General features: G+C 41.5%; 2 protein-coding genes across 2 annotated transcripts; one reads left to right on the top strand and one right to left on the bottom strand.

The window, feature by feature from the left end:
- Window positions 1-27,305: 27,305 nt before the first annotated feature.
- Window positions 27,306-106,222, top strand: FAR2 (fatty acyl-CoA reductase 2). The gene is made up of 11 exons (XM_086758276.1): window positions 27,306-27,511; window positions 72,209-72,384; window positions 75,040-75,219; window positions 80,407-80,584; window positions 81,928-81,972; window positions 86,286-86,404; window positions 89,124-89,191; window positions 94,956-95,127; window positions 99,288-99,417; window positions 101,664-101,791; window positions 102,760-106,222. The coding sequence occupies exons 1-11, from the start codon at window positions 27,323-27,325 to the stop codon at window positions 102,920-102,922; spliced, it is 1,548 nt and encodes a 515-aa protein (XP_086614402.1). The 5' UTR covers window positions 27,306-27,322; the 3' UTR covers window positions 102,923-106,222.
- A 31,868-nt stretch (window positions 106,223-138,090) lies between these two features.
- Window positions 138,091-141,890, bottom strand: LOC104482104 (uncharacterized). Its single transcript, XM_010123492.2, has 4 exons — window positions 141,818-141,890; window positions 139,348-139,998; window positions 138,482-138,583; window positions 138,091-138,401 (listed from the first exon to the last, which is right to left on the bottom strand). The coding sequence occupies exons 1-4, from the start codon at window positions 141,888-141,890 to the stop codon at window positions 138,091-138,093; spliced, it is 1,137 nt and encodes a 378-aa protein (XP_010121794.2).
- Between the last annotated feature and the right edge of the window lie 2,289 nt (window positions 141,891-144,179).

Below are 144,179 nucleotides of genomic sequence, written 5' to 3' on the forward strand. Positions count from 1 at the left end.
ATGGGTATGTGACTGGAGTAGCTGGAGTAGTAAGAGTACATTTTGGGTTACCATTCTGATAAAACAGCACTTCAGAAAGGTGTAAAAGTCTGCTCCCAGGGTGAAAGGAACGGAACGAGCCAGCTCACAGTCTGTGGCTTCCAGAGAGTGAAGGCAAAGCCTTTTTCCTTCTGAATCAATCTCCCTGCTCGGACACTCCCTGATTTTAGTCACTCCGTAGCTATTTGGAGGCTTTCCCAATGCTGGAAAGATAAAAATATTTCATTTGGGTTTTCATAAGCCTGTTATTAAGCAGGCTTGATGGAAAGGAATTGTTTTCTGGGGAGCAGGTTGAGGCAGGAGACTGAGACATCTAAGGAAAGCCTCTCTGGCCAAAGTAATTATTAGGCTCCATGGTAATCTATTGTCCAAACCCAGATTTGTTGTACTAAGAAGCTAGGTGTTTGATTAGTGCACTAAGAAAAAATGTGTAGAGAAGTTGTGTAACTCCATGAAACGCAATGTATTTTAAGGTATTTTTATTTCTTTCTGGAAAGAGTTCTTTATGTAGATTGGAAAAATTAGCTGCATTTATGTCTTGAGCTGTTTTTGCCTAAGCTACAAGACAGTTTGTATTAAGTGTTGATGGTTTTTTTTTTTTCATCATCTTCACACGTGTTAATGAAGACTGTTTCTAAGGCCTGCACTCAGGGATATTTACCAGAGGTGAGCACAGCATTTACAGCGAGCAAAACTGAATGCCAGCACAGCAAAGAATCTAATTTTCAGCTCCCCTTCCTCCTTTCATGTTTGTTTTCTTCCTTGTTGTTTTCAAAGGAAAAATGATATGAAATGTGGTTATGATCTGTCCTGGTTTTGGCAGGGATGGAGTTAATTTTTTCTCTCAGTAGCTGGTGTGTATTGGATTTGGTGTGTGAAGAATGTTGATAAACACCCTGATGATACCAGTTGTTGTTAATGAGACCAAGGACCCTGTCCTGCTTTCCAAGTCTCGCTAATTTACGAGGAAGGAAGCTGGGAGAAAGACAGAATAATTGATCCAAACTGGCCAAAGAGAGTATTCCATGCCATAGACGTCATGCTCAGTATATAAGTGGGGGCAGGCCAGGGTGGGTATCTGCTTTCCTGGCATCCATCTTTGCTCCTCGTTTTGCTGGCATCGTTCCCTCTCCCATGTTGGCTCCCTTTTGCTCCTTTGCTTGCTGCTCGGTTTTGTTTCCATGATCGCTGCTTGGGACGGGCTGTATCGGTCATTGGGACATCCAGTGGTGAGAAAATACATATTGTTCACTTTGTATATTTTAATATCCTTATATTGTTATTATTGTAGTGTTCCCTTGTTATTTTAGTAAATCTTCTTCATCTCAACCCATGAGCTCTCCTTCCTTCCCAATTCTCTCCCCCATCCCACTGGGGAGGGGGAGGGTGAGTGAGAAACTGTGTGGTAATTCGGGCTAAACCATCACATGATCATAGTAATTAATAATTTTAGAAACATAGAATAGCTTATCTTCCACCTTGGAACGTTTCTTTCTTCTTGCCCATCCTGAAGATGGGTAAGATTTGTCATTTATTGTCCCTGGGTCTGTTCTCAGTCTTCGTGACCTTCCCAAGATACTGGACTCTCTTCTGATGACATCGTAGAGCTCATTCAGCCCCGCTGAATGAGTCCCATCCAGTCCCACAGAGCTGTGTAGATCTGTGGTGCCCGAGTCCCTAGCTCCATCTTCTGCTACCAGGGATAGTACTTTGCTCCCCCCGAGTCTGCTGTGAGATGCAGGCACCTGGGAGGTCTGAGGACAGAGCTTGCAAGTAAAGACTGAATTTATATTTTCTGAGGAGACTTAGCAGAAAATTAGAATATTTCCTCTACTGAAGTTATGGTTTGCTATCCAAATATCTGTCTGTAGTCATCAGGACTTCTGTAATTAAGCAAGAAACAAAAGAATGAAGTGATGGAACTCCAGTTTCTCATATCCCATGCATTAGAGTTTGGCATTTTTTGCAAATAATCTCAGTTATTCTCCTGAAACGGGACAAGATTAGCTGTTACTTCATCAGATTTTTTGAAAGGTTGCCATTATACTGGAATGTAATGTGTGAGTTGCCACAATACATGAACAAAAGGGAATAAGAAGATAGAAGGGGAAATGGGGAAAAAAGAAAGTTAGTTACAAAAAGCTCTTCTGTTAAGTGTACTTTCATATATTGTGTAAAAATATGCAATATAAAATATTGTATATGAAATGTAGACACTTCTGTGTTAAGTTGGTCTAAAGAAGCTTGCAAAAGGGATAATTTTATTTGACCTTTAAGTTGCAGGAAACCTGATATGGTTTCCAAAGGCTTGTGAAGTTGTTTGGTTTTTTTTTTTTTTTTTAACTTTCAAGGTGAAGACTTTTAGCTTAATCTGCCTTTGCAGTTCTGGCTAATTTTTCTTCCGTGATTGTGCTATGCCAGGAGAATGCAGTGCTTGGAGCATCTTCTGCCCTAGGATTCTCCAGTCCCTGTAACTTGTATGCTATCTGCCATGAAAGAGGAGATGCCACTCTGAGAGAATAACCAGTGGGTTTTATGAGCAACCTAAAACAATTTTACTTCCTATGCAGGCACTCCAAAGAAGTTAAGGGCTGACAGTGGGTAATAAAATGAAGTTCTGCTTTATGGCATGGTGGTGAGAGAGAGGGAGGAGGGATGAGAAGGCGGCAGATGCAGCTTGGTGGTAGTTGGGCAGGAGAAGTGCTAAGGATTCAGAGAACAAAAAGTGAAATGAAGATGAACGCAGCATTCATCTGTTCAGGCAAAGATGTTGTGATGCTTTCCCACGAGGGAGAGCCGTGATGCTCTGTCTCATCTATCTCAAAAGCAGTCGGTAAACCAGAGAGAGTTTTTAAAGAACAGCTTAAGTAAAAGATTTGGCTGGGAAAGATACATGAGGAAAAATTTAATAGTAGAATACATAGCAAGTACTGGTTGAGATGAAATGAGGAGGAGGAGTAGCTGGAACTGATTTAAAACTCAGTATTTCCTTCCCTTGGGGAATTCTGTAACTTCAGCATTTATCTTTGTACTGGATAGGAATTTAAAAAACCTCATTCTTGTGCTAGAGTGCAGGGTTATGAAAAATGTTGTTTTTCAAAAGGATGCTATGGGGTTTTGTTTGTTTTTTTTTTTTTAAAAAAGACCATTTTGACGTTATGTCTTCCTCCACTGCTTTTTGAGTCCTGGCAATGACAATTCAGAGATGTCCTCGTTGATGACTGTGAGCTGGGGTCACTGGCCAAGCACTTCTGTCCTGGTGAGTCACATTTATGTGCCCCCTGCTCTGCATCCAAAGAGCTCGAGCAGAGTGGAGGTCACAGCACATGTTAGGATTTGTATGAGTGTGTGTCTTTTGGGAGATACAGTGCATCAAGAGGCCCAGCTGATAGTGATAATGAGAAGAAGAGCTACCTAGGCTAGAACTGTCATTTGGCATGGTGACATTGAGACAAGATTTGACAAAATGATAGATCTCGGTTGATTCTGAGTGACCTTGGCTGCAGGAGAAACATTTTGCTTCATTTATTTTTTGTGGAAATAATTAAATATTTCAGTAAAATGACTGACAATACGCTTGTAAAATTTAAAAAAACAAGAGAGAAAACTAACCATCAATTCCCAAACCGGCTTTTCCATGCAAATATAACGTCAGCAAAGTTATTGTATATTGTGACATGGTGCAGTATTTGCATGTTGTGTGTAACAAGCTGAGGAAGCTATGTGTGCTCTCAGAACAAAATTGCGGCATCTGTGGTGGTCTAGGTAGAAAAAGGAAGGTAAAATTGATAGTTTATTGAAGGTGTCAAGATGAAAAGTGGATTTTATAGAGAAAGAAGCAGAATGTTTATGCAACACTATAAAGTTCAGGTTTAATTCAGCTGCATCATGAAGATCTCCAGATCAGTATTCCATCTCACCATTGGCTGTTACCCTGCCATGAATACTTCCGTAAAATGAATATTTGTTCGTATGCGACAGTATTTAATCAGGATGGTCTTTATGTAATTTTGAGGGAGAAAAGGCCTCCATTGTAGCTCATGCAAATTTCTCTCTTTCTTGGCAGTCTATAAAATACCTACTCTGGGAGTCACAATAACAGGAAAGAAAACAAATAGCTCATTTCAGATGTCATGCTGCAAAGATATCAAACTGCTATTTGATTATTTTTTAGCCTCTGGGCTACAGCGACTCCTGCACAAGAAATGGAAGTTACGATGGATACGGAATAATAAAGTGCAGGCTGGTCAGAGCTGGTCCCTTGATACCCAGCTCTGCTCAAGTGGACCAGCGTCCAGCCAGCTGCCAGGAGCCCCACAGGAAACAAGGGCCTTCCCTAAGTCTCTGAGCAGGGGGGTTCTCCATGACCATGGGTAGTCTTAGGGTGGAGATCACTCAGGACGTTCCTTTTCGAGGTGGTTCTCCTCTCGTCTTCCTCCTTACAATCCGCTGTGAGTCAAGGAAGGCTTGTTTCAATAGGCGGCTACTAGGTACTCGGTCTGTTTGCTTAGGATTGTAGTTTAAGATGCTTATATAAAAAAGAGCTTGTCACTTCTACTGAGTCTTGACTGTGCCAACATTGTCCTTTGTAAGCAGGAGGACAGCTTGTGTGAGTAAAACATGCATATTTTCACTTGTAGTTTACCAAGCTTTTCATCAAAAAATGATGAATACAGCTGAGATGCATATCCTCTGTGGGGAGAGAAATTAACTTCTGTTCTGAGGTTCTTGTGCTCTTGGTTTTCTTGCTGGACTGATTGGTTTTGCTCTAGGATAGGGCATGAGGAAGAACTATAGTCTGAAATCTGTTTGCTGTGATACGTGGAGAAGAACATGAAAGCATTATTATTAGGCTGTTTCAGTGGAAATGAAGATAGAATGAACTCTGGAAAGAGGCTTTTTTTTCCTAGGCATTAGAAGGGGAGTACTAAATTGTGTTAATATATGTTCTGTGCACAGCAGTTCTGCTCTCACAGGCTGAAACCTGAGTTACGATGAAGTTGTTTTGGGATAAAGTGACTCATCAGTCCATTCAACTGCAAATTAACAGAAATGCTAAGCCCACTGCCCAAAGAACAGGCTATATCTTCTAGAAAAAGCTGTCAAAAAAAAAAACAAACAAAAACTGGTGATGTTGCCTCATCCCAGCTATTATGTCAACTTGTCTGTAGCTGTTGCAATTCTTCTGTGTATTATAGTATGACATGACTGTGTGTGTCCAATGTCTCTCAGAGCCATTTTATTTCCTAATAACTAATAGCTTCTCTATTCCCTGCAAACTTTACAGTACCTCCCCTACAGCAAATAGAAAGGAGGGACTAGCTGGTCCCTGTCCTATGCTATAAAGTTTCTTGTATTGCTAGAGAGTTTGTTTGACTTTCCTGACTACACTAACTGCATGCAGATAAACTTCTTGAAGAGCTGAGTTTTTCAGGTAAGCCATATTCCTTAAATCCTTGCTCTGTAAGTGATAATAAACATTCTCTTCCATGCTGAGCTGGGATTCTCCCTCTTAAGTGATCTCCCCGCTCCATACTTCTCCACTCCCATCTCCTCAGCTGGGACTTTCCTGTAGAAGCAATGGATTAAGGCTGATGGTGGCTACCAGGGTTTTAGTTTACTTCTCCTTGCTTGATGGCTGTGGAGGATCTGTTTCTATTATAAGCTTCCCACTTCAGAAGACGACAGTGCCGGTTTTACTGAAGCATAAGTAAGGGGAAAGAAAAGGCTTTGAAGGAGAATAGCAGAGTATTGGCAAAACAACCACAAGGAGTTGGAGAGATGGCCTGTGATTATTCAGGTGAGACTGCAAGCAAATGCTGGGGAAAGTTGCTTGTAACTTACAATTGCTAAATTTTAAAATTGGAGTACTTTCTAAAAAGGGTAGATTAACTGTTCCTGCCGAGAGGCCGGAGTTTCACAGTGTGAAGGCCTTGGCAACAATATAGGACAAAAAAATTCTTTCCTTTTCCTGCCCCTGCCTATCCTCCCACCACTGTCTCACAACACCCTTATCGGTGCTGACACAACTCTTTCTCAAGCCACATGGTAAACCAGTCCAGTGAATTTGTTTAACTCACAACTTGACCCCACAAGAATTCTTTCTGTGGAAATGAAGGGGCAAGAAAAATACGGACTGAGTTGCTAAGGTAAGAATTTCTGAAAAACCCTAAAGATGCTGCCAAAGCCTTTGTGTTTAGCCACAGTGCAACTCCAGAGATTGATGAAAGAGAGCAGCTGAGGATTAGCGATGGTTTTCCTCTGAAATGCAGTGCGTTGATTGTTTCGGTCTTACTGTCAGAACTGAAGAATGTTGCAATTGAGGCTTATGATTGCTCAGATTTAGCGAATTAATTGGCTCAGACTCTGCCTCAGAGTTAAACTTCAGGTGTTGTAAATTTGGAGGAATCAACTTGCTGTTAAAAAAATGTTCCTGTAGTGCAAAGATGATCTAAGAGCTTCGATGTCACTTATGGGCATCTCTGTTCTAGACAGTGATTAGTGGCACTAATAGCTTCTGTGGAGCATTTGTCACCTGGCTAACCTGACATCTCACAGCCAGCTGGGAAGCCTGGCAGTGCAAAGGTGCCTTTCTTCTACTTCTTGCAGTTCATTATATGTTTTCAGATCATAGGTAGTAGTTTTCATGTTCTGTCACTGTTTCTAAGGATGATCTACATGTTCTATGAAATACTCTTAGGTTCTCTCTGCTGCTAAACACTACGGCTTTCTAACCTGAATTTGAATGCTGAAGCTTTCTAAAGCTCTCGAAAATCTAAAAAATGCCTGACTTTTGTTTTTAAGAAATGGATCATCCAGTCTCTTTAGGAGTGGTCTCTTTATGCTGTTTGATATCACTATATTGCATTCATTCTGCGGTCCATCAGGTTGCTTGTGAAATGTGTGTCTTGACAGCAGCCTTTTTATCCTCTGTGTTATTAGAAGATTTCAGCTAAGTGAAATAATTTGCAAGTAAATATCATCTAAATTATTTGTTCCAAGCATGAATCACCTACCATGTCCCTGCTGTATCTATGGTTAAGCTTCCTTCTGTGGAAAGACCCACACTATATTCACAGGCATCACTTTTTCCCCCTCTGGTTGTTTAGGACTGCATCTCTTGCAGGACATCTTTGCTGTTTGGGTGTTAAGATCTAGATTTCTTGGCATGTGTTCAATATTACATCAAAGAGGATGGATGCGGTGGCAAAACCATTACATGCCCCTAAACCTACTTTATCTTCCTGTGGAAATTAAGGATGCCTCAGTGCATTGTTTTCTGTGGCTTCAAGCACTCTTCAGGTAAACTGAGGATCCTTGGGTCATGCTGTTTCTCTGATGACCGCCTTTCTTCTCTGGTTGTCCTATTGGGAAGGGGTCAAGAGAGGGAATTGGCAAAAATTATAACAGAAAGCCTCTGTAGACTGTGAGTATTCAGCCGGGAAAAATTCTCAGGAAGCCAAATATGCTGAGTTTCAGACTGTTTTGCACTGCCAGGGGAAATACAGTTTCTCCTAAAATAGGATTTTGTGCTACAGAGATTTCAAAGAATAAAATTTTGAGCAGAGTGAAACACCTCTCCTGTGTTGTTTTGCTTTGCTTTCCAAGAACAGAGTTGTATGACTTTCATGCTATTAAACTGGAGAGAAAAAATAGTTGCTACTACCTATAAGCGTGTTTGTCCCCTACTACTCTTGTTCCTTAGAGGTGTAATTGAGCGGAAGCCTTACTCATTTTGGTAAATATCTCTGTATTGCAGGAAGTGTCCTATCTCAAAGACTACTTTTTGGCAAGGTCGATGTGTCTTTTGGCTGTTAATAATACAACTTTTTTCTTTCTTGTGGTGAGTCTGGTGTGGATACGTGCTACATGTTATGTCCCCGCCCAACTAAGCTGTCTATTTTGGCAAAGCACTTCCAGCCTGGCAATCTGCATCTAACTCCCTTCAGCCCCTCTTAGTAGGACTCTTATCTGAACCGAAGATTAGCAGTGAAAAAAGCCAAGATGAGGGATATCCAGCAAATGTTGCAAGACTTGGAGGCGAATAATTAGTGTCAGAAGAATTGGGACAATAATGCAATTGGTGATACCTTGAATTGCACCTTTTGCTACAGTTTGGAGGGGCAGGGAGTGAACAGTTTATTTATTGAGAGGTAGCCTGCCATGCACATATATTGTGACAGCAAGTCACTTAACATTTATTTTCACAGCATCTCTGTGGTTTGGGCTGAGGACACACTCCTCAGAGGCAGCTGGGCTCTGAACCCACCCGGGACGGCAGGTTCAATGCATTGCAAAAAACTGGGGCCGGAGAGACCTGGCTTAAGACGTGAATCCTTTGTGTTCTCTTTGGCACAGATTAATTGGCAGGGTGGTTGAACTTATTCTGAATCTCAAAATTGAACATACAAAAAATAGAGAGATGTAAGGGAGAGTGAGCCTGCTTTGGGTGTCGTTGTTTGCTAAAAGCACCGAGGCACCTTGGTAGTGTTTCAGTTTCAGAAATGGTAGTGTTTGCTTGATATTTATAACCTCAGACTGTGAGCTTTATTTCCAAGATCATGAGGTCGTACAAAAGCCAAAAAGAGCATAACTTCTTGGAAAATGTGATAAAAAATTATGAACTGGAACAAGTTATTTTTTTCTTAAATGATATGGATAAATCCTTCCTTTTAGAAGGGTCCTCAATAACCCTTTATTTCTTCTGTTATGCTTGATCAAACAATGCTTATGTAGTCACAACACTGCTAAATACCTTTACCTTGGAAAATAACAATTTCCTGTATCTATAAGAGAGGAAAAGCCTTAAAAAAAAGCAAAAACAACAAACCCAGGAGTCTCCAACACTTTGCACTTGTACCTAAGCGTGCAATCACTGGCTCACAGCAGCACAGCATTTATTGCAGGGTTTTATACTAGCATTAAGTGACTTGCACCTATTTTGAGATACTGCTTCTCATATATATTTTGTTGCTAACTTCCTGAGACATCAGTAGTCCCATCTATGTTAACAGAAGCCTGCTATGAGAGAGAAAACTGCTGCATTTTGACGGACAGCTATCTGTAAGGCTCAGCACATCTGTAGATTGGAAATCTGGGAGCATGCTTGACTTCATGAGAAACATGTCGTATGTCTTTGCGTATTTATTTCTGTACTTCTCTGTACTACATGAAGTGCTAATACACCGACTTTGTGTGGTTTTGTGCATTTTGAGGGGAGGTGTGGATCAGTCAGTCCAGAGGCAGTACCACGAGGTAGGCTGTACAGCTTGACATCTTCCTGCTTGAGGGGTGAAGATCATTGTGGCAGGAGGCTTTCTGGGTGCTTGTCCATGGGGCTGTACCTCATGAGCTGTGCAGAATCAGCACACATTATCTCGTTTTCAGGATGTGCTCCTGGGTCTGTGACTAACCTAATCAAAAATTATTCCAGAATTTAAACTGTGGGTTGGCTTTAAGAGGACTATATGGGATTCCCTGGAAATAGGAAGAATTTCTTTATTTTATAGATCACAGTAGGATGAGATCTGAGGTGGGAGTAGGGGGAGGAAGCTAGCATTATAAAATTTGTGGATTTTTCTTTACCAGATAATTAAAACTTTACCTGTTAGTTACTGGGGAAAAAAAAAGATAATAATGAAAAAACTTGATTCAATATAGGACCATGTAAATTTTGAATGCAGAGGTTCCTAAGGAATAGAAGGTAACATGTGATTCAGGAAAATAGGTGTGCTAATTTGAACCTGGCACTGATTACAACAGGATTATTCAAGTGCTTTATACTTAACTCAAACTTTTATTGAATGTTTAGAACCAAGTCATCATTGAATTACTTATTTCCATTCCCTCCTTGCATTTCAGTGCACAGAGGGTGTATTAGATGACGTTAGTACAGCCTGACCATCCTTTTCTGATGCTGCACTTACGTTTTATCCAATGCTGGATTTTTTTTAAACTTCTGAAAATGTGCCATGTCATCTCCCATCAGCTTGTCTTCTAAATATTGGAGAAGCGGAGAAGAAAAAAAAATGTTCCCTGTATGTGGAAAAGGAGGAAAAAATTTCTCTGCACCAGTATGTACCAGCCAAGAGGCATTTTCTATTTACATTTTATTATCTCTTCTTTCTGGAGAAGTGTGTTTCAAAGGCTCCCAGTGCTGCAAAGCTCTCTGCTGCCTCATTATTCAGAGCCGCTGATGTGTTGAGCAAAGTTCCTTAATGCAGCTTTCAGTAACCCCAGGGAATTCTCTGTAGTTTCCTCTTCCTGCTCTTTTCCTTTATCTGAAGAATAAATGTTTGTGTTTCTTGCAGAACTTTGGGGAGAGAAATCTGCAGACTGTGCTGCCTGTCTTCTGCAGAAACCTGGTGAGGAGATCTAGAGAGTGTATTTTCCTTGCAGTTTGTGAGAAAATCTAATTTGGAAGGGCATTATTTTGATCTTCTTGTTTAGCTTCTTCCACATAAAATTACCATTTCCCTCCTGAATCCACAATTTGGTCTGTGTGCTCTTGAGTGAGGGGAATAACTGCATGACAAAAAACATCAAACAACAAAACAAAATTCACCAAAAACAAGAAAAAAAAAAAAACAACAGAAAGATTCTTTACATACTTTTTTTATTTACATGTGCACATGATGCCGGTGAAATTGCAATAGTGCAACAACTAATTTGATAAAATCAATGTATCTTACAGCATATATGGCTTTTCTTGCTGTTGTGCTCTTTGAATCACAGAATGGTTTGGCTTAGAAAGGACTTTAAAGATCACCTAGTTCCAACCTCCCTGCCATGGGCAGGGACACCTTCCACTAGACCAGGTTGCTCAAAGCCCCATCCATCCTGGCCTCAAACACTTTCAGGGATGGGGCATCCACTTCGTTGGGCAACCTGTCCTGGTGCCTCACCACCCTCATAGTGAAGAAGCTTGCTTGTGAAATGGGACTTAGTTCTGATCCCTTACTTCTGATAGTATGACGTAAACAATTTTGAAGAACTAAACACAACTCACAAAAAGAGCCAAGAAGTGGCTGCTTGGCACTGCATCATTAATTCACTAACAGCCCCTGTGAATTGTCTTCCTTCTCATCATGTGAATAATAAAACGCACATCTGCTTTGTTTCTCTGGGGTATTTCAGAGATCATTGGTTAATGTGTATAGAGCAGGGTGTGAGCAAATATGTTAATACAATAAAATATTTTTTAACAGCATAAGGGAGGTATAAACATTGCTGTGCTCTCTTTGCTGTGACAGTGTTTGCTAGATTACTGATTTACGTATACAAATCCAGAAAAAATATTTCCCCTCTGATAACTTCTAGGTGACTCAGCTGTGATCAGAGACCTGTTCTGACTGGTACTATTGTGCTTGCATAGTTCCCATCCCAAAGTGCTTGGGATGCAGCAAATCTGTAGTCTCTACTTGGCAGCATCTATGTTTCAGAATATTGCGTCTATCTCTGTTTCTTGAAACAATGTACTCAGACTCACTTCACATTTGCTTTTTTTTTTGTTTGTTTGTTTTATTTCTGTTTTCTTGGTCTGTTTATCATAATAGAAGAGGGAGAGAGAAGTACTAATTAGAAGAGTTGAAAGTCCTTAAAGCCATCTGATGAGGTTCAGGAGATAGCAAAACTACTTCCCAAGAGTAACTAAACTTTCAGAAATTAAGTAAAGATAATATTTAGTATCAAGAGTGCAATCAGTTGAATTTTGAAAGTTTTAGTGAAAATGTTCTCACTGTTAGTAGAATGAGTTCTGCTTGCTCATAGCTGGTTTCAAGTAAGGGAAGAGCTGATAGAGGGTAGAAAAAGAAGTTTTAATATATTTCTAAGAGCAAATAAGACCGTGGTTTCTGTTGATGAAACAGAACTCCTTATGAACTGCACCTTTAAACCGTATCTCAAAATATTATGGCAGGTGTCAAGAAATGAGAGGCTCTCAGTCCGTTTCCTGCTGAACTAGCTCCTGCTTGACAAAAGCCTACCTGCTCTGCAAGCTTTGATCAGCACCTGTGTTAGCAGACTTCATTGCCAACTAGCCACAGCATGCCAGTTGGCAAAGTCTATGAGAAGTACAGATTTTCCAAGGCACATGAGGAGACCCTTGTAAGTTGTTTTTCATTTCTTTCAGCTATTGGTCTCAGTCTTAAGGAAACTCTTCCTTTGAAGAGTTCAGTTTCCACATCATCAGCATTGAAGATTGCTGGGATATCACCCAGGAGTAATTTGGCTCAGCGGGTTTAGAGATCACAGAACTACTGTAAGTTTTAAGCTACTGTGGGTAATCTGGGCATAGCACGATGAGGAGGTCTCTTGGATTTGCACACTCAGTTCATTGTGAGATGTAGGCCTACTGGTAGAAGCTGAATAGTAAGTCTCCCATAAGCAGACTGACCCGGACACTAGTTAAAGAGAGTCCTACGAACTCTTCTCTGCTGTTCTCTTCCTTTTTCTTATTTCTTTAAAGAGAAGCTGCATCTTGCAGTCTCATCTTTCTCTTCCTGTTGGTAGCAGTTAGCATCCAAGGTACGTTCACCCTCAGCCTGCTCATGTTCAGTAGACTTCCTTCAGTTTTCCACTTTGATCAAATGCTGGCTTACTCTGTTGAAAATCCTAGCAGCTACATTGGAGCTACCCATTAATACACACCGCTTGTTTTCACATGGCTAGTGAAGCTTCTGGCTTAGCTGGGCTGCTTCTGTCTTCCCTGTTCCAAGTTTCCGGAGAAAGGAGGCCTTCTTGCTCATGCAGCCCATGTGCTGTGTTTGTTGATCCCAAGGAAAAAAACTTCCAGACTCTTAGGATTATATTTGCCGTCAGAAGGAGCAGAGGCAGAACTAGTAGTCTCGCTGTGCCTATGTAGACCCTGAAGCTTTCATTCCCTGTTCCCAAGCTATCCTACAGCCTTGGGAGGAGCAGCAGGAATCAGCTCTGCATTGTAACTCTATGCTTCTCTTGTCTTGCTAGAAGCAATAGATCAAGGATTAAAGAGTCTGGGAGTGCATCCCCACAGAGACAGTCAGAAAAAGCAGGGGAAAAGTCTACCCAGAACAGCAGGTATAATGGGAGGCAGAAACACCTCTGAATCTCTCTAAAATGCCTTCTGTCTCACTGACCACTGTCTTAAGAACTAGTATGCTTTGTATTTTTTCTAGACTATATATGTAAAGTCTATTTTTTTTTTTTTTTTTGCTGTTGCATTTCCTCACCCTCTCTTCAGAAGCAGGTAAGCCCCAAACCGATGTCTCCATTGCCTCCCTCCCAGTGCTTCATGCTTGGGTCCTTGTAGGAGGAAGTGGCTTACTAGATTCTCCTGGCTGTAGTTTCTGAGCATTTCCAAAGAGAGAATGAAATTTTTGTCAGTTGATCACATTTGCACAGTGAGAGTCACAGTGCACCAGCTACCTACCAAACTGCGGAACAGCTTCAACTCTACAGCTGTAGCTGCCTTAGTATACCTACCTCCTCCTATTGCATCCAGCTCTGCAGCCACCAACATGAGAAGGACATGGACCTGTTGGAGTGTGGGCAGAGGAGGGTCATGAAGATGATCAGAGGGCTGGAGCACCTCTCCTATGAGAGAGTTGGGGCTGTTCAGCCTGGAGAAGAGAAGGCTCTGGAGACACCTTATAGCAGTCATCCAGTATCTAAACGGGGCTTGTAAGGCGTGTAAAAACTCTTTATCAGGACCTATTTTGATAGGACAAGGGGTAATGGTTTTAAACCAGATTGGATCGGGCTCTGAGCAGCCTGATCTAGTGAAGGGAGGTTGGACTAGATGACCTTTAAAGGTCCCTTCCGACCCAAACTCTTCTATGATTCCATAAACAAGAAGGAGGTTGATTTAGACTAGATAGAAAGAAGAATTTTTTTATGCTGAGGGTGGTGGAACACTGAAACAGGTTGCCTAGAGATGTGGTTGATGCCCTATCCCTGGAAACATTCAAGGGCAGGCTGGACGGGGCTCTGAGCAACCTGATCTAGTTGAAGATGTCCCTGCTCCTTGCGGGGCGGGGGAGCGAAGGGGGAATTGGACTAGATGACCTTTAAAGGTTCCTTCCAACCTAAACCATTTTGTGATTCTATGATTTTCAGCCTTGCTGCAGAATAAGCCAGTTAGCAGCGTGCACTAAGCAGTGTAAAATTCCCTGTGCACTACCTGGAACAAAATATGCTTTGGTTGCATTTCTTCCCTGTTCCTGAAGGGCTTGAGCCTGCTCTGTGTGCTAAGAACTTCTCTTGACAGGAGAATTTTACATAGTAGAAGCCTGGATAGCTTCTAGCCTATTTCAGTAGCTGGACAGAACAAATGAGACTGCTGCTGCTATCTGATGGATTGTCAGGCACCATCAAATACTCTAAGTGTGAACAATAGAGAAATGTGGGAGAAATGAAAAAAATCTTTGTTTCTATTTAGCCTGTCTGAATTTTTTTTGCAATGGTGAGGTAAAAGGCAGAACTGTGATATTTCCATTGATAATGCTCTCTTTTAGGTTTCAATATAAAAAGAAGACTTGATGGTATCTTAAATTTTTGATTTTGAAAACATAGATCTGTATTTATATATGCTTTGCTATGAAATTGGTAGTATAGATTCTCAAATCCATCTGGTCAGTTTTTTAAGAAGACTCCTCTTGGTGGGAAATATTTCAAGCATTTTTGTCTTTCAACCTCAGCTAAGGCAAGAGTAGGGTTCGGGGCTGCACTTCTTAATAAGTTCTTAATAGGATGTGGAGTTGCTGAAGTTCCAGAGAAGGGCAACGAAGCTGGTGAGAGGTCTGGAGAACAAGTCTTACGAGGAGCGGCTGAGGGAACTGGGGTTGTTTAGTCTGGAGAAGAGGAGGCTGAGGGGAGACCTCATTGCTCTCTACAACTACCTGAAAGGAGATTGTAGGGAGGCAGGTGTTGTTCTCTTCTCCCAAGTAACTAGTGATAGGACAAGAGGAAATGGCCTCAAGTTGTGACAGGGGAGGTTTAGGTTGGATATTAGGAAACACTTCTTTACTGAAAGAGTGATCAGGCATTGGAACAGGCTGCCCAAGGAAGAGGTGGAGTCGCCATCCTTGGAGGTGTTCAAAGAACGTATAGACGTGGCGCTTGAGGACATGGTTTAGTAGGTATGGTGGTGTTAGGTTGATTGTTGGATTTAATGATCTTGGAGATCTCATCCAACCTTAAAGATTCTATAATAAAACCTGAATATAAAAATGATCAGACTGCTGAGCTTAGCTTTCTATTGGAAAGAAAAATAGTTACAGTTATGTAATTAACCTTAAATCTGAGTCTGAATACAGCAGGTAATTTTTTCCACTCTATTAGATCTGAGATCTAAAGTGTGAAATTTCATTTCAGCTTGCTGTCAGAGGACTGCTAGACTTCTTAGTATACTCATCATGTTTTTCTGTTAAGCAGCATACACTGTGCTACTGTGTTATCTGAGCTCATCAAGAGGTTTCACTGACAACATGTCAGGAGCTTCTCAGCTGGTAGGTAGTTTCCTCCATCTTGTAGGGAAGATATTGGCAAATCTAGACATGGAGGGAGGGAGGAAAAGGAATATTTGCTCTGTTACAGCTTGTTAAAAGTTTACAATAAGAGGTATTCTATAGCCACTAGCATGTGAAAGATAGTTATGGTCTTGATGACCCAAAAATGATTGCAACTCAAGGAAAAAAGCAGTTAACAGGTTGTTGAGTCTAGAACCTGAAAATGGTTTTCTGTGCGTATGTGTGCCTGTACATACACAAGCACATGTATACACTTTAGTAAAGAAAAGACTTAAAGACTTCTTCAGTAAAAGCCTGTATGCTTTGGGAAATCCAGACTGAATGGGGGACTCAGAGGTCATCAGAAACTGGAGAGGGTAAATGTTTGAGTCCCTACAACTTTTTGTTTTTTCTTTCTTTCATGCAGCTAGTGTTATTAAGTCTATTATTAACCATTTTACATTTGTTTTGAAGCTTAATATAAACAAAAGATCTGGATGTATTCTGATGAATCTGCACAGGAGTACAAACCTACTAATCTTTTCTATTGACAGTTTCCACTGGACATAGCTGTAAAAAAAGTTGTAATGGTAGGAAGGTAGCACGGCTTAGATAAGTGTTAATTTTTTAAAAACTTGGTTATTAAGGAGTCATCACTTTGACGATGTTTCTGGTACGTTGTACTCAGTTTATTCTCTTGTTGTTTTCTACATTTCTCAGGTTTTGTAATGAAAACATAAATACAGTTCCATTTTATTTCGTTAAGACTTTTAAGCATTGTGCTTATGTATTTACCTAGCAAGAGAGCTGGATGGCCTGACAGTAGGAGAGGGAGAGTTAGGGCTAAAGGAGGAATCCCGCAGGAAGGTAGTCTGTCCATCATTACATGACATAAATGTACTTATTAGATAATGCCCTACTTGGATCAATATTGCTGCTGACTCAAAATCTTGAGTGAAGACCATTCTTCTTTATATTGTGACAGTGCCTTTGTGAAGAACATGGTTGCTATAATCACGTGAATATTTGCATTCATACTATCAATCACTACTATCACTACTTTTTTTTTTTCATTTGTTACAGAAATGGACACAATTTTTAAATACTTTTGGTTTTAGTTACCCTGTCTATTCTAGGGCCACTAAGGGATGGTTTTCGATGAATGCTGGAATGTGAAAATCAGCTGGGAGGTCGCAGTCCTGCTGTTGCTGTCCTTCACAGCAGCTATACTAGTTGGACTTTCCAAAAGTGAAGCTTAAAAAAACAAGCAAAACACTTCAGCCTCCTGTGACTCTCAAATTGTCTGCAGATATTCTTAAACTGGATCAGTCATAGAATCATTTAGGTTGGAAAAGACCCTTAAGATCATTAAGTCAAACCATTAACCTAACACTGCCAAGTCCACCACTAAACCATGACCCTAAGCACCACATCTACACGCCTTTTAAATACCTCTGGGGATGGTGACTCAACCAACTGCCTGGGCAGCGTGTTCCAGTGCTTAATAACCCTTTAGGTGAAGAAATTTTTCCTGATGTCCAGTCTAAACCCATGTGCAACTTCAGGCCATTTCCTCTTGTCCTGTTGCTTGCTACTTGGGTGAAGACACTGACACCCACCTTGCTACAACCTCCTGTCAGGCAGTTGTAGAGAGTGATAAGGTCTCCCCTCAGCCTCCTTTTCTTCAGACTAAACGACTTTAGTTTCCTCAGCTGCTTCTCATAAGACTTGTGCTCTAGACCCTTCACCAGCTTCATTGCTCTTCTTTGGACATACTCCAACACCTCAATGTCTTTCTTGTAGTGAGGGGTCCAAAACTGAACACAGTATTCTAGGTGTGGCCTTGCCAGTGCCAAGTACAGAGGGACAATCACTTCCCTACTCCTGCTGGCCACCATATTTCTGATACAAGCTGGGATTCTGTTGGCCATTTTGGCCCCCTGGGCTTACTACCGGTTCATATTCAGCTGGCTGTCAGTCAACACCCCAAGGTCCTTTTCCACCAGGCAGCTTTCCAGCCACTCTTCCCCAAGGCTATAGCATGGCGTGGGGTCGTTTTGACCCAAGTGCAGGACTCAGGACTTGGCCTTGTTGAACCTCATACAATTGACCTTGGCCCATCGATCCAGCCTGTCCAGATCCCTCTGTAGAGCCTTTCTACCCTCAAGCAGATCAACTTGGAGTTTCCAAATCCAACTTTTCCCACCAATATTGTCAATGATAGTGCCACTATTTTTGAAGAGGAGCAAGAACAACTGATGGAATGGGACAGAAAGTCTTCGAATACTGTGCTAAGACACGCTGGATGCTGATAAAAAGTTATCAGCTGAGATCTCTAAAAGGAAAATAAATGTGCCAGACCACCCTGATATCACAGAGAGATTCATAGACCTTTGACTTAATCACCAAGAGACCTTCCTTTTGCAATGCTAAGATGCAGTGTGATTGATGCGCAGTGGGTATGGCAGGGGTTTCGATTTAGGAGTTTGCAAGAGCACTGCTGGTTGTAGAGATCCCAGTCACAGCTAAAGGAGAAAGAGCAAGGTGATGATGGCTATGAAGAATGAAGTGATGAAAAGAGAAAGGGAAGGATCGCCTGCCGAAATGCTCTGATGTGGGATGTCTGTATTTAATTGTGCTGAGGCAAAGCAAAAACTCTCTTCTAGTCCTAATCTATGCACAGCACCTAGGCTGTGATCCTGTAACCTGCTCAATGGCTCTGCAACAACCAGCTCTATGTGAGTGTTGCTGAAAGAGAAGAGAGTGGGTGCAGTTGCTGACCTGTGTGATACAGAAAGTGGCCTGCAGAAGCTGCTCCTTTGATATCTCTGGGAGCTGCTGTTCTTACCAGCAGGCTAATTAAATAGAGATGAAGTAAAATATGTCCATATTTGAGCTACTGAGAAATATTTGATCTTTAAAATCCCATATCACACACATAGGTGTGTCCTTAGCACAGTTGTCCTATCTTAGTTCTGAAACACTTACAGGCTTGTTTTCATCAATTTTAGAGAGAACACGTGAGACTGAAGAGAGACTAACAGGTTTCACAGAAAAATCAAGAGATTCCTCTTGGGTTGTGTTACATCAGTGGCCCTTCTGCTTTCTTTGACCTTCTCTGATTCTTAACAGTGGTCGAACAATTTGGACTACTTAGGAGAGTCAGATGATCTGTGAAGCTGCACAGGTAATGCTTAAGCAATGACCAAGTCCTGAAATTCAAGTGTTTGCCCTACATCTGGGGGCATATCTGTAGGTCAGAAGCTATAACCCCCAGTGGTTTCCAAAGGACTGAGAGCTTCTGTCCATGTGTAGTGTAACATTCATCAGTTCGTAGGATCCAGCTGTGCACACTGCTCATTGTCTCTAGCTTTTAATTATGCTGTCACATTGCGCTGTCTCTTTAGATTTAGCTGTTATAAATTGAAATGGATTGCAAAACTGGTGTCATTTTTCATGTCATGAAGAGTTTCCGGGAGCAATGAGAGTTTTTCCTTGCTTGTTGCTAGTTTGGTATGCTGTTATGGAATTGAGTCCATACTGTGGGCAAACAAAGAATGATTTGAAATACATTAGCTGGAGAAAAGTGATTTAACCTTCAGGCTTCTAGCAACAATGTTTATGTTTGGTGTAAATTGCTTGGAGCAAAATCTCTTTTGTGAAGAGGATTATCATCAGGAGTTCAGTCTGGCTGTAAGTGTGCCCATCTTTGAATCACAGGATTTTATTTCATTGCGCTGTATTAGCATCTGTAGTGCCTATACAAAGAATGGATTATGACCTTTCTTTTAATTCTGCAGCTAAGGGAGAGAAGGTTAATCTTTGCCAGTTTGCTATTATTGTTGGGTTGTTAGTGCTATTAAGTAACTATGGAAGTTTAGCAAACCCTAAGGATCTTTTAATTTGTCCTAAATCAGCCATTTTAACATCCACTTTGGTTCATTTTCTGCCATCAGTAAAATCTCCCCTGCCTCTTCCCAAACATCATGTACAACACAAATCTTTATGTACCTGAAGTCTTTTGAAAATACATTACGCAACTTCAATGCATTGTTGTTGCTACTTCCTGCTGGTTTGTATTCGCAGCGCTGTTGTCAAAAATGTTGTGCAGTGTTGAGCTACAGCCCTTTTCCATTCTGAGTCACTGTCACAAAATATTTTAAATATAAAGGCTCAAATCTAAGCTAATTCACATTAATCCCAGCTGAAACATTGCTTGTTGCAATGGAACAACCCTGATCATGAGTTTGGCCCAGTGAATCAGATCAGTGGAGCTGAGTGACAGAAGCTGCCTCCTGGTATGACCGAGAAGCCAGGAGTTAAGTCACTGTGATGAAAAGCTAATCACTACTTCAGCTATTGCTAGCGTGCATGGTGTGGGACTCTGTTCTGTGACACTAGGGCCATAGCGTGCTCTATTACTTCCAGATGTCTTGGGGCTAAAAATAATCTGTGAAATCTCTGAAGCAGAGCCTGCTGCTCAACAAAACCTTGACATCCATATAAAGTATCTCAAATGACAGAGTATGCACAACTAATGCACCTGTATACGCCTGAGATTCCACTGTGAATAGACAGATGCTGTTATATCCCATGTTTTTAGTGCCAGAATGTAAGTGAAACATGTAGGTGCTTACTGCATTTTCCTTTGTCTTTTTAAATTTTTATTCTTTAATGTGGAATGGAGCATTTTGTTACTCCAGGAATCAGAAGGTTGGAAGGTTGCTTTGTTTCAGATTGGACAGAGGTGATGTGCAGGTGTTTAACTTTTAAGAATATTTCTCGCTTTTCTTCCATGTATACACTCTCCTTGGATTATACCTATTTGCTTCAAACCATACAATTGCTGCACATGCATTAGCGTTGGAGGAAAACTGCTCATTGGTCAAGTATCCACCTCTACTGACCATCAAAGTGAAAAGATCAAGTTGTTCCTGCTGGAGTCGTAGTCATGGGATTATTTACTTGCTGATGATTAACTAACAAGAAATCATACATAAATGCTTTCAGGCAAAGAACACATATTAAAAAATAATTGCTTTTATGTGTTGTAATTACATGCATAGTTTATGGAATCTCTGTCACACATCCTGGGTCAAAAAAAAAAAAAGGGGAAATAATTATATAAAGATGCATTGTTCAGACATCCCCAGTGTTCAGTCCATAAAATAATTTCTGGATTGAGGAAGCAAATTTATGAGATTGGAATAGTCTGTGACCTCTTTATATTGCTTCTTCTGACCTCAGCTGTACAGCTTCTCTGAAGAGACAGAGGAATTTTTCTTGGTCTGCATGTTCCAGCTTAATTTTGACTCCTCCTGAATCCTGATTAAAGAAGACTGTCTTATATATGATTGGATATTTGTACCCAACATGAAAAAAATATATTCAGAAAGTGGCCGAAAATTATTTTGTCTTAAAGGACTCTTTCTGTCTGTAGCTTTGTTTCAAAAAATGTTATTTGTCATTAATTGTAAGTTTAATTGAAGCTGGTTCATTACATTTAATATGATCTCTAAAAGACTAATCTGAACACTCTGATTCTCTTGTTTATTGAAATTACATCCTTGCATAAAAGTTGTGAAAATGCACCAGATATGAGAAAACTCATCAAAACCAGACTTAAGTAGAAGGAGATGCCAGAGAGGCCATTTGTGAATGTAGATTTATATTTACAGGCATACAGTCCTTTGTTCTGGCACTAAACTGAATCTCTTTTTGGTTTAGTTTTGTTTGGTTTTTTTTTTTCAATTTTGTGCTGTTAAGTTGGAAAGGCAAATATCTCAACAGATAAGCATTTGCCATGGCCGCTGTCCTAGTTGAGTAAAGCATGGAAATCTTATTAGTGGTCCAAACCATAGTGAAATATTAACCTGCTCCAGGGTACCCATCTGTCGTAGTTCAGCCCCGATCGGGACCAGACTACGCAGTCTCTCTCTCACTCCCCCCACCCTCCGAGAGAATAGGGAGAGATAATATAAGGAAAAACGGCTTGAGGTTTGAGATAAGGACAGGGAGAAAATCCTTAAAGTTACCGTCATGGGTAAAACAGACTCGACTTGGGGAAAACTATTAATTTATTACTACAAACAGCAGGATAATGAGACAGAGAACAAGATAACCTCCATCCACACCTCCCTCTTCCCAAGCTTAACATTATCTCTACTACCTTCCCCCGCCGAGCAGCACAGGGGGGAAGAGGGAATGGGGGTTGCGGTCAGTTCATCATGCGTTGTTTCACGCCACTGCTTCATGGTTGGGGGAAGAACTCCTCACATTCCTCCCCTGCTCCGTTGTGGGGTCCCTCCCATACGCCACAGTCCTTCGTGGAACTGCTCCGGCATGGGTCATATCTTCCACGGAGTGCAGTCTCTCCAGAACGGCTGTCCCAGCGGGCCCTCCACAGGCCACAGCCTCCTTCAGGCATCCACCTCCCCCAATGTGGGGTCCTTCACGGGCTCCAAGTGGATCTCTGCTCCTCCATGGACCTCCATGGGCTGCAGGTGGACAACCTGCTCCACCATGGTCGTCACCACAGGCTGCAGGGGAATCTTGGCCAGGAGCCACATTTCTCCTCCCCTTCCTTATTCACTGACCTTGGCGTCTGCAGCCGTTCCTCACAACAGGCTGGCAAATGTCTCTCAGGATCCTTTTTACATCTTATTCACTTCTCATCTCCTCTCCACTTCTTGCAGCCAGGCCGAGTTGGGCCCAGTCGGCCGCCTGGCGAGAGGCCAGAGGGTGAGGCCTGCAAGGCCCATGAGGCCTGCGCCTCCCCCTCTGTGCCTCTGCCCCCGCTCAGCTTCTTCACATCTCTTCTTTCTTCTTTTTTTTTTTTCTATTTTCCCCTTCTTAAATACATTATTGCAGAGGTGTTATCACGGAACATTCTGCTACCAATTGTCTCGGCCTTGGCCAGCAGCGGGTCCGCCCTAGGCCTGGCCGAGTCCACTGAACAAAGGGGAGCGACTTCTAGCAGTTTCCTACAGAAGCTACCACCTTAGGCCCCCCCTCACTAAACAAAACCACGACACCATCCTTCATTGCTTGTGATCCATTTTGCTATCGTGTTACCACCGTGCAGCCATGGACCTGCTTTGAGCAGCTGCAGCAGTCAGTGAGGCTCAGGTATACGTTTCCCTTCCCATTGCTGGGGCCTTGATTGCAGTCTGACTCTCGGCATCGCACCGTTGTAGTCTGAATGCAGATTTGGCATCACTGAAGTATGTGGAAAATGAGGGCGGTATATTAGTGTTTTGTTAAATACCAGCTCAATTGTATCTGCTTTTGGTGGGGGAAAGCTCTCTTTTACTCTTCTGTTGGGGATATGTTCTGTTTTCTTTTGCAGGACCAAAGCATTAGGTTGGTAGGATTCCTGCCTTTCCCTTTGCTTGTCCTTTGGCATATGCCTCTGGCACAAGACTGTGGCTTCATTTGTAATACAGCACTGCACGTCGTCCGAGGAGGCTGTTACAGGCATCAGTAACAGAGCTTTACCCTTAAAGCAGCTTGTGTACTTGTGTCTGCAGAGATGCTCAGTGTGATTCCTGGCTGGCTGTCCAAATGGTGTTTTTTTCACACTACGGTTGGAGATGAGTCAGCATCACTGAGATGTACACTGCTGCAAAGATGCTGCATTCAGTACTTCAGATGGCATCAGTGATCACTTTCCTACTCTGATTAGTGCCTCAACCATCAGAGTTGCTTGTAACGAATCACTTGAGCTGGGCTTCAGGAAGCCCATGTGTGGGCTTTTCTCTGCCATTTAGGGGCTTTCTCACCTCCAGTCAGTTTTGGAAGAGACAGGAACCTCAGCCTCTGAAGTAGTTTTTTATCCTTTTTCACCTCAATAAGGGTCAGCTAACTGCAACTGCTGGCCATGGTTCCGATTTTGAATCGTTTTATTAGACGCTTAATCCCTTGCAGCTTAATTGACTGGGAAATAGTTCATGCCCAGTATTGACTGTTTATTTCTTAAAATGAAAAGCAAAGTACAAGCTTCTGTAGGAAACAATTTTTTCTTCATTTGACTGAGTGTAAAAGTCAAAAAGGAATGCATCTAGTTCTTTGTATTTTGAAGTAGGCATCCAAAGGGTGTCCTCTAGTTCCTTAAAATCTCCATAGCTTCTTCAGTACTTTCTTTACAAAGGCCAGGCAAAATAAATTAGAACACAGAAAAATAAATTATGTTATAAAATCACACTCTTAAAATATAAAAACCAAATTGTGAAAAATAAAAAAGTCAATATTTCCTGACTGAGTTGAAAGGAAAGTATCTTATCGATCCTGAATATAAACTGGAATCTGCTTTTGAATTTGGAATCTAGTAAAAGCCTCTTTAAATTCGCTTGAACAGAGGAGCTTCAGGGATCTGTCTAAATCTAGCAGATTGCAGCGTGGTGGCTTTTGTGTCATGATCTCGAAACATCAATTTCTACACATTAAACAAATGCACAGATTTTTCTTTCCTGGTAATTAGTGTGGTATCAGATGGGTGCAGGATTATTGTATTTTCTTCTAAAGCTGATTTAGGAAAGAGGAAGAAAAAGTACTACAAGGAGACACAAATGTGATCCTGTAATAAGCAAAACCCGTCTCATTTCTCATGGCTTTTTATTGTGGATGAGGCCCTGAGCAACTGGATCCAACTCTGAAACAGGCCTTGAGAACTCTATGGTGCCTGATTTGGACTGCTTTATTACAGAAAATAGAAAGGATGTGCTTTCTCTTACCTTTTCTTTTAACTCTGTACGCTTAAGCCTATAATCAAGAGAAATAGCAGATTGCTTTAGAAGTTTGTTTTTTCTGTGGCTATGTTTGGTGCTTCCATTGTCATCATAACAGATTGATTTGGGAGATGCAGTTGTTTGCCTGTCTTTTTGGAGACAAATGTTTAAAATGGTCTCAGACTACATGCGGAAAAACTGTCAGTTTTGTGTGTGTAGTCCTCGCCAGAAATACTTAATGAAATGTGGCTGCACGGCTAATTTTAGGGACACTTTTAAAGTAGTGTGATTTTCTTCTTTGTTTTTTTTTTTTTTTTTCAATTTTTGTTTGTTTGGTTGGTTTGTTTCTTTTTACTATTCTAGTAGGCATCGAATATCTGGCTAAAACAAAGGAAGGTCCGTTTGGATAACTCAAACAGAGAACCCAGGTGAAACAACATAATAAATTGACATCCTCATTCAGAAATCTTAAGTTATTTTTCCAGTAGTCTACAACTATAATGCAGAGCGCTGGTGTTTAGTGATGTAGGTTGGAAATGTTCTGTACTACTGAAGCGTGGAATGGAAAGTAATTCATGTTAAACACTGTGGCAATCTCCAAGCCTGTTGAGCAAAATACTTTATAAATGTACCATTTTTCTATCAGAATAGTAAGTGAGGTTAGGTAGATACAATCTTCTGAATACAAGTTCAAAGCAAGTATCCAGTGACTGGAAGTGGTCTTGCGTTTTATCTTTTTGTTTCCTTTTGGCCGGCAGAATTCGTATGGCCTCTAGTGACTAAGGACTTCTCTCATTGATTTTTCTTCTTTGCAGGACAGGAGTCATACCAAATTTCTGCAGTTTTTTGTCACTTCCATCTTCATCTGGCTAAGCTAATATCTACTTCTGGATGTACACACCCTTTCCCACACTTCCAGGTTCGGCAAGTTCCTGTCTTCCAGTATCACTCAGTTTTTCCGAACCTGAATGAGATATGACATTTTATTATAAATAAGTTAATTATCTAATAGTTTAACCTGTTTGCTTAGCTTCCCACGCGGCCAGCTCTTTGATAAGAACAGGTTTTTAATAGACCTAGTCGAGCCTGTTACATTAATTTAAACTGTGATCTGGGCCATATCTGAAAGTAGGCTAATACCCGAATTCACGGAGCCAGAATACCCACAGCTATTAATTCGTAAAATAGTGTCCTTCAGAAGTTTTTTTGCTTGACCCACTTTGTAAATTGGATGGTACACCTGATGGTTCATTATGGATAAAGAAGTTTGGGGATTTTAACTTGTTTGAGGCAGTACTTGGAAAGAAAACCAATATTTTGTTGGGCTTGAGTCTTTCTTATGTGTCTGGGCCATAACCCATTAGAAGTATACATTCAGTGTTTCCTGAGTGTTTCAGTGAACAATGTACAGCCTGTAAGGGCTGGTCTGTGGTGTCTTTCTTAATTCACATAGCTGGTGGTCAATTTTCTGGGATCAGGTACTTCACGCCATCCTGAGGAAGGCATGGGCTGTAGGACGAAGTGTATTTCTCTCATGTCCCTGTGCAGTGAAGGGAATTTAATCTACCATCACACGTAGCCAGGGTTCTTACAGTACTTTAAACTCTTTGCTGTTGTTCATTTGTGTTGTCCAAGCCAAGGACTCATGATAGAAGATGTTTCTGTACGAAGACTTGCTGTTTTTGCTCTAAGTTATGCTACTTCACTGTTCCCGAGTGGTTTGTTAGGTTTCAGAAAGGCAAAAGGATTAGTGAGAACAGGGAATCTTCGCAGACTGCGAAAATGCAGCAAATGCTGTATTTCTGTTCTGGTATATTTGCATTTTATTAGCATGCAGTTGACTCATGTCGTGCTGATAAACTTGAAATGGCCAACAGAGACTCTGAACCTTCTGCAGGAGGAAAAGAAGTTTTTTCTGGGGTACCTGAAGATCATTGTCTGGATTCTTGAGTACGCGATTGACAGCGTTCTACTGTTCTTGTTTCTTTTTATTTCAAATTTAGTATGCTTTTTTGAAAACATTTATTTACACTTTTCATGAGCCTTTCCCTTGCAGTGGAAGTGGTTTGTGCATGCTGTGATCTGCAGCGCTTCAAAGATAGGAGGGAGCTTTTTCCTTCAGTTAGTCTAATAGGGAGGGGGCCTGTTCTAGGAAGATTTGGTCCAGCCTTGTTTGTCATTTAATCAACTTAGAGTTTGAATTGAGATGGTTGGGGACATGTAGGCCTGAAACCATTGTATCTAATTAAAATGCTTAACTGGGACACTCCATGCGGGAGCCTAGTCGTGTCAGCCCCCTTACGTAGCCAACGAATCTCCAAAGGGCAGTTCAAACAACCTAAACTCTGCAGAGAAAGCGTGTGACATCTATGCTCCTTAGAGTTACGTGAGATGAATTTTGGCCTTAACAGCCAATAATGGGTGATGGCCTACACACAGGAGCACTGCAGAGCAGTGTCATTGCACTCTATGTTCCACGATGAAAAGCTTTCTTCATGGATTTATGCCAATAGGAAAAGGCTGAGCACATTGCAAAATGGTGGCTGGCAAGTAATGAAACTACTTGGCACGGTGGAGTTAAAGTGGAAACTGCAGCATTTGTACCTGCAGTGTTTGTGAGGAGATCTGTTTCTGCTTTGTCTTGTAGGGGTAACTGCGTATCTTCATGGCTGCCACTTCACAGTGTATGAGATAAATGCCATTCAACACTGCAGCGGGCATCTACTGCTAGGAGTCTTAGACAGCACAAGCTGTGTTCTAAGCTATGACTGCTGGGTGCAGCTATGGTGTAATATGGAGGATAAGACTGAGCTTGATTTTTTTAAGCGGCTTGGATGAACCTTTTTAATTTTTGTCCTTTATTTTCATAATAAATGCTTTTAAAAAAATAATGTTTAAAATTGCCGTTGACTGAACTAATGTGAGCTGCCATACCTGACTAGGAAAGGTTACCACAGACTGCAGCTCCCAAATAAGTGATCTATGTCTTGACTCAGAAGCCCTTAAAGCTTTATTTCTGCATCTTCTCAGGTACCTGCTGCAGGAAGTTGAAGGACAGAACAAGAAAGCACCATGTCTTCAGTCTCAGCTTATTATAATGGAAAGACTGTACTTATCACAGGAGCTACAGGTTTCATGGGCAAAGTACTGGTGGAAAAGCTTCTGCGCTCCAGCCCTGAAGTGAAAGCAGTTTATATACTTGTCAGGCCAAAGGCTGGACAATCAATGCAAGAGAGAGTGGCCAACATGTTGAAATGCAAGGTAAGTTTCTATACTTCATTCTAGAGTCTAATCTGAAATCCATTTAGCTGGGTGAAGCAGAGGACTTCTGTTGTACTCAATTCAGGAAGAACAAAATACCGTCTTCTGCTGTAACTGTTGTATAACCGTTGTATGTTTTTTGTCATGTCTAAAACAAATGAAAAAATATTACATGTGAATGAACCTGGATCTGTCTGATTTTGATAGGTGGTGCAGCATTGTACACTGTAGTGATAGAATTGTTTTTCTTCTGTTTTGCATTCGTATTTATTGAGAAATATTTTTTTCCAAAGTGTGCTACCTTTCCAAATTACCTTTTTGTGAGAAGAGCAGCGTTTTGCTTTTGCTTTCATGAACTTTTTTCCTTACCCCACTTTCAATACTTAATATTCAATCTTTAGCATTCAAAATTATAACTTGAGTGTGAGCCCATCACACCCTAGTCCTTGCCCTTATTGGAGCATTAAATTAATTTCATAAGACAAAGCCTAGTGGTAATGTATTGCTGCATTGGTCTGCGAGAAGGCTTTGTTTTTTCTCCTAATGTTTTGAGGCATCAAGCTGTAAAATCTTACGTACATCCAACAACAGAGTTTGATTTTTTTGTTTGTTTTCAGCAGAGGGTAGGTTATTTTCTTGTTTGGGAAAACTTGTATGTGATATAAAAGGAAACCATCACATTGGTTGCTTTTTGCAAGTCTGTCAAGTGCACAATTTTTCATTACTTTTCCCTTCAATTAACCTTTTTTAGCTGTTTCTGCAGCTTTCATCACTGAAGACTGTGGGTAATGTTTTTCATCATCAGACAATAAAATCCCAAATGTGGTATGTTTGCATGGTTTTTGCCTTTTTTTTTTTTTTTTTAACCCACTAAGAAAATGACAAACCAAGCTATTTTTCAGGACTTCTATAAGCTTTGTTTGCATTTTCTGTATGAATATTACTGGCTTATCTCTTCAGTTGGCCAGCACAGCTTAGTGTTGTCATTAGCTCTAGGTGAGGTTCCCTAGTAGCTGTTTTATTGTTGCAACTGTATGAGATGCACCCTTTTTTTTCCGAGCATGTATCAATAGTTTTAGACATGCCAACAGCAATCAGGACTTGATAACCTCTCCTTGAACCTTTGACAGCCTGCTTCAACATATCTCAAATAAGCGGAAGAAGGAGGCAAGTCTAAGTTAGGTTGCCGCAGCCTTGAAAATAAAAAAATCTCTAGGAGTGTGCTCACAACTCATCCGGATCCCCGCAAGGAGGTGTCTTTTTGATGCTGATCTTTTTAAAATAAAGCAAAAATACTTCCTTAAGGCAGAAACCTGACTCTTCCAAGTTTGTTTCCATCTGAAAATGTTGACAGCCTTTGTTTTTGTCTGGAAGTGAAACTGTTAATTCCAATAACTGTTAGTTTCCTGGCAGATGGAGAGGACAAGAAACATTATTCTTAACATCTTTGCTAATTGTTTCCAGTTGTTTGCTGTATGTCTTTAAGCCACATAATCAATCATTTGTAATGTAGAGACTACACTTTAATTTACAGTTGTGGTTTGTATTCTCCAGTTAGGGAAACTCCTGAGCTATATAAAAAATAAAAAATGCAGCAAAAGCTTATTCCAGGTCTTCAGGCAACATTTGCACCTGACATTCCTGATCATAATCACTAATCAAGAGTGCACATATTTGAGTAAGCACAGGAAAATTAAAAATAAAATCCCTGCTCTTCCTTACATGAACATATATAATTTCTAATCTGTACTGCATAATTATTATTTGCCACCACAAAGTGTTAGATTTAATGCAATACAGTATTTGCATCTGTTTATAGGAGAAAATACTTTATTTCTACTTTTATATTCTACCCTATCTAAACTTCTCTACTGACTGATCACACATTCACTTTGAAAGGAACTCTTTCTTCTTTCACATTATGCCTTGACCCAGTGTTATCCTCTGGAATTTATTATTTTCACATCCGTAAGGGAAGTTTCGCAGGAAGCAGAAGAATAGAGAAAAACAGGTTTCCGGCTTCTAAATATTCTAAACAAACAGATAAAAATAGTATTTGGCATGAAATAAGATGAAAGCAGAGAAGTAGATTGCAGGAATTAGTTGCTTTGCGTGACGCTTATGTTCTTCAGGTAAGGTCCTCTGGGGATTCCTGATTTTTTGTAGTACTCAACAATATTTTGAAAGAAATTACCCATCATTTTTTATCTCTCTTCATATATCTCTATGAAATATTTGTGTTTTCTATCATTATATCTACAGAGGTTTAAACTTTGAAGTGTCACATTTGTGAACTGTCTTATTCAGAGTGTGTACATGTGAATATACTGGAAGACGACTCCTCTTAAAAAAGCAACTGTAGGTTACAAAATGGTGATGCAGTGTGAAGAGGCAAAATCCTTTAGTATGTGCTTTTTCAAATGTTTGTTACATTGAATTTTTCAAACTCTGAATCCAACATAAAGAGTAAAGTATAAAAAATAATTTGGACATAAATCAGAATTCTTCCACTGTGTTCCAGAGTAGCTGAACAGATGGTATTGAGATGTAATATAATGCTGGTTTTCCTCAGGTCTTGTAAAATTAGTTTTACATGAAGATACATTATTGCGTTAGTATGAAATGTATAATGAACAGATACTCAATTATCTCAGCATCAACTCCGAAACGAATGCGTGCATTGAGGAGTGTGTGGCGCATGGTGACCTTGCCTGTTTATGAAAGGAAATGTTCTATTTTCCAGCAGCGAGTCCCTAAGGGAATCAAGCTATTACCCTGTGCTTAATGAAATGCCACGTCTCCATGGCACAGAGCATAGCTGTTACACCAAAAGCCACCTTTCAGTGTCGACTTCACCCTGGACAAAGCTTGACAGCGCTGTTCTACTCGTTAGTTAGATGGGAGGTGTATATTTATCAGAGGTAGAAAATTGTTTCAAGGAGTACTTTTTGTTGTCTTATCCCTCCATGTGCAGAAATACCACAGGAATGCTTTGGAGGGGTTGTCTCAGATTCCCTGGAGAGCAGTTGCTGGGCTAATGCTGAGTCACTGGTTGTAGCTTTCACGGTGTCCCTGGGAGAGCAGTGCTTTTTCCGTGCCCTGCCTGCAGTGAACCAAGGCTGCTCGCTGCTGCCAGGCTGTTTCTCAGATCTGTTTGTTCAGTGCTTCTAATTAGAAAGGTCAGTCAAAATGAGGGCTCTTGTTAATGTCTCTGATAATTCAGAGAGAAAATGGGGAGGCTGTGAGGCTGCTGCAGATGGGGAGCAGATATTTCTGGGTGTGACCAGAAATACTGTAAAATGCTACTACTTTTTCATATCGTCCAACCACAGTTAACCCTTATACTGCCAACAGTTACAGCAGATAGTACAGATAGACCTTCTCTCTTTTGCCTCTTCCCTGCAAAGCTTTGTCTGGAACCACACAGTGTGGTGGGACTGACCACTGAAAACTGAGCACAAGCCCAGCATTACCAGGGACCTTTACCTCTTCAATATTTCCTTGTCAAGTGTGCTGCATTTATCAGCGAATATACAGCAAGACTCTGTTAGTCCTATGAACTCTGTCAAATCATGCCAGATTTCTCTTTCTTCACCTCCCTTGACTACCTCTTTCTCCACTCCCTCTCTCGTGCGTCTTGCTCATCACCATGTGCAGTAAAGGTTCTCCACGCCAAACCAGTGCCGTGTCACTCCCTCTGGAGCAGTGTCCCCTAAAATCTGCTGCGGTCACTGTCATGGTGCATGGATCAGTAGCTGGATCAGGGTAATGAGGTTTTTAGGTTGATGGAACGGGATCCTAGTTGCTCAGCAGGAAGTGTGGAGATTGCTAATTGAGTGAAACAGAACTGAAGATGGGATTTTTTTTTTATTGTTTATTTGGCTTTGTTTTGCTTTGGTCAGTAGATTGTCAGACATAATGCTGGAATTTGTGTACCAAAGGAACAAATCTGTCATTTTAGAAACTTGTTTCTTACTTCACCCCATGATTTGTAAACCACGTGGTAGAGAGGAGCTAAGTGTCTCCCATCTCAAGGATGGTAACATAACTGACATGAATGCAAGCAAGGGTCTCGAACCATTCTCTTCCTCTTTCCTAAGTTGACACCATCTGTTGCCTTCTTCCATTTCATGTCTTTCTCTTCTCCAATTTGTGTTTCTCTTTGAAGAAGGCTGGTAAGGTTTTTGCTCTGTATGTTAGCAGCTACTAGTCTGCTTCCTCCAGCACAAGGAAGGGCCAGCAAGACTGCTGGTGCTTACCCAGAAAGATAAGCTTTCACACTGTATAAAAAAGAAGCCACTGCTAGTCCTGAGCTCAGGACTCACTCACACGGCCCTGGTGTCACTTTCTGCTGTTGGATATTTGCAGCCCTGCTGCTGCTGCTGCTCCTTGGCTCCAGGCTCTGCTGGAGCACGGGCATCTGGAACAAGCTATGTGCAATGGCATTGCCTTTTCTGGGTGCTGGGCCAAATCTGCAGCCTTGTATGGTGACAGCTTCTCCTCATTTGATGGGCATCCAACCCGTGTCATGACTCAGGGTGTGGAATCTCACCCATCAGCTTTCAGCTAGGTTGAGAGATCTGACAGCCCTATCTGCTCTTTCACCTATTTGTCATGCAAAGCCATGCCTGCAGGAGGCTTATGGAGAAGCTGAGAAGCACAAAGGCCCGTCTTTTTGTCCATCAGCATCAGCAGAACTTGGTTTCCTCCACCTTCTCTCTCCTTTGCACTTGCACAGCTGTCAGCACAGACAGAAGTACTGAAGTGCAGCTAGGTGGAAATGGCAGAGATTTTTAAATTTATTTTTTAATGCATACCCAAGTGTCAGAGAAGAATTTATGATACCAGGAAGGAGGAAAGAAAGGTGGTGGTTGAAATTGTGTCCTTATTGCATCAGTTAGATAAATTCAGGCCGTAATCTGCTGAGGAAGGAAGAAGGAATGCCATTGTGTGACTGAGGCAATTCCCAGAGAAATTAGGCTTGTCGTGCAGTTTTGTGGTCACAATGGAGTTTCCATCACTACTTGGTGTACATGGATGCTGCACAGTAATTCAGAATTTTTCCACGCGCTAAGTTGGTCAGAGATGCATTCAGAGTTACAGATTTAGAACAACCCTAAATCTTCTTTGCTCTGTGTGTTTTGTTACAGTTACGTGTCACTACTGACATAATTATAAATAATAATAACTACACTTTTCTGTATGTAATGTATTTCTTTGCTAAAAATTTCCAGTGTGTCTGGTGAGTCTGATTAATCTTGGTGCCCTTTTGCAGATTGGTTCCCTTTGGGATACTTTAATTTAGAAATGTTAAAAATAGAGCACCTCAGATCAACAGTCGATTAGAAAACACTTATCCTGTATCTTTGAAAATGCATTGCTGTGTCCGTACTCCTTTTAGGACCACAACCTTATTCTGTAAGGTTCTACGCACATACAAAAGCGGACATGAAAAAATGTGGGGCAGTATCTGTACACCATTCTCAAAAGATGAGCCCTCATTTTTTAATGAAGCTGGGGAGAAAACATGGGTGACAGGATTGTGATGTAAATTAGACATTCGGGGACAGACGGAGCAAGCATTTAAATAATGAGTTGGTGATATTGCTAAAGAAAGTACTTACATTTTGGTTATGAGAAGTTGCAGTGAACATCAAGACATCTCTTTTTGAGAGATGTCAGTTAAGTTCAAAGATGGCAGAGAGAGAGAGAAGTGGGTCAGGAACAGAAGAGTAAGGGGATAAGTTTTTGACATAATGGTGACACCAGTGGAAATCTTTGTAATGGAGGAGAAACAGTACAGATGCGGAAGACGAAAGGATTAATAAAAGGTTGCAGTAGCATGAAAACATAGGAAGAGAACCTGAATAAACAATTAGAGGAAAAAAGAGAAGAGAGCATGTCTGCAGAGGCTATCAGAGATAACATTTGGGAAAAAAAAGAGTTTGTAAAAAGCATAAGAAGGAAAGTGTGAGGAGTGGAACGTTATTGTTGGTGAAAGTCAGGGCAAGGATCTGGAAGAGAATGGTGTTGAGGAGCTAGAGGGAGGAAAAAATAATAGAGGACTACAGAAGGGTGTTGGTGGGTATGAGGGAGAAGAGGAAACCTTATTTTCTGGTATTGATATATGAGACATTTTATTTGCCTTATGTTGGCATTCAGGAGGCATAGCTATGCAAGTACAGGTCTTTGCCTTAGTCTTTCAGTATGAATGAAAAGCCTGGTAAGGTCATGAGCAGGAAGGAGAGAAGTAATTTAGGGTGATCAGAGTCCCCATGGGAGTGAATCAACACCATGACTTTTGAATTATAAAAAGGATTATGCATAATTTCAAGCCAAAACCCTTCTGCCGGTCTTGTAGTCCTGCTGAATTCATCATCTTTCCTGTATCAAGGTGATAAGACAATGTTTGCCTGGTTATCCCAAATTTTGTTAAATCTGTTAATCTTCATTGAACTTTTAGGAGCATGGGAGAGAGGAGTTTTTAGACCTCTTTTAAGACAGTTTATAAAATAAGTCTTTTGTCTTTCACTTAGATGGTGCTTTTTTGTTGTTGTCATTTATTGAAAAGGCAAAGTAATCTGTTGATGAGTATCTGTTGAACTACACAGAGGTTATTCTCTACCCCTCAGTCTTAATTGCATTGCAGAACAGAAGAGGTTAAGTATGAGAACTGCCCATTCTGTTCTCTCTTCTCTGCAGTTCCTGAACTAATATTTCATTTTGCAGAACAAATTCCAAACTCTTTCTTTTTCTTTTGACCAGTTAAATTGTCCATTTCTCCCTTGCTCTCCACCAGTGTCATAATATCATGTAGACATCCCTGTGGCCTAGGTAATTCTACGTTCTTCGCAGCCACTAATATCAAGGGTCTGAAAAGAGGTACTTTTTTCCAATTTCAGGGGAAAATAAAGTTTCCTTCTTATCTTCTAATTAAGATCAATCTTTGGTACTGTCACAGTACAGTAGCTATTCCCAGAAAATTTAGTCTCCTTTTTTAATCAGTAGGGAATATGATGAAACCTCTGTAGTGTCCTTTATTATTAAAAAATAATAATAATTCTATTCACTGCAGTTTCAGCTGGTTTTTTATAAGCTTGAATAGGCAAACCTCTTTCATAGAATCATAGAATGGTTAGAGTTGGAAGGGACCTTCAGAGGTCATCTAGTCCAACCCCCTGCAAGGAGCAGGGACATCCCCGACTAGATCAGGTTGCTCAGAGCCTCATCCAGTCTGGCCTTGAACGTTTCCAGGGATGGGGCTTCCACCACCTCTCTGGGTAACCTGTTCCAGTGTTCTACAACCCTCATTGTAAAATTTTTTTTCCTAATATCCAATCTAAATCTACCTCCCTCTATTTTAAAACCATTACCCCTCGTCCTAACAGGCCCTTCTGAACAGCCTCTCCTTTCTAACTTGTTTTTACACACCTCTCTCTGCGCATTTTCACAGGATCACAGCACTGCTGAGGTTGGCAGAATCCTCTGGAGAATGTTGAGTCCGACCTCCTGCTCAGAGCAGGTCAGATAGAGACGGTTGCCCAAGACCAACTGGGTTTTGAGTCCCCAAGGAGGGAGACTCCACAACCTATCTGGGCACCTGTGGCAGCACTCCATCACTCTCACAGTAAAACAAGTGTTTTCTTATATTCAGGCAGAATTTAATGTGTTTCTTTTTTTGCCCATTGTCTCTTGTTCTGTCACTGGATGCCCCTGAGAAGAGCCAGGCTCCACGTTCTTTGCCCCCTATTATCAGATATTTTTAAACATTGTTAAGATCCCCCTGGGCTTTTTCTTCTGTAACCTGAACTGTCACAGATCTCTCAGCCTTTCCTTATAGGAGAAGTGCTCCAGTCCCTTCATCATCTTCATGACCAAGCACAGTATTTGCAGCAGTATGTGCATCTCTCTCATGTGCTGGGGATCCTACAAATGTACACAGCTCTCCAGATGCGACCTCACCGTGCTGAGTTGAGGGGAAGGTTAATCGTTTGGGCAGTGCTACTGGCAGCTAAGTGTTGCGGTAATCAGTTCTGAAGTACCTCCTTCTCAGGAGGAAAACTCCATCCATTAAGTCTGACTTCCCGAGCACTCTATGGATTCTGTTAGCAGTAGCAACAGAGGCATACAATGTCACCAGGAGTTTCAGAGCATGTTATATGCAATAGGGTACGACAGAGATAATATTTTTTCTGTTTATATGTGTTCAAAGCACGAGTAAGTTATGCAGGTCACAAAGGCACTTCCCACTGGGAGAGGCTGGGCTCCTTATTACATGACTTCTCCTTGCACTCTTGCTTGAATCTCTCCCTGAAAGATCAGGCTCTGGTTGCTTAGAGATGCAGTTCTTGTCTGTTACCAAAGTAGTTCATGCTGATGTTGTCTCTTAAAAGCAGAACTCACAGCACCTTGAAGGTCTAGGAAATATTATGACCTAATTGTGTGATGCGTTGTCGTTTATCACAACAAGCGATGCGGCTGAAGTACGGACAAGCCTCGGAGCCTGCCGTTTGTCTGCTGGTCACGAGTTCTGCTAGGTGGTACAGAACGCAAACCTCAGTTTTGTCACTGCCAAGGAGAGCTCACAGCATAGTGCTCCTGCTTTGCAAACTGTCTTCAGTGCTTCAGCTCCTGGGGGTTCACAGTAGTAAAGTCTACTTGTGTTTCTTCTTTTAAAATAGACTGCAGTTTTAAATTTACTCCAGTTATACATTATTTGCCGTAGTTACACAATGAATCACAATGAAATTAACATTGTTTAATTAACATAAATTGCTAAATGAAAAAATAAACAGGGACACAGCGCTAAATGAACTGTAGAATCAAGGCAGATTGTTCTCAAATGAGTAATTTTTTGAAAGCAGAAATAATTCACAATTAATTTCAAGAGTGTCTTTCATTTTGTGAATGAAAACATTTTTATGTCAAAATCTAACACAACAGTTTCCTTGTCATCCACTCGAAACAGCTGTTACAGGTGTTGATGCAGCATGTCCGCCGAGACCAGCAAAACTGCAGCAACACTCATACTTGCCCAGGTGCTCAAGCACTTGCAAGACAAACCCAGCATGAGATGTGGTGGCCCACCATCACTGTCTGAACAAAGGCCACCTGCCTGGTGGTAGCTGCCATCTCAGCAGAGCGCTGCTTTGCAGCCCTGCTGTGCAGGAGCTCAGTCTCTCTTACCAGCTTCTTATCACAGGACGCATGGTGATCTTTGCTTCGTGCACGCGCAGAAAATATGACTTGTGCAAAGAGTCTAGCAAGGTTTCTCTCTGGAGCTCAGCTTTCTATGTGCCTGCTTGCTCGGCTGCAACAGCAAGGGAGTTAATGGTTTCGGTCTTGCATGTTGTTATTCTACACAAGTACCCAGCACTACAGAATGATACATAAAAGCTGGCCTTCATTTTTATCTTTACTTATTTTTCGTGTGACTTTTCCTTGGCTTGGACTGGAATCACAATGAATCATCAGATTTGTTGCAGAAGGATGAGGGGTAATGGTTTTGAAACAGAAGGAGGTAGATTCAGATTAGACATCAGGAAAAATTTTTTTTACAATGAGGGTGGTAGAACACTGGAACAGGTTGCCCAGAGAGGTGGTGGATGCCCCATCCCTGGAAGCATTCAAGGCCAGGCTGGATGAGGCTCTGAGCAACCTGATCTAGTTGAAGATGTCCCTGCTTCTTGCAGGGGGGTTGGACTGGATGACTTTAAAGGTCCCTTCTGACCCAAAGTGTTCTATAATTCTATGATGATTTCAAAAGGGGTTTTTGATTGATTTGTTTTTTACTTAAAATCATTTAATGGTGTTAAGTAGATCATAGTCTAAACAGCAACACTTCCAGGGGAGAATACAGAGCCTCAAATATAAACATTCCAGAAAAATCCCTCTAGCCAATTGTATGCAAATAGATGTATTGGTAATGCAATGAAGTTTAAAAAAAAAAAAGCTGAAAAGATAAGTCTCTCATAAGAGACTTAAGCACAAGTTTAAATATAAATGTTCAAGTATCCTGCTAAATTTCTAAAGATGGCGTGACTAATTCCATGCTGTTCTTTGAGAACTCTGATGGTTAGGGGCCTCATTTTATCCAAGGAACATTAAGAACAAGCTTCTTATGCAGTAAACATAAAACTGTGCTTTGCAGTCCAATTGATGTATACACAAATGCACACACATGCATAAAGGTACTCTCTTTCAAACTAGCCTTTTTTATTTTATTTAATGGTGGATGTGCCAGAAGATTCCTCTGTTCATGATGATGTCCACAGTGAAGAATCCTGCCAGCTGATAAGTGACAAAATAAAAAAAGGTTCAGCCCTTGAAACAAATGAGCAGGCAGTACATTTGGAATGACACAATTTAAAAAGCCATCAAAAGTAAGATTTTTCTTTTGTCAGTAACAGCCAAGAGGTTGCAGTCAGGCTGCATTTGCTACTGTAAGTAAAATGAAACGTGGTTTTAGTTCTCCATAAAAAGTGATATTTTGGGATGCTTGTAGCCTATATCTACTTCACAGTATTTTTTCTTTAATGTGCAAGGGTGTCTTACAGAAGAAAGAGGGAATCTCATCAGGGAGTTAGCAAACTAAGACTGCAGTTGAGTCTCAGCTTTAAAGGATCTTCATAACATTGCTTGAATTTGCATGTATGCCTATGTGCTTTCTGGTTTGCAGCCAAGGCCCAGTTCCTGAAATCAGTGGAATTTCTCTTGGTGTCTTCGTTTAAGTTTGGTTGAGTATCTTGTGAATGGTGGATTTTAAAGAGAAAATGGGCTCAATTGGGAAACTTACAGCTCTCCTTTCAATGATATGTCATTTTGATGGATTTTATTTTTATTCTGGATATTTTGTTTCTTATAGCAAAAATACATGTATGAATTTTATTTCACTGCTAGTATTTCAACTTCAGATGAGAGCAATTTCACCGTAGTAAGAAGTGCTTGATATAGGAAAGCAAATGCAGTTAATCACTCTTCTACATCTGGGAAACCAATACTATCTGACTCTAGCCTAAAATTTGCCTTGAAGGATAAGCAAGTTAGTTTCTGGGTTTGAAAGCTACCAAAATCAAGAAGCAACAGTTTTGTTGTTACTGCTGACTCTCATCCACTACTTCTGCCTGTGTGATTGTGTCTGAACGTGTGACGTTGGAAATGGAATATGAATCATGGAATAGTTTGAGTTGGAAGGGACCTTTTAAAGGTCGTTTAGTCCGACCCCCCTGCAAGGAGCAGGGACGTCTTCAACTAGATCAGGTTGCTCAGAGCCCTGACCAACCTGGCCTTGAATGTTTCCAGGGCATCTACAAGTAAAGGGAAGATTTAGATTTTCTAATGCACAAAATTCACTTTTATGCTAGTCAGAGATGTCTCCATTGAGAAATTCATGCCTTTTTGGATGTTGGTCCCCTTCTCAGCAGAAAGCTTTCAGCATTGCTACCACTGCTGTCTGCATATCCTAAGTCATAAAAGTCATGGAAGTGAGAAAGCGTGCATTAGAGGTTTCAAAAAAATGTGGCACAGGGGAGAGATGGTAAAGAGTTCAGCGTGGCATTTTCAAAGAGGTCAGGAAAAGTACAAGGAGCATTGAAGAGAAAAGCTCCACTCCACGGGCTTTAGAGTTTACGTCAGTAACAGAAGTCAAAGCTATTTCCCAGCAGCTTTTGCTGGCATCAAAGCCATGGAGCAACATCATTAGAAAAGTCCTGTCAGGCATCCTTTGTAATCCTCCATTTTCTTCTGTATCCCAATTTTGCTCAGGCGCACAGGAGAGCTGAGCTTTTAGGCAGCTGCACAGCATGTTTTCTGTTCACAGTTTTGCCAAGTGACCCGTTCACCAACAAGGCCTTCAGCAAACATGTTTTTAAACAATGTTTGTCATTTTGCTGGAGCCCATGACTTGGCTCTTGACGTGTGTGAGTTGGCACAATTCCTTTTTGGGCTGTTGCACTTCAGATCCTCTCTGGACGCTGACGGAGTTGCTCGTATGTGGGCTTGGGTTCTTTGCTTTGAATTGGGGCTGAATAAGGACACCCAACCTCAGGCAACCTCTGTTGAGAACATCTTGGCCTGCAAATCATAGTTAAGAATGAAGGCTTATCTTTTTCTTAAATAGATTGGTAATGGCGCTATCAGTCAGTACCCAAAGAGCAGAATTTGCTGTTTGGTCATTCAACAAAACATAAAGTCAAGTCACGTTTCATCCTTCATGTCTGATTTTATTACATTCTGTCCCCACTACTTCTTCCATTTTTTCTTCAAGAAAGCTTTTCTGTTTTCCTAAATTTAACCTTGCACTTTTTCTTCTCTGGCAGCTGACTGTGACCAAAAGATGAAACCTAAAACCAATTTTATGTCAGAAGACCTTGCAAAGAAATAGAATCATAGAATCATAGCCTATCTTGATTTGGAAGGGACCCATAAGGATCATCGAGTCCAACTCCCAAGTTGCAAGTACGGGTACAAGCAGTGACAGCCAGGCAGGAACAGAGGTGCACAAAATCCTGTCAAACTGACCCAAAGTCCCACCTGGCATGGTGTGATGCTGGATGCTGTGATGTAGGAAAACATCAAATCCCAAAAGTTTTTTTGTGAACAAAACATTGCTGTTTAAGAAAAAATCCTAGATATAATGGGGCAGAATCTTTCGTCTTCTATTTTGATTTCCCAGGCAAAACCCTCAGACCTGATCACTGGATAATACATTCTGCAAACAAGGTTGTTAAAATACTGGGGAGATGGAGGGAAATACCCTGAGCCTTAGGACCCCTAAGAGAGAGCTCCCACTTGTGACACAGTGGTACGTCTTGATATGCACAGTCCAGAGCATTTGATCTTCTAGGTGTCCTGCCAGCAAAGAAGAGTCACTAGCTCATGCCTCATCCTTCTCTCAGTCCCTGGCACTGAGCTAAGACTGGAAGAGTGAAAACAAATTCAAGGTATCCCCGCATACCAGAATGCCATGACTGCCAGAAGGCGCTCATAAGGCTGTTTGAACAGGTACTGACTGCTGCAGTATGTACCAAACAATTGACCCTCAAATTGATTCTCCAGAAGATCAGACAGCTTAAAAGTTCGCTGAAGGTCACCTTCTACTGTGGTTTACCCTAGCAAATCCAGCCTGTTGTTTTTATTTCATTTATCAAACCTATTAGGACTGCCAAGTATATTAGGGAGAATGTTTTTAAAAAATGTGAAGTTCTGAATTGCATCATTGCGTACACAAATCAAAATGTCTGACTCGTGCCAGGGAACCCAAGTGTGAAAATTGTTTTTTTGGTAATTTTTTAGGGGCTTGTATTAGGCCTTTTGTTTTCTTTTAAGGGAGCCAGGGGTACAGGTATTATCAGTGTTAGCCTGTTGTAAATTAATTTCGCTTCTTGAAAGAAAAACTGCTGTGGCAAAGCAACTCTTCCGTTCGTAGTTAAATATGAATGATGGTGTGATCTTCTGCAGCAACTGCCTGACTGCAGCCAGTCATTCATGGTAAGCTGGTCTGATTTTGCAGAGGGGGAACCCTGTTAGTTCTGTGAACACAAACGATTTACCGCCACACTCTGGACCGTGGAGGTGGCTGCCACAGCCTTTTGTTTCTGACCAGACACGTGTTTCATCTGCAGTTGGTGTAGGGAAAGGGCTACTGGTCTAGCTAAATATTTTTAAAATCAAGGCATGCCTTGTACATTCTGTCAAAAATCATCATTAGACTGATTTTTAATCTTATATTTGCTTAGTTACTATAAGCTTCCACTTTAAAAATCCTAGCTGTAAGATGGCTGCTTCCAAGGTGTACTTTGGGGATTTAATGATTTCCTACATCATAGCACCTAGCACCCCACCATGCCAGGTGGGACTTTGTATCAGTTTGACAGGATTTCGTACATCTCTGTTCCTGCCTGGTTGTTACAACTTGTGCCTGTACTTCTCCTGAGATGGAACTATGTGATTTCCCATGTTTTCATTGTGTCCTCTGTGTTTTATGTCACCTAACCTACCAAATCTACTGTGCACCTGCAGCAAGCAAAGTGACAGTGGCCTACGAGCAAGTCTGATATGACCTACAGCTACTGTGGTTCCTGAAGTGGATTGTGCTGGTGGAGATGGTGTTGGAGATGGTACCTGAAGAAGAGTCTGGGTATTGTGATGACAAATATTTTATAAGCCTTGCAGTATTTGTTTCCTTTGAAGAAAGTTGCTGCATCTTTCACTGATGTATCAGTCTCATGCTGTAGGCTGGGTCTGTTTTATCCTAAACTCAAGGAGGTTTTGTTGAAGCAGGTGCCACTGAAGAGTTAACAGAATCTTGCCTTGTGTTGATACAGACCAAATGGGGTGAGTTTTGCCGAGTGTATGGTTCATTACTTATGGGTGTGATTTATATGAGAGAGAAAATTTAGAGTTATCTCCTTCTCATACACTGAGCTTTGGATAATCACCGGATTAAGTAACAAGTTTGCCTGTCAATTCCTAAAATATCCCGGCAGTCATGTGATGGGTAGTGGTGGTGGAAGAATTCAGATGTGCCAAAAAAGAAACTGGTAGGGTCAAAAGCTTGAGCTTGGAGAACTGGTACGTTGTTTAGTGTTAGGTACAGTAAGGAAAAATCAGAGCCGGGAAACCAGGTGATGCCAGTGCTAATCTCCTCCCATGGTGGCAGCACACTGAAATGCTTAAAAGCACACAGAATTATAAAAACATAGAACTAGAGAATAGCAGAGGGACAGAGGATGCACCAAGAGGAATTAACAAAGGATAAAGGCTCTGGACTGCGACCAAGGCAGGTGTGTGCCTGCAGTGACAGCACCTCGTACCTGTGATAACAAGAAACAAGGTTGTTCGAATTTACCAAAAATCTATGGTCATAGTTTTTCTCCCGATCTGCTGAAGGCGAAATTACTGATTCCAGTAGCTTGTGTTTATCCGTATCTGATTGCACCAAGGTTTAAAGGCAGAGGCTGAGCTTGGTGTGTCCAGATGGGATTCTGGGCACTACTGCAATATAAATAGCAAATAATAATAACAAAATCAAACACTGACATGGTGCTTGTTTAAAAACCAAGCAGACCTTTGATACTAGCTAACTGTGTGTGTACATTTGATCTGCATTATCATCTGTTTTCTTCTCATCTCTCTTGTCTGCTCTGCTAGTTGTTTCCTTATGTTGCTATCTTGCCTTGAAGGTGGGGTTCCAGAGCTTAGTTTAGGGGCATGGTCCTTTTTTTTTTTTTTATTTTTGTATCTGCAAAACCTTAAGCTTTGTTTTCAAGCCTTTGTACTACTGCTCAGCTCAGCGAAAATGAGCCTGAATCTGGCTCCAAGCTAGGCATTTCTAGGCATAAAATTTTTACAATACATGATTATCTCATGTATAGTCAAATGTTTATGGTGAACAGTCAGTATCTTTGCAGCAGGGAAGGAAAAAATCCGCTCCCTACAAGTGTTTTTTGTCAAAGAAAACATGGATAAGGACAAGCAAAATGCACTTTTGTATTGAATTAACTGGGTTCCTTTGGTGGACCTCCAACACCAGGGTCCTAGAGAGAAGGAAAAAAAACCAAACTAAAACCACACCCAAAATATTTTGAGGTTACCTCTTTTAAATTAACAATTCACATTTTTAATTCAGAAGGAGAGATCTATTTTGAAAATGTTTCAGATTTTTATTTTTAAAATTGCAGAGCTAGAGCTCAAAATTACAGCAAAGATTTTTAATCCCCTGACAAGTGTTTTTCCATTTCATTGAAAATTTCCCCTTCAGATCAGCAAGAATTATATTGTATAGGTTCTCTTTTTGATAGTGAAAGCATCCTGAAAAATTAGATGTCCAGAGGCTTCTGTACTGATCTCAAGTTTAAACTAACATTTTGTTTATGAAAGGTTTATCAAAAACTGATAACACACACTGTAAGTTAGATTCCTTACTCGAAAATGTCGTGATCCTGTCTGTAACATATCTCAGTCTGGTCTTTTTAAACCTTTTTAGAAGTACCTCACTTACTACAGTAAGTGCAAACTAGGCTGTAAGAACACACAGTAGGGGTGCAGTAAGGTAACAGAAGGTTTTATCACAGTGCTTTCTGCAGTGACTAGCCCTGAAACAAGTGATAAGGTCATGTTTCAGAAGACCAGGTGAATGCAGCTTCTGGCACTGCATGTGCATCACCTGAATTATCCATCCACAAATAATTGGAGCACTGGCTGCAAAGGGCATTTTAAGACAAAGCATGGGAACATTTTCAACAGCAGAGCAGGAAAAAACACTTTTACATGTAGATTTGTGTTTGGGGAGGTTGCTTGCGTGAAGGAAATAACCTTTTAAAAAATCTGTTCTGTTGGTTATTGTGTTGTATCCGTGCTTAAAGGCACACCGTCTCTCTGATGTTTGACTCCCCGTTGCATGTAGGCAATTTCCAAGCTGCTGTCCTTGCTATGATCTCCAGGAAGCTGACTTTATTAAAAGCGTGTATGTTTTGCAGCAGTTTTTTTTGCCACAGGGGCAAAGAGAGCAGGAAAAACTAAGTATTTCATTTATATGAGAAGCCTCTGGGCTTTCTAGATTCTAAAGGACACTTATGGCTGGAGAAAGGCAAATGTTGCACCCACCATCAGAAAGGTCAAGAGGGACAATTCAGGCAGCTGCAGACCAGGCAGTTTCACTTGTGTCGCTGGAAAAATCATGGAGTTAGTTTTCTTGGAGCACATTTCTGGGTACGTGAAGGAGAAGAAGGTGACTGAGAATGGTCAGCATGGATTTACCCTTGGTATTCTTGGCTTGACTGACCTGATTGTGGTCTGTGATGATATGACTGAATTTGTGGATGAGGGGAAAGCCATGGATATCGTTTACATTGACATTAGCAAAGCTTTCAGTGTAGTCTCCTACATCATGCCAATATCCGGATGAGGATGTGACAGTCTAGATGGGGAAAAAAAACCTGGCTGGACAGTCAGACTGCAAGGGTTTAATGGTTCATGCTCTGTCTGGAGGCCAGTTCTGAGTAGAATTCTGTGGGGGTTTATCTGGGGACCGGCTCTGTTTAATACCTTTAAAAAATCTCTAGGCTATACTTCATTCTTTGTGCGAGGCTACTAATAACTGGCAGTGCTTTTGTAAATAATATCTGACTTAGGAATCTGGAGAGCCAAAACAGAGGAATAACGCCGTTCTGCGTCTCTGTGCTCCTGAGAGCTGGTAGCTTTCCCTGGTCATGTTCTACATCTCTTGGTGCTGATGTGCAGTGCTCAGTATAAGGAGGTTTCTGTGTGCGAGAGGTCACTCACTGAACAAACCTGAGTCAGGTAAGTGCTTCCAAGTGCATCAGGCACATCCTAGCAGGGTGTTTTAACTCACAGGAGTTACCGCAATTGGTGGTAGTGAAGCAAGTGAGCGTCTGGCAGCAAAGGGATTAAAATAGATGCAGTGTCATTAAGAAGACTAATATGTAGCTTCTAACCAAAGGTGTCAATGGCATACTGGAGAGCTGGTGTGATTAGAGGGCTGGTATAATTAAAGGTCTGATTCAGTTGAGGGAGTATGCACCTGATTTAATTTAGAGGTGTGAAAAATACATATCAGAACTTAATATTCTCCCTTCAGGACAACTACTTAAATATCTAGATGAATCATCATTTTATTTATTCTGTCAAATAAATTAATACTGTTTTCCCTGTTTTAATGGGGAACAAATCAGATGTACAGCTTTGAGACCCAATATGGCAAAAGCTGACCTAATACAAAACTTGCAGTGAGTTTCCATTACCATGAACATGTTTTAAATAAATACCTGCTTAGGCATTTTCCTGAAGCAAGATTTAATTGACCTGTGTCAACCTCCACAGCCTGTCAGCAGAAAGCGAGCAAGGGAGCTTCTGTCTCATGAGTTCTGATTTGTGGCTTTAACCCAAAGATCTTTAAGAGCAGGGTTAATCTTCCCTAGCTTTAGCTTCTAAAAGAGGCATTTACTTAAAGATGCAGTTTCATCATTGACCTGAGTCAATCAAAGTCCCTGCTGACTCCAGCAAAAAAGATGGTTTCTCCACGTGCCGTGTGATCTGATTACTTCCCATATGCTGCTGCTAGCCCTTACACACAGCTACAGCAAATCAGGTAAGCAATTGGACTGACTGAAAACCCACGGGCAGCCCTCTCCGTCGCCTGCACAAAAGCTAACCCTCAAACCTGGCAGCGAAAACAAAAAATAACCCCACACCCTCTGGCTGAAAGTGTACCTCCTGTCTGTACCAGTTCAGCCTCTGATACGGCCATCAAACACTGGTAGCAGCAGACAGGTGGGCAGGAGGGAGGGTTGGACTGTCAGTGGCAAGACAGAGTTTGACTTAGGCTCTTACAAGGGAAGAGGGTAAGTACACGTGCATTTGGTCTTAAGTCTTTAGCCTAACCTGGGCAGCATTTTAGACTGAATGCAGAGCTTTTGGATGCTTAAAGCTGGAAACGATGTTCCAGGTGCGTGAGACATGGAGAAGAATATGCCAATGAAAGAATACTAAGCCGTGACATTTTTTCATATGCTGTGGGTAGAAGCTCTTACCCAGCCACAGGATTCTACACTGCACAGTCGAAGAAAACCAGGTTGTGTTTTGGAGCTCATTCATGTGGTAGCTTATTCAAATATGCTCTTGCCAGCTGGTTTGTCTATCAAACTTCGTACCCAAGGTGCTGCTCAGCTTTCTAGATATACTGTTCAAAGAATGTTACCCAAGATTCTAAGAACATGGAGGTAGACGTAGTAACTTCTTCTTGTAAAATATTACCATCGTTATCACTTGACTACTTACCATGTTAAGCGTTCTCCACATAGGTGATCTTAGGAGAACAGTGCATTGTTTTGAGAGCTAAATCCTAAACCCACAACATGCCTTCTCTGAGTTACTCAAGTATTCCTCTGTGAAAATAGGGCTTGCTATTTTATTATTTTTGAGATAGCAGAAAAGCTGAGGTGGGTTTGGTTTTTGGTTTGGTTTTTTTTTTTTGGTTTGGTTTTTTTTTTTTGGTTTGTTTTTTTTTTTTTGCAAAAGGGATAGAGAACCGTAAATACATCTACATAGAACTATTAAGGTTGCTTGTCTAAAGAGTGTGGGGAAATATAGAATTAGCCTGTGGAGATAATCTGTATTGTAGATAAGAATTTTGAGAGGGCTGTGTAGCATGACTAGGCATATCCAGAAGGAGAAGCAGAGGAAATACAGACTTGCTCAAACGACTGAGAGACAAGTTTCTCTTCTTTATCCACCTGCTACATGTTGTTATCATACAAGTCCTTCAAGGAAGGGATGTTCTCTGCATAGGGCTCGTGCTGACTTCATTAAAGAAAGGACAGTTTGGTTTTGATTCTTACTTTTCCACCAATTCAAAGTACTAGTCCTTAACCATTTCATATCAATTATCAAAATAGATGAGCATCTTTTGTTTTTAATCTGTGTGGAATAAATAGAATGCGGTAATCACTTTATAAATATTTGCCAAAATACTGCTTTAGCATCTCTTCCAAGCATCAAATAATTACTTTTTAAAATATAATCCATTTGAAGGATTTACACTACGAATGGATGTGCGAGAGATCAAGGCATATAAGTTCAGAGGCGGGGGGGGGAATCTTGTATGTGCTAAAAATACATTGTAGCACATTCTGGGTAGATACTACTCTCATTCTAATATTTTAGCCGAGTATATCTGATCCTTTAAAAGCTTGATGTCTGCTGCAGATCCTGAGTGCTGATTTTGCTTGTCTGTGTTTCAGCATGAGCAGAAATACAAACTGATCACAGTCAGTGTGCTGGTTTTGGTAGTGACATCCAAAGGGCATCAGGACTTGAACACTCCAGCCTAAGTACCAAAGAAATAAAGAATAAATCAAGTTTACTGCAATTCAGAATCATTAATGTAGTAGCTATATGATTTTGAAGGGTTTTTATAAATGGAAATTCTCTGAGCCTTTAGGGGACAGAAATTAGATTCTTCTCTGTCACATTGTTCCATGTGCACAGTACATTGAGTGAGAGGACAGTAACCGTTCTTAGCAGCACAGAGACCTTGAGCTTCAGTAGAGCATGGAAGCACTAAATCATTTTGTCATTCTTCCAGAATTCTTCCTTTTGGCCCTTCCTTTTGAAGCTTGGAAGATTATAAATCTTTCTACCCTTCCTCTGTTTCTTCTTTAATTTTTTTCCCACAGGCAGGGTTTACTGCTTTAGAGCCTAGCAGCCCATTTCCCTACTTTCCACTAGCTCCAGAAATCTCCAGGGAAGGTTTTGATCACAATATCACTCTTAACATCAGTGATCCTAGCTGCATCATTACATTTGCAAGTCAGCCCTGACCCAAATCTTGAGTCCAGCTCTACTTCTGTTTTCTATTTAATGATCTGAAGAGCATTACAGCCATCATCTGCTCAGTTCCTTCTTCAAATATCACCTTCAGCACCCTCCATTGTCAGGTCACCTATCCCTCCCATATACCCCAGCAACTACAGTCAACAGTAGGTAAATTCTTTTCCATTTTAGCACACCATTGCAGATGCAGAAAGGGGAAAAATTAGAGATGAATTTGCAGCGGTTCAGGGCCTGCCAACTGTGCATTCCAGTTGAGAGTGAGCCATCATCACATTTGGGTGATGACCAGCAATGTTTCATGATTCCCTTTCCTCACCAACCTACGCTTCCACAGCTCACTTTTCTCACTTTCAGAGGTCACCCTTTGAACTGAGCGGTAGAGCTGCACTCTTTCCTGTCAGCAGCCTGGAGTTTTAAGTGCGGTCTTTGTGAAAGTCGGAAGAATTGGGCGTACATCTTGTATCTTGGATTTGGGCTGGAGGGTGATGCTCATCATACACAGCTGAGGATTTGCTCACATGCAGAGTCTGGAAAACTTGAAGTAAAGCAGCTTGCCTGAAGCACATGGGGTTAGACAGCTTTCACAGCCACTGCTGATTAGTTTAGGGCCAGCCAGTCGGAGTGTGCCTGCCCCAGAGGGTTCTCCGAAGAGCTTTCCTGACTCTTTGCTGTGCTGAAATGGCTACTGGCTGAGGATATTCAGAAGAATAGTGTTTGGTTGTGTCTTAACTTGGCAGTTGTCTCAACTGGTGTGCGCTGCACATAGGCCAGACATATGTCACACTTGAAATGAGGTGACTGAGCGATGGTACTGAACGTTGTGCCGAGCAGTGTGCTGTCCCTCGGTCCGTACACTGTCCACCTTGCTGAGAGGCTGCTGTACTGTTCTTTTTGGCTAGGTGCCCATGCCCTGACAAGTGTTAAATAATGTTTTTAGTAGCCTAGGTTGCAAAGCAAGAGGCAGACATTATCTTCACTGATATCTTCTGAGGTTTGACGAAAGCAATACGTTTAGTCGAGCAGGGGAATCACCTCAGTTGTTCACCAGCGGTCCCTTGTCAGAGGACAGTCTTAAAAGTGTTTTTACAGCTGTATCAGGCATGTTCTACAGGACAGTGCTAACTCATCACGTTTACTCTCATGGTTACTGATCAAATATGGACCCAATAAGAATACGTCCAGGAGGACCTGGCCAGCGGATCTTAAAACCACCTTCCTTTAAGAAGCCAAGTCCTTTATTCCGTATCTTTTATTCCGTATACCTTTTCTCCCTCTCAGCATAACACACATCCCTTACTCCTGAATGCCTGCCTTTTTTTTCAAAATGGGATTAACTGTTTTCTCTCATTTCCTCCCTCTCTCAGGTAAAGAGTTTTCTGTGTGCTTCTCTTCCTGGTACCTAGACACTTACATCTTGCCTTCCTTTTCATCCTCCTCTTTTAGTTTCCTAATTTAATTGCTGTGGTTTGGGGCTGCCTGACGTGTATGAACTGTTATCTCCTGTGTTTATGTATTCCACTACAGAGGACAAGCATCCAAATTGATGTTTCAGACTAGACTAAGATTTCAGCTGGCATTGTAATCTCAACAAATCAACCACCTTAAGTACATTTGTATTTTCCAACTGCAGCTGCAACGTGAACCCCATAATATTAGCCTGAGAATCCTTAGCAGTTCTGGGGGGGGGAAAAGATAACTAGAACTTGTAAAATGTACTGCACAATAGAAAGGGAAGTAACAAAACAGCAAGTCAAATATGCAGCTGAAGTCTACAGGTGTAGTAGCCATGCAGCCCACGGATACTAAGCAGAGTAATGCTGTGTGGTTTTGTTTTTTTCTAGTGAGGAAGACTTTCCAGCAGAAATACATCAGTATCTTGATCTGCTGAGCTAACCCCACTTGGGGGCCTAGCACAACTTTTTCACTTTTGCTTGTGTGTTTGTGGAAGTGGTTTAGGTGATATGTATCTCTATAATGAGAAGTTGTAGTCATAAAGATATAGATCAGTTGTTAAATTGCGTGATGGAGACAGTTCTCAGTTTTTACATCAGGCACCTGCCATGTTTCAAAGGTTATCGTTTTACTGGGAGCCTTGGAAGGGAAGGTGTTGCCCTCAGATTATTATCTTATCAGAGAGGAGTGTATTTACTGTTGATTTGCTGTAAAATATTAACTGCAAATAAACTACAATGGAATTTGTTAGTGGACGTGTTCCCATCTCCTGAGGTACGCTGTAAATATGTGCACCTCTCTGGATAGAAGGCATGTCAGGCTGAGAACTGAAATGCATAAAATGAATGAACCTGTGTAATGTTCACTTTACTGTCAACCAAGTGAGTTTTGCTGCAGGCTTTGAGCAAAATGACAGCTTCCTATTTCTCTAGCAATTTCAGTGTTGATTAGTATCAAATGATTGTACTGCTCTTTTCTTAGCCACAGTTTTTCCGTAACACTCTGCCAAGTAATATCTGCACACAATGTCTCTACGAAGTGTAGTTCGAGAAGAGGAAGGTGAACCTTTATGATGTTCTGACATTCCTGTTTGGATGACAGGATTGGAAAAGTTTCAGCTTTATCCTAGGTGATCTAAATTGGATCACTCTAAGTGGATTCACACTAGAATAAAATTAGAGCAATGTTAGACTTTATCGATACCTCTCTTTTTAATTATGCTGCCATAATGTTGTATCAAAACTTGATAGATCAGCACCCAGACCTACACAGATTACTTAAAACTCCTTGTGTGAACAGGGGTAAATCAAGCTTTAGGCACTGCCAGTGATAACACTAGGAAGCCAGTTAAAAGACAGCAGGATTCTGAGCAACATCTCAGCAAACCGTAGAGTATCCTGTCCATCGGACATTTTCCCTTGCTTTTGTCTCCCTCAAGACCGTATGCCTTTAAGTCCTGGGAGTAATGTCTAACCCCACATCATTGCTGTGGTCCAGCCCTCCTGCATCTGTGTCTCTTGTGCCTTCCCAGAACCACCACACACCTGCTGCAAAGGAAATGGGTAATAAAACAGTGTTTATTACCCCTGAAACAAAGCAGTAACAAGGACACTAAGGAAGGAGTATCCTGGAACAGCAACAAAGAAAGCAATAACCACTCACAACTGAGGGTGCTGGGAGCCTCAGCACACTGTGCTGCAGGAGCTGCTGCTGGCAGGGACCTGGCTGGGTGGCACTGGGGAAGTGCCGAGGGTGGGACTGGTCAACTCCCAGTCTCCCAGGTCCATGCAGGTCAGGAGGGTAAAAGGTGGGAACAGTGGTGCCATGAAGTGCTCCCTATCTGGGTCACAAGCAGGCTTCCTTCAGCGCTGCTTCCAGCTGCAGGCTCTGTGCTGTCAGAGTTCCAGTGATGCACTAATTCTGTCATCATACCGTGAAACAAAGTGCCGACACCGGGTACCCCCGTGGCACCTCCAGCCTGCTCTCATTGTCAGCCATTTCTGATGGCATTTCCTTCAATCTATAGCACCATGTCTTCAGGGGTAGACTTCTTTACCAGCTTCTTGCAGAAATTAAACAAATATTGTCCTTTCTCCCCTTCCATTCTTTTCCTAATTTCAGCATAGACCACAGAGGAAGGAATTAAATCTGTGTATATATAATAGGAGGGAAGGGATGGAAAATTACATCACAACGCTGAGGGAAATTGCTGTAGCAGACTTTTCTTTAAAATTATGAATGTCTAAAAGGAAAATTTGCAGAGTACGTTTTGCCTTTAGGAATCAAGGCAGCCATTTCACAAGGTCAGGTTCAGCTCATAGCAGCTTCAGTAGTTGTGCTTTTACACAAGCAGGGCATGTCTCGCTCTGATTTTGAGGCTATTAGACCAGGTTCATCACCTGATTAGTAACATAAAGCCTAGTCCTTAATCTCTGCTCCTGGTTGCCATGATCATTCCAGGGTGCATGAGCTGAAGGTACCCTGGAAAGTAGGATGGAAGGACACTGGAGTCATTGCACATGGCCCAAGAAGAGAAATTTTAAGTTTTTTCTGTATGCAGAAGTACGCAGCAGAGGACAGTGTTTACTGCAGTTTACATAGGAGGAGAGGAGAAGAGTAGAGAAAGCATGAGCTGGGGCAATTGTGGTGCAAGGCACTTAAGCAAGAGCATACTGCGGTCAGGGAAAGATGAACTCTAGCTGTTGAAAAAATCAACACACTCCTTATGTTCTTATTTTATGATTGGCATGGCTTAGGAGGGAAACTGAGTATTACAGAGAGGGAATAGCTCCTAGAAATCTTCTGTAGTGTCTGAAGGGTGTTACTAATAGTGTCCCTAAAAAGACCCATACCCAGCCTTCTGGCATGACAGAGGTTTTGGAAAAGGTAAAAAGAGGAGCAAAAATACTGTAGTATGGGCTCATGTGAATGTCCAGGGAAGAGGAGGGGGTCCTGGGATGGAGAGGGAAACCACCATGTTTCCCCATATTTTTCCTTGCCAAGACACAAAGAGTGAGCAGAAACTTGAGTAAGGAGAAAAGTAGACACAGCAGCAGTGATTTATCTATGAGTCTGCGTAATGTTATTAAGCATTACAAGCATGACTTCATTTCTGCATGCATGAAAATATCCAGCTGCCTTCTCTTCCTCTGTACCAACCACTTTTTTGGTGGGAAGCAAAGCCAGGAAGGGACCAGACGAAGGCAGCGTGCCTCCCTCCTAGGTCAGTGTCTGCCTCTGGGCCTGGGTCCTTTTTACTCTCCAATGTGTATTATCTCTTGTCTTCAAAAAGCAGTGATGATTGATTTTCTGTGGTCCTCACCATCTCCTACTGCTATAATTGTAGAAAATACAGGTATCTTAACAGGTTATAAAATCTCACCTGAGTAATGGCAAATTTGGTTAAAAACCTGCATATGTTTTCTTAAACTCTTCCTTGTTTCGTTTTTGTTTTCAGAATGTGTTTGTACTCCTGAAAATGTCAATGTGGGAACCCATCTGCTTGTTAGGGATAAATAGTAAAATTGTAGATTATCTCCAGTAGATATTTATCAACATTGCACAGACTTGTACATATACAAATCTGGGTATCGCGTTTGAAATTAATTCAGATAGGTTCATTTAATTTAGTCTCCTTTAACCACTGGTACTGCTTTTTGAGTGTCTCTCCTTTGGGGAAGCTGTTTGGGAAATAGTGATTACTTTGCATGTATTAAGAAACCCTTCCCCCTGTATTAGCATGTATTTCAGTAGGGAAGACCAGATGATGAAAGAAATCAAACTGATGGACCAGGAACAAAGGAAATCCTGGGCTTGACAGTCAACCTCTAACCTCCACCAACAGTAGCTGGAAATGTTTCCTTGGAAACCAGGCTGCAAACCAAATTCTCTGATATTAAATTTTTAATTTAACTAAAAAGCCAGTTGTACATGATATTAACTCTCTATGTGTGCCATTGTGTATTTTAAATAGTGAATAACCTGAAGTAGCTGCACATGAATGGGGGCATGTTTCTGTGAATCTGTACGTTGTCTTTGATTGAAAGGTGAACATTTCCCAGGGGACAGTAGGAAAAAGCAAATAATTTAAGTTGAAGTCATAATTTTTACATGGAAATACAATGCTGTTAAATTATATTTTCTGCTGGACTGAATCGGTTGCAGAAGAAATGCATTTGTTTGTATTTTGTCAAAATAAAATGTGTGGTTAGTTTTCTTGGGAGGTTCCAAAAAGATATTTCAGAGAATGTGCTTGATTCGTTATTCCACATAAGAGTGAGGGGGGCTGAGCAACTATGACAAGAGTGAGCAAACATTTTTGATGCTGGAGGCCCAAAGGTGTGACTAAACTGAAGTCTTGCACGTGTCTGTAATAAAGTGCCAAGATTAACCTCCTGCTGAAGGGGACATGAAAACACAAGCCCTAGCAATCCTGAGACATTGGTTCCCTGCTGCTGCCTATAGCGGTGACATGCATTTAGCCTAATCCCACTGAATGTTATCCATCCATTTACACAAAATGGGCAATATGAAAAGCTCTTGAAGAGGTAGGTGCTTTTGAAACCTGAGATTGTTTCTGTAAATGTTTTTCCTGTAGCATTATGCTCCTGCTTCAGCGCTGATTTGGGATCTGTACTGTATCAAATGAGAGTTGACACAGCTGCCTGTGTGTTGATCTGTGAGTTGCAGAGAAGATTCTTTTGATTTTCTACCTTATTTGCTATACATGTATTTATTTCATTTGCCAGTGTCTGCCTCAATTGCACATCAGTCACTCCTCGTTCCCTCTCAGGTGTGTCCTTTGAGGACAGTTTTCAATGCTTCCCTTTTGTTTAGATGAAAACCCTGGATCACCAAGTGGCAATTTCCACATTTCCCAACTGCGTTAACTTTACAGGACACATTAGGATTGCTACCTTTAGTCAGTTTTCTTCCAGATAAATGTTAGCTCCTGATTAGAATGAGTCAAAAACTGTTCAGGGGTGGGGGGGGGGGGGTGGGAAGAGCATGAAGAGCAAATCAGTTATTTGAACCCTCTTTCTTTTTAAGCTTGGAGCTGGAAAGAGTGGTCTTCCCAGCCTGCTTCCCAAGGGCTGGTGCTCTCTGGGGCTGGCATTGCTCTGCCTCATCCATGTGCTTCCCCCTTCCTGGGGGCCTGTGGTTTCCTGGCAGTCAGGCAGAAAAACAGTGAACAGTGACAGAGAAGAGCACACAGTCCGTACAAAAAGAATAGATTCTTTCACAGACCTGTCACCCAAGTTTGTTACTGTTCACCCCAGTGTATCCTGTGTAACCTGCCTTTATTAAACACAATTTCTTATGCTCCAGTTGCAAAGAGATAATAGTCCTAATCCTAAAACACGTGTGCTGTATTTTTTTTTTTAAACATAGTTTGACTTTGGGTCAGTGCCAAAATGTTAATGTTAATTTGGCACTCAAATGGCAGCTCTCAGGAAAGAAGCACTTAGTTGAGGAAGGAGTATCGTTTCTTAAAGGGCTTTAAAATATCCAGGTTCCCCTCCCAGTTCTTCAGCTGCTCAGTTATGTGACCTTGGGTAAGTCACTTCAAATCTGTGTGTCTGTTTCTCCCCTGAAAAATTATATGGCTCTTCTTTATAACGAACTTAGTGAAGAAAAAGGCTATGTAATAGTTCAATATTAATGGAATATTTAGTTGGAAAAACTATTTGCAATCCAAAATATATGTCTGGAGACCTTTAGCTATCCTTCTGTCCCTTCTGCCTCAGATTTAATGTGGAAGGTTCAGTGTCATTCCTCGGCCACTCGTAACTTTGAGACCATCCTCCTTAAATTTGCTTTCCATGGGCAGTGTGCCTCTGGAAACAGTGAGTTCCTTGGAATGCAGATGCTCTCTAGGAAAGCAATCAGCTTTGTATGCTTGACAAGAGATCGCTCATGCACTAATAGATGTTCAAATCCCTGGCATCAGGAGAATCAGCAGAACATGAAACCAGAGTGGCCGAAGACATCTATGCTAACAACAGATAAAACCAAAATAAGGTAAACTCAGTGCCCGGTGAAGGGGACATTCGGTGAAAGTAAAAGCAGGTTCAACACTGAAAAAGGAAAGATGGCATTACTAAAGAATAATTGGATTTTCAGATTAATTTTATACGTTGTTACTGAGGCAATGAAATGATGTTTCAAGCTGTACTGAACATTTTTGTGGATAAAAATATATTACAAGTGAAATATATATATAAAGATAGTGTTGTAACTTAAACACTTAAACCAATCCCTTCCTCCTGTATACCAGGATGAGACCTAACTGGGAAGATGTGACTTTGCAACTACCTGATGCAGGCTACTTGCATCTTTATTTGAAACATCCCTTGTAGCTGTTGTCAGACGGGATAAGAACAAACACACTTTAGATCTTCTGCACGGTAGTTCTTGTGCTCCTGGATAATTTCTCTACCTAGACCTTGGTTTTTTTGCTCCTATCCTGTAACAGGAGCTGCATTTAATTCAATAAGTGCTCTTTTTCTCTTCTTTTCATTCATTTTCATTCTAAGTGCAAGGCTAGATCGATTTCAGCTCCAAAGACGTAGCTGAGCCCGTGCACTGGTGAGATGCCAGGGCTCCTGAGCTGCAATATTGAAAAGAGGAAGAGACAAGATATATAATTTCTATTCTGAAAACTTCAGCATTTTGTTATAAGATACTAGATTTTCTCTAAGGACATGTCGCAGCACACCTCCGGGGGGATTGATTCAGCCAGTCACTTTAGGGACTGAGTGGAAATAGTGTATAGGTCAAGTGCCAGAGAAATGCCTTTTCTTTGATAGCATCCCCTTTAATCTGAAAAGCAGAGCTGGTTTTCTCTCTCCTTCCCAGTTTGTTTTCTGTTCAAGGCATGACATGTATTTACTCACTCACTTCTCCACTGCAATTTGTCTTCTTGCTTTGAGTGATGTAAGTGAAGGTGACAGCTACCCAGGGTGCACTTGATCCTGGTATTTGGTGAAGCATGAACGCGCAGCACACACTGCAGTCTAGCTTCTCAGATGTTGTCTCCATCCTGCACTTTGGATGAGGCCCCCAAGATAAGGCCCACACTTTATTGTTATTATTTGGCAGAGGTAACGGATTTGATGCGAGATGATACCTTCATTATAGATCTATTAGCTCTTTCAGTTTAATCTGATTAAACTCTCCCAGACACTTACTTAGATAAGGTAGATGGGATGAGTCTGAGTCAGAAAGATTAGATGACTCCTGCATGATCATGAAAAGGTCAGAGGCAGAGGAAGGAATTTGAGGGGCATCACCCCTAACTCAATAAAATCAGGGCTCAGGCTGGGGAAGGGGAAGGAGGGCTGGTACAACCTCATTCACTGTCTCCCCATCCCCACTTCTTGCACAGGTCTTGAGCTTTTGGTACTGTAACAAGAGAGTGGGAATGGGCAATCAATACGGAACGGGGAGCTGAGGTTGGTACATCCATATCTAAATCCCAGATCAGTGTGTTAACCTCTGGGCCAGCTGCCCTCTCTAACTAAAGTGTGGGTATTTTACTGCAGGACAACCTTCAGTATGAACTTTCACATAAAAGAAAAAAAAATAGAGCTATGTCCTCAGCTGAAGTACTTGGTGTCAGTGGAGCTATTCCCATTTGCACTGACCGAACATTGACAGAGGCTGTGTGATCAGACTGTCTTCATTATGCACGAAGGGGAAGACAATAAAAAAACAGTGTTTTCTCTCCTAAATTTTTCTCAGGCAACTGACAAACAGAAGTTGGACAGATTTCCTCATTTGTTGCTTGTGATGATGCCACCATGGCTTAGAGCATCGTTTCTAGGATTAAATTCTGACTTTGGGAGGGAAGGGTAGACAAGTTCACTTACCCTCCTTGAGTCAGTCCTTGAGTTAATGGGTATTGCACGTAAATGCTTTATAATAATTATGAACACAGACATGACAACTTGTGTTGTCTCCCTAGGGACTCATGTCACCCAGCTTGCTATAGTCATTTCTTTCCTAATAGAAGAAACTCAATGTAGGCATAATTCTGCATTGGTGTGTGGGAGGGAAATCTTGGGGAACAGATGGTTCTTGGTGAACAGACTATAGTGACTAAAACCAACTCTCAAAAAAGAATGAATCTATCAAGCTAATCTTCTGAAGAATAGAAATATGAACGATAACCATAATATAAACACAAAAATGAACGATGAAGCAAGGCTGCCTGTTGTATATTTGACAGTGGTATTTCTCCCTGGTAAAGAAATTGCTTTTTAATAGCCCTGCTGTGGAAAGGATTCTCTAAGCTGTTTCTTTTTAAAATGCTGATGTATTCATCACTGAGCACAGGAGTGCAGAAAACCAGGCACTGGAAACTTGGAATGAAAATTAAGAATTGTGCACTAGCAGAAATTTTGGCTCTCCAGAGGGTGGTCAGTATACTTCTAGTTTTTACATGGTGTCTCCAAAGGTCTTGAGAGAAAAAACAAAGTGATAAACCCTACCTGGGATGACCAGTAAGTACCATTGAGCCATTGGTATTGATTCAGATGTGGTTGCCTTGGAGATCCACTGGCCTGTTATGTGGATCCTCAGACAGGGGAGGAATTGAAGCAGCAGGAGACTGTGCTGCATGTCTGTCCCAGATGTGTCCTGCTGCAGAGTGGTGGGAACCACAAAGGTGCAACAGTAATTGCCTGCTTGTGAGGCGAGAAGTGCCCCTCTCTGTAGCTCCCCGGGGAAGGTGGTAGTTTGCATAAAGAAAGATTTGAGAAAACGTCATCCTGTAGACTCACCAACAGGTACAGTTAAAATGGACACATTCTTCAGTTAAGTTCATTTAAGTCCACTAGTGTTGATAAAACGTACTTATTCCTTAAAGGTCATGGTTTAATTATCGGCACTGATAATGACTTTCATGACCAATACAGAGCAATTTCTGACACCAGGTTGCTGAGTGGATGAATTAAAACCTTTCCCCATGAAAGAGATTTTCCCCTACAAAAGAAGTACCCAGTACTGTGGACTATTCACTCAGTCATGAGTAATCTCTTAAGAGCTCCTTGACAGCCATTTGATTTTCAGGGTGTTTAACCATCCCACCAGCTAGGAATTAGATAAACAGCATCTCTGTTTTACCAGTGCAAGAACTGAAGGCGGTTAAATAAGTGACGTCTTCTTACTTGGCAGTATTTTTTCAGGACTCATTTGATTGCTATATTGACTGAAACGCAATTTTAAGTCTGTTAGCCCTCCAGACCCAGCACAGCTCAGGGAGAGAAGCCCATATCTACAGCAAACATTTAAATTTAGATCTGGCCAGAGTGTAGTGGGAAATTCCCAACCAGACGTATCAACCAGTTGTCCAAGATACTCTGCTGCTGCTACTGAGTACGAAGCAGACAAGGCAGGGTTTAATAGAAGCAGTGCTAAGCAGCCTGAGACTCAATTCTGCTTCCCTTTGGCATTACAGTAGAAGTGTCCATCTTTTTAATAAATATGTGCTCTGAGCCAATTCTTAGGTACAGTAACTGATACTGAACTGCAGAGCTAAAGGCTACCCATACAAAACATCCTGCCGTAATGTTTCAGAATTGGCATCTGGCCTTGTAAAATCAGATTCTAAACTGGCAAGGTCTTTTGAGCATCACGCAGGGAAATGCATGTCTTCATGGCTGTAGTCCCAAACGTCGATTAGCATCCCTTCAGAAGCTGGCTTTCATCTTGGAGGTGATCTCCTGATTTTTTTTTTTTTCTATAACGGCACAGCGCTGATCTGCGTACCTCATAGGACATAGATGGCTCCAGCATTGCCAGTGTCATTGTTCATTAGCTGTTATTTCTCTTGGTTCAGAGGCTGATGATCAGATACTATTATATAATTTGAGCCTGTTCAGGAGATGTTTTTAGGCATGTGGGAGGAAAGGAAACACAGTGTTTTGGAAAGTCATCTTTTCCAGTGTAGAAGGGAAGATATTCTTGGTTTAATACATTTTTACTCTCTCTGAATTAGATAAAATTGCAGTGCTCTGAGTGATGAATTGAGTAAATGATGGGGAGATAATAGCTGTGCTATTATCCCTGGAGAGAAGATGCCAAAACTGAACGCTTTTCATTTGAAAGGGATGAGGCACCATAAAATGTTCAATGTAAGGAAAATTGCATGGACTAAGATTTTCCTCCCAATAATTCTTTCCTCAGAGCCCCACTGGCCTGGTGAGTTAAAAACACTTTGACTGGAAAAATTAGACTGAAAACAGTATACATCTGAAGTTAGAGGAATCTATACATGAGGTACTTGGCCATTAGCCTGCATACTACTGGAGAATCTAAGACAAAATTTAGCATTAGGACCTGTACTATCGCAGAGACAATTTTCCACAGCTGTAGCACGGCAGTACTTCCACTTTCCTGCTTTGGCACCCCATGTAGCTGCTCAGGGGGTCACAAATCTGCCAGCCAGTTGCCATGTGGTACTCGGAGTTCTACCTGGGGTCCCAAAAAGAGGTGGAAAGTGATATTGCAGTACCAGAAAAAAAAGTGCTGCAAAAGGAAGGCAGAGGGGAAGGCAGGGGACCAAGAGAATCAGAGAGTCCCTCCATCACAGTTACGAGTTCACTGAGGAAGATCTGTTCATGCTGCCATGATTCCCTGAGGTTCACAGGGATGACACTGTGAAGCTATTCCAGAAACTCTTTAAGATCATAATATACCAGTAGGCTTGCTATTTTTTTAAATAAAAATATAAGAAGGAGAAGTCTCGTGAGCTGAGCACAGAAAGTCAGAGAACACAAAGACGAATGTTTTCTTATTCTGTTAAAAGTGCTTTGGAGCCTGTGAGTTACAGATGTCATTTGGTGGGAAGATGGAGACTGAGACTAGTTGGGTGGGGAGTCTGAGCATCCATCTGGAGATGGGGTGAAGGCTATCCCTGTTGATTAAGGGATAGAGCTGGTCTTTCAGGCTGGTAAGCCAAAGGTGGTAGCCATGTTTCTTTATGAGTCTGACTGTCTCCTTCAGGTTGCAGGCTTGAGACATAACTGAAATAAAAGGCTATGATGTTTTTAAATTAAGCAATACACTACTAAGAGATTAATAAAGCAAGTAAGTGATAATTCATCTAAAAGCACACACCACTATAAAGCTACTAATTATCATTCTTAAGTCTTATGAATCATACCTGGGTACTATTGGATTACAATTCTATTGCCTTTCTCACTATAAGTCTCCTTGTTCTCTCATTTTTCCACTCTCGCACACCAAGTCTTTCAGACAAAGACATGATGGAGGCTCCAGCAGGTTGTCCTGTAGGGGTTCCTCCAGCATCACTGTGGACTTGGATTTGAAGGTCAATTTCGTCACCATCTGATGATGATGATGAATGTGATGATGATCACACTCCTAGTGAGAAAAAAATCCTGTCCTCCTTTATTTTCTACCTGATTTTATATCTTATCTCCCAGTTTTCTGTTTCTGGATGTGTCTTTTCAGCAGCCTTGCACCTCTCTATCTCCATCCAAACTCCTCTCAAGTCAACAAGTCTTGTCCCCAGTTAGTTTTTTCCTAGTTGATCTCATTTCTGCTGCATCAGTACCCAAGTTTTGTGGGTTTTTCCAGTGCTGTTATGTTATTTAGGCAGTCTTGACTTTGTATTGTATTACTTATATGGCTGCCTGGGTACAAGTAACTTTGAAAAAAGTTGCACCCCAAAGCTCCCCTACCAGTATCTAAGTAATGCTGGTGTCATATTGTTTATCATATACACTTACTAAGACATACAATTTTATTTTAGCCTTCACTCTTCTACCTAGTTCCAGTTAAGCACAAGCAGTTTCTTATATTGTCCACAGTCTGCATACCACAGCACCAGAGGACCACATTTTTCACACTTTGGTGTTGTGCTTGTGCAGCCTTGTTGTCTTTGAACTGTTTTAATTACTTTCCTTATTCCCCGTAGAGGCTTTACCTAGTTATGAGGCTTAGTGCTTCATCAGGACCTCGTGCTTGCACCTTATCACCCCATGTAGTGTCTACAGAAAGCTGTATGCCCTAAAGATGCTGACTTTATGGGCCACGTAGTTTGGGGCGGATCTTTAAGCACTGGGGTTTTTTCCTCCAGGAAGTCTGGGAAATTGATGGGCTGCCTCTACAGAATATGTCAGAACAGGTGGAGACTTAATGTGAAGATACGTTGTACTTCCCTCAGTTAAATATATAGTTAGGATGTATAGTCTCATGCTAGTCCTTTTCAGAACACCGTGTATTTCTTATTTGTGAAACCACTGTGTGAGATGAGAGCTGTATTTTACTACGCATAGTTGGTTGTATTATGTTCTGCTTGTTTCTTCTCTACTTCTTCAGCCAGGGTTTTTCACTGGTAGATTAAAGCATTAAAGTAATTTATAACCTTTTAGAACCTAGGGCCAAGGACACAGGCTCATTAACAGTAATCCCTACTCAGACAGATGGGGAGACTTTTGTGTACAAACAACTTTTGTTCAACCTAGTTGAGAATGTTGCTTGTTCTGGTGACATATGGGCAACTGATTTGTTACACCTGAAGCATAATTAGCCCAAGTGCTCATTTTTTTACCTTACACAAACTGAGTAGCATAAAACTGATTGGTGAAATCTAGGTCTAGAAGCCAAGGGCAGGGCATTCCGAAAATATGAATGCCGTTTCAGCTTACATGAATTCTCCTCTTTGGTCTCCGTTGGAAGGAGTGTGAGCTGAAAATATACTTGCAGAGAAAAGTAACTTTTCTATTAATAGATGTACAGTATTTGGGGTATTTAGTGAGTGAGATGAAGACTGCATGTCAGTATGAAAGATGTCTTGAGTCACTGATCCTGTGATCAGAAAGTTTTAACATTTTGCCTTTAGCTGAAACAATTAATAGGAGTGCCAGAGATGGTGAGTCAGGCTTGTAATGGTTAATTACCCTTCAGCACTCTCTGAGAAATGCCAGAGCGAGCTAAAACCTGAGCCTGGCTTAAGGACACTTGATACGGCTTTCCTGACCCTCATTAAAATGTATGTATGTTTCCTTCCATACCAAAATATCTGTATTTCTCTAACATTAAAAAAAAAAGAAAAATAAAATAAAAATTAAAAAAAAAGGAGAAACCCCTCAAACAAAACTCATCTTTTACTGCCTTAAAGAGGAAAGGTCTTGCAAGGTGTGTGGAACATCATCTGGCTTGTCTCTTCCCATCAGCGCTGTCAGAGCATTCTCGTCAGGTACAACTGCAACAGAGAGTAGAGAGAAAATTTTCACATGGTGCAACTGAGCCATCTGTGGCAACGCTCTGATCTTTGTACTGGGAAGTAAGCGACATCTGTTCCTGGTAGAAGTGTTACTATCACAAGCTGATGTTATGTGGCCCTCCTAACAACAGGTATCTTCATTCTGAAACAAGACTACACCTCCTGCTTGATGAGACCCAAGCTAGTGGAAAAGGGAGTACACATGCCAAAAGGCTTGTATGGACTTCAAGGGCCAAATTTGCCTTTTTCTTGCATTAGGATAATTTAACACAGTTCAGTGGGACTGCTTGTATTTTTTTATACTCATGCCAGGAAGAGGTGAATTTTAGGAATGTTTATTATGGACAGAACCAATTGATTGAAGGACTGTCAAAAGAGGTCTCACATAAAGAAAGTGGTCCATATTTTGTATAACATGCACAGAGGCTGGATTCGGAGAGAAGGTCTGAGCTGTGAATCCAGCTGTTACACTTGCATGTGGGCTTCTGCAAGCATTTCTGAAGGGTTTCCAGGGAGTCTTCAAAGAACTGGCTGTAAACAGAGACATTAACTACAGATGGTCTCCAGTAAGAGCAGTACTTGGAGACCCACACTGTGAGGTAAGTAGCCGGGCACTATTTGCACAGATGGTTCTATCTTCTTAAAGAAGTTTTAAATTCCCTAAGCTGAAGGCTCCTTGGATGAAAATCAAGGATTACTTGTAACTCTCTTACTTCCTTGCTTGCTTGGAATAGTGACACTACAGAAAATCGATTTATAATGGTTAAGTCATCCTTTCTTAGATATTTTCTTAGAATCTCACCTGTTTTCTTCTTCACTGGACTCACTCTCTTTTTCAGAAGTGCCTTCACTTCTTGTAGTGTCCCTGCTTTTCCTATTAGTCTTATAAGTTGCATTACCTTCTGATCATCTCCCAGTAATTTTCCAATTTATTTACTTACTGTGAGTGCTGAATGTAGCCTTAATATGTGAATATAATTATAGTTAAGTGACAGCAAGGACAGGAAGCAGAGAATCGACAGGTTGAGGTACCCAGGCTTAGTGCTTTTCTTTTAAGTACTAATATAAAAATCACGTTGTAATGATGAACATAAAAAAAAAGTATGTCAAATGGCATAAGAGGGCAGAAATATTTGTATTGGACATGAACACAAAAGAAAAATTATTAAATGATAAATAGTCCTAGGTGAATGGAAAACTTCTATATTTAAATGATTGTACTGTTTGACAGGGTCCATAAATTGAATATTCCTGGGATTAATTTCAGGCACTGAGATCAGCTGGCATGAAACAGCTTGCACTCATGCCATTTAACGTTCTTACCTTCCAAAACATCATGCCCACATGTAGGATACCTGTTGGGGAAAGCCCCTGGCCCAGGCTAACTCCTCATTTGTGACCAGGAACGTGTTCAGCTTTCTGGTAGTTTGTTCAGGCCAAAATTGTGCTAAGACCTCTCTAACAACGGACTAATATAGATGATTGAGTTCAGGTGCCCAGGGCATAACCTGGCCCAGTTTAATTTACCAGTATAGATATTTCCACAGAATTCGCTGGCTCTCATGGATGGTGGAGGTTCAGCACAAGGCTCTTATCATTTGCTGACTGCCTATTCTGCTCGTCCCAGGAGTGGTTCCTACTAGAACCTGGAGGTTCCTGCTCATTTCCCAGATGTTCAGGTCTCTATGCTTAAGTGCCATCTCACTACAATGTTTAAAAATTACTTCTAAAAAAAATTTGAGTAGTTTTAAATAGTTGATGTATTTGTCTTGATTTGTTCAACTTCTGTTGTGTGTGACATCAAAGGATTTTTTCCTCCCTTCCACTTTTAGTCAAGGTGAACTTTGGTGCCCACGTTACCTGAGCTCCTCTTCATGATGGCATTCTCTCCTTTATGCCTCAGGAAGAGGTCAGGGATCTTGAAGAAATTAGTATGGAAGTGCAGAACATCCACCCTAGGTTGCCACAACTGCTGCAATCAGTCCTTTGGAAGAGCTCTTTGGAGGGGCTCAAGTTGAAAGCAGAGTACCTCAAGACTCTACCAGATGTACTTACAGGAGTCATAGGGCCCAATTGCACCCACGGAGTTGTCCTTGAAACAAAATTTTGAGTTGCATACGAGCACTGTGTACTATACAGGTTATGTGCTAGCTGCATCAGCTGTGTCTGTGTGACAGCCAGCGTACCTGGTTATCCTCTTTGGAAACAGCATTGTAGCAGAAGGAGAAGTACCCTCAGGGTCTGGCTGTGATAAGACTGCTTGACTGTAGTTGTGGGGATTCCTCAGTGACTTTTTGGCAGAGCTGTGTTTTCACTGAAAAGTGAGAGTGTGAGTTGCTGCGTAGGCTAACATACAGACACACTACCAGGCAGATCCCAAGACTTCTGTGAAGTTCAACCAGTTCCAGCCATCAGAGGATATGATTGCTTGTATAAACAAGGACTGCTCTGCGGAGCTAATGCTCATTGTGTTGTGCTGGGTCAGCTGTTTTGCAGCTGGCTGAGGATGCCATCATGCTGTATGTAGTCTGTGATGGCCACCTCTTCTTCACATCATCCAGTCCTGTGAAGCTTTGCAGCTGAGAGGGACTCTTCTGCAGCCAGGACTGCATCTCACTTACTTGCAGGGCTGCACTGTGTCGTCTTTCCTTCTGCGTGACCTTATGAGCCAGGCATACCTGGTCAGCCAGATGTGTACTTGTGGGGAACTCTCTCTGGCCTCTCTCTCCCTACTAAGGCTCCATGTGAACAGGAGTCTGATCTGAAGCACACTTTGCAGCTGCTGCCTGGATGTGGGCCCCCACTTCCCCAAAACCCCACGCCGTACCATCTGCATGACTGTGCTCATGAAACTTGTGTTTTCAGAGGGGCGGAACCTCAAGAGCTCTCCACCTGTGATATATAACATGTTTTAATGTAATTGTAAGTGAGAGTGCGTTAGAGATCACACTGTCTAGCTGCTGTACCAATCTCTACAGACTCCTAAAAATCAACCTGATTTTTGTTAGGTACTGTCAAATAGGAAATTCATTTTTTTGTCATGTCATTAAATGTCTTTAAAGTCTTTCTGAGTCATTTCTTTAAACGTCTCCAAGAAGTAAGCATCTGTGTATGGCACAGCCTTTACTCCTGGCTGGTGAGCCTTTGGGGAACTCAGCAAACACTCCTCAAGTTCCCTGGTGCCCAAGCAAATCTGGCAGTGAAACTTCAAAGATCTGTAGTTGAGGCAATCAACATGGAAAAGTAGATTCAGATCCTGTGTCTGGATAACTGTACTTATTAACATTTCCAAGTATATACAGGGATTCTCTAAGTAGCTGGCAGTGCATTCTGCATGCGGGAATTGACGGAGGGGAGATGGACAGGACTCTGGTCGTAGCCAAGTGCTCCTGCCATCCTTTGGCAACTGACTCCCCTTGCCCCTGTGCCCACACTGAGGCATAGCTATGGAGGAGGGGTGAAAAGGAAAACAGTTCTGGAAAACATGTTAAATGGTTCCTTGTAGGAAAAGCTCCAAGTGTTTCCTCTTTCCCTGCACTTAAATTCTTCCTCTGTTTTAAATGTCAAGCATACCATCAAATACTGGTAGTGATATCTGTCTAAGTACCACACAGGGACACAAGAAACGTCTGTGATGAATGTAAAAAAGCTCCACCTTCTGTCTGTGACTTGTCCACCCACCTAGAGACCACAGAAAGCTTTTCCATGTCTGTCAAGTCCCTAATGCTCCTGCCTACAATGCCTGTCTCTGAAAGAGCTCCTTTTACTGTTCCGGATTAACTGATGCGTAACCCAAGTATTCTTGCTAGAAAACAGCAGGCTTTGTCGGCAGCCAATTTTCAGGGAAATTGGTTGTTTAAAGCCACATCCTAAGTAGCTGGCTCTACATACTAGCCTTAGCTGACCTACACTGAAATTTAATGTCTGTCATCTCTTTGTTTCTGTAGTATTTAAATAATCAGCTGTTTTGTTTACTAGATGTTGGTCATGGGTACTGTATTTCCACTACATTAGCTCTACTCAGGGGAAAGTAATAGCTCGAGATTGAAGCATAAGCCATTTGTTTTCCTATAATGAGGAACACTCTGCTGCATACTTTCTAACTGATTAGATGAATTATGCTTTATTTGCCTTGAGAAGAACCATACTTAAAAGCAACTTTCTGAAGAGGAAATGAGGCAGAGAGTGCACAAGGGAGAAGAAGGGTCTGTGCCCATTAATACTGCCTGAGCTGCATTTTCACACATTTCTTGACTGAGCAATCCTGATGCCTATTGCTGGAAATGTACCAGGCTAAAAATTAATTGCTGGCTAATTACTTTATGTCAAGAAGCTGCCCAATTATTTCTCAGATTTGCTACAATAGGAATTCTAAAAGTAGCTATGTACCTTCCTTCAGGACTATATCGGAGGACTTTGTTAGTGGCAAACACAACTGGGATAAGCCCTTTCATCGGAATAAAACTGCAGAGGTCAGATGGTTTATAAAGAGTTGAGTTATTTTCATTACTTCGGTACCTGCAGTAGTTTAGATTTGTGGTGGTCACTCGTGTCCATTTATGATACCGCTGTTGAAAACGCAGGGGGTTCGATGCGCCAGGGTGTTACTCTGTGTATCCCTGTATAGGCTGTTCCCTAACATTTGTGCACCAACACTGTTCAGAAGAGGGGCTTTTAAAAATTATTCCACACACTTCATGGGACACCTTGTTCTTGAATTGAATTCTTGCCACAATGTTTTACCCCTTGGCCTGTGTCTTGCTTAGAATAAATTATATTTCCTTTTCAGAAGGAAATTATGCTAAACAGTCCCTCCCATTTCTGTATCTGAAAGGACAAAAGCTTTTTCCCTTTTTTTTTTAATTGAACTTTCTCAGCCTTTGTCTTCTCAGTATTTACTTGTATATGAGATGCGTTTTGTGGGAATTCTCTGATTTTTCTCCATTTTAATGTTCTCATACAGTAATGCCTTTAAATGTGCATTCTAGAATGTAAGTTTCCATCTTTTGCTAATCCTCCTAGAGAAGCCTAATATTCCAGTGCCTGTTAAACACACATGGCCCCACTTTGCAGCAGAGAGCATTTTTTATTGGTCTTACCAAAAAAAAAAAAAAAAAAAAAAAGGCTGGCAGCATCTGGTTAAAATAGTGTAATTTGGATACCTTGATTGATCATTGGGTTTGTATCACAGGAGGAAAAAAAAGATTACCTTTCTAGGCCACACGTGAAAACTTGATGCTTTCTGGGTCAGTCACCAAAGTGTTTGGCCCTGATGTGGCAGAGGGAGGGTCGTGAGTGCTATGGCTGAAGAGGCAGATGCAGAAAAGAGCCACAGTGGGTTACAGACTCCAGTGATAACATTGATGAAGAACAGCAGCCCACCTTCACCGTGGCTTGCATTGCTGGGATATGTTTATTCAGCACTTTGGAAGATGAACCCTTCACATCAGGGGAGAGCCCAAGAATTAGTGTTAGGTAGCATCACCAAGCAAACAGGAGAACTATTTTCTCTCCTACTTACATTATTCAGTGAAGGGCCATCCTGCATGGTGCTGTTACAGTAAGTTGGTTTTTTAGGGGTGAGGACTGATACATCCAAAAAAAGAAGGACTACCCAAGCCTCTCTGAAAGGCAGTTACAAGATACATGCAAATCTCATGCAAATTCCTGTTTAGACTATGGCTTAGCACTCTAGCACTCTACTTTTCATATTTTGCATTTGTTTCACTGAAAATGTCTTCTGAGGAAGAACTGAAGCCTTTGGCATTTTACATTGTTCAGTGGTTCCTTTATTTTTCAGCTGCACTGTTCCATAGAAGAGCAATTTGCCATTCCTTTGAGCTTTTTGTGTCTTTGTAGTATGGGAAAATTTCTGATTGAAAGATTGATGGGGAGAAATCTCTCTGAACTATTACGTGCTTTAAGGCAAGAGCAGAGAACACAGAGAGTTACGGATGTCCTTTGGGAAGGAAGATCAAAGCTTAAGTGGGAAAGAATAGAGAAAGAGATGTCCATCAAACACACTCCAGTATAATTTAGGGAGAAATTCTAGAAGTCGTGTTTTCATAATAAGTACTTGACAATGGTAAATTGAAATCACAGAGATAGATTATTGTTGTAAGTGGGACTTGCCTGATTATAACGTAAGAAAAAAATCAGCAAATTTCAGAGTGAAATTCTCACCTCTGTTGAGGGGCTGAACAGCCTGTGCAGAACTTGAATCCTATTTTGAGGATTAAAATGAGAATAGCAGCTATTAGGTTAATTTATTCTGGTTTGGTCAAGGCAGCAGTGTTGCCCCTGGGATGTATTAGGATGCTCAAAAAGATACTGAAAGCAGGATACGTTACTACTGATTTTCCTCAGTTTTAATCAATATTGGACACAGTTGACCAACTTGAAATCAAACATCTTTCCTTTCTCTCCACTGTAGTTCTGTGGTAATTATTATAGCACTTATGGAGTATTGCTGTCTTGGTCAGTGTTTTCATGTGGTTCCAACAGCACAGCACACCAGCCCACGTCTGTCCGTTGAATATATTTTGTATCAGCAGATGGTTTCTAAAAAGAAAAGAGAACAATCGTTAGCCTCCATGGAGTTATTGGGGATTTATTATGTATGTTCTGTGTGACTCAGTCAGAATTTAGAGATGCAATTATTGTTTACCTGCAGACTAAGCATCATCCTTATGTTAAGCACTCCTTGAGCTATAGGAAACAGTATAGAATAGGCTGCATTTGTTTTATCTTTAAATCTTCTTGCACTTTTCTGTAAAGCACTGACAAGTCTGAGATCTTCAGATGCCATAAAAGAGGCAGCAGACTTTGATTAAACAGCTGCTCCTGTTATGTGATTTAATGATGGCGCTGAACTGAATGTTCTTGTGATCCAGAAGGTTTCCAAAGTGGTATGCTGAGTTGTGAGCTTGCATTTAGAAATTGCCTTCATCCTTCAGAGAAATGCAGTGAATTATTGGAGGGAGGGGGGAAAACTACAGCTATGGAGTGGCATGTGGGAGTAGGCAATACCTAGCAGTAGGCACAGAAACTGAAGGGGATATTACCTGCATTGGGAACGTCAGGAGGAGACAGAATGTACGCAGAATGAAACTGTCCAAAATCGAGCAAGGCTGGCACTGCAGAAATACTACTCTTCTTTTTATATGCCATGAGTGAAATGGAGAAAGGGCTGATTCATTCTTTCTCTGCCTTTGCATTATTTATGCCAAAGTAAAACAAGTATAAAATAACTCTAGTTGGGTGGAGTTTTACATTCTGTTTGCAACAGAAAAAAACAAATGCAGAATTGTTCTTAAAACTCTCACAAAATAGCTTTGGTCTTAAGTGGGTTCTCTGAGAAACGTCTCCATTTTGTGTCTCATCGGGGTTTGCTCGCGTGCAGTCTCTCATAAGATTATGCATATTTGGACAGCCAATCTAGCATCCTCTTTTAGAAGACGAGCTTTTTACAGACATTAATGCTGCTAGTACCCAGTTTTGAATGTAAGTCATTGGGAATTGAGTTCCTAAAGTCCAGCTGACTGTCACCAACATCTTTGTCCATGATTAGCTTTCTCTGTCTAGAAATCTATTCTCTGGCCTAGGCTACACTGCTGAAATATGCATGTAGTTAGGTGCAACTGAGAGAAGTGAAATGACATTATCATGTCCTAACTTCTGTTAACTTGCTCAAGTTTCAGGTTTATGAAAGATGTACAGCTATATGTTAAAGAAAAATACGTGAAGTCTAGTATAGAGCATGCTGCATAGTGGAGAAGGCTAATGAATTTCTTACCACTTCTTTATCCCTAAGAACATTGAGGTTTCTCTAGGTTTAGTTGTCAGAGAGAAAGGTGGTAATCCTTTACAAGAGACAAGAAAATATTAGAAAATATTAAACAAGAAAATACTGCCATTTGTACTGATCTTTCATATGTCTTTTCCTTTCAGTATGTTTCATTTATGTCACACAATTTCTGCTCTTACATAAACACAAAGACAGAACAATCTCTAGGAAGACAAGAGGCCATGATAGTAGTAAGATTTACAACTTACTGTTACTGGTGAGTAAGCTACAGAGCAGAGCAAAGACCCAAAAACCACAAAGCTACTGAGAAGCCAGCTGGCCCATCCTCCTGCCCCAAGGCAGGTTCAGCTATTCCCTGCCTTTCCTGGCTATGCTTATCTAGACGGTTCTTAAATGCATCCAAAGGCGATGTCCCACAGCATCCACCAGCAATCTGTCCCAGTACTTAGTTGTTCCTGTCAGTAGACTAGTTACCTTTGAAGTGTGGTTATCCTTTGAAATCTAAATTATACCTCTTCAGATCTCACAGTCTCTCTATTCTATTTATTCTTTCTACCCTTCTTATTTTCACTCTGCCCCCAAAAGCATGGAGCTTTTTGGACTTAATTGTTAGTATTATTTCACTTGAAGTTGCTCAAATACAATAATGCTGGCCAAAACCCTTAGAACAGATGCCTCTAAAACTTAAGATGATTTTTTTAAATCCTACTCCAGCAAATTTACGTAGTGTTTTGAAATTCAGGCTTCCTCTTCTCTTCCTGTGACATTTACCAAATAAAAGGTCTCCAGGTGTAACCTGCAGTAGCCTTCTGCTTTCATGACGCAACCAGAACTGCATTCAAAACTGTTACACTGTTGTCAGTGACTCTGAGCTGCTCACAGAGTGAAAATGGGAACTGAGGAAACTGCTGTTTCCACATAGGCATCTTTCAAGTGATGACAGTACTGATTTTCTTTTCCTTTCAGAAAGTTTGTGCACAGTTGTCTTGGTGTTCAGAGTACCTACTATCTCTGATCTTGGGCAAACCAAGGTACCAAACGCTGGTTTTGGACAAGTCATCAGACATGTATATGGAAATGTAGGGATCTTTTTAGTGGACAGAGGCACAATCTTTTCTGCAGAAGGCTGGGCAGAAAATGTGTATTGGAAAGAGCCATGGATCATACTCATAGAAAAAAGGGCTGGAAGATAGCTTGAGAGGCCAAACTGCGTGTTTGTCCAGTCATGCAAAATTGCCAGTGGCAGTCAGCAGCTTTAGCAGTATGGGTTATTGAGATTCCCCATCGTTCCACCCCAAAGGCAGTTCCCCACAGGACTCATCTGACATGAACAAAGAGTGACACTAGGCAAGAAGCAGCAAAGGAAGAGGAGGAGCCAGAATGTGCCCTGTTCCCCTCCTTAAGTCCTTTGTAGAACCTTCAAAAACATTGCTCGAGTCTAATGTTTCGCAGGCTTTTCCAATCCATACTCTGCCCTCCTCCTCTTTAGCTCCTGTTACAGTCCTACAGGCAGCCTTTGAGGTCAAATAGCAATGTAGAGATACAGGAATATCAGTGGCTGTCCCAGGAAATGAGTAGTGTGGAGAAGATTCATTCATCTTTTCAAGGCATTACCTCCTGTACTTCTGTTCTGTTTCCCCTGCAAGGTTTTCCTGTGGGTGGGAACATGTGAATTAACTATTTTATCATCCCACCTGTGTCTGCCCTCTGAAAAAACCAGGCATGCTCTTTTGTGCCAATTTCATTGATTGATGTGATCATACTGGCTACAAATCAGAGTGATCTCAGTAGCCTAATTCTGTACCTGATCTCTCTCTTTTTCTGCTTCAAGGTCTTTGACAGGGTCCGAGAAGATTGCCCTAATTTCCACGAGAAGATTAAGCCTATTAATGCTGAACTCACTCAGCCCAAGCTGGCTATCAGTGCTGAAGATGAGAAGGAGCTTCTGACCCGGGTCAATATTGTCTTCCACTGTGCAGCAACAGTTCGCTTTGATGAACCCCTGAAGTATGTCCTGCTTTCTGTATTTGCTAAGCATGGTTCAGAACGCACCGTATCCTGTAACACACATTCAGTGCATCCTTGCATAGCTGCGGTAATAATTCTCCGTTTACGTTTTCATGCCACATGTGGTTCTGCGCTGAATGTGCAATGTAAATGCTCTGAAAATGTCATGTGCATATGCACGTCAAAATTAAAGTGTATTGGCAGATTTCCATGGGAACAGAAGGAAATACTGCAAGCTTGGGTTGTAATATAGTAAGGGAGTTAAGTATGACCTAAAATTGGGATAGGGAAACGTGTGGTTTAGGTCAGGAGGGAGATGTTTTGGCAGAACTAGCTGGAGACAGCTTGAAGTGAAACAATGTTGTGTCTGTCTGTAAAGCTAGTGTTAATGGCTTTTCTTTGTCACTGAGTAACTGAAGAGGGAAATGAGATGCTGTTTAAGAAAATAGCCTCTCACAAGCCTTAAAATACCCAGCACTCAGCGTAATTAACTGTTTACAATAAATGCTCAGTTTCTGGAGGAGCTCCCTTGGGAGTGGCTGTCCAGGCAGGCTTTCCATTAAGAAAGAACAGCAGAAATAAGCCATTAAACCAAGATTAGATGTTTAAGTGCTTCTATGCAAGTCATAAAGGTTAACAAACCAAGGTGGATGATCTGGATTGCCAGATCTTCACAGTTTTTTTGAAAAACGCTAAAACTATGAGAGTAGAAAATACAATTATTAATATTAGTCTTTATTTGCTCATACATAGGCTGAGTAGATAACCACTGTGTCCACCATAAAGAATTGCTTTTTGCAATAACTAATTAGAGAACCCACCAGAGAGGAAGCAGCTCTTGATTTAATCTTGAGCCGTATGTAGAACCTGGCTCAGGATACAAGCAGCAAAGCACTGCACTGCATTAATAGCCATAAATGTTCTTAAATCAATACACGAATGAAGATGCTATAAAAATGTGTCACAGTGGCATGTTACATCAAAGGCAAACTGTTTTTAATAAGGAGGATAGCTAGAAAGATGTTTTAAAAAAAGTTTAAATGGTCATCTGCTTTCAGGCAGTGTAGAAACCATTTAAAGGCTGATTGCATGTGATCTGTCAAAATCTCTCTAACAGAACAAGGAAAATCCAGTATAATTAAACAGCAAAATAAGAGAAGTTGTTAAAATCAAGTTATTCCTGTCTGAATAATAAAATATATCATATGGGTAAAGTTCTAGCTAGTTAATGTGAAAGCACAGTACTGCAGCTCAAGTAAAAATTTTGAGCAGCAATTTGCTAGTGACACAGAAAATAAAAATATTTTTAAACACGGCAGAAGCCTAAAGCCTACCACAGAATATGTAGATCCAATAGATAAAGGAGGTGCAAAAGCAGTGCTATCAAAATACTACAAAAGTGGCAGCAGAGAAACTAAATAAACTACTGGCATCAACATGCATTACGTTTAGGGAATTCTCCAGATGGAACTCTTGAGGGCAGAAATCTGAGAAACTGTGTTATATTGAAATTGTAGTAGATGCAGTTTTAATATAAATAGAAAAAATAAAGAGTCACAAATCACTAGGGTTAGGTTATATTCCCCTAGAAGGCTAAAGAAACTCTGAATGTCTCAGCAGAAATCCCTGCTGGGCCCATATTCTGAGCACAATTCTGTTCGCCCCTTCTCAGAAGGAATAGAATCAAATAGAAATGTACATGGAAGAGTAACTTTCATATGAAGGGCAGGAGGAAATAGAAATGTATAGAAAAAGCTATTTTTTAATTGCAGCATGCTAAAAAAAATTAGTATCTCTGTCTTTAGATATTGTGATCCAGACATTAATCATACTCAGCTTATGTTTTCATTCATCTGGACTATTTACAACTTCTCTTCAATGTTGGTGTAATTTATTTCTTTAGTGTACACTGTACTTGATAGAATTATTCATATTCTTGTATGTGTTGTTGAAGGCCTCTACTCCTGGGCTGAACAGATTGCATATTCCTTAACTTTCTCCCTCTGTGCAGGAAAGTGTCTTTCTCCCAGTACAAAGCATACAACAAAGTTGAACGTCTGTTCACTATGAGATCCATTTCAGTCTCTAGAACAACTTTTAGCTATGCTGGGTGCTTCAAGGTCAGCCTTGCTAACCAGGATTCATTTTCTCTTATGCTTACCAGTTCTCTTCTCCATTCCTTTGGAATTTAAGCTATTGTCTCTAATTGTGTCTTCTTTCAGTATGAATCTCTTTTTCTGGGCCCAAGGACCCTTTGCTGTGTACTGAAACCATTTGTTTGTCTGGTTCCTTAAGGAGAAAGTAGAACGGGTACTGTAGGAACCATAATGCCTCTGTGGTCATGTGTGTTGGAAATATTTATTCCAGGAAGGGGTGGCAAATATGTCACATTTAGAGATGTTAGTGAATGTTACCTCTGATCCTTCAAATTCAGTAAAAATGTTTGAGAGACATTCTGTGGCCAGAACAGTGAATCCAATAGGATTGCTCTGAAAGCTGGTTCAGCCTTTGCATTTCATTGAAGCTTTCTGCTCTTCTGTGACCTCCTTCTGTTCCCTTACTTCACTTTTCATTATTTGGGGTTTGGATAATGCTCAGCTTTCATGTATTCTTTCCAGTGAAGTGCATTTTGTTTCTTTCCCCTGCCCTCTTCAGACATGCCGTGCAACTGAACGCAATAGGCACGCAGCGGCTTCTGGAGCTGGCCCGGCAGATGCAGAACCTCGAGGCCTTCATCCACATCTCCACCGCCTATGCAAACTGTGTCCGGAAATGCATAGATGAAGTCATCTACCCACCCCCAGTTGAACCCAAGAAGCTCTTTGATTTAGTAGAGTAAGTAGGAACTTCATTGCCTCTTCTGGCATCTGTTTTTCTTCATTCTGCGGAAGACCTCTGAGTTGTTCTCTTCATAGTTGCTGTTATTGTTGTGTGGCCTTGTCTGTGCACTCCCATGCCAACAAGAAATGCTGGCCGTGAGAGTGAGACCAAGGGAAGTGAGAGCTTTAGTTCTAGATGGTTTTGAGGGGTGCTGTCTACAGAACGCCATCCAATAAGTCTATCCTTTCTGGATTTTGTCTTGAAAATAGCTGTACTGAGGTTTTTTGAAAATAGAAGAAATAGAGACTGTTTTGGAGCCTTTGTATCTGGAGAGCTGCTGAAGTCACACTTCATAAACATTTGCTTGACCTTAAAAATACTTTCCCAAATACAAAAGTATTAGAAAGTAGAATAAACTGCACTTAATAACCCTGTGATTTCAGCTACCTCTAAATTTTTTCACACACAGTTTTTAAAAAGACTGTGTGATTTCATGAGAGTCCAGCATTGAGTAAGTTACGCACAAGTGCATTTGCTACCAGGAATGGAGTTGTATTGCTGCTTTCTGTAAGACTCAGCTCTCAGCTCTGTTGCTGCCTTAGTAAGAACTGATCTGTGCTGGTTTTGTTTAGCGGGGGCAGGGGGTGGGCGGGGGGAGGGTGAGGGGGAGACTACAGTGGCAGCTTCTGTGAGAAGCTGCTAGAAGTTTCCCCTTTGTCCAGTGCATTCCGCTGGGTCTAGGGTCGACCCGCCGCTGGCCAGGGCCAAGCCAGTTGGTGACAGCGATAAGATCTCTGTGATAATGTATTTAAGAAGGGGAAAATAAATAAAGAGGGAAGAAGCAGAAGCGGGGGCCGAGAGGGGGACGTGCGAGCCTTGTGGGCCTTGTGGCCCCCGCCCTCTGGCCTCTCGCTGGGCAGCTGTCTGGGCCTGACTCGGCCCGGCCCGGCTGCAAGAAGTGGAGAGGAGATGAGATGTGAAGAGAACCTGAGAGGCATCTGCCTGCCTATTGTGGAGAATTTCTTGTGAAAGGAATGGCTGCAGACGCCAAGGTCAGTGAAGAAAGAGAGGGAGGAGTGCTCCCAGCAGAGATTCCCCTGCAGCCCATGGTGAGGCCGGCTGTCCCCCTGCAGCCCATGGAGGCCCACGGGGGAGCAAAGATCCACCTGCAGCCCGGGGAGGACCCCATGTCAGGGCAGGCGGATGCCTGAAGGAGGCTGTGGCCCGTGGAGGTCTCATGCTGGGGCAGCTGGTTCCTGGGGGACTGCACCCCATGGAAAAAGAGACCTCTCACTGGAGCAGGGGAGGAATGTGAAGAGTTCTTCCTCCAAGGAGGAAGGAGTGGCAGAAACAGCATGTGATGAACTGACCACAACTCCCATTCCCTATTCCCCTTTGTGCTGCTTGCATCTGGGAGAGAGGTGGAGATAGTTAGAAATGAAGTTAGACTCAAAAAGAGGGAGGGGTGGGGGGAAGCTGTTTCTGTTCTCTCTCATAATCGTGCTTTTGTTTTTATTAATAATAACGGCTCACATAAAAGAGACTCCAGCAAAGGAATGAATGCTAATCAGAAATGTGCAGAAATGCCTGGCTACCTCAGAGGTTGCTACTTCAGCTGCTTTGTATAAGACACTAGAAATTAATTTATCATAGTTTGCATGTGCAGCAGAGAGGATAATGTTTGAAAGAAAGGTTGGGTGACAGAGGATGGGCTTTCAGATGTGTTCTTTGATACTTTTATCTTAGTAGTATGCAATACTCAAGTATGTTTATCTTAGCCACGTAATTAGAGATGGGTTTTCTTGCTTTTTTACTAGATTTTTCCTTTGTTACACACTCCAGAAGTTCACCACCTTCCAATACTTGTAGTGAGATAGAAATCACAGCATGCCTTCAGCTAGGATGGCATCTATTTCTTCACCGTGTTTGCAGGTAGCATTACAATTGTTCACAGCAAAGACAACCACTACTTTCAAAGGCATTGAAATCAGGTGGGCCTTGTTGAAAATCACTGTCTTTGGGGTCATTGGTCAGGAGAGTGTTCTGCAGATTGAAGGCAATATATGAAAGAGGTAGATGGGCCTGCAGAGCATGTGGAGGAGTAGAATGGGGAAAGTCTCTGGGATTACAGGCAGAATGGTATAGAAAAAACTGAGAGACTGTGAAGGCCAAGGGATAACATGGAGGGGGAGAGAGAGAAGAAAAAGCAGTGTTGGAAGGAGATGGGAGAGATGCACCTTTTATTATTCACCATGTAAGTGGAAGAAGTAATATGTGGATATCTGGGTACAGAAGGTTTCAGAGAAAGGAGATTAACAGATATCAGAATGTTAGCTTTAAAAAGCAGGGGAGGGAAAAAAGCAGACAAAGAAATATAAACCCCTTTCAAAAAGGGGGAGGAAATACAGGTCATGTTTTGCATCATCCAGCTGTGAAAGCTTCTCTTCACAAACAGCCCTTGTCTTAAACTGCTCTTCTGCAAGTGCATTAAGAGGTATGATCACACAACTGGATGCCATAACAGATCCATTTAATGATGCTTTTGGCTGTGCACTTGATATATGCTTATGATTCTTTATTCAGTTGAAATCCCAAGTAGGACTTCCAGCTGTTTCATTTTCTATTCCTATCTTCCTATTATATCCTTGCTTTCCAGTATTTTGATATTTAACCTGCAAGTTAAGCCTTAGGCTTAATCTGTGTAAATCAAAAGTCACACTTCTAAGTGCTGCCAGGCCAACAGAGGAAACCTATAATCTGCCACATCAAGCAAGGTTTGCCTTAATCTAAATCTGAGGGAAATCAGCTTTGAAGGGTGTGCTGAGGTAAGGAACAGGGCATGGTGAAGTGTGAGCTGAAGTAGAACTAGTTTTGTTAATGCAGAAAATGTAGATCTGACATCATTTACAAGAAGGCTGATGTCTTATTAATAGAAAGGTGTTAACACAGAAAGTTATGTTTTCCTATGGCAGAGTAATTTGGTGGATATATGTGGTGAAAGAAGAGGTTACTAATTGCCTTGTTTCTATGGGGCAATTGCAGCAGTGAGCAAAAACAGTAGCTTTGTGATTTAGCATTTCAAAATCTTCAAAGTAGGTCACAGAGGAGTAGGAACAGTTCACCTCGCTGAACTGTCAGGTCAGTGCTCCTGTGATAGTAATGCTGGTAGATCACATCACTTGGTAGGATGGTACCCTTGAGACAGGCTGGAGTGTGGTCCTCTTGATGGCTGCTTAAAGTAATGCAGAGAAGCCTGTCTGAAAGGATGAGGGCAAGGAGAAATTGCTGTAGGAGAAAAAACTGTAGCTTTGTGAGAAAGACAGGTTGCCCAGAAAGGTGGTGGAGGCCCCATCTCTGGAAACGTTCAAGGCCAGGCTGGATGAGGCTCTGAGCAACCTGACCTAGTCAGGGATGTCCCTGCTCCTTGCAGGGGGGTTGGACTAGATGACCTTTGAAGGTCCCTTCCAACCCTAACCATTCTATGATTCTATGATTCTATGAAGACTAACCTGTATTATTAAAAAAAAAAAAAAAGAGAGAGAAAGAAGGAGGGAAAAGAGACTTGTATGCAGCTTAATCCGAGTTCCCAAATGAACCTAGTCTTCCTCCAGGCTCTGCAGAAGTAGACATCTCCTTTTGGTAGGCTGATAATTAGTTACTCAAGAGATTCAAACAATGACAATTTATCTGAGACCCTAAGGAGGCTGGGTTCAATGGCTGCCTAAACAGGCTTTGTAAATTAAGTCAATATTGTGTGCTGCTTATAGCCTCTGTGTAGTTCACCTTCATATTTTCTGTCTTGTTTCTGAAGCATAGGACTAGGGTTGAAAAGAAAAGTATTAGACCCTCCATAAGGCTTTATTAAAAAAAAAAAATGATTTCTACATACTAAAAACTGTCAGATTCTTTTTAACTCATTCCAAAGTTGAGAGGTTCACTGAATTCAACCCTCCTCTGCAAACTGTTTTGCAGTTTCAGTAAATCAATGTTTACTCATATAACGATTTTCCTGTAATGTTTCCATGTGTGTCTGATGAGAGCCATCTGAAAAACAGTGTGCCACTGGAGCCATCAGGTATTTGTAGGTTTAAAGTGGTATGGTCAAGTAATTCTCCAGGTGTGACAGCCGCCTCCAACTTTATTACTCTCTCCTTGACCTCCGCCTGTTTCTGAAATTCAAGATAAGGAGGGGTGAAGTGAGGATCTGCCGGAAGCAGTATCCTTGCAATGCCCCTGGGAAGAGCACACCCATTCAGTCTGAACTATAAGTCCATTGACTTAATTACAAATTGGATTATAGGAGTTAATCTTTGATTCTGTGGTGTAACATCAGACTGCTGAAAGCCTGTCAGGGATTGGCAGCGGTGTGCAAGGGCACTGGAAGCACAGCCAGTTCCTGTTCTTTAGACCCAAATGCTGGCATGATCAGTGATGTCTTAATGGTGTGCCAGGGAGGAGCCTTTGAGCCTTAGGCCCTCACTGCAGCACCACCCTGATAAGGGCCACTTTTTTAAGGGTATACATGTAACTGTCTGATAGATTCGATACTTGAATACCATTTAAAAAAAAGAAAAACACAACCTTGGTGAGGTTTTTTTTTAAAGCAGGTACTACTGACATTTTCTTAATTTCCTGTGTGAACAAGCCAGTGGAAAACTGGTAGGAGGGAGCATCTAACATTGTAAATTCTGCTACTGGAGTAACATCTCTGTAGTACATTGTTCTGGCTTTTGAGACCTTTGTAATGCTAGTCAACTCAGTAACTCAAGGTTACCAAGAGTCTGGTTACCTGAAGTGTACTTGCGAGTGCATAGGGACTGTGTTGGCTAAGGGTGAGCGCTGCCTAGTGAGAGTGCTAGGTTGCAAAGCTCCATCAATCTCTACACCGTGGCTATATCTACATTACAGGTGGCAGTGAAGCATAAAGCACACAAGTGATTGCTTTAGAATGAGATTGTTTAGATACTTGAAGTTGAGCTGGACATTATAGCATGAAGCTTACCAGGGTTATTTTTTACTTGGAAGACAAAAGTAACCTTTCTCCCACAGAAATCCAAACCAGTTGCTCCTTGCTTTGTCTTAAATGGCTTTGACTTGCTTGTCCTTTGTTTCAGATAATAATTCCTGTCTCACTGGTCTTTTTTGCCTCAGTCTTTTCTCTATCTGCGTGGTGGATAATGACATTCTCCTTGTTTCCTGTAGGTGGTTGGATGAATCTATCATTCAAGACATCACACCCAAGCTCCTCGGGGACTGGCCCAACACTTACACCTACACCAAAGCCTTGTCAGAATACCTGATTCAGCAAGAGAAAGGAAACTTGAACATTGCTATCATCAGGCCATCCATCGTGGGAGCTAGCTGGCATGAGCCCTTCCCAGTAAGCATGAATATATAGCAGTTCCCTACCAGGAGTCCTTTGATGTAGCTGCAGTACTGTCAGGAATCTGTCCCTGCTTGTAGCAGTGTCTGCTTGAAAAACAGGTGCCCCAGTTGGACAGGAAAGTGCATGGAAGAGGTGGAGGACCTGTGCTAGAGTACAACAGCAAGCCTTCTTCAGCATGTTCAGGAAAGACCCTTGCCTACACATGAAAAGAACACATATAAGCAATAATGAGAATAGCTGGGATAATGATATTACAAAATGCTGGACTTGCAACCGACAGTCTTACACACAGAGGATTGTGCCCGGACAGACGCACAAGAGCGTTTCTCTGCTAGCTGGGGAAACATGAGATGTGGGGGTCAGTCACAGTCCCGATGCATTCTGGTTCAAGTCTTTCCACTGTCTAGTAAGCCTGCTAATGAGGTTCTGATGAGCACCCTAGACCTCATGTGGTCCTTAAAGGATTTGACAATGTCATGTGCAGTTACCTAGGATCTTTGTCTTACATTGGTAGTTTTTGAATTCACTGGATTCACGGTTGTTGCAGATACAAGTGTCAGCTGTGCAGTAATTAAATGCAGCTGTACTTCAGGACTGAAATAATTCACCAAGCTAAATACACTAGTAGGAATAATGTGCCCTAACATTGCAGCCAAATTGGAAAGACAACACAAAGTCACCTTTTGCTTTCATGCAGCTTGAAGCATGCCAAAGAGCCAAAGCTCTGGGCCAAGCTCCCCCCATCTTGGAAAGACAGGGTGAACTCTGTTAGGTGTCATAACCCATTTTGGGTCATACAGCTCATCGCTGCTCTTAACTCCAGCTCCCACAAGTGGCAGTTTCCCTCATCTGAAATAGGATGAGATTCAGAAGTACAGTGGTATTTCTTTTTTTCTTCCTTGCCTTAGAAATTAGCTGGAGTAATTGAATCAGTTTCAGTGACATCCACATGTGTATTGGAAGGTGTATAACATGCTGACTGTTTCAGCAAGTGTGACAGCACCAAGACACTGTGGTGTTTAAAGCCACAGTTTATTCCTATAGCTAAGTTATTGTAGGAAAGAAGTAGTTTCTACGAACAAAATTAGATTCTGTTGTTGATTTGTAAATTGCAGACAGCATGAGGTATCTTACAGTGCATCCCCTATTTAAAATCAATTAGGTAGTTTGTACTGGTTAGCTTCCTGGCAGCTGTCCCAGATAGGTTGGCATCCGTCTTAACTGGTGTCTCATTGCTTCTTTGTCTATGCCACAGCATTGTAGCCCTTTCATCATTGTGAAGCCTACATAAGCAACATGTCATTGAAAGAAATAGTAATCATTCTTCTTTTTTGCAGGGTTGGATTGACAGCTTCAATGGGACAAGTGGAATATTTGTTGCGGTATGTCTGGTTACTATTTAAGCTCCCCTTAAGGATTGTTAGTTACTACAGTAGCAATTCTGAAGTTACTCTAAAGTGACTATGCCAGTCACACATATTCACTATATGCTTGCTCATCACTGGTGTAAATAACTCCTGTGCAAAGTGGCAAGGAGAAAGATAAGATAAATCATAGAATCATAGAATGGTTTGGGTTGGAAGGGACCTTCAAAGGCCATCTGGTCCAACCCCCCTGCAAGGAGCAGGGACATCTTCCACTAGATCAGGTTGCTCAGAGCCCCATCCAGCCTAGCCTTGTATGTTTCCAGGGATGGGGCATCCACCACCTCTCTGGGCAACCTGTTCCAGTGTTCTACAACCCTCAGTGTAAAAATGTTTTTCCTAAGATCTAATCTAAATCTACCTCCCTTTATTTTGAAACCATTACCCCTAGTCCTGTCACAACAGGCCCTACTGAACAGTCTCTCCCCGTAATGAATAACAATATTCCCAATAATATGAAAACAATCATTAAAATTTAACACATAAAATCAGTAATGTTGCATACCTTTTCGCTTGTCTTATTTTTTTTACCTGAACTAAAATCGCTGCCTTAGGTCTATTTGTAAGTGCCTAATGCTGTGTAGGTAGGGGCAGATATTTTTGTTCATGTATGATTTGTCCAACTTGATTACTTTGTAAAAACTGTATTGTAATCAGCCTGCTGCAGTGAATAAAAGGATTAGTAGTCTACAATCATAGGAGAGCAGAATAAAATCCAAATATCATCTTGTTAAAAAAGCTCATTTATACCTGAAGTACAGCATAAACAGAAACAGTTACTTCTGGATTCCACAGAACTAGTGAAATCAGTGGGTATATCCCCGCTAGTGCTTTTATCTGAAACCCCAGTTACACATTTCAGAGACATTTAAAAGCCCTGAAATGCATCATTTGTGCACACAGAGTGTTATTAGTTCCTATTAATCTCACAGTTTCTTTAAAATAATTATCTATCTGCCTTTTACTCGTTGCTGACTGCTTATAAAGCTTATACTGCCTCTGTCTGCTCTGCTCACAGCGTCTTGTGCCATTTTCTGTGTTCTTTCATGACATCGTGTCATCATGATGATGAAAGGTTTTGCAGTTCCTTAATTTTGCAGATCCAGTTCTTACATTTTCATGGGACTGTTTCTAACTTTTGCAATGATACCTTTAAGTTTTGGGGTTTTTTTTTTATTACTTTTGATCATTAAAGATGTATGTCACAAAAATTTGTCCAGAGTTAGTTTGCAAGAAAGATGTTATACAAAAAACTTCCACTGCATTGCTCTTTATTCCCCACAAGTGAACTACTTAAGTAACAAATGACGGCAGCCAGTTTTCATACATGTATTGTATACCAGTACCTCAGGAAGCACAGGCTTTCAGCCATTTAAAAACATGCTGATCAAATCTTTTGTCAGAAAAACATTTTTTTCATCCTTGTTTTCTTTTCTTTTAACCTATCAACAAGCAAAAAACACCTGCTTAACCTAATGGCTAAGTATTTGGAAACTTTGCCCATATATCAGTCTTTTTTAATAGTGTCCGCTTTAGGAATTTACACTGGAGCATATTTTATATGCTTATTCTTTGCCACTCATACCAGTAACTAATATTTTTCTTTCTCCAAAAACTTCTAGCCTTATTGAATGCAAGAGTAAACCTCATGGTGGTTATGCTCAAGCCAGGTTTTACACACAGATGCTAGCCTGTATCTTTAGCTGCAGATTAACTCTATGGAAAGTAAAGATTTATGAGATTCTGAGGTCACTATAGTAAATAAGTTCCTTTCCCTTTTATATAAAAGCTTTGCCTGGTACTGAAATAGTTTTGAAAGAGAGATGGTATTTTTTGTTCAGATTGAAGCTCTGAGGTTTTTCAGTACAGGAAATAGAGGCAATGAAACTCCTGTCATCTGCACCGAGCTCTTCTGTGATGAAATAATACTATTTTAAATGTAACTATGTCAAGTCTTAATCAAGCAGACAGAGATCAAAGACAGTAGGTGCAGGGCGTAGATATCAGGTTGGTGTCCGTATCCGTTAGCTCTCTGGCCCCACAGGCAGTTGGCTAGCATCAGTGGGGAGCAGAGAGTCCATGATGTGGAGAAGCAAGGTGGGATTGCCAGTGCTGACAGACAGTATTTGTCTTGTGCCATCTCCAGTTGCTGCTGCACTCAGTCAGACTGGTATTAGTTTTCTGGAAGTGAAAGGTGTTTATTATTAGGGAGCCCGAGAGACTTTTGGTCTTTGAGGGGGAGCCGGGAAGTTTGGATTAGTGTGCTGGATATGGTGAATTGGTAAATCCTGTTCGGTAGTTTGAAAATTAACCCTTGAACATGAGAGTTATGTGTTAGTTTGATTTCCTGGAAGTTGTATGATTACAACCAGCTGTCTCGGACAACTGTATTTTAAGATGTATTTAATAGTCAAGTAGCTTTATCAGCCTTATTAAGAATGGAAAAATCAAAAGGGAAGTGTGGTGTTTGTGTATTTTTTAAAGTGCCCTCCATACTAAAATATTCACTTACCATTTCTGACTCAAGCTCATCCTCTCTGGAGAACCCAGATTCAGATTTGTTTCAGATGATCTTCGAAATCATCTGGACAGAATCTAAACACCAAAGCTTGCAAAGATGGTTTGGGTTCCCCCCCCCTGCCCCCAGTCACCTCTATAATACTTGATTCATTTTGTTCCACAATTAGATTTTTTTTTAAATATTCATGAAATATGGGAGTTCAAGTTGTTATTGTCTCATGTTTCTTTTGCCTACAGTTGCTCCAGCTGCTATGTTGATTGAAAAACAAAATGGAATTAATTACATTTCCGCTGGACTGTAATTGAGGCATTCTGTCTCACTGTTCCATATTACATGTAAAGACCTTCTTCCCTGCAAAGCAGTGAAGCTGTAGGGCAGAACCATGGTTTAATTCATGTTCTGGACAGTGACTGGCCCTGAAGCGCTTCAGCTGGGAGGCTGTCCAGAAACATCAGACTCAGATCAGGAAATTATTTTGTAGGCTTCAGCTACAGTAGCTTCTACTTCACTAAAGAGAAAAAAAGGTCAGCAACTATAAATAGAAATCAAGCCATACCTGATAAAGCAGTACCAAACCATTTCCAATGTAAAAGGTAACTTAAAACATTTAAATCTGAAGTCTTGATTAAATATACAATATATAAAATGTCTAATTCATCCATGTGTATATCACCATTACATGTTGCTCTGAATACAGGCGTGTTTGTAGCCCATCCATCAAATTTCCTAGTTTTGAAGACCTCTGAAAGGTTTTAGTGTACCTGTGAAAATGTGATAGTTGGTCACGCAGTGGTCTCTAGTAGGCATGTGTTCACAGCAGTGGAAAATTCATAGCTGAGCTTGATTTGCTGCTTGGGTTCTTTTTGCTTTTTTCCCCTTGAAAAATCAGTAGTAGGAACAACCGAAAAAATCATAGTGGTGTTGCAAGTTAAGGTTTTAGTGTCTAAGCGTAACTGTGGTTTAACTGAGGTTCAGCTTAGGGCAGCAGAAGTTAACTGCATGCCATGGGTTTGAGGAGGATGGAGTCATGTGGGGAAGCTTACGTGGTTGCTCGTGTCTGAGACTGTCTGTGATCTGTCTGCCAGCTGCACCAAGGATGAGATGAGACTGCTCAGGAGTCTTAGCTCATGAAAATTAAATCAGTCATAAGTCCCTTACTTGCAAGCTGTGAAATGTAACAAAGCCATCTGATTATAGAAGGGGAAAGGAGAGGGAGAGACAGAACGTAAACCCCCAGATACACACCTCCCAAACAGGGCATGTGGTGGCCTTTAAAATCCAGCAGACAATGGCATTTACAGTAGACATGTAAATTAACACTTACAAGTTAATATAAAGTCTTAAATGCTTTTTTGGTCACATCTTTCTTCTCCCCAGACTTCAGGCAAGGGTTTTTGTGCAAGTAGGCACTTTCTAGTTGCTATAGTAAAACTTCATCTTTCACAGCTATTTCATCATGAAATGGGAGTCTCAGATTGGAAGAAAAGAAAAAAGTTAACTTTGAGTTAACTAAGAGTCACAGCTTTTCTTGTTGTATGCAGCACAGACGTTGTCATGTTTTAGATTTCCTCTGAAAATGCAGAACGGTGGGATCCATGTGAGATCCATGTTTGTTTTCACAGAAACCAAATAATCTTCTGCAGCAGGTGCTAGGCTTGAAAAATGCTGATGTGACAGACTGTCCTTGTTCCAAGCTGGTGAAATCTTACCATAGCCTTACTGTCAGTGTTTCTTTTCCTTTGTCCCACAGGCAGGCAAAGGGATTCTGCGGACTGTCATTGCCAACAACGAAGCGGTGGCAGATATGATTCCGGTTGACGTCGCCATCAACCTCACCCTTGCAGCTGGGTGGTACACTGCTGTGCACAGGTGGGAACACACTCCTCGTTCTGCCGGACTTGGGCATTTCCTGCCTGCATTCGGACTTTAAAGGGAACTGGAAGCTAATTGAAAACCTATGCATGAGCCTTGTTGATTCATTTTCTGGTTCATGTTTTCTTCCCTGAGTTGGCATGGACTAAGAGTCTAGCAGAAGCAATAGAGGCAGGCTTTAGAGTTATGGAATCTCCAAAGATGCAGGTGAGATCTGTTTTTCAGTACAATGTAAGCTCAGATGACAATTCTCTCTCAGAAGTCACTTTTCTGAAGTCTGAGAGCTTTATTGCTGCTTCATAGCAGCCTTTTTTGGGCCTCTTTTCTCAGGCAGCTACACTGAGTCACTTCAAGTGGCTTCTAGAGTTTTCTTGCTGAAAATGCTCTACATGTTTTCCTTGGAAAACACTGCACAATATAAATACATTATGGGCTCATATGATAGGGGAGATAATCTGCAAAAATTCCATTCTTTGTGTTGTTGAGAAGGGGATGTATAAGTGGCATTAAGGTTTTAAGATCTTCTCCTATGAACCCCTGGCTCTGACCTTTAATCATTAGGTAGGAAGTGATACAGAGTAAACCACATGAATTATTCTGGAGGTTTATGCAACTCTGAGAAATCAATACCAGGCAAATAAAAGGCAGAAATATTTTACTTTAAAGACAGAGTAAGCCCTCTAAGCTGAGGGTAGAGAAGAGCTGCATGGAGTAACCTAAATATAGGGATCTTAAAAGGCAGCTTACCAGCTCTTCTGATTTACTTTTCTCATCCTTTTCTCCCCCTCCATCAGCAACAGACAAAGTAGCACAGTCTGGGTAAAGTAAATGCAGCTTCCCCTTATGCATACAGTCCTGAGAACTTTCAGATGAAAAGGGTTGTAGTCTGTCCATAAAGTGGGAAAAGGAGATGAACACATGCTGATGAGCACTATATCGGCATGCAGGTAGACTTCCTGGCTCTGCCGTAGTAGGAGAAATTCTGGTTTTTCTGACTTTTCATTGGCGAAAGATACGTGCTTTTAATCTGGTTCCCACACAAATAATTATTAGGCTAAAGGAGCAATTTAAGAACTTGATTTAAAGCTTTGTCTAGCTGGGCACAACCCTTAGGTTAGCAATCTGTAAACAGAGAAATGAGCGCCTCAGCCTTCTGTAAATTTAATTTCTCTGAGAGAATTTTGGATTTAGGTGCTGTCTTGAAAAATAACATGTATGGTTTCATTATTTTTTTTTCCCAATCATGTAATTAAAAAGTCAGTATCCTTCAGGGCAGGTGTCATTACTGAAGGAAATTAGATTCTAAAACTTAGCAGAGAATTACAATCTTCTTTACATAGTGTAGAAGCTCTGCACTCTACCAAGGTCATTGACTCATCTGGAGGGTGGAGAATGGAAAAAAGTAAACAGGGAGAGACTCTTCACTGGAAGCTGGGAAAATGGAGAAATCCTCTTTGTTGGTGTTTAACGGGCCTGACCCACTGGACTAAGTCGAAGTCTGTGCTTTCACTTAAGCGCACTTTGCAACAGGCTGTCTGTGTGGCTCAGCACTAGGTGAGTTTTCTGTATGGGCACATATTACAGATTTAGTCCTTAGTGAGTTGCTGTATTGTTTTCTGTAACGCTGTTTCCCACATTAAGCACTCCTGTGCATCTTTGTTTAACACTCTACCAGACTTCTGCTCTGTAATTCAAAGTTACAGGAGAACATGGATGCAGAGCTTTACACATGTCTGTTAGTCCCAACCACCCCTAGAAGTCTGCTAAGGATTAGTCATAATGATAAAATACAGTCAAATGCCTTGATTTCAAAGCATTATTTTAAAAAGCACCATTAAAACTGTGCAGTATCCAAATGTAGTTTTCAAGTATTACTGTACGAGATTTCATTTCCCAGATTTAGGGTTTCTATCTCCTGGTCTCTTCAGTCATAGGAGTTCTGAAAATGAAAGTTCCTCGTAGGCAGCCTGCTCCAGTGGAGAAAGGCTCTGAGCACCACAGGCACCCTGGGAGCACTGAGATGCTGTATCCTCCAGCCAAGCTGCTAGCCCGTGTTCAAGGCCAGATCTCTCTTCTTTTAGCATTTTGGCAGATGGCTCCAGCTGCTAATGCAGAGTAAGAAAAGTGCTTTATTGATGGCATCACTTGCACCCTTGGCAAGGCAGGCTTAGATCAAAAAAGCTGTTTGACTAATTCTTGCCTTGTATCAAAGGAAGAGATAAAACCAACCTTTATTTGGTATTAAAATGAGACTTTTGTTGAAAGGGATTGATTTGTAGTCATGACCTTGACAAATGGAGTTTAAAAGTAACACAAATCATATTCATTAAGTAAATGATTGCAAAATACAGTGTGCCCCTGAGTTGGGCTTGGGCCAGTTGTTTATGGTGTACTAGGTGAAACGATTAAAAAAAAAATCAGAAATTTGTGAGTATGCATGCTTTCCTTATTGTTTTTATAATTTTTTATATGTGATATATATATTATTTTTCTTAAACCCCATCTGTCTGTGTTAACTTCATATGCTTTCCAGAATCTGACTAAATCTTATTAAAACTTCATCGTTTCTACTATATTTTCATATTTATGAAAAATGACCTCTTCTGCATTTTTTTTATGAGCTGGTGTTACTGTTTCTTGAGCTTTCGTGCTCCATTAATAAAACTTCGGGTGCTTTTCTTCACACCTTAAAATAGTACTTCTTTCTCTTTTCCAGACCAAAAAACATGTTGGTGTACAACTGCACAACAGGTGGAATCAACCCTTTCTTCTGGGGAGAAATGGGTAAGGCCTAACTTAAACCTCGAATGTGTCAAACATCAGTAGCATTCCTCAGCCAGGCTTTGAAAGAGTAGTTTCCTGTATCTAGGTGGCATTCAGCATCTGCCATTCAGACGTTGTGTGGGAGGCCCAACTGCAGTCAGCGAGGGTCTTGTGAGAAAAGCTCCTGGTGCTGGGCATTCAGCTCAGGAAAGCATTTATTCAGTTTTCATTGTGGATGTAATCACGTAGCAGCCCAGCAAAGTATGTGCTTTGCTGCACTTTCCACCATTACAGTGGTGGAAAAAGGAATAGAGAACCACTCCCTTACTTAATTCTGTGAGAAGATACTCAGTGTACCTGTAACAGGACACCTTCCTTTTCTGAATGAGAACGTGTTCTGGGTTTAGGGGTTTGGTTTTTTTGTACTTTGAAAGCACTTGGAGAACATTGATAGTGAATGAAAACTATTATGGAAGTAGAGCAGCTTTGCCTTTCTTGCTGTCTCTGTGAAGCAGATTGTAAGTAGAAATAATTGGTGTAGTCTTAAGAAGGCAAACGTTCAAATCACCGGTGTGCCTCAAGAACAGTTTGCCTTTTGATCGTGAATTTTGTCAGTGGAAGAATTCAAATTATTTTCGTGACTGACTTTTCTTCAGGTGGTTGTGCTTCTGAGGCAGGGTGAAAGGGAGACAAATCTTGACGCTCTTAAAGTGGATAACTCATGCTGAAGCCAAGCACCAGAAATACTACATACAGTCAGTACATTTATGGACAGGTGTACGGGGCCAGATTAGCATTCTATTATACATTAATTCCTATCTTTGTGCTTTAAATACAGGATGCTGGCAAGTGACTACTGTGGTGTTTCACCTCTCAGACTTTGCTTTACGTTTGTCTTTGCATTTTATAATTGGCAAACTGTAAGTCAGCAGAGAATCAGACCATAATTGCATTTTCAGAACAAGGCTTGTCTGGAAATCCTACTAATGACTTAGCGTGAGATTTCATCAAGTGGTCCAGCAGGGAAGAGGTTTCAGCAATTGACTGAGCAGTGGAAAAATCACACCAAGTTCCTGACATTTTTTTTTTTAGTGAGAGATCTAACACTGTGGTTTGTCACAGTCTGAGAGACGAGGTGAGACTTCATAGATAATTGTGGGACAACGTAGTCAGTCTTCATAATGTGTAAAGCCAGATCTTCCGTGGCTTTTTCACGGGAATAAATGCAAAGCTTTTCACAGGCTGCTACTTCAGGCAACAGCCACTGTAACACTAGTACCTGAAGTTTGCCTTTCTTGACCCATTTCCAGTGTAATTTTACTGATGAAAACAGCAATGTATTAATGCACTGTAACTGATCTTATTCTATACTTCGCTCATAACTGTGGACTTAGCAATGAAATCATCTGAGTGCAGCAGAAGCTTGCGTAAGCAGTTCAGCTGTGTGATGGGACTGAAGGCAAAATTTTCTTCTTGGGTGACACTATGGGGCTCTTTCTTAACACATGTTGTATCCACAGTTTTCCTGAGAGCAGCAGGCTGCAGAAGGATATTGGGTATAGATTAATGAACAGGAATTAGGATGGAGTATCGAAGAGCAGTGTTAAGTTCGCTAGTATGACTTTGTGAAGTACATTGTGCAATTTCTGCTCAAAACTAAGCCTCAAAGCAGGCTTTAAAATGCTATTTAGTGTGTGAAAATTTAATTTCAATTTATCCTCAACAGTCTACCTAGGCAAGACTGGTGTTTGGTTCTTCCCCCTCCTAAATCTGCCTTTGAGCTGTAGAATTTGCTGCTGTGTTTTTGTGCTGTGGCTGGAGGGAAAAGACCACCCACCCACTAAGTTGTTTCAGTACCTCCTAGAGGTGATGTGTTTCTGGTTTGGGGTTGTCTGCATGACCCATCTATCTGATTATTTCTCTCTCTCTCTCCAAAACACAAACTGTTATAGCATAAGAAGCTTGCTATGTATGTGAAGTTGAACACTTTCCAGAAATTAGGAGATAGTGCAATTGTGCTGAGTCAGTCCAAACCAGGGTAAGGGAGACTGGTAAAGAAAACATCCATAGCATTAACTGTTCCAAACACCACCAAACTGATGTTTTCCCAGCTGCCTCCTAGTCAGTCTTTCAGGTTGGTCTCACTGCCTTCATATGTGCATTTTGAAATGAAATAACTTTTATTCCTGACTTTCAGAATTTTTCTTGAGTTTTCAGTAGGAATCTCAACTGCTCTTGACATAAGCACTTCTCACACTGAGTAATACAATGGCATAATTCTATAGCTCTTCTACCACAGCTGCATTTTCCACTACAAGCCTTAAGTAACCAAGATGATAAGGGTGTTGCTGATTTGTGTGAATTTGGTCTATGGCCAGTGATCTGAAATGACACTGGCTGTATTTTCCACTTACTGATTAGTTCTTTCTTGCTATCCTGGCCAAAGATGCCAAAAATGCAAAGAGAAAAAGAGAGGCACTAATGTCTTTAACGTATTTCCAAAGGGAAACCTTCTCAACCAGTTTACAGCTGAAAACTAGATCTGCAGTATATTATCATCAAGATTTGAATAAACAGAGCTATAAATATATGCTGCAGACAATATCAAAACTATCACAGTTCCAAAACGTCAGTGGTTTCCAGTTAAACTGATAGGTTTCCATTAGGAGATGAAGTGACCTGATGAAACTAAATAAACTTAAATATTGATAAGCAAATGAGATTTTGTAAATAAAACCTGGGATTTAAAGTGCCCCATGGAGAAACTTCCTTAAGGGCAGAAGCAGCAGAGTTCATAGGATTGCTCTCCTGATCCATGAGCTACTTGAGTGGGCACAGATATACAGCTCCCCCAAACTGGGAGCAGATCCCTTTGTATTCAAGTCAGCTAGGGCTTTGTTGAAGTATAATCGTAGTAAATGGCCATGCTGCTAACACAGAGGAAAGAAACTCCTCATGCACTGCTTAGACAGACACAAACTCTGCCAAGAGCTAGGCCAGGACAGCAGCTTCCTTCCCAGCAGCCCATCCCAAACTGCTTATCGCCACTGCCCTGCCAGGAGTAAACACCTTTCCAAATATTCATGTCAAAAGCAGGTGAGATAGATTCCTGCTGAAAATCTTTTCTTGCTCCAGTAAGCCCTCTGTGCCAGGCACAACCACATGAGAAAGTTTAAATAGGAGTTTTTGCTAATCCTTGCCATTTTGAGAGAGCATGCTGCAAAGGATAAGATTTCCATACCACAGCCCACAAGGTGACCACAAGATAACCACATCATTGCAGTGTGGCTACGTGAAACAGTGTCGTAGCTCAGGGGACCAGACTATGCAGTCTCTCTCTCGCTCCCCCCACCCTCCGAGAGAATAGGGGGAGATGGTATAAGGAAAAACGGCTCGAGGTTTGAGATAAGGACAGGGAGAAATCCTTAAAGTTACCATCACGGGCAAAACAGACTTGACTTGTGGAAAAATACTCATTTATTTCTAAAACTAGCAGGAGAATAAGACAGGGAACAAGATAACTTCCCCCCACCCCTCCCTCTTCCCGAACTTAACATTATCTCTACCACCTCCCCCCCACCACCCCCGAGCGGCCCAGGGGGGAAGAGGGAATGGGGGTCGCGGTCAGTTCATCACGCGCTGTTTCATGCCACTGCTTCATGGTTGGGGGAAGAACTCCTTGCATTCCTCCCCTGCTCCATCGTGGGGTCCCTCCCACGGGCCACAGTCCTTTGTGAAACTGCTCCAACGTGGATCATCTCTTCCACGGGGTGCAGTCCCTCCAGAACAGCTGCCCCAGCGGGCCCTCCACAGGCCACATCCTCCTTCAGGCCTCCACCTGCTCCGGCGTGGGGTCCTCCATGGGCTGCAGGTGGATCTCTGCCCCTCCGTGGACCTCCATGGGCTGCAGGGGGACAACCTGCTCCACCATGGTCGTCACCACAGGCTGCAGGGGAATCTTGGCCAGGAGCCGCATTACTCCTCCCCCTCCTTTTGAACTGACCTTGGTGTCTGCAGCCGTTCCTCACAACAGGCTGGCAGACGCCTCTCAGGATCCTTTTTACATCTCATTCACTTCTCATCTCCTCTCCACTTCTTGCAGGCAGGCCAGGCCGAGTTGGGCCCAGTCGGCTGCCTGGCGAGAGGCCAGAGGGTGAGGCCTGCAAGGCCCACAAGGCTCGCACCTCCCCTTCTCTGCCCCCGCTCAGCCTCTTCATATCTTCTTTCCTTTTTTTTTTTTTTCCTGTTTTCCCCTTCTTAAATACGTTGTCACTGAGGCGTTATCACAGAACATTCTGCTACCACTTGGCTCGGCCTTGGCCAGCAGCGGGTCCGCCCTAGGCCCGGCCGAGTCCAGTGAACAAAGGGGAGCAACTTCTAGCAGTTTCCTACAGAGGCTGCCACTGTAGCGCCCCCTCACTAAGCAAAACCAGAACAAACAGAAGGGATGGCAGTCAGTTCTAGCTACTCAGATGCAAGATGAGTTTCAGGAAAACGGTTTTTCAGCCATTAAACTTGAAGCATTTGGGACACAAAAATTAACAATGAACTTGCACTAAAACTAAATTTTACTATTTTAGAAGTCTTTGTTGTCTAAACTTAGCAGCTAAGTGGCTAACAAGTCTCCTAGTTGCGGTTACTTAGAACAAAATCAAAATCACTAGTTGAAGTGCAGTAATGAACCAATCACAGATACACGAGAGGACTGTCTGAATATTATGATTGGAATCTGCTTATCTAAGGATGATCTGGATGTTTCTTGCGACTTGCAAATTCTCATCTGATTTTCTATTTGTAACATAAGCTTAGAGAATAAACTATAATATAAGCACAGATTGATCTCATAACTCTCAAATTCATTTTTAAAAAAGTTTTAAAAGCCCACATATTCTTCTTTGTGGAGCTTACTGATGCTCAGGAATAGGAGCACCATCTGTTTATCTGTCCCTAGGATGACTGTCTTATATTCAACTACTGCAGTTCTATTAAGCCTCTGCAATATGCAAATATCCCAGATATGCACATCTAGGTGCCATTTCTTTGGAACTGTGCCATTGCAAGAGCTCAGAATCAGGCCCAATATATGTATGTGCCTTAACATACAAAGTAAAAGATTACCACCCTATCGTTAGTTTTCAAGTTAAGAAGGCAAGAGGATTTGCTGCTTTAGTGCATCCAGAGCTCCTCTGAAAACAGGCTGAGGTATTTGGTGTGGTGGGTCAGATGTGGTTTGAAAGGTTGTAATGAAAAATTTCTAGAAGCAGCACCCTATGTGTGTAGGCAGCCTGTCCCTGACTCAGACTAATATTGACATGAGCCTTTTTGAAAATTTGATTAGAAATCAGAAATGTGATTTTTGTTTTATGCTAGCAGATCAAAGTTTGCTTTCAGTGATCTGAAGACATGTTAGGACTTAGCAATTTCTTCTACATTTACTGCAGGTGAAAGCAGAATTGCAGTTCCTTGGTTTGAAGCATTTCAGGCTACAACCGCTTGCTTTTCTTCCATTACATTTTGGCATTTTGATAAGGACGTTTGTCTGCTGCTATTAAGTCTAGAGTCAGATTGTGTTTCGAATATGCAGCAGATGGAGTCATCAGTTTTAAAGCCAGAAGGGACTATGAGATGATCTTGTCCAACTCCTGGTGATGTAGTTTGCAGAAATGCAGGTTAAACATGTTAAGCACCATAACTTGGGCTTTACTGCAGAATGTTGGTATGGTTGTGCCCAACCCAACTGAAATTAAATGCCTGATTTTTAACTAAAATGCCTGTTCCCTTACAGAGCAGTATGTCATGTCCACTTTCAAAAGGAACCCGCTAGAGCAGGCCTTCCGAACACCCAACACTCACTTGACGTCCAACTACTTGATAAACCAGTACTGGATAACTGTCAGTCACAAGGCACCGGCCATACTCTACGACCTGTACATGAGGCTTACGGGGAGAAAGCCCAGGTAAGAAATGGCACACCTTCAGCCTTCTCCATGCCTGCCACTGTTACGGAGAGCGGATCTCTAACAAGTTCTGAGAATTGGCTGCCTCAGCCTGGAGTCCCTGGTCTTCATCCCATCTCCAGGCCTTGTCTTGAGGAGGTTGCTCAAAAAGAAAAGGAACTGCATAGATGTAGCTAAGCATAGCCTAGGGTTCTCACCCTTTCCAGTACCTGAGGGACAGCACACATTTGAAACTCACCTTTACAAGCCTCAGACTTTCCCAAGCCAGCAGGAGAGGACTGCTAGTTATGTTGTCCTCTGTATAGCAAGATTTCCACCACTGCAGCTTTCTGATGTGATTGCCTCTACGTCATGAGTAAAGACTCAAGCTTGCGTAAGGACTTGAGACTGGCAAGGTTTAGAACATTCTAATATTTTTTTTCCCATAAATCAGATGCATAATTATGAGTTGCCAGCACTGGCGCAGCACCCTAAAATCTAGGGTGTTTCTGAGTATGAATAAATTCTGAATTGTATTTAGGAGAACAGTTTACCATTCCAGTTGGTATTTGAGCCTTGACAGCATCATAGTTTGGTGGAACCCAGTTACACATGTCCTGTGTGGAAGGAACCCTGGTGTAAATAACATAACTGAGCCAATGTCCTCTTTTACTCCCTGCCACCACAGAGGAGAATTTATTGTGCAACACAAGAGCAGTATGCCAGCACTGTGTTCCATGTCAGCTGCTCTGTGCTCCTCTGCTTGTTAGACAGCTGGCTTCAGCTGTTTGCAGGGAGACCCCTGGCTGATATGGTCCTCTGATTTCTCTCAGATCTTCAGCTACAGGGGGGAAATTGGTCCATAAAAAGACTTCCAGTTATCCAGGAGGCAAGAATTACCCTAGAAATAGAGGTAAAATGAATATGTGCAATAATAGGCTGGAATCTCCAAACTCTGCTGAAGCAGGCAGCAGTAAGATCCTGGCATTATCACTACAATTAACATTTATTTTCATTAAGTTGATTACCATAGGTAGCCAATGGACAGTGGTCACAATACTGTACTTACATTTCAAATAAAGCTCAACATGAATGCATGCTGAGAAAGATCTCTTCATCTGAACTTTCAAATTTGTGACCTGTGAAAACACAGCACAGCAATGAACTTGTGAGTTCACAGAGTCCTTTTTTTCTTCTAAAATACAATTCCCCTTTTCTTTTTACTACTTAAGCTCATCCAGGTACTGCTGCAATGCGGTAGAAAGCATAGTAGCAGCTCATTCTTTCTATTTTTTTCACAGCTACCTAAATACCTTTACACTTTAAGGGCATAAAAAAAAAGTTGAATATGTCACTAAACCTGCTTTAATGTTTCCCTCTGCTTCAAACAGAGCACCTAGGCTTAACTGTTTTCCTACTGGTCACTCCCATCTATTGACGTACAAGCCATCTTCATGGCAGTTTCTTGAATTGTCTCCATGACTCTATGCCAGATTTGCAAGCAGAAAGGAGAAGCTTCTTTGCCAGGGCCAAGACTCAAGCTTCACTTTTCTACTGTATCCATACTCACCTCATCATTAGGTGATAGGTTATTATATGCAATAGGTTATCTGGGAGCTGCTTGTGGTTTTGCAAGCCTACTGTTTACTCAGGACTAACCTGTTCCCTTCACTAATTTGAATGACAGGGTACTTGAGGGGAACTCAGTTGTAGTTCCTTCCGTAGTTACCGCACACAGTACCCCATCTACCAAAGGATAGGTACAAGAGTCATCTCCTTCAGCTTTAGACTTCTATGTACTGCCTGTCCTGAGAGGCTTACTTTAAGTGTTAGCTCATTCACATAAATTGCCAGATGTCTAGCAAAACTGCCCTAAATGGCTTACTGTTATTGCTGCACATCCATCCATGACTTGGAAAATAATGTGGTTTATATTATTAGTAGTCTCTTGGGGCAATCTGTCACACCTGAGAATCTGCTCATGCAAGGCTCAGTATGGGAGCAAATAAAGAAATCATTGCTGTAAACAGTTTTCTAGAAGACAAGATCCATTTCCAAAGTGTAACTAATAAGGCTCTCAGTGACAGTGAATACTTGATTTTTTTTCCTCACAGTCTGTCCACAGTGGAGAATGAGATTTTCTATCAGAAATCTTTGCCATAGTCTCTCAGAGGCTACAGAAAAGCATGCTTCTGTTTTGCTGATGTTTTTCAGTGGACCATTCTTTCATGCAAATTAGTAAATAATTTGGATGTGGTCACAACATTTTAGCTCAATCCGTTAGCATGAAACACAGTTTTCATATGTACCTCTTTAGATGCTTCATTTCTCTTTCTAACCCTTACTTTTAGCACTCAAATATGTTGCTTTGGGTAGATCTACAGTCAGAGCTTATTCTGCCCGCGTTGACAGGAGGCCACGTGAACAGCCTATTTTCAAAATGTAAGGAGGGACACACAGTTGATTCTCTTTTTTTTTTTTTTTTTTTTTTTTTTCCTTCTCTGATGAATGCCATTTACCCTAAGCATTTTAAAGATATTGGTGGCTTTTGGGGAGCCATTTGAGGCGCAACTTCAGAGCTTTGCAATCTAGCCATGTAGTTTGTTTCCCAAGTTCCTGAAAGGTGTTAAAATATTCACAAAGCTTTGCCCTATAGTACTTACCTACACAGGCACAATCAGGAAGATTAATCTGAAGTAATTTTAAAGTAGTTTAGATAAGCTGCATTAAATCAATGTGCTCATAATTATGCAGAATGAAGGTTCCCTTAATCTGATGGTGTGCTTTGCTTCTAAAATGAAAGCCACTTTGATTCTGAGTAGGAGTGCCTGTGTAAGGTTTTAGTGCTCTTTCGGTTTGCTCTGGGTAAGCTGCACAGTTCTCCTCTGAACTGATGTGCTCATTGTGTCTTTTTCTGCTGTGCTTAGTGCTTATCGTAGTGGCAGTTGCATCTGCACGGAGAGAGGCCAGCCTGGCACCATTCTTCCCCAGACTGCTGCCTTTATTTGTCACGGCGACTGTGTTACCCTCTGGGCAGCTCAAAATTCTCATGAAAACAGCTCTGTTTTCTACAGAAATCAGCCTTTTAATGCTTTCTCTTGCCCTGTCTCTTCTCTCAGTCAGAAAGAACATAGTGTTCTCTCAAAATTGACCGAGCACTGTACATCACATTTTAAAACATCTGCCTTTCAGAGGCATGGCCATTGGGACAACTAAAATAATCCTGCGAAGTAGGACAGCATTACTGTCATCCCCTTTTTATATTAAAAAAAAAATGAATAATAAAAAAAAGGCCAAGACACATGAGAGACCTGAACCTACGTTTCCCAAGTCCCTGTTTAGGAACAATGGCCCTGAAGCAGCTTTCATCTTTCCCAGGACACTCACACTCCAGGAAGACATTCAGTTACACATACATGCACACACACAAAAAAAAAAAAGCCTCCAGACTGCATGATTTTTCAAGGTCATCCACCAGGAGTACATGTTATCAGACCCTTCTTGTATAAGGAAGAACACAGAATAACCCTCCAAACTGCCATTATATTATACAGGGAGAGGAATGGCCTTTAAGAACAAAAAATTTATTTTTTTTTTTTAGAGAGAGTCAACCCCAAAGACACAAGAATCCTGCTCAGCTGAAGCTGAGCAATTGACTTCAAAGCTTATCCATGCTGCAGATGCAGTCACCTCTGTACTGGAGCTAACTCCAAAAATCAGAGCCTTGCTTCCGGAGCCAACTCAGGCTTGAGAACAGAAGAGAATTTGTGTGGTAGAAAGAGAAGTATCCATCTTAGGAGGCAAGAAATATACTTTGTGGTTTTTGGAATCTGCTGTGTTCGTACTACTTCAGATGAGCTTTTCACCTCACATGTGGTACGTGATGTAGATATGGCTTCCAGCCCTAGTTTAGTTCTGGCCAGTAAGTTAGGCATCAGTCTTGCCCTGGGAAATGCATATTTGCACCCATGTTCCAGCCATCATTAAAAACTTGGTAGCTTTAGGCTTAAGACTCAGCTGGAGCAGTCAGACTTGCTGAGCAGGTTCTCACCAGTGCAGTGCTCATCAGAAACTGCAATGCCTATTCATCTGGATTGGTGAAAACACCTACAGAGCAAACTGCCAGCTTTTGCATAGGTTCAAACTCCCTGTCCACCTTTGACGCTCCTCCTCTGTTTCAGAATGATGAAAATTATCAATCGACTGCACAAGTCTATGATGCTCCTGCAGTATTTCTCCACCCAGTCCTGGGATTGGTCTTCAGACAATATGAATATGTTAATGAGTCAGCTTAACACAGAGGACAAAAAAGTAAGTATGTCCGGAGTATGGATTGCTGATCTCCAGGTCTGTTCATCTGCAGTAATTATTTTTGGTGTATTGTTGAGCTTTCAAATGACATCTGCCTAGATGACTAGAATTGAGTTGAACTCGAAACCATTTATTTCATCCTTGTTTTATTAAATAACTTGCCTGGAACCTTCCATTTATTACAGGAGAACGCTTTCTCCTGAAGTGTATTGCTCTTTCTTCTGAGACAGGTCAATCCCTGCAGTCTTTCCAGTTAACAAGGCAGCTCTCTACCGTTTGCTCTCAGGTTTCTATTTGGCCTGTAAGCAATCTAGATTGGCTTCCACAGACAAAATGGACTCTACAAAGGGAACATAACTTTACATCCTCAATCACCCAGCTGTACTCAGCACTGTGAGGTGGAGAAGTTAAAAGTATCATGTAACAGTGGCCACTTTATTGCCTCCCATGTGGTTGACTACATAGACTGGAACAGCCAGTGGACAGGAAAGCTAGAAGACATTCCCTTTTTTTGATGAACGCATGATATTTCTCCTTCTGAGAAGAAAACGTCAATTCTAGTTTTCACGTCGCAGCACTGGGCCCTGAGAATTTCAGGCTTCCGCTTTCATGGGGCGATATGACCATGTTAACTAATACATGGGCCCAAGAAAGATAGTACCAATGGTAATGCAAAGATATGTGATATTGGGAGTTTCATTGTAATTAATTAATAACTGAAAAACTGTGTAGCATTCCCAATATCTTCTCTTCCTAATTTTCTAAGTGTATCACTTTTGGAAAACTAGGAAGCTCCTAGCTCTCCCTTATTTCTTCTGGCAGTCTGTAGCTTTTCATGGGTGATCTAGATGGGAATTATTTGAAAGATTTTGACATTTTCATCCACATTGATTTTAATGGGCACTGCACAGGGAGACTTAGTTAACACATAGTGTCTTACTTACCCTGAACAATATGAAAAAAGTTCCTGTTTAAGTCCCTAGAGAGCAATTACTTTGCAGGATGTCAAGCTCTGTTGTAGTCTTTATAGGTGTGAAATACTACTCTTAAGAATGGGATTGTAGCTGAAAGACTGAAGAAATACAAAGAGTAGATTTGCGACAAGCTTGAATGCACCTTTGGTCAGTATCTCCTTGCAAAGAGATACTTAGGCGTTCACATCAAACTGGTCTCACTCACATCATTAAATCCTTGCAAACTCCCAGTAGTAGAGTCAAGAGCCTGCCCTTAGTCTTGCAGAGGGAGTGCATGCAGCAAATTCTGACTTCTAAGGGCAGCGGCACTGCTGTGACTTGTAAACAGTATTCAGCTTAGACGGTTTACGGGCAGCACATACCCAACAGACACATGGGATCTGCACAGTAGCTGAGCCCCTGTATTTGGCATAGTTAGCTAACCCCTCTCTGCTCAAGTCTGATACCAAAGCTCTTGCACCAAAGCAAACGGCCTGGATTGGCACGGGGGTGAGAGGAAGGTATTTTTCTGACTATCTTCCCTTGTAAGACCATGTAAATAGGAAATGCCATTCACTTCACTCATTCACTTAAAAAATAAATTCTCTACAACAGAACTTCTTTCTCTTTACAAATCCTTTCTTTGCTCTAATAGACAGACAAACACTTGAGAGCTTGCTAACAGTTTTTCCAGTATAAGCATTTGAAATTAACTGGGCTAATTAGTTCTACAGTGAGACATTTTGATGCCAAACAACAGAGTAACCCATTTCTTGGACTTCTGTCAATGTAAATGCTGAGAGGGAATGCAGCACAACACACAGTTAATACTGATACAGAAGCGCTTGTTGATTCAAAGTCTAATTCACCTATTTGTACAAAACTCTAGTGACACATTAAAAACTGCATGGAGGTTTTCAGATGAATCCATTTACCTGAGTGGAATGCCATTTTTCTTCCACGATTTTGTGTGTGTTTGTATATAATATATATGTGTATGTGTGTGTACAAATACACATTTATGCACAAATGGCCACCTGAAAGACAAACTTATCTTTCTTTTCTGCCAACTAGCACTAAGTTTCTGCTTGCTTGGCCTGAATTCCCAGCTGGGTAAGACATTAATCAACAGCTGTGAAATACAGTGCTCGTGTCTTCTTGGAAACTTGATGGCTTTAAGAACGTAACAGGGAGGGCCTTGTCAGGAACAGAGGTCAGTGAAGAATTGATGGTTCAAGTGAACTTGTTTTGAATTCTGGCATTTGATTTCTTCTCTTTGTCTTTTATTCCCAGTTATACAACTTTGATGTTCGTCAGCTGCACTGGTCAGAATACATTGAAAGCTACTGCTTAGGTGCTAAGAAGTACTTGCTAAATGAGGACATGGCTGGCATTCCAGCAGCAAAGCAGCATTTACGGAAGTAAGTTATACTCCATGACAAGGACAAGAGCTCCTTGCTAACTTGAATGGCTTTTGAGGAAAATTACTCTATTTACATCGCAATAATTGTTGAATAATATGGAAATAAACATAGCTTAGCACAATAGCCTGTTGCCATAGCAAGGAATCCTAAACAAGTTCTTTGCTCATGGGTCATTTTTAAAGGATTTATAAGAACCTCTGTAACATGCCAGTAACTGCCTTATAGCCCAAACAGTGATAAAGTTTACAACAAGCAAACGACTCTTACAAAAATTAAACCAATCTTGGGCACATAAGATATGAAGCTTTTTTCCCTTGGTCAGACAGTGGGAAAGTGAGAATTGGAAAGCTGCAAAAACTTTGGCTTGGCAGAAAGAGATGATTAGCATCTTAAAGGCTCAATAATCCCATTTAAATATATGGTGTAAAAAAACTCCAAACCTAAAAACCCAGCACGGCAGTACTGCAAAAGTGAAGACCATTTATAATTATTGAGTGATTTCCCAACATTAAGGGCAAGGTTTCAGCCAAAAAGGAGAATCTTATTCATCAGCTCCTGCAAAGATCCTCCAGCTTGTCACCAATACTATTAAGTAAAAAACAGCCAATATACCAAATCAAAGTAGAAGGTACTGGACCTAGGCTATCATTAAGAAAACAACTCTCAGTATGACTTTAGTGTCTGTTCTGGTCTGAAATGAGAGTACATGGAACAAGAGACACTTGCAGTACAGGTACTCCTCCTATCCCTTCAACGATTCACTATACCAAAACTTCAAGACCGTCCTTGGCAAGATCATAGGGACACCTTAGGTACAGTGTCTTCACCAAAACAGGAATGGCAAAAAGCCCAAGCACTCGTAAACAGAATTTCTTACAAAATTACCTGTAGCAAATGAAGCAAGCTGCTGAACTTTGTTGTTGTTTTTTGTATTCCTCCATAAGATGCCTCTTTCTCTTTTTCAGGCTGAGGAACATCCGATATGCGTTCAACACCACCCTCCTTGTGATCATCTGGCGCATTTTCATTGCAAGGTCACAGATGGCTCGAAACATCTGGTACTTTGTGGTGAGCCTCTGCTACAAGTTTCTTTCCTACTTCAGGGCATCCAGTACCCTCAGGCACTGAAGCCATCCATCAGCAACCAGCCTCTTCCAGAAGGACCTCCATCTCTTCTAATCAGCAACTATGGGCATCGGGGTCTGAAAGTAGCAGAAAAATCCACACCCTCCAACAGCAGCCTGCATTTATTGTGCACTGTTATATGTTCACCTTTTTAATTTGAACTAATGCTTTAATACATGGTGGTCTTTCTTCCATAGGACCAGGCCAATTTTTAAAGCCATAACTGAAGCTTTAGGAACAGGTCAAGCTGGAATCATTCATCTAGAGTCTAATGTGCAAGAGTAAGGATTAACCAAAGTAATTGTCTTCCCATGTACTACCTAAGCTATCTTAATCCCATCTTCTTCCTCAAAAGAGGCAAATTTAAAGCCTACAACCTTGGAAGAAAATGATGCCATGAGAGAAGACCCAGCCAAGGAAATTAACCTGTAAGAGGTCTTCCTAAAGAGGCTATTCCTTCATTCTCATTCAGTGAAATGGTACCTTATAGAAAAACATTATTTCACATTTTCAGTTTTTCAGAACTTAGAGGGGGAGAAAAAAAATCAGTTACGCTAAGCCACTGAACAGTTTTCAGATCTTGTCTTCTATTGCTACTGAGGACTGATACTTTCAAGGCATAACTGAAGACATGCATAGAATTCATGTACCTGTGTTAACTCTACTCACTCACAAGCTGCTTTCTTGTGGAGAGGTATTTTTTTTCTCTCTGTGGTTAAGGTTGCAGTCTATTAAAATGCCCTGTTCTTGCATTTATCACATTTGCTTGGAACATTTTTTCAGCTTGAAAAATGATGCATTTACTCTGAGAATGAAGAGAAGACTTCTTAAAAAATTGAAGAATTCAGAAACTCTATTATTTTGGAAGAATAGGTCTTTTCCCCCCTTCCATTTGTCTGCAGAAAACTTCTCTGCCTGTAGCTCAAAACCAGCCCGATACTGTCCTTCAAGCGTTCATTACAGCTAGATCACTTTGCAGTTGATTGCTTCCACTGGCAAGGAAAGTGTAAAGACGTGTATGGAGGAAATCTCACCAAGCCAGTTCTGCTGCCAGTCCTGTCAGTAAGAATTAAAAAGTCTGAAACTTGGTTTTATTGAGGATAGGAAAGGTTTCATTGCCTTCTGTGTTAAAAACAATTGTGCACTGTGAAGGTAATGCATTTTGTCCTACGTTGCAGTTTAGAAAGGAACTTCCTAATGCTCGTGGCTATTGGAGATACTTGTTTCACCTAGTAGAGTATGAATTCCTGTGGGGGGGGAGAGAAAGAGCCTTTGAAAAGTAGCTGGTGCAACAGCAGCCTTAGTGCAACAGCAACAGATTTATCGCGCTATCACATTTTCAAAGTCAGATCTAATACTGGAATATTTTTTTAAATTCAGATCACACTGAATAAGCACTTCAAGATTATCAGACTTTAAAGCAGCTAGTATTTGAAACAATGCACCATCCCGTTTCATTAGTCTTATGTCATGCTAGCTGTCTGAAAAAGTAGTGCTACATCACAAAAAAAACCCCACAGTTGCTCTTTGAGAGCTGAGAATAGCAGAATATTTACAGAGCTAGCTTTCTTCAAAAATTATACTTGTTTTTAACAGTGTAGGCAAGAGCAAGTTAAGATAACAGTATATTTATATCTTAAGCCTCCAAGTTAGTTGAAAAACTAACTTGGTGATGGACTTATCTTGGAGTTCTTTTGCAATCTTAAAGATTCTATGGTTCCCTGAAAAGTCTTTCTAAAGGTGCAAGGAATTACTCTCGCCCCCGTATGCCCCAGTGGTCTAGTTTCAAGTAATTGCCAAAGGATGCCTGCAGCAGAACCTGACCAGGAACACGGTATCCAGAACGGCAGGGCTCTGGCATTCCCTAGCAAAGGCCCCTGTGTCTGTCACATATTACTTCTGATCTGTGCTTAATTAGGTTAAGCACCCAGTTTACAAATACACCATTTTTTAAAGCTTTTGCCTTGAAAACATACTTTCAAAAATTAAACCATGCTGGTTGTTAGCTTTTCCCAGCGTCAGAAAGCTGGCAGTGCATGCTGCGCGCTGCACATTTGGAAGGTGTCCCTGCCTGCGTTCAGGCACTGGGGACCAGACATTTCATGTATGGTGCTTCCACAGCAATGTATGTGGTGAAGGTCCGCTGTGTTATACTTGGCTAATTTGGCTGTGCAGAGACTGTGGCTACCTTGTCAGAGTGAGGCCCGTTGCTGTAAGGATTCCTCTAGAGAGACTGCATTCCCTCAAGTAAATCAGGTCATCAGCCAGCTTCCAGTCTTCTCCTATGAAAGGCTAAAAACCAAACCAAAACATAACAAAATTGCAGATTATTTTGAAACAAACTTCATTTTAAAAAGTAGGTTAAGAACTTTAACTCCTGTCCTAGAAGTCATTTAAGTGTCTGCCTTATGTACAAAGAGAAGCAACAGCTAATGGGATTGGAAGTCTTATGCTGTGCACGTTAGACAAAAACTTGAGTCTTACAGAAAAATGAAATACTGCAGACCTGCTACACATACAACAGTTGACTGAGGTAGACCAGACCTACTGCAAGTAAAGTGTCCTGCCTTCCATTCCCCAATGCTCGTCATGCCATGCACTACTCACTTATGCTTGTAGGTACTCACTTATTTGCACAGGCTGTATTGTCCCAACAAGACTGAGATGTATCTTTACTCACCGCGAGTGTATCCCAACCTGTTTTCTGCACGTGCAAAAAGGTTTCACTCAGAACAATTGTAGGATCACATTTTAAAGCTCTTCAGCATTCTGCTGAAGGTAACAGCTACAGCAAAGCTACTACTCAGCCCTGGAAAACAGCAGGAGTTGCTTGGGATGTTAAAGAAACACAGCTGTTGCAGATGGCGTATGCTCTTCTGGAGACCTTTCATAGCCCACGCAGCATTGCCAGCAGCTGGCTCCAGAGCTCTGGCCTTGCCTGGCGGGGGATCAAGCTGTTAGCTTTTCTGAACACAGACATTACATGCAGTGAAACTTGAATCTTTAATCCATTTTCTTGTTGCTTGAGATGTTTTAAGGTGGTTGTCTAAACCACAGAAATATTTCAGAAGAACTTCCACGCAGAGACTGGCATGGGGCAGTGGCCTTTGGGTGCCAGTCGTGACTGTCATCATGGAGAGCTGGGCCTGGCATAAGAACTTCTTCTCACCTCAACAGTGACTTTCATGTTTTACTGTGCTCTCCTCAGTGTATTTGTATTTGCGCTGAAGAAACCCAAGCCTTGGGGAAAATATCTAAAAGAAAACACTGAGTGACAGCCACTTCTTTTCTTCCCTATTCTCTCTCTTGACAGAAGAAAAGCCAAATACAGTTATTAATTAAGTTAAATCAGAGGTCCTATTGTGACCGTGCACAAATTAACACAAAGAATTCAGATGTGGATATTACTTGTGGCTGAAGGCTAGAGCTTTTAATACCTGTAAGGTTGAAGCAGGTCTCAAGGTGGTTTGTTGTTTTTTTTCCCCACAGAGGTAGCTTGGTCGGTGCTATGGGGAGGAGAGAGGAGTAGGAGGAGCATTCCTGCAGCCTCTCATAGACAGCAGAAGCATTGCTAGGCACAGAACATTCAGCTCAAGGAGCAAAAGAAGATTCAAGGGATCAGAGAAGTACGAGCTGGCAAACTCAGAAGAGTCTGCCTCCCAAGGAGTAGGGGAAGAGCTCCATCAGCATTTTGTTACCAGTTTGGGGTCTTGTAATAAAATGTATGAACTAAAAGGCTCCTCTCTCCTTCCCCCAGCTACCAACAGGCAGCATAGAGAACAATATCGGCAGTCATTCTGCACAGCCACAAAAGAACATATCTATCATCTGCCACAAGGCAGTATAATGGAATTATCCTCTGTAATTGCTTGTACCCTGTGAGCCTGCAGTGTATCTGCCCCTCACAGTGTGGGAAGCCTGCAGCGCTGCTACAGAAATAACATAGACCACGGCTGAACCTGGTGTACTGTTTTGTTAATACTACGCATACACACTAGGCTGTAGGGTATAGCTATGAACTATGCGCGAAAGCAAGGAAACACTGAACATCAGCTCACTGTCAAAGAGCAATGGGCATAAGCTTGCAATTAAGAAACATCTCCTTTTTTTTTTATATACTAAATTGTGATAACAAAAAAAACCACATCCCTAAAATTAATATGAGTTTAAACTGTCTTTTGACTGACAACCAAAGCTGTTTATCTCCAGCATGTCTGTTACCAAAAAAAAAAAAAAATTTCTCACCCCTCCACCTTCTATCACAATAATTTTGTTGAGAAAATAAAATTTTCTTGGTAGTAGGAGGTAACAGACATACTGGTATATTATAGGTTGCTGGCACATTGGCCACCTCCTCAAGAAATTTATTACTTCAAATTTTCTAAGAAAACATTATTATATATTCCTGTGTGTGTAGTTACATCTTTCACCACCAGTCTTCTCATAAAACATGTAGAGATGGTAAAAAATAGTGGAGCCCACATTGAAATGCCAGGCTGTGTGCGTTTGGTATGCACTGTTCCAGTTCAGCTTTAGACAAAGTGATTAAAACGTCCCCTAGTTTCCCGTGTAAAGGAAACCTAACCTGTAGTACTGTTAATCAAATCATTATAATGAATTAGCAACTGGGAAAAGAGGGACGGGGCATTCTTTTGTTTGTAAATAAGCTACAGCTTCATGGTGGAAAGCATGCTGTTGCTCTTCCAGCATTGATGTTCTACTGCAGAAAACAAGGATGAACTTTTATTACAATTGGACCCTTTATTCTAGTGCAGAGTAAATAACATACTGTACGTTCCCCAGAAGCTAAATGGTGAATATCCTACCACCTGGTGCTAAATATCAGTATGAAGGTGGTACAGACTTACTTAAGAGAATTTAAAAAAAAAAGAAAAGTGTATTTGGGGAATAATTAAAGATGTACTATCCCACTTTTCTCTATTGCTTAAAAGTCAACTATGAATTGAGTTGGTTTGTCCAGATTAACATGAAATGGCTTGTAAAAGGTTTCTTGTTCTTAAATAATCTTGGCAGATCCCAGTTTATAGTAAAATACGTACTGTCCCACTGTCCAAAGTTTATATGGTTCTATCTGCTATTTCTATTCTCTTGTTAGCTCTGAGACAACTTACTGTTATAAATCTTAATTACAGAATTTCTAATGTTAAGGTGTAATCTTTTGAGCTCTCAAATCAGATAAAATGGTAAAGTCACAAATTATGATAACCTCAGCCATAAAATTGTTAATATGATGTTTATGTTATTTTAAACATTTAATAAAACAAAATATTTTAAAACTATGGTCACTCTGCATCGCTTGAGTTGCTAAAGGAGATGGTTACTTGCTGGCCATTGTAGTTCAGTGCAAGCAGCATCTGGACCACATCTGTACACATCTGTACTGCAGCTGCCGCTGTCCCAGCCTGCGTGGAACTGCAGCCCCACCTACAGGCAGCTATCAGCACAAGGACCAGCTGCACAGGCAAGGAGAGGGAAATTGAGGGGGAAATCCCAAATTTTAAAAAGTAATGACGGTGACACTGAAACGCAGATTCGTACGACCTGGAAGAGTCCGTGTCTGGTAAGTGTACTCCAGAAAGTGACAGGGACAGGACTTCAGCAGCAACAAATTTGTAACGACCTGACCAACTTCCTTGACAAAATACCATTTGCACCTGAGAACATTACCCAAAATTCTTAGTTTTGTGAGGTAAGGACTTTAATTTACTCTTAGTGTTAACACCATAATGCTCTTCTGAAATAAAGAGCTTTTAAAGTCCAGAGAAACAGGGTATGCTTTTACCTCAAGGCCCTACCATACAGTGAGAAAAGTTTAAGGATATTACTGCATAAGCATGCATGGGGCGGTGGGAAATAATCATTTTTATATGTTCCAAAAAGTGTACGCGATAGTACTTCAGGTTGTTGGGTTAACTCTTAATCTAGCAATTCTCAGGACTGACAAGAACAATCTGACTATGACAAATACTTCACTGTACTTCAGGTGATTTCTCCAAGGCCATTGGGAAGCGCTGGCACAGTAAGATAATGAAATCACCTTGATGAATAGCAGGGCTAACTAGAAAGTTGTTTGTTTATTTTACAGGTAGAACAGTTCTTACCTTTTCCTGTTCTGAGGGGAAAAAAAAAAAAAAAAAGCTTTCTTGCTTTCCAATCTTCACAGTTGGAAACTTCAATAATCAAAAAATCTCCATCTGCCAAAGCAAAGGCACTGTCTCAAGGTCTGAGTTCAGGAACTCTGTCAGAGTATTTGTAGATAAAGAGAACGTCACACACATCAGAGGTCTCCACTATCAAATCTTCAGGAAAAAAAAAAGTGTTTAATATTAAAGCTTTCATCTAGTAAATGTTTCCAGTTACCTGCATTGGAAGAGCCTGAAATCAAAACACTTCCATTCCCTTGGCTGCTGCAGCAATTCTGTTTTCAAATGCATATGCACAGCACAGCCTACCACCAGTCCACTCACCCGTCCTCTGGCTGGTCTGCTGGATCTCGGCTCGTTCCCCAGCACTTCACGAAGATTCACGATGGGCAGATTATCTGAGCTTCTTCCAGTGCTCAGCAGGAGCACAGCGGGATCAGGCACCCTGACCACTGTGCAGAAACTCCAATTCTTCTGTGTTGCAGCACTTCCATTTTAATTCTAGTGACTGCAATGCCTTGCAATAATCTCATTTTCAGAAACTTGTACTCTTACATACATGTATATATTCCTAGATGCGTATGTGTATATGTTGTGGTTTTGTTTAATGAGGGGGGGCCTAAGGTGGTAGCAATTGGTACCTGTTGTTCCTCAACCTTCAGTAATCCCACAGCAGAAGGGTACGTATACGTATGTATAATATGTATATTATACATATGGCTCAAGACAAGATTGGTCAAAATATTTGACCTTTATATACCTACGCATGAACATACGAGTGCAGATAGACACACACACACACACACACAATTTTGGAAGGCAGGGAAAGCTGCCAGATCTAATCTGAGTAGGGTCAAATCCCCATACAGCTATGTTTCTGGAAAGGGACAGTTTTAATATTGATTGCCATTACAATTAAGGGTAACAGGAGGGTAGCAAGCGTGCTGTAAATAGTGGCATGCTATGCACTACCAATGAATGTAATGGGAAACTAATTTAACAGAAAACAGCCAGAGCTGCCTTAATTTCAGTACAAAGGTAAGCCATGTCTTACCTAATTTTTAATATCATAGTCAGTGACCAAAACTTCAGCTTTTTTTTTCTCAGACATTATTTTGAATGCTAGAAGTGAAAGGGGGCTATGGGGGACCAACACTTGAAGGTGGTAGATGTGGATGGACTAGTATTTTTCAGTTTCTGTCCAACACTATTTAAGAAAAAATCATTTCATTATTGTAAAATTTAAAAAACCACCAAACTTTAAAATATGTTCATTTTCAAAAGCATTGCTTATCAAAAAGCACCCTAATACTTTTACTATGTATTATTGATAAAAATATTTTTGACAGGAATCAGAAATAATAACTCATTACCAAAAATTGTATTTGTTGCAGAAAGTTTGTCATCTTAGTCTTATTTTGCCAACCACAAATATATTTTCCTTTAAATTTCTCCAGTAAGCTTTTTAAAAATATAATTGAAAAATTAAGAATACCTTGATAAAACAAGAAAAAAAAATGGACCAACTCTGAAGAAAAGGCATGAAGACTGAGGTGGTATTTGGCATGTATGACTAATTCCGGATGAGAAATCTTTCTTTCTGTCATATAAATAGTCATGCAAGCAGCCTGTCACTCATCATCAGTTGGCCAATTTCTCCTGAACTGTGGTAGAAGTGGTCTCGTGGAACGTACAGCATATAGAGTGCTGGCAAATACAGTGTCGTGGTTTTGTTAGTGAGGGGGAGGCCTAAGGTGGTAGCTTCTGTAGGAAACTGCTAGAAGTTGCTCCCCTTTGTTCAGGGGACTCGGCTGGGCCTATGGTGGACCCGCTGCTGGCCAAGGCCGAGCCAATTGGTAGCAGAATGTCCCATGATAACACCTCTGCGATAACGTATTTAAGAAGGGGAAAAATCGAAAAAAGAAGAGAGAGGAGAGAAAATGTGAAGAAACTGAGCTGGGGCAGAGGCACAGAGGGGGAGGTGCAGGCCTCATGGGCCTTGCAGGCCTCACCCTCTGGCCTCTCGCCAGGCAGCTGACTGGGCCCAACTCTGCCCGGCCTGGCTGCAAGAAGTGGAGAGGAGAGGAGAAGTGAATAAGATGTAAAAGAGATCCTGAGAGACATCTACCAGCCTGTTGTGAGGAACGGCTGCAGACGCCAAGGTCAGTTCAGAAGGAGGGGGAGGAGTAATGCGGCTCCTGGCCAAGATTCCCCTGCAGCCTGTGGTGACGACCATGGTGGAGCAGGTTGTCCCCCTGCAGCCCATGGAGGTCCACGGAGGAGCAGAGATCCACCTGCAGCCCGTGGAGGACCCCACGCCGGAGCAGGTGGAGGCCTGAAGGAGGCTGTGGCCCATGGAGGGCCCGCTGGGACAGCTGTTCTGAAGGGACTGCACTCCGTGGAAGAGATGACCCACGCCGGAGCAGTTCCACGAAGGACTGTGGCGTAGGGGTGGGACCCCACAACGGAGCAGGGGAGGAATGTGAGGAGTTCTTCCCCCAACCATGAAGCAGCAGCGTGAAATAACGCGTGATGAACTGACCATGACCCCCATTGCCTCTTCCCCCCTGTGCCGCTCGGGAGGGGAAGGTAGTAGAGATAATGTTAAGCTTGGGAAGAGGGAGGGGTGGATGGAGGTTATCTTGTTCTCTATCTCATTATCCTGCTATTTGTAGTAATAAATGAATAGTTTTCCCCAAGTCGAGTCTGTTTTGCCCATAACGGTAACATTAAGGATTTTCTCCCTGTCCTTATCTCAAACCTCGAGCCGTTTTTCCTTATATTATCTCTCCCTGTTCTCTCAGAGGGTGGGGGGAGTGAGAGAGAGACTGCGTAGTCTGGTCCCCATCAGGGCTGAACTACAACATATAGACAGTGACATCTTTTCAACTATGTGGGCTGAATAGGCATAAAAACATTTTTGTCTGCATGTGTGCATGTATATATATAAAAATATAAAAGCATGAGTGCCACAAATTCGGGAGGTCTAATCCACTGCTGTAGGCAAGGGAATTTGACTCACACCACGTCTAGGGCCAAATCCCTACCGTGATGTTTCTCAAAGGCACTTCTTCGCCAAGACAACCAGGTTGGCTCTTGTTCTGTTGTCCCCAACCCCAACAATACTTCTGCTATCCCAACATCACATTTTTCACGTTCTTCTAAAAGTCATGCAGCTCCCAAATTTCCTCTCTCCTCACAATCTGTTCTCTTTCCCCACCCCACATACCTCTCTCAAAACATTTTGATTATAATTCCTTTATGATAAGAACATCTTCTGTATCAGAGATGAAAAAGAAAGAGAGAAGTGTCCAGAAAAGCCCTGGAATGTCTGTGGGCCAAGATTAGAAGGAAACTGGCTCATCACAGCTTCACTGTGAGAGGAGAAGAAAGAGAGCTGAGCTTGATGTTTCTCAGTCCCCAGAACAGCCACTTGATGGTCCATGGCTGTTTGATGTAGGCGAAAGGAAAAGTAGGGGTAGGACGAGAAAGAAGAGGGGAGCAGCCCCAGTTTGCACTGAAGGACTCCAGATAAAAGGAGTGGCTTTGTCTCAACTTTGCATAAGCTTCCTGCTACTGCAACAGCCACTGCAACCTTACTCCAGTCTTGCCTAACAGAATTTAGTATGAAAACCAAAATCTGATCCATACTATTCAGATTAGATAGAAATATTTTTTCATTCTTCTTTTCAAGTTAATGGCACTCTTAGCAGCATTTGGTATTGACTTTATAACGATGCCCTTTCATCAGAATGGCATTTTCCAGTCTCGCTCTAGGCTTTGTAAGATTTATACTATGTACCCTAGTTCAATAAGAAAAGAGAAGGATGTTGAGGGCTCTTTGTTTATTGGTTTCTGAGTTTTGTTTGTTTTTAGAGAACAAACAGGGGATAAGCCTTTCAGACCTCCTACTTTTGAAAACTAAGGACAGAGACCGCATCTCAAGATGCTCATCTTCTGTAAAGCAAGAATAGATAATGTCCAGTAGTTATCTCCCCCCATTGCAATATAGCAGAGTTTAATGAGGGAAAAAGTCATAGCATTATCATGAGCCTTTCCTCAATTAAATTTATTTCAAATCCTGAAACTCAGGGCATACATCAAAGACATTGTTTTCATTTTGTTAGCAAATCTTTCCTTAAAATATCATTCTCCTTTTTTTTTTTTATGTAAATGTGATCTTTAGGGAGGAAAAAAAAATCAATTTTCCATTAAGATGCATCAATGAATTAAAGCCATCAGCAAGAAAGTTCAAATTCATTCTAAAGAACAAAGACTTAAAGGTCAACCTGCAGACTTCAATATTTAAAGCTTTTCATCTGACATTCTGATGACATAGTATTATCAAGCCAAACAATCAATTAAATAAACTAGGGAAATGGTATTACTATTCATTTTCTAAGAGAAGCAAGTCAGGGAGAAGGAAAATGATGTAATAATTCTTAGCTGATACACCACAGCTTAGATGACAGAATAAGCACCAGGTCTCAAGGGAAGGGATCCCAGCCAGTTGTCCCCATCTCCCTCAACTCAGGACAACCAGAAGTTGTTGAGCTCATAACAAGCTGAGAGCACAAGCCCTTGAGAACCACTGGCTTTGGAAGGTACTTGGGAAAAGCTGCTGCCAAAGTGCAACATAATTAATTGGACTAAATGTGTTTGAGGTGGTTAGAGAAATCAGGGCTGGTGAAAATGGCAGCAAAACTAGCAAAAAGGATTGTAAGGAAGAGGTTGTGCCTGTATTTAGATCAGTAAATGTAATCAGAGAACAGGTAGGATTTGAGGCTCGCAAGGCAAATGTTTTGCTATTTATAGCGCTGGTCCTTTGCCACTGTCATTTGTCACTGTTTCTGACAGTACTTGCTGTAAAGCCCCCAAAAGATTGGGCAAGTACCCCGGTGACTCTGCCAGTTACCTCTTGACAAGAAAGCAATAGAAAGCTATAGTATGGCACAATCTTGAAGAGAAAGGAAGGTGGATTTAAATGTATCTTCTTCTTCCTCATGGCCTCAGGCCTTCAAAAATGAAGACATTTTGGAACTTGAGCAACTAAAGAAAAATTTACAACCCTAGATAGTAAAAACTAGAGTTTGTAATTGCTAAGTAATAAATTGAAGCTTGGCTACTTGGAATTGTGAACGGCAGTAACTTACTCAACAATGACTATATTTATGCAACACTAAGTTTAAGGGGAAATTTTTCCTGGAGTTAGTCCTATCTTCACAATCCATAACTATTGATCATTTTAGCACATTATGTTGCTCCCCTCCCAGCAGAGGCTGATGTGACAATTGGTCTGAGAAAAGAGAAATGTCAGTTGCCTATGGAGGTCTCTGAAAAGTTTGCTACCACTTAACACCTCTGGGGAAACTTTATTATAAATAAAGGGCTGCCAGATAGGATACACAAAGAAAAATACTAAGAAAGATTAAGTCAGCAAGGGCAAATTCGGCTGAACAGACTAATAAGGAAAACCTGAAAAGGCAAGTGAGGCTGAAGCAGCAGTAAGTCAGGCATCTGATACTCTGCACATCGGGAGAACAATTGCACTAAAGCAGGGTCAAACAAGATAAGTTAGGAAGTAAAAGAGAGAAATAAACACATTTTTTTTCTCTTGCTCTACTGAAAGAAAGCAGATATACACAGCCACATTACTTATGACTTACAGTTCCATTTATTATTAAACTCAAGTAGTAACATAGACTGACTTCAGGCTCCAGTTTATAACCCCAGCTGGACAACAGACCTTTTATTAGCTGTGACACTTGTGAGCAAGCTGGCATAAACAAAACCTTTAAAGTTCTGGCTTTTGTAACGACAAGTGACGACTAATGTGGGAAGCTACCCGTAGAGCGCCTCCATACACGCAGTTTATCTGCCCCACAGTCGCATTGCAGGTGCTTCACACGAGCCACCCTGAGTCTGGCAGCCGGGTAAGTACAGCGCTGCTCCCAGGCACAGCTTAATTAAGGAATCACAGTCCCCATGGGAGACAGGGCCACCTGTCTGTGTAAGTCTGGCTGTACCACTTAGTGCTAAATGAGCCCTCAGCCCCGTTGGCAGTAAATCCTAGCCTTAGCTTGGCAGAACACTAACCCAAGTATAAAGCTTTCAAATGAAAGCCAACTCACTTAAAAGCAAGTCAGAGCACAGGACAATTTGTATTTCTGTGCATTGTCAGGCCCCAAACACATCTGAACAACTCCTCCCAGTGTTACATGACATAAACATTGAAAATTAAATATCAATATGAGGTGATTCTTGCTAACTGTAGAACTGAAGTCACATAGGTTAAATTTTATATGAAATCTATTTGTCCTTAGAGGGAATGGGAATCTTAGAGATATTATTATACCTCGTTCGTTAGAAGTTAGTCTAGCATGTCTGGGGTAGTTAGGAGGAGTGGTAGAACAATGGTAGGTCCCAAACACCACCTGTAAAAGTAGGCCCTGAGCCATCATTTTGGAGCCAGAAAACTCAACAGCAATGCGACCTTGAGCTCAAGACCATCTATGGAGATTTCAAGGAGGAGTTTGACCAGCGAATTCAAGGAGGGGGCGCTCTGACCACCCCCAAGACCACCAGAAGACCGACTCAAAAGACTGAGCATGCACAAGTGGGTGGGGAAATATTAAAATGATTTCTCAGAAAGTTAATGTTTATGTATGATATTTCTTGGAAATCTAGTGACTATGTATAACAGGTGTGTATTTAACCTGCGCTGTTGGATCGAACAGGTGCGCATGCTAAGTGGAGTGATCCCCCATGCGCCCAGCGCTGCAATAAACAAGTGCCTGCTTCTTAACTTCTCATTGCTGTTAAGGAGTTTTATGCCGGATTTCGGTAACACCACAACTACTGGAAAACTTGGACATGTTCCTTCATCCAAGCTGACCAAGTGACGGGAGGGAGCTAGAAAACACATGTTTCTCCTTTGGGCCCAGATACCTTTATATCTTGCAATGCCACAGAGAGGGACAAGAAGAGGAGACCATCTCCAAACCCCTTTCTCTGCTCCTGGAGCCTGTCCCTCCAGCCCTTACCCTCTTTGATTTCTTAGGGTCACCCAGCTGCCTGCCTCAGCAGGCGAAGAGAGGAACCTCTGGGGAGCTGTGCAGGACAATGCAACTCTTTATCTGTGACCCTACTCCCCATCACCTGCCTGTAGCCTGGGAAGAAGGGTTGCATTTCCCAAATACTGTTCCCCAGTACAAAAGTACTCAAAGTTATTCATCGCATTGCAAGAGTGACTTCCCTTAGATATAGCTGCATCTTTTGATGGGGAGTGATACAGGGAATTAACTATCTGCTAAATATTGCTTGATTTAGGAGACTAACTGTCTGCTAGACAATGCCTAACAATCCTGTTTGCCTTGAAACTCACTTAAGCTTATCAGGGACTGGTATTTGTCAAGGACTAATATGTCTAGTAAAGGACGGAGTGTTAGTTCCACCACAAATTCGGTCAGAAGTCGGGAAACCGCTGGAATCACCAAGTGAAAGGAGAGCATGAATGAATGACGAAAGTTCATCTAGAGGAAGATAAGACCCTTGAAGAAGTAAACGACCACCAGAGACAGATCTGAAATGCTAACGCAAGTGTTTTTTTAATAACCCCACGCCACTTATACATATGTATGTCTGTCTTGTGCAATCCTATGAATATGGATACCTGCACCGTATAAATTTTTGGTAAAATGTGCTGTCGGGGTGCCTGCTTTTGGAGGAGCGATCCCCCACGCACCCGGCACCAAATAAACATGCCTGCTTTATAACTCTCTCCGAGTTGTAGAGTTTGATCTGTGCGTCAGGAGCTCCTTAGACAAACCTCACAAGCCAATTTTGGGACTGAGCAGACATTCACATACATAAGTAACTAGCTAGGCAGCAGCTCTAAAGAAAATTACATCTATCTGTATCTAGTCCAACAAGTCCATCCAATGGCTGCTTCTGGGCAGTCCAAGCCACACATTCCCAGTATGCTGTCTTGAAAAATGTGTTGTAATCTTGCATTGGTTTTGTATTTGTTGAGGATTTTACTCATATTTTTAATTACGTTACCAGGGAAAAAGATATCACAGGCTTAAAGTTTCTCTTCTGCTGTAAGGGAAAAATTTGCTTGCATTTTGTAAATCCAGTCAGATTTTTATACAGTGAGAATTAACAAAACTTGATGAAACCAAGTTCTGTGATACAATCTGATTCATGGTACACCACCACCTGCAAAAGGATTTAGTTTATGTTCCGTTTCTCTACCACTCCTCTTATTTTCATAATAAAATTCACTGGGTGACAATATGTTGAAAATAAGATGGAAGCTAAGCACAGCAGTTAACTTCAGTTTAGTTCAGGTTACCCTGAGTCACCAAACACTATAATCACCTTTCCAGGTTTTTTTCTCTCCTTCCATCACACTCAGTTTGCAGCTTGGTCACACACTCTCTCTGCCCTGTGAGTCACTGCAAGGCCTCCTTACCTCAGTTCCCCTCTTGGAGCTGTGCAGTTCATTATTTCCACCTCAGCACCAAGCCTGAGCATCTCTGTTTTGAATTATCTCTGAGGTCTTCAGGGCATTCTCCCAATTCATCAAGGTCATTTCAAATTCTAATCATATCCTGTGATGTTTCAGCTCTCATTGCCAGCCTGATGTCATCTACAAAGTTGAAAAGCACAGACTGTACTCCAACATTTAGATCATAAATTAAACTCCCAGGCAGTGCCAAACCTCTCATTTCCCCACACCACTCCTTTTCTCCCTTATCCTCCCCCTTTTACCCTCACGTCCTTCATGGGGAAGCTTGTGCTCAGCTGCTACTGACGGCCAACGCTATGGGCCAAGCACAAACCCACCTTGGCCTTCCTGCCACCACTCACCCTACAGGCATCGAGCCTCTTCCCAAAGTAACACTGCCTGCACTCACCAGCGTGAGACTCCGACCAGCCTTGGGCAGGGTTACCTTAAAGCTCCCCTCGCATGACTCAACGCTGCTTTGTGAACTTCCGGTGTGCCCCTGAGCAGCTGCCCTTTCCCACTAGACGAGAGTCTCCCAAAAGGCAGCCAGGCGGGTGGTATTCCACTATCCAAAACAGGAGAAACAAAGCATGGCTGGAATATAGCTACTACTTCAAAAACAAATAATAAATACAAAGGGCAGGGAAGCCTTCCTAATGTTTAACTAAACAAGGAGAAGGGAGAGGGGGACAAAACATGGGAGCAAAGCAGCAGGAAGGGAAGTTAAGTCTCTTTCTTGGGAAATACAGTGGGATGCAGTGGAGAACTGTGGGAGTGGCAAGAATCATGGCCATGAGATGAAGACCACACTGAAACCAGGAGATGTAACATTTCACTTCAGCCCCTTCATCGTGGGGCTGTCTGAGACTATGACCCAGCTGCTGGTGGGGATGGAGATGAGCAACTGCAATAGTGATAGTAGACATTGCGGGGAGCAGCTGAGCAGACGGGGGCAACTTTTTTCTCTTGAGAGAAGGGGTAGGTTGAGGAAGCCCTACCATATGCACACAGCAAAGCCTTGCAAGCAGAAGAGTCTCCTTGTGAACAGTTCAACCAGAAAGCAAGGAAATGGTGTGGCAGGCTGGATAAACCAGGGCACTAGAGGGAAAAGCCAGCAGAGAGGAGAAAAAGAAAGGCTGAGAAAATTAAGCTCACCTTCATGGTGCACAACCAACAGCTACACAGCCTCTGAGGATTTCTCCCACTGTTATAAGGACCTGATGGAATGGTCCCAGAAACTACAAAAGGGCTTCTCCCTCCCCAGTTAGCCCCCACTTAGAATCATAGAATCATAGAATGGTTCGAGTTGGAAGGGACTTTCAAAGGCCATCTAGTCCAACCGCCCTGCAAGGAGCAGGGACATCCCCAACCAGATCAGGTTGCTCAGAGCCTCATCCAGCCTAGCCTTGTATGTTTCCAGGGATGGGGCTTCCACCACCTCTCTGGGTAACCTGTTCCAGTGTTCTACAACCCTCATTGTAAAAAATTTTTTCCTAATATCCAATCTAATTCTGCCTCCCTCTATCTTAAAACCATTACCATTACCAAAACTTGCACCAGGCTGGGTCTGCCCAGACCTCTGCTCTGCTCGCCTTGATCCACCTCTGGACTCATCTGGTGCGCCCCTGCCCAGCAGATCTGCTCAGGAGCCGTGTGGCACATCTCCTCCACACACATGATGGGGACCTCACTGCTCATCTCACTAGGAGATAGCCTCACTGGGGGTGCCTTTGGCACCCACCACGCACAGGCCCTCCCTGTCTGGAGCTCTATACAGTCATTTAGAGCCACCCCAAGAAAAAGACTCAGGTTGTTCCACGTCTGTGGAAGGTAAGAGTCAAAACATGTGCCTAACTGACATCAGAAATAAGGTTAAAATCTTTCCCAAGTCTGTGTTTTGAATCACTTGTAAAACGTACTCAATTATTTTTTTTCCTTTACTTTGCTGAAATATATGTGAAATTGAGTTAAGGAACTCACACAAGACATGGTAGAACTGAAACTGAATCATGAGATGATTTTTTTTTTCAGTAATTGACACAATTGACACCTCTTTCAGAAGGTTTTAACTTCAAGCTAGCAGGAAAAATTCTTTCATCAAAAATTATTTCCAATCTTCAGATTTTAATACAAGCTTCCCATTTTCTAAAATATGCTCATCATGCATAATGAGTGATAACTAACCCTTCCCCTCAAAGCAAAATACTGCCCTTCCAACCATTTACATGTATACCTGTGGTGGTTTAGCCCGGATCACCACACTGTTTCTTACTCACCCTCCCCCCACCCAGTGGGACGGGGGAGAGAAATTGGGAAGAAAGGAAAAATCGTGAGTTGAGATAAAAACTGTTTACTAAAAAGACTAAAAACTACAAGGCTAACAGAATGTAAGGATATTAGTATATACAAAATATACAAAATGAACAATGCACAATTTCTCACCACCCGATGTCCAAATGACCGACACAGCCCGTCCTGAGCAGCGATCACAGGAACGACACCGAGCAGCAAGCAAAGGGGGGAGAACAAGCCAGCAAGGGAGAGGGAACGATGCCAGCAAGCAAGAGAGAAGAAAAGGATGCCAAGGGTGCCCGAAAAGAATGCCCGAAAAGAAATGCCCCCTCCCATGGGCAACCCCCACTTATACACTGAGCATGACGTTTATGGCATGGAATACTCTCTTTGGCCAGTTTGGATCAATTATTCTGTCTGTCTTTCACGCAGCTTCCCGCATCTGCACGTTAACGAGACTTGGAAAGCCAGACAGTGCCCTTGGTCTCATTAACAACAACAGGTATCATTAGAGTGTTTTTATCAACATTCTTCACACACGAAATCCAAAACACACTGGCTACTGAGATGAAAATTAACTCCATCCCTGCTGAAACCAGGACAATACCGTAAGCATTTTTGGTCCTGTTTAAATCATTTTGGTAAATAAAAGACAGAAAAACATTTTAGACATAGTCCTTTTACTCTATCACCTTATTCTATATTATTATCACCTATCTTTGTTGTGATACAGTACCTCCCTTACCAGTATAATTAATTACTGATATAAAGTAATATGTCGGTACAATGTTTGAGGGATCAAAATGCTTTCTCATCAGAGAGCCTGAAAATCAATATATCACACTGTGCTTAGCTCCTTAGTGGATGGAGCCTGCTCATCAGAAGTTCTGAGAACTTCTCCGATGTCACACTGGCTGCAGTCTTACCTGCTCTGAAATAGATGGACAAAGTAAAACTGAACCTTGAGCTAGGATTTCTAGCCTATGATCAAAACTATCAAAGACTAAAGGCTCTGGGAGAACACTTATCAATAATGCAGTGAATTGCCAGTCTGGATTTTGCTTAAATCTGTTTCATCTAAGTCACTTTATGTAGTTTTTGGCTTATCACCGGGGCAAGAAGGATACAAACAAGCAAATGAACAAAAGAAAAGGGGAAAAAAACATCCAAGCTACAACAAACTCAGCTCTAGGTTGGCAGCCTAATACTACAACAAATATGAAACAATAAATAGCTAGGGAAGGATCGGGTCCACCAGGTAAATTAAAAGAACTGTGGAATTATCAGCCAGACTTTTAACAATGTTAATACAATACAATACCATTAGGTAAAGCAAGCCATTTTATCAGAAATAACTTCAGTTGCTTTGTCCAAACTTAGTACAGCTTATCATTGTTTTGTTTTAATTTATTCCAATTAGAACTTCAGCAGGAGCAACATCCTACTTATTTTTTGTTGTGTTGTTATACATATTCCATTACTAGGTTTCTGTTATGTGAATATTACTCCTGAGGGTCAGTGTAACAGCTTAAAATAGACTCTCTTAGGCCTAAAAGCAATCAGGTGGTCTGTACATCAGTGGGCAAAAGAGGATGGGAAGATGCTGTAGATCAGGATGGAAGGAGCTGATGTTTAAAAATCAAAACCATAAGAAAGGGAATTCTTAAAGTTCTGTAAGTTAAGATTTATTTAGAAAAAAGTGGGAGTAAGAAAAAACAAGAGGAAACTAAGAAAGTGATGGTGTTTTCCTGATTCATGACTGAGCAATTCCTTTATAAACAAGATTCTGAAAAACTTTAATGAGTAATAGCAAAAGGAAGGAGAAAGCTAGGAGAGAGAACATCAGCACAGACGTTTGATAAAAGACAATCCCAGTAGTGGGAAAATAAAACATTACTGTTACTCATTTTTTAATCTTTGGCATTAAGGTGAGTAATACTTCTAGAAAGAATTTTTTTAAATTTTTTTTTTCCTAGGCTTCATTTGCATGATTACTGACTCAAAATAAAGAACATGAAAGAAAGCAAAAGAATTAACTTGATGCATCAAATTAAAAGTAGCTTCTATTAGCATTTCTACTCATCAAGACATTCTTTAGCCTTAGAAAGCAGTTTAAAATCAGCCAACGAGCAACACAAAGTAGCAAGTGAGTTTTGGTATGTGAAGCAAGAATTCTCTGCTCAGTTGTTGTTTGTCAGGATTTGTTTCATTATAGCAATTGGCATATTATTTGGAAGTGCTATGTTCTGTGATAAATATGGAACTGAAGCATTGAAAAGTTTTACTAAACTAGACACATAGTCTTTTACTTACTTCCCAGCAACAAAAATGGGCATGAACTCTCTGACTTCATGCACACTGGCAGTCTTCCATGATCAAGTAAAGAAGCAAGATAGTTACACAAAAAAAAAAACAAACCCAAAAAACGCAGGAACATAAGTTAGAGGTTAAGATAGTCACTACCCACACCTTTTTACACCAGTTACACTTAAAATATCAGAGCAAAGTTTTAGATCTCATGGTAAATTCAGAGAGAGACAAAAATAGCATTATCATGCGAAGATAGATAAGATTTTCTTAACCAGGCTCTGAGACATACAAATATTGTAAGACCCAGTCATTGCTGTCATTAACAAAAAATGACATTTTTCAGCACATCATGAGTGCATATTTAAGTACCATTCTTACAAGATGGAATTTGCAAAGTAACGTGACTTTACAGGCTAATATGGCTTGGACAATCTCTAAACCTGAGACAGTACAGAACCACACACAGAGGATGCTGCAACCCAACGTTTACTTTTCTGCGAGGCGAGCCCTGACTAGATGCATGTAACGTGCCCTGGCTGAAAGGCACAACTCCAGGGAATCAGGTATTAAATCTCACATTGTATAGGCATTTTGTCATTGTCAGAATCGCACCTTTCAACTGTGCAATTAAGTTATATATTTTCATGAATGTCTGTATACGTGTAATTATAAAAAGAAATAATTAATTACAAATTTATCCCTAGATAAGAGTGGAATTTACTTCAGAACACTGATTTTGGCAAACTAAACCTTTATTTAGTCTTTTTATACAGCACAACTGCCAGATCTTTGTATGTTAATTTCTACACTATCATTTAGCCTGCAGCATCCCAAATCAAAAATCAAACTTCCCTGGCAGAAATTACCCATTCTAACCCAACATTTCTCTGATAGAAGTTATGGAAAATGTAAGACAACTCTTAGTTCAGTCACCACTACAAAAGTCTCATCACAGTCATATCCTTTAGATTCTTTTTTTTTTTTTTTTTACACAGAGGATTTTCTATATATAAAAGATCATTACTTTCCTCTCTCTGCTTAAGTGTCCACATATCCATATATACATAGTTGCACTATTATTTTTTCATTAATTTAATAATCTCTCTAGTACATTAAAAATTACATTTAATCCATCTCACATACAGAATAATTATTTCCCTCACAGAGAGAAAAAAAATCATTTATTTACAACATGAAGAATATTTACCTGTTCCTCCTGGCAAAGATAATTGTTTACATGATTTATCCATGAAGCCCACAATTTCTCATTCAGCTAAACAAGAGGGAACAATTCTTAAGTCCCTGGCCCTAGCAAAGCTGGAAGCAAACGTTCCTTGCCTGAGCACTGATTCCAGTCATTCACTGACACAACTTCAGAAACAAAGATGTTTGACGAACAAGTTCGGGGGGGTGGAACAAAAAACCAAAAATATTCCAAAGAACTAAGTTTTAAACACTATTTATTAAAATATAAAAATATTAATATTTCTAATATCTTAATAAAACTAATATAATAAAAATCTTTCACGAAAAAAACAGATAAATCATTTAATGCTACAAAGATACCACAGGTGGGAAGGGAAATCAGTCTGAACATAAACATTCTTTTACGATGGTAATGAACAGCAGTGGGTGGCCAGCTGGCTGGGATTAAACCTTGCCCATTTATCAGTGAAGGGAAGGTGCAAAGAAAACAGAATCTTTTGTTACCTGCAGTTCTAAACGTGAGTGAGAACATGAGTTCACTGCCAGGAGAACACTGCTGCAGGGCGAAGCCCTTCACCTACTCTCTAATCACTAACAAAAAGCTGGATTATTATGAATTTAATTATGGCAAATACAGTAAGTGGATGTACACAATTTATCATCCTCCCCCTCAACAGAAAACGTGCAATGTTTTAATCGTTCTTAGAACAGGCTGACACCTCTTTCTCACCTGCTTCTACTCCAGGCGTCCTGGACTGACAAAGCATGTCAGAAGCAACCAAGGGAGTTCAGCAATGCTGATGACCATCCAGGAACATTGAATGTCATTTATTTTAAAGACTGAATTAATCCCAAAGATGCTGTGATGATATTTAAAGAAGGAACTCACTTTACATGACCTCCTGTCAACTGATTTCAATAAGGAGTGCGCGGGATAAGAGGTCACTCCTAAAGGAAGGCTGTGTCATTATGCCATCAGCAGGGATTCACAGGGAAAGTAAAGAAGGAAAGTAAGCTTGGATGTGGTGTTCATAATGTGGTGGTTCAGCGCTTCAGATATCTCAGGGTGAGGAGACTGTGCTATTACTTATTAATTATTTTCAGTAACTGCTTAATGCACTTCCTACAGTTTAGGCATTTTCCAGATGAGACATTTGCTAAGCAGGGATGTCAGATTGCCAGTTGCACCTCTAAATTTCAGCGTGTCTAAAAATCACTCATTTGAAGCCCTATAGTGATGTGTCAAGACCTCAAACCTGAATGGAAGCAGAGGAACTGCAACAAATGAATTTCCAGGTTCTCCTTTTCAAGGCAACTTAACTCCCTTTTGTGATCATCTTGGTAGTCTGAGGGGAAAGCTTCCACAACAATCTATTCTGGCTGTCCTGACATACAGAACAATTTGGCTACTGCTGTAGTTTTCTGCTAACAGTGGTTTCTATGTGGAGCTCTCAGACAGTTTTGTTTTGAAGATGACTTTGGTAACTGGCTTCTTCCACTGGACAGTAAGTGCTGGTCAGCCCAAGGCTCTTAAATAGGTGACCTGAAGAGCAGCTGCTTTTCCCCAGCTGAGCCTTTGCCATTGCTGTGTACCAGAGAGAGGACACCTACATCATCTTGTCCTCCTCCAGAAATGCTCATCATGATGAATGGGAGGTGTTCCAGTTCCAGTTATCCGAACAACACCGAACTTCCCCATGAAAGTGGAAAGGGGTTGGTCTACCTTATAACTGGCAAATACTTCAGGGCAGGAAAAAGCCTTGGAGGAAAAATAGAGCAGATTGTGAACATGGCCCTGTACTGAGGAAGTTGACTGAGGAGGCCATAGTTCAGGATACTGAACCTAGACTGCATAGTTTAGTTTTCCAGAAAACCAACTAGAATATTGTGATCATTAATCTCAGAAGTTCCTCACTAAGATGACTCTTCCTATATGCCAGGACATCATGGCTCTTCTCAGCTTCTTGGTTACCAGAAAAATGAGAACACTAGATGTTTACCTTGTCCATCAGCTCTAAGAGTTTAACAGATTATATGCCTTAAGGAGGAGTCTCACATATCTTAGGATTCACCCCAACTCTCCTGCCTCCAGCAGCCAGCCATTTAAAGCTGCTGAGAAAGAAATCCACCTGTTTTGACATGATAAGAGGATATTCTTGTCTAATCACCATCATATTGTGTTGGAACCAGTAAGGTTCACAGAGAAGACTAACATGATGTAGACGAACAGGCAAGAGTGTGCACATCTCATCCTTACATCAAGACCTGTTTTTCCCATTACTCCTGAGGCTACATGCCAACACTGCCACCATCTCATGAAAAGAAATATGCACGGTAACAAGCCATGATTTTGCTTCTAGAAAGAAATTACTTGACAAATTGTATGAGTTTGTTTAAATTTAGGTCACTTTTTACTTCTTTAAAACGCCTTCTCTTTTACATTTGGTGTGCTTTGATAAAGAGCGCCATCTGTGTGCTCTCATGCAAATGACAGCAAAAAGAAGAACAAATTTACCTACAGATAAGGTAACAAGAAAACAGAACAGGACTGGATCCATCAAATGTCCACATAAAGAAAATAAAAGAACTATGAAATTCAGGAATTTCACCTATGGCTTATGAGGAGCAAGACAAAATGATGAGACAAAAGATCCCAGACAACATCCACTGCCACAGGGCACAAAAAGACAAGTCAAAAGTGCATTCCTCACTTCTGCTCAAGAACCACCCAGAATGAGGTGAGGAAAACGTCATATTCTCATACTTGGTATTTTGCACACAGGTATTTTGGTGTTTGTGAGTACATGTGTGTGAGAGTATGAGTGAAATAAATCCACGCAAGAATTAATGCGAATGGGTAAAAGCAAATTACTTTGAGAGTTCATTAAAAAGAGCAAAACAACACAACCAACAGAAAAATACCTTCTCATTTCCATAATTTTTCACATTAAGTTACACTCATTTCTCACATTAACTCTCATCTATACAGCAAATGGATAATGTGGCTGAATCAATGCTAAGGAAAGCCATGGAATAGGAAAATGTCGTGTTGTTTTTTCCTGTGATAAGGTAGAAAAGGCGCAGCAGCTGACACAGAGAAAAAGTGATGAGTATTAGTGACACAGAGAACTACTAAGGGATAAGGAATAGAGGATATCTTTCTCACAAAATGAGTTAAGCAAGAGCCATCTTTTAATACCAGTAATATTCTGAGACATTCTCTTGCTCAGCAGAAAAGGGGGTTACTATAAAAAGCAAACAAATAAAATGACCTTTCAAACTTGATAACGAAAGGACTTTTAAAGAGCACAAACACTGAAAGCTAGTCAGATAGATTTTTTTTAAACTATTTTTTTCTTCAGGTTTCAGCTAAGTAATCAGAAGCCTGTCTATACTTAACACCATTACACTTTAACGGCAGAATTCCCACTGACTTCAGCAGTGAATGGATTATGTTTCTGTAATTATACAAGATGCATCTCCACCAAAGCAATTCTTACTGCAAAGGAGAAATAAGTGAGCTGAATCAGGTCCTTGATGTGACCATCCTTTATGCCTTCCAGAATCTTAAACTCTGGCACGACTTCTTCAGTCTAAGACAAGGCTTATTTGCTGACTGTGCTTTTATTTTTTCCTCTTTTCTTTTCTTTTTCTTCTTTTTAAAAGGTGTGCATAGCTGGTGGGATGGAGCTTTTCAAAAACGTTTTCTGTGAATGAAAATCTAAATCACCATTGTCACAAAAATGTCAACATTGCCATAGAATAGTCAATGATCATCATTTAAAAGACCTAACTGATTTTTAAAAAGTAGTGTGTATTTATGTCTGGAGAAATTAACATGTTATTTAGCTTGCAGAATTATAGAAATGTTTTAGAATATTTCACATTTTGTTTGATATTGATGTAAATCCTAACTTAAAGATAATGCTGCCTGGTATAGTAGTGATTACACCCTGAACTCCCTAGTCTTAAGTGCTTTAATTTTTGCATAAAATAAGACTACATTTTTCTGGTATGGAAGTATTAGTTTTGCTGTTTCTCAAGGTCAGAGGCTTTGTGTTACTGGGTATAAAAATATATATAAAAACTCACTTTTTAAAGAATGAGAAACATTATTTTACATCTTTAAGGACTTAATAGCTTTTTCTGCGAAACACTTTTAAGTGAGGTGGGAAGGTGAAGCATTAAACATTTCAAAAAAATTGTAATTTCCTTATTGAAAATTCTAGACCTTGGGAATTCAAACCAATTTCAGTGCCTACCCTTGGGAGCCAGTGATCTGAACACTAAGAAAAGCCAATACGAAAAGGGCAAGGAAATGAAAAATGATGGGCTGTTTTCCTGTAGCTTTTCCTTACCAAAAGGCAGCTGGAGTACTTTTGGTTTTCTCCAAAGCATTTGTAAGAACAGCTTTCTGAGAAGTCAGTTTGTCCAGTCTGGGATGGCAAAAGGAGGGTATATTTTGAAAAGAGCAGGCGAGAACACCCCAGGCTTGATGCCTCAGAGCCTGGCAGCTACAGAAGCAGCAAAATGCCCAACAAGCTGGTGGTCATTCTGTCCCTCTGCCATAATATGTATTTTTAAAGTTACATTTGACAGTTCTGTATTTCTGAGTCTGGCTATATTTTGTTTTTATAAGAAAGACTTTGTATATATTTATGAACATATCAGGCCAATGCTGGTATTGGCCATTATTATATAAACAGTCTATTTTAATCTAAAAACAACAGAGGTGATTATGTTGACTTGCTTTTGTGGCTTTAAAATGCAAGGGAAAACAGAACAGAACTATTTCTACTAAACATACTTAAATTATTTTGCTACCTATTTTATTGTCTAACTTTTTTTTTAATTTGTACTTGTAGATAGAAATATAGAAAATAAACTGAGAAAGCTATCTGGAGAAGGAAAAAATTGCCACTGAAAATATGTTTGTTTGGGGTTTTTTTAAGTCCCTGTAAAACAGATATGAAGAAAACGTTTTATTCATGTTATTATAAATGCTCTTTAGAGTGATTCTAAATATAATAACATTGGGTAAATGCCTGAGGAATATGTTTAAAGATGCTGTCATTTGACTACCTGGCTGCATGATAATGAATAAACAAATAAGGATATGGGAAAATAGAGCAGGTGTAGCACACAGAAGTATTTTCATAGAGAGAAATAACACTAGAAATATTTTAAGTAAATATTTTTTAAATGCAAACATATCTAAAGAAAAGAATCCAACACACATTATTTCATGTCCATCTTTCTGTAATGATTATTAAACCACTAGACCATGGAAAGATTTTATATCTTCATGTGAAGTCTCGGAAGCTGGCTACTAGATGCAGTATTTGCTAGATGGACAATTGTATGTTGTCTTTAAGCGTTGCACCATAAAATTACCTGGATTTTTTTTTTTTTGTCACTTCCCAAGGCATATGAAATCGGTTGCATTTCCCTCACCACAAGATTGCAGTATTTGTCCCTCTTAAACCTACACTACAACCATTATGGAGCTTCTGGGTGATATTTGGAAATGTGCCTGAACCAACGGAAAGAGGGAAAACAGTAAAGTATGGACAGTGTATTTCCAGAAATTAGACATTTGTAGTCTCAGAGAACAACAGCAAGATCCCAAGGCAAGTCTGTTAACCAGACACTTAATGTTTCCTAAACCTGTTCAGCCTTTAGGGTTAGCAGTGTACCATCCCCTAACACAGGAGAAAGAGATATGGGACATGCTCCTCCTTGGGCTGGCTGGGTCAGGAATTTTCTGTCGCCTACAGCATTTCTAGTGATAGCCCCAGAAATAGTATGTCCCTCCCCATGGCCTGGGCAATGATCCTCTGGGATAAGGATCCCAGGGTTAGTAATGACTGTGCCAGTATTAGCTTAATAGATCACTGCAACAGCTCCTCTCACAGAGTTTGGGCAATGCCTTCTCCGATTCTGCTTTGCAGAGGTTCTCATGATATTCTGATAATGCATATACCATAGCTATCAAGTGAGGAATTCCTATTCTGTTTCACAAACTCACTAGATCATTCAGGTTGGAAGGAATCTCAGGAAGTTTCTAGTCCAAACTTACTCAAAACAGGGTCAACACTGAATTCAGACATGGTTGCTCAGAGCTTTGTCGAATGAGGTCCCAAAAACCTCAAAGGATGGACACTTCACAACCTCTCAAGGCAACCTATAGCTGGCTTCTGGTGAAATATTATTTTCATTGCATACAGTAGGAATGTCCCCTGTGTCAAATTTACAACCACTGTCTCTCATGGCCAGCTTCATCTTTTCAGGCAGTGAAAGGCTGCTATTAGGTCTCTCCCATCCCTTCCCCAAAGTCATCCCCAGCTCCCTCTACTTCTCCTCACAGGTCACTTGCAGAGCACCATTCTGGCCCTCCTTTGTATTCTCAGAAGTTTATTAATATATTTCTTGTACTAGGGGCCTCTAAACTGGATGCAGCATGCTAGATGCAGTCTAACAAGTGCCAAATTAAAAAAGAATAATCACTTCCCTGGATCTACTGGCTACATTTGTGTTGAAAGGGCCCAGAAAGCTGCTATCCTTCCTTGCTGCCAGGGCTGGCCAAGTCCTTTTCATAGGAGCTCTTAGGCAGTCAGTCAGGTCCCCACTGTTATGTGGGGTTAGTCGACCCCAGGTGCAAAACTATGCATTTACACTTTTTTTCCATCTAATGACGTTCCTCTTAACCGCCCCTCTAGCCTCGCTAGGTCCTTCTGAATTGCAGCCTTGCACTTGACCAAATCGGCTCCCACCTCCCCATTCCCAATTCACTGTCATTTTGTGGAATTAATAAGGGAGTCCCACCACACTGCCAGCACTTGCCACCAGTCCTTCAGGCTAAAGATACTGCTGGTGAGCATTATCATATCATAACTTGTCCTCCGGGACATTGCTGCAGCTAAGTTTAAACAGCACCCTCCCAGTTCTCCCACAGTTCTCCCTGCTTTGCTAACCTCCCTCCTGCTCTTGACCGGAGGTCTTACCACCTCTGCCTAGTTAAGCTGCTGTCTTTCCCAAAAGACTCATGTCTTACCTCTCAGTTTAAGCCTTTGGAGGTGGCAGTACTGATGTGATGAAACTCAGATAGCAAGGAAATTGTGATGCAAACTGAACAACTGACAGCAGTCAAGCAAGACATCTGAAATACAGAACCTGCAAGGGAAACAGGGGTACCAAGACAGAGAAAAAAGGGCAATGGGGACAGAAAGTGAGTAAATGGGGAAGGAAACCAAGATCAGACAAAGAGATGGGGATACAGAGCTGAATGGGAAACACTGAAGGCTCCTGCTCCACAGTATGGGAATACTGGAAGTACTCAAGGAGTTCTTGAGGATTTGCCCTTGCTAAAACATGGGCAAACCAGTGAGTTTTTCAAATAGCTGAGTCCTAAGTATTCAGGCACTCCACTGACCACAAAATGTATATTGGGGTCATTTAAATAGAAACAAGAATGAACAGGAAAGGAAAGATGACAAAGCACAATTACAGGCGCAAAGTATAACAGTTTCTTGAAAGATGATAGTTGTGTGAAATGACATGATGGAAGTGTTAAATATCTTTAAAGATAAGCATAACAAGAATAAAAGCAGAATTTGTGTGCTGTTTTGCTTTTTTATTGCTAAAAAAGGCTTGAAAGCAAGGATTTTTTTTTTTTCTTGGTCAATGGATGCTGACAAACTGCTGGGCTTCAGAGATCAAAGAAGTGCAAGAAATGAAACCTGACTGTGACAGATAATTAGATTTTTATCTGATCTACTTAAAACTCTGAGAGTCCACTTAAAAAAAAAATACCCAAACCAACCAACAAAAAACAACAACAACAAAAAAATCCCAGCACACACAAGCAAGAGTAACATTGTGCAGATAAAATATCATAATCAGGTATAGTACTTACATTGCCTGTTTAAGGGTCTAGACTCCTAACGACTATCCAGACTTCTTTCACTGAAGCTTGCAGTTCCTTCAGGTCTGATTCTATGCTTATTCCAGTTTATAAAATATTAGTTAGTCTTTGGGAAAAGATCTATTTGCTTTCAGGGCAATACTACAAGGGACAGTCCTTGCTATTGGATTACTGATTTATTTGTTCCTGTTTCTTTCAGCTGTGCATAGTTCCAAGAGGCTACTATAAATCAAGCAATTTTTATCTTGCAGTTCTTATTACTTTTTAAAGATTTCATCATGCATGGATTCATAACAGTATATAAAAAGGAGAAATAATAATAAGAGTAATTTCACATGAATAAAAGATTAAGAAAACAGCCCCAAAAAACCTTACAGAGGATGTTAGTATGGTCAAAAACTATTTATTTGGAGCTGTTGTTTAAGCATGTTCTGGGAACCTTACGGACTAAATACTACACGGCAAACACAGCAACAAGCAAATGACACAGCAGGTTGGTTTGGAACTGATGAGAAGTGGAAGAGAGGGATCAGCTAACCTAACAGTGAACTAGACTAATGAACAAATATATGAGGACTGAGTAATTCCAGAAATGGGGCAAAAGCAAAACCTGAAGCCACATACTCAGTAAGAAGGAGCTTGACCCCACACATTGCTCTGTTGGCATGCCACAGCTACGCACGTGCAACTCTGAGGACACAGGTCAAGTGGAAAATTAAACACATTTTACACCATTTGGGATCCTGTGTGAATGCTACCAGCAAAAATTAAAGTCTTCTGTCACTGACTTCAGCTGCCTCATACAAACAAGCCTTTCAACAAATCCTTGCAAGATAAGTTCTCAGAATGAGCAACAGAGATGTAAGAGGCTTGTTCAGTGACTGAATAGCAATGTAGGCAATCTGACAGCTCAAACAGCCTCAGTACACACTCTTCTCCTCCAGGAAGCTGCACTGCTCCAGCTGAGCTGATACAAAATGCTGCAAAGCCTCTCGAAGCACAGAGGCAGGTAGACTAGAAAGGAAGTCCGTGTCTTCAACTGAGAATGTATCCAGCCCTCACTGCCTTCCAGATGCGAGTTTGGCACCTAACTGACTCTTAGGAGAGAGACAGGGCAATGCATTAACCCACTTCAGTTGCCTCTATGCTGTAATAACTGTGCTGACTAGGATTCCTATCTGTATCCAAGCACATGCTCATCTTCCCTCCCCTCCAGCTGATGCAACCACAGGCTTCAGGAGTAAGTGAGAATTCAAGTTCCTTATTACCTTGTAAGTGAAGATAAGGACCTTGAGGTTGCTTGGACTGAGTCAAGGAGCCAAGAAGGGAATCTGAGTAACGTGGGAACAAAAATTATAAAACCAAGGAAGGAGGATCTGAAAATAAATTTGGACAGACCCGAAGAGGCTCACATAAGAATATCAGAATACGCATCTCTGAACTAGAGAGCCTTAAAATCCCAGAATAATTGTTGAACCTTCAGGGAGACACACTGTCAGATTTTGAAACCTCTTGGCATTCCCACAGGAATTCATCAAAACAATGGTTGCAGGTGGATGTCTGCTCCTCTGTAGGGGAAGAGGGGGACAGCCTGCTTCACAATGGTCTTCACCACAGGCTGCAGGGGAACTTCTGCCAGGAGCAACATTACTGCTCCCCCTCCTTCTTCACTGACCTTGGCATCTGCAGCCGTTCCTCTCACAAAAAATTCTTCACAATTGGCAGGCAGATATCTCTCAGGTTCTCTTCACATCTCATCTCCACTTCATGTGGCTTGGCGGGAGGCCAGAGGGTGCAGGCCGCAAGGCCCAGAAGGCTTGTGCCTTCTCCTCTCTGCCCCTGCCTTCAGCTTCTTCACATCATCTTTTTTTTCTTTTCTTCTGTTTTTCCCCTTCCTAAATACATTATCGCAGAGGTGTTATCAGGGAACACTGTTACCAGTTGGGAGTGAACTACTGAACAAGTGAACTGCGGGAGGACTGGTGGGACCCCAAGTATTTCCTTCTTGAGCTGTTTGGATGCAATATACATCTCCCCTTCTGTTTCTCCCAAGACAGCTGTGGCTTCTCGAGGCTGCTCTTCCTATACTGCCTTCTCCTATTACCTCCCTCACTTCCTTTCTTTTCCTTGTTGTGCACATAAGGAACATGCAAGTTTTCCCAGATTTGCTTCCTTGTCATTATTTTTAGATTAAGAAGTCTGTAAAGAACAGCTTTCTTTTCAAAACAAGAACTGCTATATTTAAGTAATCTTAAGCTTTATCAAAAGGGACCAAACCAGCTGCTAATTTCACTGTAGTAAGAAAAGCAGTAAAGTACTGTCACACCTTGCTAGAATATGCATAAAGACTAAGTTACGTAATAAGTTAAAACAGGCATCATCTTCCTCCTACAATAGTTTAATCCTGATATGATTCTACCAAATTTATTGCAGTTTTTATACCTGTCCTGCATCCCATTCATAAAGGTGTAATCAAGTCTAGTAACTCAAGAAAAAAAAAGAACCTGAGGACAGCAGCAAAACCCCTCTACGAGCCCCTAAAGATAGGCACTGATGAAGACAAAGGTGTTGCAGTTTTTGAGGAATCTTAGAGAAAATAAGACTGGAGAACGCCCTCAAGATTTTCTGTTATCTACTTTGATATGTCTGTCTTGGAGTATAGTTCACATGGACTAACAAAGCTGTCTTCTTCAGATGACGCAAAAATCTAATACTCACCTATGAAAAGCATTGCTTTCATCAGAAAACTAAACTGAATATGATCCTAAATATAATGAAAAATATCCAGTCTGAACAATAGAAGTAAAATGTAGAGATGCAATGATGTGAGAGTTATGTGTTATTTCTGATTTCCAGATAAGTCACCAAGGGATTTTGTAATGCTAGTGAAAGTTATCCACTGACCTTAATAACAGATTAGAGGAATTAAATCCATGAGAGTGCTGTTAATGTTGTGGAGTAAAATTATTCATAATTTACCACAGAAACCTGTTACCACTGGGGCTAAACCTACTATTTTTTTCCCTTGACAGCTAACTCTGCATCCTGAGAGAACCTAGCACAGATGAGGATCTTGCTATTACCATTACCTACCCAAGACTGCAATTTCCAAATATCTGGAGGAAGACAGCAAGCTAAAATAGCAGGGGGTGTGGCAAGTACACATGCTGGCAGGGAAACCAATAATGGAACTGGATGATTAATACGTTACTGGTACTCTACAAATGAGGCTTAATAAAGAAAAGGCCAACAATAGTCCCCAAATATTCCAGAAGCACCAGAGAGCAGAGATCGTTCTTCAGCTGACCCAGAGTAAGGAAAGCTGACAGACAACCAGACAAATAGAAAGATATTGTTTCCCATAATTAGATTTTTTTAAAAAACTAGCAGTATTTGGTATTTGTCCTTATCTCTCTGCATCTGTTACAACCCTACCCACAGTCTCTCATTCTTGTTGTCACCTCCTCTACCTATTTTATATCTTCCCGGCACAAAACGGGGCCAGAGACACATTTAGGTCAGCTAGGTACTGCTCTCTACTGCACTGACAACAGTATTCACACTACCTGTGACCGTACAGCAGCACAGACTCACTCAGCAGAGGCCTGACCAGCGATCATGCTCTTTCTTGCGGGTACTAGTGTCACTGGTGACACGGCCGTGGACTTCACCAAGGAGGAGTTTTGGCCAAAAGAGAAGTGTGTCTCTAAACTCCAATGCAACACTCCTCAGGGCCCACTGACGCTCTAAGGACTTCACAGGCATGGCAGCTCTGCTCTGCTACTTTACTGGAAACAGCACTGTTCCCTTCTAGGCACTGAATTCTGAGATGTACTAATTTGTTGCTTTATGTCATGCAACTACCAGTTATTTTCTAAAAAAGCCAAAAGCTTAAGGGAAACAAAAAAATCATTGCAGGGCTGGAGCCGTAAGATTGGAGCAGAGTCACAAAACTTAATCACAGAAGATTGAGGTGGGGGGAAATATTGAATCCTCACCTCTGATAAGCCTTTAGCAAAATACTTATCGTTTGTCAGAAGAGCAGCACAAAAGCAGCGAGAGCACTTGTATTTACAAATATATTCCTCACGGGTGCCAAGCTCCAACTTAAAATGCAATGGAAATAGGTAAACGTGATCCTAGGCTCCCATTTCCTTCACATGGCAAAAACAAGGATGTTTTAATAGACTTTTTCTTCAGAAAACAGACTGAAAAAAGGATGATATTTTCCTACCTGCAGAACTCCAACATTTTGAGCACGGAATGAATTCCAGCCCTTTTCTTGTGTACAGATATTTAACTTTTTTTTTTTTTTTACATGCCTTAGAGAAGCAGATGTGTATAATTTAAGACACTAAACCTTTAATCCTAGGATTTGACAGCTGTCAGAGAAACTTGCATCTCCTCCAGATTACCTTTGACTTGTCTACAGTGTCCAGTCCTCAACACCAAATACACCTGCACAGATTACACAAAGTTCACCAGGAGAGCATCTGTGGTACACTCTTAGATATTCCTGGACACTGCAAAGCTCTCCAGTATCCCCACCAGGCTATTGGATATTGCCCCACACAACCTTTTACATCATGGCCAGAGCACTACAAGGAAGAAAAGGATGCAAGGCACATTCAAGGTACCTTCCAACATGGGCAAGAAGCCTCCAAGACCCTTCCCACCTAAGAATAGGCATATTTTTAGCATCAGAGGTGCTTTCCAGAACCACTTAAGTGCTTGGGAGGATAAGAGGAGAAAAAATTCTGCCTTTGACTCTCATTTACATAGGAGAGAGAGGTAACCCAAAAATAGGAAGTATGACAGTAACTTGTGCTCTTCCATCTCAACACTTCCTCCAGTCCCCAGTACATCTGCAGTTCAGAGGTACTTCAGGATTTTATCCTCAAGTTCAGATAGGATCCAACAAACACATCAGAGAACACCAACACAAAAGGATGTAGCTTTCCTTAGGTTTACTACAAATTGCTCCTGAGCCTACCAGCCACACACAGAAACATCGTATACAGACTCCCTCCCAATAGGGAAAAATCCTACCTAAGCCCTCAAATAAGAGATTCTTCCTACCTGGTCTAAGGGCCAGAAGTGGCAGACTTAGCTATGCTTTCTTTTTCAGGAGTTTCCAAAGACAGAAACATAATGAGATGCCTAGAGGCAGGAAAAGGGAAAGACAGAAAGAGAAAAGCAGAAGCAGCCAGGGAAGGCACATCTATTAAAGTACCTGAACTTCAGTTCAGATATCAAAGTCTAAGCACTGGTACTCTTTTACAAAGAACAGACGCTCAGCAAAGATTAACTTCTTAGAAAAATTCAATGTTTTAATACTGAACACCTTTAAAAAAACCACTAAAATATAAACTTTAACCATTGGTTTGAAGAGGAGATTCTGCTTCTAAGCAAAATGAAATTAAACATCCAAGAAATTATGAACAGTACCCCGGAGTTTCCATAGAGTGTTAGCAACTCTTATTTGAGCTTTTAAATCTAGACCCACACGACTCTGAATCTGACAGAATCCAACATCATTGCACTGTCACCAAGATGACTTCTTAAGAGAAGTAGTTTCTCCCATTCTTAAAATGTAAAGTTTTTATTAATTACTAACAGTACATCCTTTTAACAAGACATCATTTAAAAAAAAACCTACAAAACCAACAACCCACAAACACAACATCAGTTCAAGAGAAAGACTGTTTGGCACAGGTGTAAGACCCAAAATTATCCCAGCAGCTCTTCAAAGTGCAAAGCTTTTTTGCACTTTTGAAGCTCAAAGGCTCTGACACTACTAGCCTGTGTCACAGACAGAAACAAGGAGGTAGAAAGGACCAACACTTCTTAAAACTCTGCACACGCTTTGCAAGATGGGGTATCAGAGTTTCTCAGTGTTCCTCCCCAAATGGTAATTATTTACCCCAGTCCTACCCTCAATGAACTAAAACATCACAGTCAACAGCATATAATAATCCAAACAGGATATGACATAATATCTAAAAACAGATTCAAGTGAGTTCACCTTTGAACAAAAGAACAAGTGTCCTATAAACCAGTTTGGCTTACTCTTAGTAAGCAATGCAGACCTGAATGGTGGTATTTTACTGGGGGGCAGGGGAGTTGGTTGGTTGTTTTAAACAAAAAAAAAAAAAAATAAATAAATTTTTTTTTATTTTTTTTTTATTTTTAGTTTTTTAGTGATGCTCGCCTAAAAATTGGCTAAGGTCACCTAATTTAAAGCCTTCCTGAATGAAGGAAGCTTTTGCAAATGAATGCTGGGAATAGTGGCACAGCTAAAAAAACACCTTTATGTAAGCATGTTGCTTACCTCTATATAAAACAGACTTAACAGGAGTTGCTTAAAGCATCCTTGATGGTTCTATGATCAGCTTCAGCTCATTAGAAGAGGTCCAGTTGCCCAAGTACATATTAAAGACATATCAGGTAGAAAAATATACTGAAGTTTTATGCAGTAACTACACCCCAGTAATAAAGCTCTCTTGAGTTGCCTTGAGAAAAATCCATTACTGGCCAAAATGTCTGCATGCAGCAACAAATGAACGGGCAGTGGATTTGACCAACTGCTGTTGACTGATGCATCTGAGGCATGAATGTTTCCAAGTCTGAGTGTATGGTCAGCATCTTCACAGGTACTACAATTTCAACATTAGAACACAGAGATCACTTGTTTAAGTGAGAAAACAGTACAAAACAGTAGTCACGTTTGTTTACAATGGATACATTCAGAGCACAAAGCTGATCAAGTTGTAGGAGCTGCAGGATATTGAGAGACTGGGAACTGAGAGTTAGGCAGAATTCCAGCAGCAGATGATTGGGATAAGAGACTAACATTTTCAGAGAGGAGACTGCTGGGATTAAGAAGGGGAGAAGAAAGAGATGCCGCTGCAGCTGCCTGCCGTTCTAGCAGAAGTCCTAAACTATAGACGTTTGAATTAATGAGATCATTGCCTGGGAGGAGTACATTCAATTGTTTCTGAATTTCTTGCAGGACCTGCAGCTGACTTTGCTGATTCAGAAGAAGCATATCCATATTTTCCCTTATTTTCTTCACTGTACAAAGAGAAGAGAATGTTAATGCTTGCTATGTAAAAATACTTCACGGGGCAATTTAAAAGCCTGTTTATACTTACATTCTCCATGAACAAGACTCAAGGGATCCATCTCATGTTTCTCTGCACCACACCTTTGCTCTTCTTTATGATGCAGAGAGGTAAATTCAGAACGGTTTGCATCTAAAAGGAAGATAGTGTAAGTCAAGAGCCCACTTTATCACCAATTGCTAGGTCAGTATTTTAAACATGCTTTCACACAAGGAAAAGGCACCTCAGTAACAACCCTTCCTTTCACCCACATTTTAAACTTAAAACTTCATTCAAGCCACATGTTGGCCCAAACCAAAGGTACAACAACAGAAAAAAAAAAAACACAATGGCAGTTTTTATCCCAGAGTTTCCGGTCATTACAAGAACACAAAATATTGCAAAATGCAGAAAACTCCCTATTTTAAACAATCACCTTGCCTGATAGCTTGTGCTATGCTAACAGTATTACTGAGAGATGGCCAGCAGATACTTCCTACTGCAGACAATGAAAAGCTGCTAATTTCATACCTACATATAACAAAAATGAGTTGTTAGAGATTATCAAGGCCCTGATTGGCACTCTAAATCCCTTCCACTTCCCTAAGCTTTGTATTTTGTTGGCTAAACACTCTTGAAGATCTAGGTCTAGACATCAGACAACACTACGAAGCAGGAATTAGTGGGATCCAAGAGCTTTGCAGAGTCTAAGGTCCCAGGCAGCCTTCACGGCAAAGTATAAATTTCTAATTCAGGATTTTCAAGACAGTTCTTCAAGAAGACAGAGATAAATATATTATCATATCTACAGCAAGGAGGGGGAAGTGTTAGGAACAAATGGAGACCACAGTATCTGATACATCCCTTGTGAGTCTGTACAGTTTGAAATAAAGCTCAACAGATTTTAATTCAGTTACCTGCTGTGTGTTCACTGGGTCTCTCTCTCAAATGAATCCGTTGATGCTTGATGAAGTTTGAGCACAGACGGAAGCTATTTCCACACTCAGTACACCTATAGGGCTTCTCATCCATATGGACTCTCTGATGCTGGAAGAGAGCTGCGCATCCACTGAAGCTTGTCTTGCATGTGGTGCAGGAAAAGGCTTTCTTTTTCGCATGGGTTTTGCGGTGAGCGATAAGGTTTGAGGTACGGCTAAAGGTCTTGTCACATTCCTTGCACTGGTAGGGCTTCTCCCCAGTATGGACTCTCTGGTGCACCGCCAGATTGGCCTTCCTGCTAAAGCTCTTCCCACATTCTATACACTCAAACATTTTTTCTCTTATATGGGTTTGCAGATGGTTCAGGAGCCTGGAGTGCCCCTTGAAGCCCTTCCCGCATTCTGCACATTTGTAGGGTTTCTCTTCTGTGTGTGGTTTCTGGCCATCAGTGATGAGGGCAAGTTTCTCCAAGCCTCTTTTTTGGCAAGGAGGTTTATTACAGGCTGCCTTCTGCTGCCTTTGCAGACTGGCTGCCTCCCAGTCTGGGCTGTGGGCTTCAGGCAGTACATTTTGCTTAACGTCTCCCAGGATGCCTCTCTCTTCCTCATTGTCACTCAAAATGGAGTCCCCTGATGGAGGAAGAGAGCAATCTGATACTCCTCCTTTCCTAAGATGGATAAGCTGCTCCTTGTAAAATAACTAAATTTCTGAGCCCTAGCATCAACTTGCACCAGATTTCCCTTTCCCAGGGAGGAAGGGAAATGATGAGGACTGAAACAAGAAGACAAAGAAAAGAAAAAGCAGCACAGGGAAGAAGAGAGAGGTAAAGAAACCTACCTCTTCTCTTCCTTCCCCTCCCCATTTCCTGTTCTTCCTTCCCTCAGGGAATGGCAAAGGAAGACTGACAAAACGAAGGAAGGAAAAGGAACATGTTGAAACATCTTACCACAAACATAGACTTTCAGCTATTTGTTCCTGCAGACTTTGCTCAAAAGCCTTCCAGCCTGCTAAATTGGTATTAAAACCCTGTATTAAAGCTGTGCATTTGGGTGAGGATGGTTCAACACAAAAAAAAAAAGTCCCCTTAACCTTAATTAGGGAAAGTCAGCAGGGAGGTTTAGGTTGTTTTTCCACTTGTGTTAGTTAATGGTTACTGAAAAAAAATTAAATTACTTCTTTTACAGGTCGGTATGTCAGGATTTTCCCTAATTATCACAAGAACGGTTGTAATTATTATAGGGATACTGTATATTCATGCATCAGTAGTCAAAGGAGTTAGAGTTTTTTGTTGATAAAAAGTTAACTAATGGCCAATTAATTATTACTATATCTTTCAGATCTAGATCTAGCATGACACGTACTTTTATTGTTGTGACAAGCTAAATAAATTTCATTTGAAGGAAGCTCACAGGAAACTGCCAAACATGGCCCTTTCTTTCCTAAAAAAATTAACTTACGTATTTCACAGATGAGGGATGCACGATCATGCATTCCACAGTAAGCTTTGGTTATCTTACTCTGCTGACTAAACTTTATATTTACGTCAGTTCAGCATTAACAGAATCATAAATATAACCTGATGTACACTTAGCTGAGCTTCATTTTTGCAAGCACCTTAAGATGTTCACCATTAATTCAAACAGAGGACATAGGCATTAGCATCTCTGATTTAGCATTAAAATATTTGGTTACTCACACTATATATACTTCCTTTTAAAACATCAAGTTTGATTATTACACTAATAAGAAGAACAGGCTTTCTACAGCCAAGGTAAAATTTCAATGCAATTTCAGTCCTACTTCTATGACACCCAAGGAAGAAAATTCTTAAGTAACGTGCCCTTGAAGAAACAAAATGCTCTTTATTTACATGGCCACAACTGCCAAGATCTAAATACTAACAATAAAAGAAAAACACACATACTATAGGAGGCAGGCTTGTCTCTTACATCAGTGAATTACATCCCAGAGGTAGCTTTCTCACAGAGGGATGAAGAAGACTCCCTCTCACAGGAGCAATCATTTCCTCACTCTACAGGAAAGCGGCTGATTATTCCCAGAGGCCTATGCAGAGATCCCAGGTCTCTGACAGTGAAACTGGAATGGAACAACCCTTTATTTCCATCCAAAGCTACTGTCGGGGAGTCAGCATTTTAGATGTAGCTGTGCAACTCCCTCAGGCCTTCCTCACTCCTGAAAACGCCTGACAAAGAGAAGCGTGCTGGCCTTCCTTCACTCCAAATGAACTCCACTGTCTTATTTTGAAACAGAGACCCACAGCAGAAAGAAACAAAACACCACCCACCACCCTAACACAGCTTAGCAACCAGGACAGAACAACCCAGGACAGAACAGTGAGCTGAGAAGAGGAAACGCCATGTCCCCAGCACTACCTGGTAGAGCCTCAAGCTTCCCTCTGTGATTCAACTAGCAGAGTTTACATCTCACCTGTATGTCCTGCAATACCACTCTTCCCAGGCTCCTGGAGAAGAGAGAAGGCAAATTCTTTTGCCAGTTCCATCTAGAAGAAGAAAGACGACTTGGAGCGTGAGGCCTTCCCTATACAAGTGGGAGGAGAAGGGGAGGGACAGACACAGGTGCCGTGCATTTTGGCAGTACCCGCAGGCTGCCTAAAGGGGGCAAAGCTGCACGTGCTACCAAGCACCACCCAAACAGGGAGATGACTGCTAGAAAGATCGGGAGCTTGGTGATTTGCAAGCTGGAGAGCTTAATCAAGAGAGCAGCGCGATAAAAAGCGATGTTACCTAACTTCGGTCTGCCTTGTAACACCGCCAAGCCCTGCCCGAGGGCTGCATCGGCTCCTGGCACGGGGTCCCACTCCTCTCTCAGCCTCAACGCCTCCCTCTTCTTCCCAATATTTAACACCCTCACCAGCAAACAGCTCACCCCTTGCCTCCAGAACCGCTCCACGTCTCCGAGCAGCCCCTCACCTTGCCCCAGGCCTGCTCGGGTGCCGCCGGGCCAGCCTAACCCGCCCCCGCCCGCTGCCCCGGGCCCCTGCCTTTCCCTCCGGGGGCTGCCAGGCCGGTCGCTGCAGCAGGGAGTCAGGCTTCGCTCCTCCCCGGGCCTGCTGCTGGCTCCCCCCCCAGCGAGGGGAAAGCGGCAGCCGACATCGGGGAAGCGGTCCGCCGCGCCCCACCCCGGCCCTCCCACATGGGGCCGAGCGGCCGGGGTAGGTGGGGGAGATGCGGGGCGGGAGCCGCCAGGGCAGCTCTCCGGGGTCGGCTGCCGCGCGCCCGCCTCTCCCGGCCCTTGCCGCGCGGGCAGGGCTGCCGATCCCCGGCCCTGCGCCTGCCGAGCGCTGCCCCGGCGGCGGGTAACGGCCCAGCAGCTGCCGGTGCACTCCGCGGGTTTGCCCTTCGGTATCGACACCCCACCCCCCCCCCCCCCCCAAAATACAGCGGGATCTTTTCCTTAATTGTCCCACGGTGGGAGTTGAGTGCTCTCTGGTGACTCTGTTACCTTGCACTCTGGCTATGTTCACTCGTTGGGTTCATCTGGCCCTCGCCGTGGGGTTGCTGTGAGAGGGGCTCGTTGTGCTCCTCACCTGCAAGGCACAGAGCACAAGCAAGGCTCCACTCCCCCTCTGAGGATGGACAGTGTCACTTGGTAGAAGTGCTAACTTTTCTCCACGGGCTTTTGTGCCTGGTGGGGTGCAGCTTGGCAAGGTGAGAGAGGAAGAAATGCAAAGAGAAAGACCTGGAGAACATGGAGCAGCCACCACAGCAGAGAGGGCCCTGAAACTCAAGAGCTCAGAAACAACAGACAGACAGAAGGACGTGGTGGTCACCCTCTCACATGGAGCTTCAGGAACTAACCATTCGTCAGCGCCTCTCCTCAGGGTACCCAGGTGCCTCTCCCCTGCCCTCAGCCCCCCTCACCAGCAGGCAGGAGCCCTGGGTGAGGAAACGTGCTGGAAGGCATCACCACCCTGTGCTGGGTGCTGTGCTCCACACCCTTCCCACGAGCTCCGTGAATTAATCACACCTCCCTAACAGTACATGCTTCCTCCAAAACATGCCTGGATGGGTGGTGTTTTATGGACTGGCACGTGCAGCAAATGTGATGCTGCAGGCTGGGAGTGGAGAAGGGCAGAAGTGATGCTGTGGCTCTGCTCCTTCCCTTCCCCAGTTCTCTGAGTACTGAGCTTCACTTGCAGTTTCTCCACAAGCTGGCCTTTTCTACAGCTTAAATTTCCCCATAGTTCTCTTTCCCATTTTATCCAGGGATATCCTCAGTTCTTTTTCACTCACCTTCGTTTCCATACGATGTGCACACAGATCAAGAGCTCAGTGAACAAGGTGGGCTGCATCTTTCCCTTCCAATGTGGAAACGAAATATTCTCCACACACATGTTATAACAGAATATTCTGTTTGCTTTCCATGGCTGTTCCTTTCCAAAATATAGTTAAAGTCTGTCAAAGCTGATATATTCCAAAAAAAGTATTTCAGTTTTGTTAAAGCAGTTCTTAGAGGAAAAAAAATACTTGCTGTAAAAACTCTTTGTTGACTATATCTGAGTCAAATATAATCACATAACTCCAAAAATGAAGTTAAAACATAAAATAGCATTGTATTTACTCACAAAGGCCGCAAGAGTTAAATGTCACTCCTTTCCTACCACATCTCTTACTCCCCTCATCTTCAGTGAAAAAATTAAGGAATTCTCCTAGGAGCACTAGTTCATCTTACTTTCAAGGCAGAGGTTCAGAGGAAGACAAAATCTTGCTGACAATCCTTCTTTCCTCTGGAGAAGCCTTTTCTTCCCATACAGTTCCTCCTCCTTCCT

This window comes from Chlamydotis macqueenii, chromosome 1 (assembly GCF_036417535.1).
Source record: "Chlamydotis macqueenii isolate bChlMac1 chromosome 1, bChlMac1.mat, whole genome shotgun sequence".
Classification (NCBI taxonomy): Eukaryota; Metazoa; Chordata; class Aves; order Otidiformes; family Otididae; genus Chlamydotis; species Chlamydotis macqueenii.

Coding starts and splice junctions, on each gene's coding strand:
- FAR2 (XM_086758276.1), top strand. CDS start 27,323: ATGTCTTCAGTCTCAGCTTATTATAATGGAAAGACTGTACTTATCACA. Junction 86,405..89,123: donor TGGTACACTGCTGTGCACAG/GTGGGAACACAC, acceptor TCTCTTTTCCAG/ACCAAAAAACATGTTGGTGT. Junction 89,192..94,955: donor TTTCTTCTGGGGAGAAATGG/GTAAGGCCTAAC, acceptor GTTCCCTTACAG/AGCAGTATGTCATGTCCACT.
- LOC104482104 (XM_010123492.2), bottom strand. CDS start 141,890: ATGGAACTGGCAAAAGAATTTGCCTTCTCTCTTCTCCAGGAGCCTGGG. Junction 138,584..139,347: donor ACCCAGTGAACACACAGCAG/GTAACTGAATTA, acceptor TCTTCCTTTTAG/ATGCAAACCGTTCTGAATTT. Junction 138,402..138,481: donor GAGTCTTGTTCATGGAGAAT/GTAAGTATAAAC, acceptor CTCTTTGTACAG/TGAAGAAAATAAGGGAAAAT.